Source organism: Hemitrygon akajei, chromosome 32 (assembly GCF_048418815.1).
Source record: "Hemitrygon akajei chromosome 32, sHemAka1.3, whole genome shotgun sequence".
NCBI classification, from domain to species: Eukaryota; Metazoa; Chordata; class Chondrichthyes; order Myliobatiformes; family Dasyatidae; genus Hemitrygon; species Hemitrygon akajei.
In genome coordinates this window covers 3,200,613-3,341,875 of record NC_133155.1, presented here as the reverse complement: position 1 = coordinate 3,341,875, position 141,263 = coordinate 3,200,613, and the positions used below count along the sequence as shown (strand labels likewise).

The 141,263-nt window shown below is 42.1% G+C and overlaps 2 protein-coding genes, 1 long non-coding RNA gene and 1 other non-coding gene across 7 annotated transcripts; 3 read left to right on the top strand and 1 right to left on the bottom strand.

Moving 5' to 3' along the window:
- Window positions 1-47,120: 47,120 nt before the first annotated feature.
- On the bottom strand, window positions 47,121-50,500 carry LOC140719637 (uncharacterized). 2 transcript variants are annotated; one of them, XR_012096967.1, is made up of 3 exons: window positions 50,206-50,500; window positions 49,525-49,766; window positions 47,121-49,214 (listed from the first exon to the last, which is right to left on the bottom strand). It is a non-coding gene; the product is annotated as an uncharacterized lncRNA (long non-coding RNA). The 2 variants fall into 2 exon arrangements; XR_012096966.1 differs by having other exon boundaries at window positions 47,121-49,766.
- A 218-nt stretch (window positions 50,501-50,718) lies between these two features.
- paqr7b (progestin and adipoQ receptor family member VII, b) lies at window positions 50,719-71,328 on the top strand. Of its 2 annotated transcripts, none has more exons than XM_073034514.1 (3): window positions 50,719-50,819; window positions 51,021-51,217; window positions 67,719-71,328. In XM_073034514.1, exon 3 carries the CDS (start codon window positions 67,751-67,753, stop codon window positions 68,807-68,809), a length of 1,059 nt encoding a protein of 352 aa, XP_072890615.1. In that variant the 5' UTR covers window positions 50,719-50,819; window positions 51,021-51,217; window positions 67,719-67,750; the 3' UTR covers window positions 68,810-71,328. The 2 variants fall into 2 exon arrangements, with proteins under 2 accessions (XP_072890615.1, XP_072890613.1); XM_073034512.1 differs by having other exon boundaries at window positions 50,719-50,838.
- Window positions 71,329-87,496: 16,168 nt separating this feature from the next.
- On the top strand, window positions 87,497-87,569 carry trnar-ucg (transfer RNA arginine (anticodon UCG)). The gene has a single exon. It is a non-coding gene; the product is annotated as a tRNA-Arg (tRNA).
- Window positions 87,570-93,786: 6,217 nt separating this feature from the next.
- Window positions 93,787-124,681, top strand: LOC140719746 (uncharacterized). 2 transcript variants are annotated; one of them, XM_073034583.1, is made up of 8 exons: window positions 93,787-94,060; window positions 94,527-94,690; window positions 101,227-101,349; window positions 107,430-107,600; window positions 113,039-113,090; window positions 115,244-115,322; window positions 117,504-117,931; window positions 122,656-124,681. In XM_073034583.1, exons 4-7 carry the CDS (start codon window positions 107,470-107,472, stop codon window positions 117,920-117,922), a joined length of 681 nt encoding a protein of 226 aa, XP_072890684.1. In that variant the 5' UTR covers window positions 93,787-94,060; window positions 94,527-94,690; window positions 101,227-101,349; window positions 107,430-107,469; the 3' UTR covers window positions 117,923-117,931; window positions 122,656-124,681. The 2 variants fall into 2 exon arrangements, with proteins under 2 accessions (XP_072890684.1, XP_072890683.1); XM_073034582.1 differs by having other exon boundaries at window positions 113,036-113,090.
- The last annotated feature ends 16,582 nt before the right edge of the window (window positions 124,682-141,263 follow it).

The following is a 141,263-nucleotide window of genomic DNA, read 5'->3' as shown; positions in this document are numbered from 1 at the left end:
CAAATGGTGCCTAACATATTTCAATATTCTGCATTGATATGCATTAGATATCTCCTTTTCCTGCATTGAAATGTGGTTGACCATTGTACGCAATTCTTTATAGTCAGACTTCATGAAGCCCATGTGTAAACCTGTCTTTTTCATTCAAAAATGTTGATCTGTCATGCTGCCAGTTCCCAAAGTTGTGGGCTGCACAGTCTTTTATCAAAGTAATGATTCTTCATCATTGTTTTCACCTGTGTAACAGTGTGGAATTTAACAAAGGCAGAAAATACTGGAAAGGCACAATACTTGAAGCATGATAATCCATGTTTTGACTTCTAATCCAACATTTCTCAATTCATGCTCTCTGACTTTGAGTATTTTCAACATTTGTTTTTTTTCACAGAAAAGCAGAAATAATCGTAGAGCCATACAGCACAGAAACTGCCCAACCCCCACTTTAAAACTTTACCCTCTATTTCTAAATTCCCCTATCCTAGGAAGAAGTGTATCTACCCCACCTATGAACCTCCTGATTTTATAAATGACAGTGCTATTGCTAAAGCACAATAGAATGCTGAAACTGTATCCTAATGTTTTAACAGATCATGCACCAAACCTGAATGTGATACATATAGTTTGTACTATTGGGTTTAGTTGGCAAAGGTTACTTATCAATGTCATAGCAGTTGTGAAAACAAACATTTTCTACTCCCTTTTATATATCAAAATATACTCACTAACTAGCAGTCCTCTGCTTTATTATTTATATCCAAAAATGCCAGTGATCAAATATGTATCTTTATACATACCTAAATTTGTTTGGATCCCTTCTTTTTTTTTACTGGTACAAATGGTAGACTTCTGTACCATTCTCTGTCTTCTCTGTAATTGGCAGAAACATGAATTTTGAAATTATCCTCCTTGTGAAGAAGGTTGGTTGACAGGAGCTTAAAATGCAAGATCATACATGACTAGATCTAATTTGTGAAGCCTTCAACAGCCAAATAGTATATTGTCAATGAGGTCCTACAATTTGGTTGAAGTATAGTGGTACACTTACACAAGAGTTAATATCTTTTTGTTTAAATGAAAGAGTTGAAAGTGGATCATAAAAATGGATTTCTCAACTGTAATTTTCTAATTGAACAGCAGATGGAGGCATTTCCTAAAAGAAAAATAATTTCAAAAACAGATTTATCCTTGAAATAACATTTCTTATTTTTAAAAAATTCTCGGATTCATAAGACTGCGTATGCCTATCTGGGTAAATATTTTGGTGAGCCTCAGGAGCTCACGGTCAACATCAAAATGAAAAGTTTTCTCCTTTGTCAATGGAGTTACTGAAATATTTTCTAAAATATAAGCCATTTCTTACTGGTTTTATCAATAAAGATAGTACAAATTACCTGAACAGCTGTTGCCTTCCAAAAGATTGTGTATTTTTTTCTCTTTAAGACAGTTGTATGTTGTAAATTTGGGCTTCTAATTCTAAGATATTTGCTATTATATACTTTCCAGACCTGTTGCTAGAAGATTTGTTCTTTTTATTCTCTGTTGTACATCTGGATTTAGTTAGCTAGTATTTATCATCCAGGGTTGAAGCATCTAACATCAGAGGGCATATACTTAAAGTAAGTAGGGTGATTTCAAATAAGATGTGCAGGGAAAGTTTTTTTTGTACAGAGAGTGGTAGTTGCCTGGAGTGCACTGCTAGAGGTGGTGGGTGGTGGTAAATACAAATGAACAGTCCAAGAGGCTTTTTGGGTGAGCACATGAGTGTTCAGGAAATGGAGGAATTTGTGTAAGCAGAAGGGATTAGCTTTATGGCAATTTGTTTATTAGTTTAATTGGTTTAGTACAACACTGAGGGCTGAAGGTCCTGTTCCTGGGCTGTACTATTGTACATTGGGTTGTGTTGCATAAAACAAAGATCAGCAACATCTGTTTGACCTGTTTTTATATGTTCCCCGCTTGTGTAGCACTTCTACCTCATGGAATTTTGAAGAACTGAGTGTGATCTTAATGAAACATGCAAGACTTAAGGAAATTTGACAGGATAGATGTTGAGAGAATGTTCCACTTGTGGGAGAGCCTATGGGGACAAGCTGGAGATGAGCGGGATTTCTTTGAAGGCCAAGAATATTTAGGCTTTGCTTTGGCAGAGAGCTGTACAAACAAGAGAGTGACAGGTTTTTGAAATTTAGGCATGCCAAGCATAATGGGGAGAGTAGAGTTGAGGCTGAGCTCACCAAGAATGATCTTCTGGAATGGAGAAGACTCATTAGGTTATATAGCCTACCACTCTTGTATTTCCTGAATTTTCCTCTATAGCATTTGGATGCAGTCTACATGTCTTTGTAAGGCATGATGAAATGGTGGAGAAGACTCGATAGGCCGATTGGCCTACTTATGGTCTTATATTCTTATGTCCCTGATGTAGAGGTTCATACTTTTTTAATGCCATGGACTCCTACCATTAACTAAAGGGTCTGTGGAACCCAAGTTGGGAACCCTTGCCCTCATGTTTTCATGTTTGTTGTCCATACCCAACAGATTATTTCAGCTTTATCTTTCAGTTTGCTTTAACTTTTATAACAGTTTAAATTAGATTTTCCAGTTTGTGTTTTATTAATCTGGTCTAAGTTTTAAGGTTTTTCTTAGCTGAAAGTTGTTCTCTCTCCACCCTGCACCCAGCCATATCTATAGTTATTTAGTAATTGCTTAATCTCATCCCAGTTTATAATTAGAATTAGTTTGTTTCTTTGCAGCTTTTCAGAGATACACTCTTTTGATTTGGGCATAGCATCAATATTTTGGTTCTACAAAGCAGTATTATTTCAGCTGTTTTAATTGTTTGACTAAATATTGAAAGTTTACTTTCACTAACAGTTTTAACTTGGTGAATCCACTCCCATTCTTTATTTCTACAATGACATTTATTCAACAGAGCACAGGACTAAACAGTTATTGTTAAATTTCAGTTGCTGTTTGCTACCAAAATTTGCATAACTGATACATTTCCTTTTGAAAAACAAGTCAAACAGCAAATTCCTTTCATACATTATTTGACGTTACATCAGCATTTTCTTGCTTAATTTTTCTGTCATCAATGTTTACATTTTCTTTCAATTTCAAAGATATTTGAATCAATTAATGTGAACCTCTGAAGAACACCACTTATTTTGTCCTACCCTATTGTAGGGTATTGGATTTACATGTGCACTGTTTTCTTGTATAAAAGATTCCTTAACACTATCAGTACACCTCTAATTCTATTTTGAATCTTCATTGCTTTTCAGTTAATTAAAAGTATGTAAGGTAGACTAGACTTTGTTTAGTCTCAAATCAAGACAGCATTTTAGACAGAATCTTTCCTGTTGTTATTGTTGTGACTTTGAGTTCTATCGTTAGAAAAGGTTCCATTATTTGACCAAATATTGGAAAGCTAGATGGATTAAAATTGTCCTATATCTCAACAGATTATTTTATGATGATCCAATCCATTTCTGATCTCCTTCAATCTGTACAATATTTTCTGTTTGCGGAGGAATATTGGTGGGTCTAGAATGGCAGTAATTTATTGAGCACCCCAACTGAAGGATTTGTAGAGTTATGCAGAAATTTTAAGCTGAAATGTATGTTGTTTTCAGTGTGTTATTTTATATAAATTATTAATTGTACCACACACCAGTATGTTTTAAGAATCTTTCAGAACTATTCCCCCTACTTTTTTCCCTTAAACCCACACAATGTTCCAGGTTAGAACAGCACTACATTAAGTAAATACATGCTATAATTAAATAGATTTAATTCCAGAAAAGTAGGTGAATGGAACCTTTTAAGATATTGTTCTGTTAACAATTTAAACATCAATGGCTAAAATTTAACTCAGATTAAATGAACAGCAAAATTTAAATACTGTCTCCTGTGTCTTTAGTAGTTTTGACAATGAATTATGAGTAACACTTTGAATGAATGAATGAATGAAATAAGGCGTACTATTTGCCAATGCAGTGTTCCTTTTGGTGCACCATAGAGTGCTGTTGTTCTGCATCAGTACAGCTGGAGTATTGTTTCCTTTGGGCAAAAGCTGTGGTATCAGCCAAAATACTGGCTTCAGCTGCCAAATATAAAACAGCTAATTACTTGTGAACTCCCAAGATTTCAATGCAAACTCAGGAAGTAAATATCACAACATTACTGAAGAGTGATTGCAATTTTTTATTATGTTATTAATCTTGAGCTGTACCATGAATATCCTCTGGAACAATACTAATGTCCTAGAATATAGAACAGGACAGAACAAGCCCTTCGCCCCACAATATTTGAGTCGACCTTGATGCCACATTAAACTGATCCAATTTGCATGGAGTTATTCTACTTTGTATATTCCTCCAGTCCTTGCCTGTTTGCGTGCCCATTGAAAGGTTTCTTAAATATTATTATGGTATTTGCTTAACACTGTGCTGGCAGCATGTTCCAGAGATCTTCCATTGAAGGAATACACTGGTAAACCATACTGCACCCTATCTAAAACTTCTGCATCCTTCCTGTAAGGCAGCAACCTGAGCTGCACATAATACTCTAAATGTAGCCTAGCCATGTATGCAGTTGCAGGATGACTCCTTGATTTTTATACTCAACATACCAGTAGTGTAGTGGTTAGCACGATGCTTTACAGTACCAGCGACCTGGGGTTCAATTCCCACCGTTGCCTGTAAGGAGATTGTATGTTCTCCCTGTGGGATTCCTCCCATAGTGTCCTAAAACATACCAGTTTGTAGGTTAATTGAGTTAATCCCGTGATTAGGCAAAGATTAATTTCAGGTGGTTGTTGGGCAGTGAGGCTCGAAGGGCCAGGGTGGCCTGTTTGTGTCGTATCTCAATAAATAAGCAAGCAAATAAATCAAAAGAAAGCAGGTATACCAAATGCCTTTTTTTTATCACCCTATCTACTTTCAGGAAGCTAAAGACAAGGACTCCAGTATCCCTCTGTAGATCAATGCTCCTGAGGCTCTTGCCATTTAGAGCATAGAGCAGTACAGCACTATATGATCCCTTTGGCCCACAATATTGTGCCAACCTTATAACCTACTCGATGAACAATTTCACTCTTCCCTCTTCCATAGCCCATAACCCTTCATTTTTCTATCATTAGAGTGCCTATCTGAGAATCTCTTAAATGTCCTTAATGCATCGGCTTCTACTGCTGCTGTTATAGATATCCGCCACGCTGTGTGTGTGTGTGTGTGTGTATATATAAACTATCTCTGACGTCTCTCCTAAACATTCCTTTACTCACCTTAAAAGATGTCCTCTGGTATTAGTCATTGCCGCCCTGGGAAAAAGCTGCTGGCTGTTCACTCTATCTATGCCTCTCATGTTCTTGTACATCTCTATCAAGTCACCTTTCATCCACCTTCTTTCCAAAGAGAAAAGCCTTGGCTCGCTCAGCCTTTCTTCAAAAGACATGTTCTCTTATTCAGGCAGCATCCTGTTAAATCTCCTTAGCACCCTCTCTAAAGCTTCCACATCCCTCCTATAATGAGGCAACCAGAACTGAACATGATACTCTGAGTGTGGTTGAACCAGAGTATCATAGACCTGTGACATTACCTTACAGCTCTTAAATCCAGTCCCCCGACTAATGAAGACTAATACATTGTATGCTTCCTTAACCTCCTTATTAGCTTAATGGATCTATGGACTTGGACCCCAAGAACCCTCTGATCCTCAACTTATACTTCCCTTTTATGCTTGACTCTCAGAATGCAACACATCCCATTAGTTCTGATAACACTCCATCTGTCATACCTCTGTCAATATCTCCAACTGGTCAACTTCCTGCTGCATCATTTGACAACACTGCTCTTTATCCACAACACCACCAATTTTTGTGTATGCATACTTACTGTAACATGAAGGAATAGTTTACTTGTCGGTCGAAAGCTTCTTCTGCTGTACCAGTCATCGATCAGCCCATTCGAAGGAAGCAGCCACTCTTTCCCATTGGTTGTACTGTGTGCCATGGCATCAGTGTCTGGTTTCAAGCAACTCGGGCTTTTGTTTGTCTTGGAGCATTCATTTTCACACTAAGGTCACAATCAGTGCCGAAGGACCATTGGGAAAGTCTGCTTTCAAGGAGAGACAAAGGAGGGCCCACGCACACTCTTAGCTAAGTATCTGTTGAATGTTTAATTTTGTAATTGTGTAACTTGGGGAGACTTAATGAGGTGTCTGTTGAGTTTGAAGTGTCACTGAATGTTTAGTATCGTAGCTTTTATAATTTAGGGTGGCTTAAATGTTCAGTTGAATGTTTTACTGTTTGTCTGTAAATAAATGGCTGATGTGCTTATTCATAATCAGTGTCCTCTGTCTCACTTACCGAACCTGTGAACCTGCTTCCTTGTAACACTTTCCAATCAGCTCAACTACATTCTTTGTCCAAACCATAATTGCAAATCGCAAGCAATAGAGATACCACTGGTTACAGAACTCCAGTCAGAAAAATACTCCTCTGTCACAAGTCAATTTTGAATCTAATCTTCCAAGTCACTATGAATCCCATGTGCCTTAATCTTTTGTATCTGCTAACCATGAGGGACTTTTGTTTTTAACTATACTAGCTTTTGTATATAACCTTCATTGCCCCTCATCTTCATATCATGTTGATTTGCGTTAATAGTGGACATTCTCCAAATGTGACCTGAGTCCAATTAATGGCAGGTGGAAAATCAAAGGAACTGCAGATGTTCTGAGGTCTAGAGGCACAGATCGTTTTGTATAAACACTTCCCGTACGTACTGTAAGCTGTTTGTTTTAATATCATTTCCTGTACGGATATCGTTTTGAAGCTCATGGTAGGAAAGCATGCATCTCTGTCTCCTCTATTTGTCCTTGAAACAATACCTTTGCATCTTAAGTTTGTTACTGTCGGTAGACATTTAGTAGATAAATTTTGAAGTAAGTATTATGTTTATTGCCTATTGTTTAAATATTGTTGTGCCATGACCTTACTGTTGTTTACACGGCATATTTATGGAGTGTTGCATGTGTGTATTACCTTGGTTAATGCCGATTGTGAAAATAATCAAGTTCAAGTTTAATTGTCATTCAACCATACATGAATACCCAGGAATACAGACTACCGAAACAGCGTTACTCTGGAACCAAGGTGCAAAACACAGTACCAACAGTTACACACAGTACAAGGCACATTTAGCACATATCAGATAGCGAGTACATATAAGATACTAGTAAATTACAATCATACAAAAAATATAGTCCAAGAGCCTTAGTCCATGAATGTTGCAGTAATCTGCAGTGAACAGTATTAGTATATTCAGGCATGTGGCGATTCTGTATTGAGTTTATGTAACTTTCTGCAGTTTCACAGGTAAGATTTCATTAAAAACCCTGAAGGAAGTTTTCGTCTCGCGTGATTTTTTGAAAAGGTGTTTTCACTGCATAGTTTTGTATATCCACACTGCGAGGGTGGTAGAACAGATGTTACAACTCTGAAATAATTGAAAAAATACTGGAAAACGGCAGATCATACTGCATCTACATCAATAAGCTCACATTCTCTCCTCGATGTGTGCAAGCATGCACAGCTCTCTGCTGAAATCACTAAAGAGCCATGAGACCAGCAATTCTCCCTCACACAAAGTTCTAAAACAAATTAACCTCTTACCCTCTTTCTGCACCATGTGGCTAAATTCATAACTGTCATAATACATGGTTCAAACCAGAGTCTTTCAGGTATGCATAGCTGAGTACTAGTGTTGGTGGTGTGAATCCTTCCTCTAAGACTATTAACAAAAGTTTGGTCAAATTGTTGGCATGGTCAGACTGAAGAATATCCATATAAAACCTATCATCTTCCCTGCATTCATCACATCATCAACATTCTTTGTGAAATCCAGCACGTTAAGGAAAAGAAGCATCCGCCTGTTTATGGAGACCTCACCAATATCTGTCACCTTCATTTGTTTCTGGACACATGCAGATAGATCCTGACTTCAGATGTCCTCAGGTCCTGGGCATTGCTGAATCACACACCACAGGCTTTTCCTGAGACTGAAATGAGAGGTCAGAGGTTTAGGGTGAAAGGTGACATGTTTAAAGGATGTCTTAGTAGAAACTTCTTTACTCAAGGGTGATGTGAGTGTGGAGTGAGCTGCCAGTGGAAGTGATAGATGTAGGTTCAATTTTTACATCGAAGACAGGGTGTCTTGGTGTCCATGACCCCCTTGCTTAATGGTATTGGTATTGGTCCATGGCATAAAAAAGGTTGGGAACCCCTGATCTAAGAGATGTTAGTATAAATACATGGATGAGAGAGGTTAGAAGGGCTGTGGTCTTGAGTGTGGGTCTATGGGACTAGGCAGAAGATCAGGTTGCATGGACTAGATGGGCCAAAGAGCCTGTGATATAATGACATGGTAGAATCCATGATTAACAAAGGAAAAATAAATTCTCCACTATGGTTACTAGAACAGCTTATGAAATGCATGATAACTCGTTGCCTTATCAACAAACTTGATGGGGTATTCCACTTGCCATCACTGATGAAATGACGTGGTTTAACTGCACTTTTACATTGAGGCTTTGCTCATCAGTTAAACCTGTCCTGATATACAGTATACCATGAGTGATACGGAACTGATGGTCTGTGCATAGGTGAGGCTGCACTGAATTTACAGGACTATAGAAGTAGACCATAAGACCCGTAGAACTAGGCCACTCAGCCCATCGAGTCTGCTGATTTATTATCCCTATCAACCCATTTACTGTAACCTTTGACACCCTTACTAATCGAGAACCTATCAACCTCCAATTTAAATATACCCAATAACTTGGCCTCCACAGGTTCACCGACTTATATAGCTAAAGAAATTTCCTCCTCATCTCTGTCTAAAAGGGATCTTCTTGTATTCAGAGGCTGTGCCCTCTGGTTCTAGATTTCCCCACTGTAGGAAACATCCTCTCCACATCCACTCAATCTGAGGCCTTTCAATATTTGATAGGTTTCATTGAGATCATTCAAATATGATGGCAGAATATAGTATTAATGGTATGACTCTTGGCAGTGTGGAAGATCAGAGGGATCTTGGGGTCCAAGTCCATAGGACGCTCAAAGCAGCTGCACAGGTTGATGCTCTGGTTAAGAAGACATACGGTGTATTGGCCTTCATCAATCGTGGAATTGAATTTAGGAGCCGAGAGGTAATGTTGCAGCGATATAGGACCATGGTCAGACCCCACTTGGAGTACTGTGCTCAGTTCTAGTCACCTCACTATAGGAAGGATGTGTAAGCCATAGAAAGGATGCAGAGGAGATTTACAAGGATGTTGCCTGGATTGGGGAGCATGCCTTATGGGAATAGGCTGAGTGAACTTGGCCTTTTCTCCTTGGAGTGACGGAGGATGAGAGGTGATCTGATAGAAGTGTATAAGATGATGAGAGGCATTGATCGTGTGGATAGTCAGAGGCTTTTTCCCAGGGCTGAAATGGTTGCCACAAGAGGACACAGGTTTAAGGTGCTGGGGAGTAGGTACGGAGGTGATGTCAGTGGTAAGTTTTTTACTCAAAGAGTGGTGAGTGCGTGGAATGGGCTACCGGTAACAGTGGTGGAGGCGGATATGATAGGGTCTTTTAAGAGACTTTTGGATAGGTACATGGAGCTTAGAAAAATTACGGGCTATGCGTAAGCCTAGTAATTTCTGAGGTAGGGACATGTACGGTACAACTTTGTGGGCTGATGGGCCTGTATTGTGCTGTAGGTTTTCTATGATTTTATCCACTCATTCTTCTAAACTCCATCAAGTACATTCTCAGAGTCATCAAATGCTCCTCATATGTTAACCCTTTTATTCCTGGGATCATTCTCGTGAACCTCCTCTGGACCCTCTCCAGTGCCAGCACATCCTTTCTTAGTTAAGGGGCCTAAAACTGCTCACAGTACTCCAAGGATGGTCTAACCAAAGCAGTGGCAGCAACTCGATGCATAAAAGTATGCAGACATGATCAAGAGGTTCAGTTGTTGTTCGGAACAAAGATCACAATGGGGAAGAAATGCGACTTTGATCATGAAATGATTGTTGGTGCCAGACAGGGTGGTTTGAGTATCTCAGAAACTACTGATCTGAGATTTTCATGCACAACAGTCTTTTAAGTTTACAGAGAATGCTGTGGAAAAACAAAAGAAAAAATCCAGTGAGTGGCAGTTCTGTGGGTGAAAACACCTTATTAATGAGAGCGCTCAGAAGAGAATGCTCAGACTGGTTCAAGATGACAGTGACTCAAATAACCATGGGTTACAACAGTGGTGTGCAGAAGAGCATCTCTGAATGTATGTTGAACCTTAAAGTGGATGGATTACCGCATCAGAAGACCACAAACATACATTGAGTGCATCTACCGACTCTCACCTATATATTTAATTTTCCTTTGTTGTACCATCAGTAGCATAATGATAGCTGCTTCATTAATATTCCTTTCCTAAGACCCTGTTGTCACACCTCTACTTCCCCAACAACACTTTGAAAGTCCATCTCTTTGACAAATCCCCTCTGGGTCTTTTTCTCATGGATTTTTTATGACTTTGTAAGGAATGCTTTACTAATTCAGCAAATTAATTTATTCAAATGTTGTTGGATTGATGGACTGAATTAAATTTTTGAGGACTGAAAAGGGTAGTGTTTGGATCCCATAAATACGTTAGTGAGTTGAATATTGTTATAAGCATTACCCTGTTTTCTAGAGCTGATGCAGTATTTACACATGTCCTTATTTAATATTCAAGTCAAGCTCAAGTTCAAATTCAAGTTCAAGTTTATTGTTATTCAACCATTCATATGTATCCTGCCAAACAAAACAACTTTTGTCCTGACCAAGGTGCACAACACAGTACATATAACTTACACACAACACATAAAGTAATACCACAAATAAATTAACAAATAACAAAATATATATTTCAGAAGATTGGCATTTAGCATCAGATGCATTTATAAAGAAGTTAGAAAGTAAATATTATAATATCTGATGAGACCTGGGTGGAGGTAAGGAGTTCAGTACTCTCAGGGCCGGAGGGAGGAAGCTATTTCCCATCCTAACAGTTCTTGTCCTAATGCTACGGTACTTCCTGCCTGATGGTAGGGGGTCAAAGAGATTGTTGGACAGTTGGGAAAAACTAGTGGCAATGCTAAGGGCTCTACAAACAAAGGGCCAGTAATATCATGGAGGATCCCTCCCACCTTGTTCATAGGCTGTTCGCCCCACTCCCATCAGGGAGGAGGCCGTGCAGCATGTATCCTAGGTCCACCAGACTCAAAATCAGTTACTTTCCCCATTAACTCCACCACTATTTTATTATTTCCTGCGAGTCACCTTATGTACAGCCTAGCATCACTTTATAAAATCAATCTATGTATATAAGCTACCTTATTGTGTGTTTTTGTTATCATTGTGTCCTTTATCTTTTGTGTTTTTCTGTATGTGGTGCATTGGATCCAGAGTAGCAATAATTTTGTTCTCCTTACCCTGGTGTACAGGAAGTAACATTAAACAATCTCGAATGTCAAGCCTCCCAAAGATGGGGAAGACTACTTAAATTCACACACTCAAAAAGCACCACCCCTTTCAGCCATCCCATTGAACTCTCTCCGATTCTAGGACTTTACTTCCCGTCACTGTCCAGAAATGAACTCTTTGTTATGAACACAGGAACCAAAAGAGTTGGCTCCACTTACCTACCGAATCTCTAGTTAGTCAAATCCATTTCGACACCATTTACATGCCCTCATTCTAGGATTCTACCCAACAAAAAGTAATGAATTAATTTCAGATGTTAGCTGGATGACTCCAGATTTTGAGAAGAAGAGCTGTCTGAGATCACCCTGAAATTACTCTTATGTTTGAACTTTTGTTGTGGAATTTCCACCTGCAGAAATAATTTATCCAACCTTTAATTATCTTTAATACCTTAAGTGGATGAACTATCCCGAATCTTCTCTGCTCAAAGTCCCTCGGGCCTATTTAATGTAATCTAGTTCATTCCAGAGTTCTGTGCAATTTGATCCTAACAGTCCTGCAATTCTCTGCTCCTGACACACACAATGCTTCTTCCTTCTGTTTGCCCACTGTTGGTATCGAATGGACAGAATTTTTTCTAGGATGATCTTGCAAAACCCTTCCTACTCATCCATAAAAATCAATTCTTTAACAAGATCTTAAGACATTTTCCCCTCTCCTTTGGGTCTACTGTTTAAATTCTATTTTGTGGCCCGTTTCTGCAATAGTAGCTGTAATATAATTTGGTGATATTGCTGCCATGGTACGCAGAAAGGAGATCAAACACACTCTCACATTATGCCTGCTAGCACATCTATCCTGAAATATCACTATCAAGTCTAAAATGCAACAGATTTGTTGGGGATTAAGCAGATTAATATTTTTAATTAAGTAACTAAGATGGAGGAGCCATAGTGGGATTCCATATTTCCCTCTGCATATTTTCAGCAGCAAAACACTGCCATCTGGTGTTGTTTCAATAAGTGTTCTTTCAATTTCAATTATTATCTTAACAAATATGAACCCAGAGCCATAACACAAGACACAAACCTCTTACAGATGCTGGCCATGGTTTTAATTTATCCATAAAATAATACAACACTGAATTAATTCCACAATGTAAGTGTAATTACAAAGGCAACATGTCAGCGCTTCTACTTTCTTAGGAGTTTGTGGACAATCAGCGTGACATCTAAAACTTTGATAAGCTTCTATAGAAGTGTAGTGGAGAATATATTGACTGGCTGCATTACAACCTGGAATGGAAGCACCAATACCCTTAAACAGAAAAATCCTACGAAAAGTTGTGGATATGGTTCGGTACTTCACAGGTAAAGCCCTCCCCACCATTAAGCACATTTATGTGGAACGCTGTCGCAGGAAAGCAGCCTCCATCATCAGGGACCTCCACCCTCCAGGACGTGCTCTCTTCCCACTGCTGTCATCAGGAAGGAGGTACAGGAGCCTCAGGACTCACACCACCAGGTTCCGAAACTGTTACTACACCTCAAACATCAGACTCTTGAACCAGAGGGGATAACTTCTTGCCCCATCGCTGAAATGTTCCCACAACCAATGGACTCACTTTCAAGGCCTTTTTATCACATGTTCTTGATATTTTTTGCTTATTTATTTATTGTTATTGTTTCTTCCTTTTGTATTGCAGTTTGTTGTCTTCTGCACTCAGGTTGAAAACCCTAGTTGGGCGATCTTTCATTGATTCTGTTATGGTTCTATAGGTTTGTTGAATATGCCCACAAGAAAATGAATTTCAGGGTTGTATATGGTGACATATATGTACTTTGATAATAAAATTTAATTTGAACTTTGAACCTATGAACTCACTTTTAAGGGCACTACAACTTATGTTCCGGATTTTTGTTGTTTATTTATTGTTATTAAAAGTTCAAAATTCAAAGTAAACTGAACCTCAAGGGATATGGTGATAGTTATGAAGTACAGGAAGAGCTGTGACCCTGAGGGATGGTAAAGCAATTTCAATGAGACACCCAGTCTACTTGTACTGCCCGGAGTGTTGAATTTTGGGAGAGAATGCCATCCATCATCTTGTCTGGCTCAAAGCATTTTCTGAAAACCCTTAGGTAATATCCATCTTGGGCTGAATATTTTCTTTTGTCTTTTCAGTCTCAAATTTCAAAGTTCAAATATATTTATTATCAAATAATGTATACATTGTACAACCTTGAGATTCGTCTCCTTACATGGAGCCACAAAAGAAGAAGCACTAAAGAACCCATTAAAAAAGACAATTAAATGTACGATATGCAGAGAAAAAAGCAAATCATGCAAACAATAAAAGTAAGCAAATAGCATTCAGAACTGAAGTCCACAGACACGAAGCCAGGCATCACTACAGCCAGAGCAGGCCACAGCCTCAGTTCAATGCAGAGCTGAGTAAACCTTGCAGAGCAGCAAGCAGAACTGCCAGTTCCTTGCCCCGAGTCCTGACACCCTGACCTTTTCAATCTGGTCCAGCAATTAAACCATCCAAACACAGGGTCATTTCTCACTCTCAGGGCAGGTCAGGGCCCCGACTCGAGTCTTGTCTCACCTCCGCTCATCTCAAGTCTATCCACCTATCCAAACGACTCCTAACTGGTGCAATTGTATGATATCAAACAAAACCACTTGTCGGTCCTGGTTAACTTCACAGAGTTTGAATATTTATGCCTTGATTCTGCTCTGAAAGTTCAATTTGAAGAACTATTCTAAGATAGCTTATTTCAATCCCGATATTCTCTGTAAGGAGTGTGTCAGTACTATCCATTTATTTATTATTTGCAGATTGTCTTCTCTTGCACATTGTTTGTTTGCCAATCCTTGTGTGTAGTTTTTTTTCATTAATTTTACTGTATTTCTTTGTTCTACTGTGAATGCCTGCAAGAAAGTGAACTCAAGGTAGTATATGATGACACATAACATATTTTGATAATAAATTACTTTAAACTTTGACTATCATTTGGATTGACTAGGACACTGATTAGAAATCCTCTACACTTCAATAAAAGCTGACATGGAATAACTTACATTCAAATTATGCTGAAGGTCCTATGACTGTTCATTACTAATGCATTGCAGTAAAGAGGGTCACACCAACTCCCAAAGGAATTTTGGTTTAAACCCTCCTCCCTTTATTGTAATGGATATTCGCTTCCAGGGCCAAGGGGCCTCTTGTGTTTGCCAAGCATCGCTTTCTAAATACAACAGCTGCCACTTGCAAAATCAAACAGTGTAAGTTAAACTTCCAACTATAATCCTTTGTTTGCCTTCTGGTTATAAATGGGGGCCAGTCTTCAGTTCTTAAAGAGTAAATTGTAAGCAGTAATCAGCTTGAAGTTAAAACAAAACACTGGCTAAGGAGTACCTTTGCAAGCAAGCTCTGTATATAGCAAATGCACCGTCTGTAGAAAGTAGGATGTTAGTCTCAGCACCTGGTTTATCGCTGCTCATCAGTTGCAATACAAAACAATGTTTTTTTAAAATTTGGCTTGTTTCAAAACAGACAACACTGTTCAAAGAAGCTTGGGTTTCAGCACCTAAGTTACAGAGAAAGGTTGAACAAGTTAGGTCTTTATTCTTTGGAGCGTAGAAGGTTGAGGGGGAACTTGATAGAAGTATTTGAAATTATGAGGGGGATAGATAGAGTTGACGCGAGTTGAGAGTTAAGGGGCAAAAGTTTAGGGGTAACACCAGGGGGAACTTCTTTACTCAGAGAGTGGTAGCTGTATGGAACGAGCTTCCAGTAGAAGTGGTAGAGGCAGGTTTGATTTTACCGTATAACCATATAACAATTACAGCACAGAAATAGGCCATCTTGGCCCTTCTAGTCCATGTCGAATGCTTACTCTCACCTAGTCCCACTGACCCTCACTCGGCCCATAACCCTCCATTCCTTTAATGTCCATATACCTATCCAATTTTACTTTAAATGACAATACCGAACCTGCCTCTACCACTTCTACAGGAAGTTTGTTCCACATAGCTACCACTCTCTGAGTAAAGAAATTCCCCCTCGTGTTACCCTTAAACTTTTGCCCCCTAACTCTCAACTCATGTCCTCTTGTTTGAATCTCTCCTACTTTCAATGGAAAAAGCCTATCCACGTCAACTCTATCTATCCCCCTCATAATTTTAAATACCTCTATCAAATCCCCACTAAACTCTCTACGCTCCAAAGAATAAAGACCTAACTTGTTCAATCTTTCCCTGTAAACTTAGGTGCTGAAACCCGGGTAACATTCTAGTAAATCTTCTCTGTACTCTCTCTATTTTGTTGACATCTTTCCTATAATTCGGTGACCAGAACTGTACACAATATTCCAAATTTGGCCTTACCAATGCCTTGTACAATTTTAACATTACATTCCAACTCCTATACTCAATGCTCTGATTTATAAAGGCCAACATACCAAAAGCTTTCTTCACCACCCTGTCCACATGAGATTCCACCTTCAGGGAACTATGCACCATTATTCCTAGATCACTCTGTTCTACTGCATTCTTCAATGCCCTACTATTTACCATGTATGTCCTATTTGGATTATTCCTACCAAAATGTAGCACCTCACACTTATCAGCATTAAACTCCATCTGCCATTGTTCAGCCTCTCTTCTAACTGGCCTAAATCTCTCTGCAAACTTTGAAAACCTACTTCATTATCCACAACGCCACCTACCTTAGTATCATCTGCATACTTTCTAATCCAATTTACCACCCCATCATCCAGATCATTAATGCATATGACAAACAACATTGGACCCAGTACAGATCCCTGAGGTACACCACTGGTCACCGTCCTCCAACCTGGCAAACAGTTATCCACCACTGCTCTCTGGCATCTCCCATCCAGCCACTGTTGAATCCATTTTACTACTTCAATATTAATACCTAACGATTGAACCTTCCTAATTAACCTTCCGTGCGGAACCTTGTCAAAGGCCTTTTGTCATTTTGTCATGATTTTGTCATTTAAAAAAAATTGGATAGGTATATGGACAGGAAAGGAATGGAGGGTTATGGGCTGAGTGTAGGTAGGTGGGACTGGGTGAGAGTAAGCGTTCCGCATGGACTAGAAGGGCCGAGATGGCCTGTCTCCGTGCTGTAATTGTTATATGGTTATATAAGCTTGCAGACCAGATGCAAACAAATCACTTAGCACATCATTAACTGGTCTATTAATAAATTGGTATTTTTGTGTCCTCAGGAAGATAACTTCAAAATATTAATTGTGTCTAGCTGGCATCTGTGTCTCCAAACGGGTTTTAGACCATTTGTGCAAAAAAGGTTATCTGAAGAAATATTATATAGGTGTGAAGTCACCCAAGTGACAAGAAACTGTCTAAATGGAGATGAGAGTTCAGGCTTCTCAGGAATGGGGTAAGGAACACCACGAATCACAAGAGCAACATGGGGTGAACTAGAATCCATTCCTTTGTTTTCAGTTTCTGTGACGGATAGGAATTGTACCTGTGTTTTGGAAATCCTTTGTGCTTTGTGCATTATACTTTGTGTTTTAGAAATGTTTTGTAATTTGTAATTGTTTAAGATAGAGATCCTCTGTGAGTTTTAAATGTTTTTTAAGAGTCTTGTTTGGATTCAAATGTGTAGCATTGGAAATAAATAAACTGTGTTATAAAACTACTTTGATAGCTGGAAGTATCTTCTGCTTGGTAGGGAGGGGGACCCACCACTCAAATAGTAGTATTGGCTGCTAAAACTCACTGGAGATTAAACAGGGAAGTAAACTAGTCTTTAAAGTGGTTGTCCATTGTATCCGACGATGACAGGAGACCTGTATGGGAGAGTTTTTAAAGTGGAAAAGTCATTACACTTGGGCAGGTCCACTCTCTCGATCTCAGAATTCCAAGCCCAGTTGCACGAATAAACATCACAGACTGGGGTCTTCCTTGGATGCAGTGGATGACCGTGGCTTCTTCTGTATTTCACCATGCCCTTTGCTCTCCATGTAGCATTACAGAACCACCATTCGGACCATTGGATCTCTCTGTAGATCTCATCTGCCCTGTCTGCCAGAGCTGACTTCACATGCTGAACAGACATGTCCCTAACTCACTGGGGGGTGTGGCCACTGGCTACCCTCACCTGGTTTAGCCCACCTGTTGAAGCAGTGTGCTGGGCTGTGGTCGCTGTCGCATGCAAACAGCTACTTGGAGTCACAGGTGAGAGCTATGAGTCCGGCGGGGACCAAAGGCAAGTGAGCTGCTCTGGAATGGACATGCGAGCCCCTTCACCAGAGGTGATAGCCCTCTGGATACCCGCTTCACCCCAGAGACTGGATAGTTACAGTACAATCTCCCGTTAGTGAGAGGACTCGGGCTGTCTATATTGGCTAGTGGTTAAAGTTTTTTTTGGAGTTTAGAATTTCACAATCTGTAAACCGGATACAATCACATTGATCTCCACTTTGATTTTTTTTGCTACTTTTCGACAATAAATGGCAAGTTATGGAGAACTGACCTACCAGGAATGCTGGTGGACATTGAGCACCCGGTCAAAACTAGTGTGGGCACAGAAAGAGCATGTAAATTCCATACGCAGTGTACCTAAGGTCAAAGTTCTTGGCCTATTGAACTGAGACAGGAAGTACCTGTGCAGAGATCATAGATAAGGAGCAGAAATTCATGTGGGTGTAATTTCCCTTCCCATGCATCAACACAATAGCACACTGGTATTCACTGTCAAACCCAACACAAAGCACAGCCACCGAAGCTTATCCTGGGACAATTATTTTGAACTTACAAAGCATCCAGGAGAGCCAAAGAGGAAATGAGGAATTAGAATATAAACTGTTGCACCACATGTTTGGCAATGTACAAAAATTCCCTTAATAACTCTGCATTAATTTTAAATAAATGCTGACAGGTCCACTTTCTTGTACTTTCCACACACCTTCCTCACATCTCATTCCCACCTACCCAAAAAACAGTACTTCCTGGCAATTAAAAATTATGGAGTCCTGAGGAAGGGTCTTGGCCCGAAACATTGACTGCTTATTAATTTCCATAGATACTGCCTGACCTCCATATTTCCTTCAGCATTTTGTGTGTGTTTCTGTGGATCTCCTTGTTCGCCTTACAAATTCATTCCTCTGCAAGGCAAGTAAAATCCCAGCCTACTGGCTGCATTTCCATTTGTCTTTGTTTTTTCCAAAAACACAAAGATTTTGCACTTACATTGTTGGTCTTCATGGCATAAGGTCACAAGAGTAGAATGTGTGACAAGAAGTATGATTGGAGAGGCAGAGGGTTCACAGGGAGAGAAGAGGTAAACAGAAAGCTTGTATTGATCGTTAATCCAGCTTGACACATTCCCTCTATAACAGGCTGCTTTTCAGTTTCTAAATCAATTTCTGACACCAAAAATATTTGAATTTAGCCAAGAAAAAGATAGATTTGCAGTTATTTAGAAACAGAATCAGGTTTATTATCACTGATGTATGCTGTGAAATTTGTTGTTTTGCTGCAGTGGTACAGTACAATGTATAAAAGATTACCATGTTACAATAAGAAATATATTAAAAATAAATAAATAGTGTAAAAGGAGAGTGTAAAGGGAGGTTGTGTTCATGGTCTGCTCAGAAATCTGCAGGTAGAAGAGTAGCACACACAATGCTGGAGGAACTCCATGCAGAGAAATAAAGTGTCAACATTTCTGGCAAAAACTCTTCATCAGGAACCTTCATCAACATCATTTAGTCCTGATGAAGTATCTCAGCCCGAAAAGTCAATTCTTTATTCCTCTGCTTAGATGCTGCCTGACCTGCTCAGTTCCTCTAGCATTTTGTGTGTGATATTCCGGATTTCCAGCATCTGCAGAATCTCTTGTATTTATGATTTGCAGAGGGGATAAAGCTGATCTTGAATCATTGAGTGTGTGTCTTCAGGTACCTCCTTCTCCAGTGGTAGCAATGAGGAGAAGACATGTCCTGGATGGTGATAGTCCTTAATGATAGATAATCATTTAGTGTATGGGGTATGTAAAGAGGGGTAGCACCTCTGGTGAAGGGGTTTGTCATGTCCATTCCAGGGTAGATCATTTATTTTTGGTCCCCACTGGACAGTAAGTTCTCACCTGTAGCTCCACGTAGCTGTTCGCATACGACAGTGGCCACACCCTGATACACTGCTTGTGTGGTCTAAACCAGCCCTCACAGCCCCCGTAAGTTAGGAACGTGCCTGTCCCAGCTTGTGAAGTAAGCTCTGGCAGACTTGGTGATGAGATCTACAGTGAAATACAATGGCCAGGAAGGCAGGACTGCAACACTCCTGTGGACAAGGCACAGGAGACGTCATAGCCATCCACTACAACCAAGGAATACCGCAGTTTGTGGTGCTTGTTCGAACCACTGGACCCAGATTCTGAGGTGAAAAGAGTGGAACTGCCCCAGTGCAATGATTATTCCTTTAAAAACTCTCCCGCACAGATTTTCTGTCATCATCTGACACGATGGACAACCACCACCACCAGTTCTCACAATATCCTTGTGCTGATAATGATCAAGTGATCTGTTCTGGTAATATTCATTAAATAATATCCAGGAAACTGTGTAACTCTCGCGCTTTCTTCAAAAGAGTGTTATAGACTCAGTAAATGAGGACTAACTCAGAGAGCAGTCATCACCTGAACATAAAAGATAAACAGTGCAGTTGAGTGCACCTTCAATACCACAATGGAATGTTGTCCTTGATTTCCCCCACTGTATATAACTTAAGTGATATCAACAAAAAATGAGATCATGAACAAAGCAGATGAGCTTAGAGCATGGATCAATACTTGGAGCTATGATGTTGAGACTTGGCTGGCTCAGGGGCAGGAATGGTTACTTAGAGCGCCAGGCTTTAGATGTTTCAGAAAGGACAGGGAGGGAAACAAAAGATGCGAGGGTGTGGCACTGCTGATCAGAGATAGTGTCACGGCTGCAGAAAAGGAAGATGTCATGGAGCGATTATCTACTGAGTCTCAGTGGGTGGAAGTTAAAAACAGGAAAGGGTTAATAACTCTACCGGTTATTTTTTATAGACCACCCAACAGTAACAGTGACATCAAGGAGCAGATAGGGAGACAGATTCTGGAATGGTGCAGTAATAACAGGGTTGCTGTGATGAGGGATTTTAATTTCCCCAATATTGTTGGCATCTCCCTAGAGCAAGAGGTTTAGATGGAGTGGAGTTTGTTAGGTATGTTCCGAAAGGTTTCCTGACACAGTATGTAGATAAGCCTACAAGAGGAGAGACTGTACTTGATTTGGTATTGAGAAATGAACCTGGTCAGGTGTCAGATCTCTCAGTGGGAGAGCATTTTGGAGATAGTGAACACAATTCTATCTCCTTTACCATAGCATTGGAGAGGGATAGGAACAGACAAGTTAGAAAAGCATTTAATTGGAGTAAGGGAAAATATGAAGCTATCAGGCAGAAACTTGGAAGCATAAATTAGAAACAGATGTTCTCTGGGAAATATACGGCAGAAATGTGGCAAATGTTCAGGGGGTATTTGGGTGGTGTTCTGCACAGGTACGTTCCAATGAGACAGGGAAAGGATGGTAGGGTACAGGAACTGTGATGTACAAAGGCAGTTGAAAATCTAGTCAAGAAGAAAAGCAAAGCTTACGAAAGGTTCAAAAAACTAGGTAATGATAGAGATCTAGAAAATTATGAGGCTAATAGGAAGGAGTTTAAAAATGAAATTAGGAGAGCCAGAAGGGGCCAGGAGAAGGCCTTAGCGAGCAGGATTAAACAAAACCCCAAGGCATTCTACAAGTATGTGAACAGCAAGAGGATAAGACGTGAGAGAATAGGACCAATCAAGTGTGACAGTGGAAAAGTGTGTATGGAACCGGAGGAGGTAACTTCAGTATTCACTACAGAAAAGGACCTTGGCAATTGTAGGGATGACTTACAGTGGACTGAAAAGCTTGAGCATATAGACATTAAGAAAAAGGATGTGCTGGAGCTTTTGGAAAGCATCAAGTTGGATAAGTCTCTGGGACTGGACAAGGTACACCCCAGGCTACTGCGGGAGGTGAGTGAGGGGAATGCAGAGCCCCTGGTAATGATCTTTGCATCATCAATGAGAACGGGAAAGGTTCTGGAGGATTGGAGGGTTGCAGATGTTGTTCACTTATTCAAGAAAGGGAGTAGAGATAGCCCAGGAAATTATTGACCAGTGAGTCTTACTTCAGTGACTGGTAAATTGATGGAGAAGAACCTGAGAGGCAGGGTTTATGAACATTTGGAGAGGCATAATATGATTAGGAATAGTCAGCATGGCTTTGTCAAAGGTAGGTCGTGCCTTATGAACCTGACTGAATTCTTTGAGGATGTGACTAAACACATTGATGAAGGTAGAGCAGTACATGTGGTGTATATGCTTTTCAGCAAGGCATTTGATAAGGTACCCCATGCAAGGCTTATTGAGAAAGTAAGGAGGCATGGGATCCAAGGGGACCTTGCTTTGTGGTTGCAGAATTAGCTTGCATACAGAAGGAAAAGTGTGGTTGCAGATGGGTCATATTCTGCATGGAGGTGACCAGTGGTGTGCCTCAGGGATCTGTTCTGGGACCACTTCTCTTAGTGATTTTCATAAATGACCTGAATGAGGAAGTGGAGGGATGGGTTAGTAAATTTGCTGATGACACAAAGGTTGGGGGTGTTGTAGATAGTGTGGAGGGCTGTCAGAGGTTCAGGGCATCGATAGGATGCAAAACTGGATTGAGAAGTAGAAGATGGAGTTCAACCCAGAAAAGTGTGAGGTGGTTCATTTTGGTAGGTCAAATATGATGGCAGAATATAGTATTGATGGCAAGACTCTTGGCAGTGTGGAGAATCAGAGGGATCTTGTGGTCCAAGTCCATAGGACACTCAAAGTTGCTGCGCAGGTTGACTCTATGGTTAAGAAAGCATAGTGTATTGGCCTTCATCAACCGTGGGATTGAGTTCAAGAGCCGAGAGTTAATGTTACAGCTATATAGGACCCTGGTCAGATCCCACTTAAGAGTACTGTGCTCAGTTCTGGTCACCTTACTACAGGAAGGATGTGGAAACTACAGAAAGGGTTCAGAGAAGATTTACGAGGATGTTGCCCGGATTGGGGAAAATGCCTTATGAGAATAGGTTGAGTGAACTTGGCCTTTTCTCCTTGGAGCGATGGAGGATGAGAGGTGACCTGATAGAGGTGTAAAAGATGATGCGAGGCATTGATTGTGTGGTTAGACAGAGGCTTTTTCCCAGGGCTGAAATGGCTAACAAGAGAGGACACAGCTTTAAGGTGCTAGGAAGTAGGTACAGAGGAGATGTCGGGGTAAGTTTCTTACGCAGAGTGGTGAGTGTGTGGAATGGGCTGCTGGCGACAGAGTTGGAGGCGGAGTCTTTTATGAGACTCCCGGATAGGTACATGGAGCTTAGAAAAATAGAGGGGTATGGGTAACCCGAGGTAATTGTGGATGTAATTAAAAACACACACGCTCACTTGCACATACACCCAGTGTGACGACCCACTTTCTGCGCAGGCGAACCGGCCGCCTCTGACGTCATTTCCGCCCGGAGAGGGCGGGCGCTGGGGATTAAATGCCAGCGCCGCGAAGTTTGAATAAACTAGTCTCGAAACGATTTACCGACTTCGTGTCGTTATTTCAGCGCTGTGTGTAGCACATCGCTACAATATTATGGCACACATGAGCATGTTGTTAATGTCAAACGCTCAAAGTAAAATTTATTATCAGAGTACATACATGTCACCACATACAACGCTGAGATTGTTTGTCCTGTGGGCATACTTAGCAAATCTATAGAATCGCATGTATAAGCAGGATCAATGGAAGATCAACTAGAGTGCAGAAGGCAACAAACTGCAAATGCAAATATAAATAAATAGCAATAAATAACGAGAGCATCAAATAACAAGATACAGAGTCCTTAAAGTGAGATCATTGGTTGTGGGAACATCTCAATAGATGAGTGTGAATATCCTCTTTTGTTTAAGAGCTGTAGAGGAGCTGGAACTTTAGTTACTGGATTGGGTACCTCACTGTCACTCTAGTGCCCATCCCCAGTTAAAATAAATCCAATCTCCACTCTGAAATATGAACTTTAGGATCTTCAGTTTATGAACTGAATGTCACTCCACTAAAACATTCAGGGAATTCAGTTGTATTGACCAAGACATTGCACCTCCACCACCACCAGAACAACACACACTGGTAGAGAATGGACAGCTCAGCTAATCGGGTCGCCTTCTGAACAGACAAACTGGGACATCTTCCAGCGTTGAGCCTTCAACCTTGGCATTGAAAACAAATTAATCTGATATCATAGCATCTCCCTTCGTGGGGCATCTGGAAGTTTCATGGTGTTCTGACTCACTTCAGTGCAGAACCAACATACTATGGTTATCGGAGGAACATCCTAACCCTAAAAGTAATGGAAATGTCATTGGAAAAACTCAACTCCATCCTGGCAAATACCTGGACCACATCCCTGAGAGAGGCAAATGTTATAGTTAGAAAAGATATCACCAACACTGTTTCTGCAAAATCTTCCCAATCCACTGGCAGGATACGTGCACCAAAGTTATTATTCTTTCCCAATCCAATATTCCAGGGCCTAAGGCCCTAATTATGGACTATCGCATCTAATGGACTGGTGATTAAATTTTCCTATCCAATGCCTGACTGTCAACAAAGAAACTCTATTCCAAGTTCTTTCATGGTAAGAGGTTACCAGCTAGCCAAAGGAAACAATCCAAAATAGACAGATGAGGAGAATGGGCAAAGAGATGGCAGATGGAATACAATGTTGGGAAGTGTGTAGTCATGCACTTTGGTAGATGAAATGAAAACAGTCAGTCTACTTTCTAAATGGAGAGAAAATTCAAAAATCTGAAGTGCAGAGGGACTTGGGAGTCTTTGTACAGGATTCCCTAAAGGTTATTTTGCAGGTTGAATCGGTGGTGAGGAAGGCAAATGTGAGGTTAGCATTCATTTCAAGAGGACTGAAATATAAAAGCAAGGATGTAATGTTGAGGCTTTATAAAGCACCAGTGCAGTATTGTGAGCAGTTTTGGGCCTCTTATCTAAGAAAGGATGTGCTGACACTGGAGAAGCTTCAAAGGATGTTCACAAAAGTGATTATGGGATTGAAAGGCTTATCATATGAGGAATGTTTTGATGGCTCTGGGCCTCTACTCACTGGAATTCAGAAGGATGATACTCATTGAAATCCATCGAATATTAAAAAGTCTTGATAGAGTGAATGTGGAGAAGATATTTCCTATGTTGGAAGAGTCTAAGACCAGAGGACACCACCTCAAAATAGAGAGACATCCTTTTAGAACAGAGATTAGTTTCTAAAAGAACAGAGATGAATTTCTTTAGCCAGAGAGTGAAGAATCTACAGGTGGCTGTAGAGGCCAAGTCATTGGGTATACTTAAGGCAGAGGTTGATAGATTCTTGATTAGTCAGGGCATGAAGGGATAGGGAAAGGAGGCAGAAGTTTGGGGCTGAAAGGGAAATGAATCAGCCAAGATTAAATGGTGGAGAAAACTTGATGGGCCAATTGGCCTAATTCTGCTCCTATATCTTATGGTCTTAAAACCTCTTTGAAAATAGTGTAAAATCCATTCCAACATATATGAACTCCTGGCCTGTGCTTGTTCAAAGTGGTGAAGGAGCATCCAGGCTGACATTACCTGGTCATCATACATCAGCACCATGGTAATGTAGTGATTAACACGACACTATTACAGCTCGGGGTATCTCAATCTGCAGTTCAATCCCAGCATCCTCTGTAAAGAGTTTCTGTACATCCTCCCTGTGGAATGTGTGGGTTTTCTCCAGATGGTCCGGTTTCCTCACACAGTCCAAAGATGTACCAGGTAGGTTAATTGGTCATTGTAAATTGTCTCGTGAATAGGCTAGAATTAAATCAGGGTTATGGGCCAGAAGGGCCTAATCCACTCTGTATCTCTATAATCAAAGTTTTTTAAGTTTGAAAAAAATTAAATAAAAAATGAAATCATTACAATAATATTTTCTTGAGATTCAATTAAATGATAGGAATTAATTAAAATATTTAAAATTAAGTAAACTGATAATATCAAACTGCTTTGCTGCAGTTACCTTTTCAATCCAGGTTGGTGACCTCAAACAAGTTGAAGGGTTTGCCACAGACACCAACTCCTGACTGGTTGAACTTTGAGCTCTGGGTCTCTGGGCTCTAACTGCAGACTTGGTGTTGAGTCCAGGAGGCAGGCAGACAGTCAAGTTCTTGAGCAACATAGTCCAAATCAAAGTAGATCATTGGACAGCCTATAATCTGCAGTCACAACAGTAAATGGTGGAAACACTCAGCAGACCAGGTAGCAGATGTGGGTTGTTGGATATGATTCTTCAATTCTTAAATTAGACTTTTTTTGTTATTTTCTCTGCAGTTCAATGATTAATTATCTGCTTGTATTTTAAGTAGTTCTTATATGCATGTGCATCAGTGTAGCATGCCTCTAGTGGCTCAATGTATAATTCTGGAAAGCTCTGGAAGTTTCTTTGTTCTGCATCGAAAGAATGCTTTCTCGTTGCTTAATTTTGAATTGAATAATTGGTTAATTCTTATTTATGGTGTGAATGGATTTTTTTCTTTATCCATGGGTATAAAATATCTAAACACATAGCAGCACCAATTTGGTCTTAACTTTTCTCTCTCTCTTCATCTAGTACATTATTCTGTTACTCTTTCCTTTGTTCTATCAACTCTTAATAAAACGATCATGAAGCAGCAAGTTTTGTGCGTCTTTCCTGACTTCTAAAAGAACCTTGGATTAAAAACACCAGAATCCAACAGTGGAGTGAAGCACAGTTATTGTTTAAGGTTGAAGACAATGTGAAGTCATTAGGCCCTTAGTATCTAAAGAGAGTTGTGTGGAGAGTTGGAGAAGCAGGGAACTGTTCACCTGCAAAGAGTATATAAGGAAATAAAACAATGGCGGTTAAAATAATGAAGAGTTCAAAAGGGCAGAAATGGAGTAACTGGCTGATGGTACAAGGCAGAAACCGGAGGTCTGGTTTAACATAATAGAAGACTGAGTGGAGAGATGGGAGAAGTTTTTTACAATAGTAAATCATTAAAACACAATGAAATGTGTCTCTGCCTGGTAGATCTGGCCCTCACCCTCAACAGGTTTTCCTTCATCTCCTTCCATTTTCTCCAGACTCGAGGGGTAGCCATGGGTACCCATGTCTGCCCCAGCTATGCCTGGCCTTCCATTGGCTACATAGAACAGTCCATGTTCCAAGCCTTCTCTGTTAATGCTCCCCAACTCTTCCTCTGCTACATTGACAACTGTATCGGTGCTGCTTCATGCACTCATGCTGAGCTAATTAATTTCATTAACTTTGCCTCCAACTTCCACCCTGCCCTTAAATTCACTTGGTCCTGGTCCATCTCTGACACCTCCCTCCCCTTTCTCGATCTCTCTGTCTCCATTTCTGGAGACAAGCTGTCGACTGACATCTTTATAAACTTACTGATTCCCAAGATTACTTTAACTATACCTCTTCCCACCCTATCTCCTGTAAAAACATTATTCCCTTTTCTCAGTTCCTTTATCTCTGCCTCATCTGATCCCAGGATACAGTTTTCCATTCTGGGACATCAGAAATCTCCTTCTTCTTCAAAGAACAAGGTTTCCCTTCCTCCACCATTGAAGCTGCCCTCACTCACATCTCCTCCATTTCCCAAACATCCCCACCCCCCCATCTTCTTGCCATCTTAACAGTGATAGAGCTCCTTTCGTTCTTACCTACCACCCCATGAGCCTCCACATCCAACACATCATTCTCTGTAACTTCTGTCATCTCCAAAGGGATCCTACCACTAAACATATCTTTACCTCCCTCCCCTGCTTTCAACAGAGATCTCTCTCCCTGTGATTCCCTTATCCATTCATCCCTTCCCACTAATCTCTCTCTCGACACTTATCCCTGCAAGTGACAGAAATGCTACACCTACCCATTCACCTCCTCCCTTACCTCCATTCAGAGCTGCAGAGTCCTTCCAAGTGAGGCAACACTTCACCTGCGAATCTCTTTGGTTGTCTATTGTGTTGGGCGCTCCCAATGCAGCCTCCTCTGCATCATCAGTTGGGAGACCACTTCATCAAGCACCTCCGCTCCATCCGCCACAAGCTGAACAAGTCGGTAGCCAACCATTTTAATTCCAATTCCTATTCCTGTTCCAACATGTTGTTCCATGGCCTCCTCTTGTTCAACAATGAGCCCTCCCTCAGGGTAGAACAGCAACACCTTATATTCCATCTGGGTAGCCTCCAACCTGATGGCATGAATATAAGATCTCCCCTTCTGGTGAAATATCCCTCCCCCTCTCCACTTCTTCTGTTCTCCATCCTGACCTCTGACCTCTTCTCCCCACCAATCACCTCCTCCTGTCTCCCTCCTCCTTCCCTTTCTCCTATAATCCACTCTCCTGTCCTATCTGATTCCTTCCTCTCCAACTCTTTACCTTTCCCACCCACCTGGCTTCACCTATCACCATCTAGCAATCCTCCTTCCCCTCCCCCAGCTTTTTATTCTGGCATCTTCTCTCTTCCTTTCCAGTCTGAAGAAGGGTCTCAGCCCGAAACATCAACTGTTTATTCGTTTCCATGGATGCTACTTGACCTACTGAGTTCCTCCAGTATTTTGTGTGTATTGGTCTGGATTTACAGAATTTCTCATAACAATGAGATATGATCTTCGTTCCATGTTATATTCTCTCAGGTATTTATGCAAATAGAAAGCAAAGTTCATTCCAAATGTCACTTATACAACCCAAGTATCTGTTTGTACATGAACTTCCAGACTGCAAACATTCAGCAGGGAGATTCCTGGCTTGAGTTACTGACAATTTAATTGGCTTTCTTCCATATGTGAAATCTACATGTTTACATTGGCACAATATGATGTTAAACTTCCATAAAAACTTGATTTGGCAACTACTGCAGTTCCAGATTATAGGAGGAACATAGAGCCTTTACAGGAAGTGTGAATATTTTCTACACAAAGATGATGCTAGAACTGAGAGGTTATGTCTATTTGGAAAGATGGAAGAGACAATGGTTTCTTTTAATAGAAGATGCAGCAGGGAGATTTAGTCATCATCATCATTATGTGCCATGTCATATGATGTGGGGAACCACATGACCATGACAGTTCTTGGCAAATTTTTCTACAGAAGTGATTCTTCCGGGCAGTGTCTTTCCAAGAAAGCAGACTCCAGCCATTATCTATATTTTTCAATGATTGTCTGCCCGGTGTCATTGGTCACATAACCAGGACTTGTGACAGGCACCGGTTGCTCATACAACCACCACCTGCTCCCATGGTTTCACGTGACCCTGTTCAGGTGGGCTAAGCAGGTGCTACACCTTGCCCAAGGGTGACCTGCAGGCTAGCGGAGGGAAGGAGCACCTTACACCTCCTTTGGTAGAGACGATCTCCACTCTGCCATTTGTGGAAATGGCTAACACAAGGAGTATAACTTTGAAGTGTCAGGAGGAAAATATAAGGAAAGATATATAGGAAAGATATCAATAAATTAGAGAGAGTGCAGAGACGATTTACTAGGATGTTACCTGGGTTTCAGCACTTAAGTTACAGAGAAAGGTTGAACAAGTTAGGTCTCTATTCATTGGAGCGTAGAAGGTAGAGGGGGGATTTGATCGAGGTATTTAAAATTTTGAGAGGGATAGATAGAGTTGACGTGAATAGGCTGTTTCCATTGAGAGTAGGGGAGATTCAAATGAGAGGACATGATTTGAGAGTTAGGGGGCAAAAGTTTAAGGGAAACACGATGGGGTATTTCTTTACTCAGAGAGTGATAGCTGTGTGGAATGAGCTTCCTGTAGAAGTAGTAGAGGCCAGTTCAGTTGTGTCATTTAAGGTAAAATTGGATAGGTATATGGACAGGAAAGGAGTGGAGGGTTATGGGCTGAGTGCGGGTAGGTGGGACTAGGTGAGATTAAGAGTTCGGCACGGACTAGGAGGGCCGGAATGGCCTGTTTCCGTGCTGTGATTGTTATATGGCCATAAGGGGGTCCCAGAGGCAGGTTTTTAAACACACAAAGTAGTAGGTGACTGGAATGTGTTGCCACAGCTGGTGGTAGAGCAGATGCATTAAGGCTCTTACATAGGCAGAAGGATGATAGAAAATGGAGGGCTATGTGGGAGGGAAGGGTTAGATTGATCTTAGAGTAGCTTAAATGATCGGCACAACATTGTGGGTCGAATGGCCTGTACTGTGCTCTGATGTTCTGTCCTACGTTCTATCCAACACATCATTCTCTGCAACCTCCACCATCTCCAAATGGATCCTCCCACCAAATGTATTATTACCCCCCCCCCCCCTCACTTTTCACAGTGATCGCTCCCTCTGTGATTCCTTTGTCCATTCTTCCCTTCCCACTCATCTCCTTCCCGGCACTTATCCCTGCAAGCGGCCTAATTGCTACACCTGCCCACTCACCTCCTCCCTCATCTATATTCAGGACGCCAAGCAGTCCTTTCAGGTGAGGCAACACTTCAGCTACGAATCTGCTGGGGTTGTCTATTGTGTCTGGTGCTCCCAATGTGGCCTTCTCTACACTGGTCTTGTGCTTGTTTACAAAAGATCGCTTGACAATATACTTGCCAAGATCCCTTGGCTCCAGGACAACATCTCAGGCACCATCAGTCTTCAGCTCATGCCACTCAAGGACTTGTGCTAATATTATTTTGTGACTGTATGTGCTAGATGGTAACTTTGTGCTGTGTGTGACAGTATGTACTGTGTTTTGCACCATGGTCCCTGAGGAACATTGTATCGTTTAGTGGTATGCATGTGTGTGCTGAATGACAATTAAACCTGAATTTCACATTGTTTAGTAGGGAGAGCATTTCTGCGTCACGTCCCAATTAACACTTTCCCCCCAGTCACTGAAACAGAATAGGGAGGAGCCACACACTCAACATTTCAGGAACAGCTTCTTCCCCTTTGCCATCTGATTCCTGAATGGACAATGAACTACTGCATTAGGGTTAGGGTTGCACTACTTATTTAAGTTAACTATTAAATATATTTACTGTAATTCACAGGGTTTTCTCTATTATTGTATTAGATTTGTACTGCTGCTGCATAGAAACAAATTTCACAACATATGCGGTGGTATTAAACCTGATTATGATTCTGATACTGGCCGTACTGATGTTTGTCGTACATATTACAACAGAGGCCACACTTGACAGGATGGTAAAGTACTGTCAGATATTCTGAATGTGTGAAAGATGTTGTGTAAACAATGACTTTTTACCTCAGTAATTGCAACAGAAGCATAAGAAATTGTCCGAGACCCAAGCGAGCGAAAAGTAAGAGCACTGAATCCTCAGCAAATCAGTGTGACAGGAGCAAATGCCTGCCAGGCCCCAGCCTTGCCTATTGGCTGTTAATGAACTGTTGCTGTGGGCACATCTCCCTGTGAGACCCACATGAACTTGAGGCTCTGCCAGTGACATATTTCAGTGCTGACTGACTGGTACATTTGAATCAGGACTTTTGACACAGCGTGAGCGATTGTAGTTGGTCAATAGGAATTCTGTTTGGGTCAGCTATGTGATAATCCCATCTCAAATGGAAAGAAGAATTCTTTTACAGGAGCTTTGAAAAAGACCGTTTGTTTCTGTTTCATGATCAAAATTATACAGTGCATGAAGTTTGTGATCCTCTGGATGCTCAAAATTGCCCCCTGACTGTTGCTGTTAATTATATATTTCACCTTTGCTCGCCGCTACCCTTTTAAAGGTACTGATTCTTAGACAGAACCATAGAATAATTAACAGTAGGTGGAAGGATTCTTCAACAGTCACTGCAAGACCAATCCATTCAATTCTTCCCTACTGTTCCTTCCCTGTAGGCCCAATCTTTTCCTAGATTACGTATCTACCCAATTTCCTTTTGAAACAAGTAACTAATTCTACTGTCTCACATGGTGATCATGCTTACCCATTACTAAAAAATACCTCTCACTGTTTTTTATTTAGAGACACAGTGTGGAATAGGCCCTTCTGATCCACACCAGTCCAGGACCCTGATGGTTGTAGGGTTAATAACAGTCCCTGAACCTAATGGTGTGGAGCCCAAGGCTCCTGTACCTCCTACTTAATGATAGCATCGAGAAGAGAGCAGGAATTTCAAGTTCATTTACACAGAATGTACAAAAACTCGGTATACAAAGTACATTTATTATCAAAGTATGTATACATTATACAACCTTGAGATTCGTCTCCTTCCAGCCAGTCATGAAACAAAGAAATGCAATAGAACTCACTAAAAGGAAAAGAAGACCGTCAAACACCCAAAAGAAGCAAATCGTGCAAATAATCGAAATAAACAAATAACATTCAGAACTGAAGTTCTCAGGAGTGGATCCACAGCTACAAAGCCAGTTTAGCACCGAAACGAGTAAACCACGTGAGCAGCAAGTTGAACACCCACCTGTTCTGCCCCTCCGGCCCCGACACCCTGACCTTTTTAATCTGGCCTGTCCAAGCAGTGAGTCGTTTCTCACTGTCGGACATAGGCACTGCCACTTCAAAATAATCTCAGGCCCGGGACCAGCTGCCTCGATTCGGCCTGGCACTTCAATCGGCCAAACCTTGGCTTGTTCCTCGCTCTTGGATCCAGGCTCCACTGCCTCGCCTCGGTTATCCCTCTTCAGATTGCCTTTGATCCTGCTCCAGCAACCAAACACTGGCTCATTGCCTACATTTGAACCCGGGTCCCACCACCTTGATTTGGCTGGTATACATCATGCCACAATTAGCCTGCACCTTCAAGACTGCAGTTCACAACACAAAAATGCCAGATTGTACAGGCAGTTCAAAAACTCAGCTCCAAAAGAGAAGTTACAGGCTATTGATTGCAGTGTTCATGTTTGAGAAAAAGTGTGATTTAATAAAATAGTTAATTTGTTTTTGCTACCAGCAAGCTGTGGCTGTGCTTCACCAGCTCCATCTTAAACAGGAACTAACCAGAGGAAGGGGAGAACTACTTCTCTATCCATTCACCAGCTGCTCGTGTTCTCCCTTTTAACAGTATCTGCACGTCTATTCAGCCATCTCAGAAACCACAGGATTACAGTAGAAGAAAGTCGCCCACAATTCCGAGGAACTGGATGATGACATAATTTCAACTGTAACTTTTATCTGTAAATTAACAAAAATTGGAGGAGCTTTGGTCCAAAGATTATTTCAGCTCTTTCTTAAAGATTTTACTGAGCACAAAGACAACTTTAATAGGGAATAAATTTCAAAGATTCAAAGTACATGTATTATCAAAATATGTATGAATAACTAAGTAAAATATTTAATCATTTTAACTTCCATTATAGAGCCGTACGTATTAGGGGAATAGGTTAATTTTACCCAATTTCACAGGAGCAGCACATTCCTGTAATAATTCCTGCATCCAGAAATAATGATCGAGGTGAAACTCTTAAAATGATCATAGGAGGTGCGGAATTAGCTCATCTTGCCATTGTTGGTCTTGGAAATACATATCAGAGATCACTACTCCCCCACCTTTTCCCTAGGGCTGGTGAACATTGTTTTTTATAAATACATTTAATGTTGCTTTAGTAGTTGCTTCAGAAACTGCATTCAACTTAAAATTAGAACAAAGAACATAGAACATCACACAGACATTAGAGATTCCGCAGAGGCTGGAAATCCAAAGCAATACACACGTTGCTGGAGGAGCTCAGCAGGCCAGACAGCATCTATGGAAAGGAATAAAGTCGACGTTTCGGGCTTAAGCCCTTCATCACGGGTGAAGAAGGGCTTCGGCCTAAAATATCAATGGTTTATTCCTTTCCTTAGATGCTGCCTGAGCTGCTGAGTTCCTCTGCAACGTGTGTGTTGTCAGAGAACATTACAGCACTGTACAGGCCTTTCGGCCCATCATGTTGTGCTGACCTTTTAGCCTACTTTAAGATCAATCTAACCCTTCCCTCCTACACATCCCTCCATTTTTCTATCATTCATGTTCCTATCCAAGAGTTTCTCAAATGCCACTCAGGCACCACCCCTCGCACTCATCACGGTCTGTGTAAAATCTTACCCCTGGCATCCCCTATACATTCCTCCAATCACCTAATTCTGCCCTGGGAAAAAGTCTCTGGCTATCCACTTGATCTATGCTTCTTATCATCTTGTATGAGGATCAGCATATTGATGCGCTATGAAGAGCAAAACTGTCTGAAGCCCTTTCACAGTTGAATACTGTTAGGTATTATCTCCAATAGCTGACCGTGAATGTTACAGAGAGTAAATTCTGTCTTGGCTCCAGGTATTGCTGTGTTGATGAATGTGATAGGTTACTGTAGTTGGACTCAGTTCTGTGAGGGTTATGTGCTGTGTCGTGTGACAACATCATTATGTATTGAGTCATATCACATGGGCAATCATGCTCTTTGAGCATGATTGCTCTTGGCAAATTTTTCTACAGAAGTGGTTTGCCATTGCCTTCTTCTGGGCAGTATCTTTACAAGACGGGGGACCCCAGCCATTATCAAAACGCTTCAGAGATTGTCTGCCTGGTGTCAGTGTCATGCATAACCAGGACTTGAGATATGCACCAGCTGCTCATACGACCATCCACCACCTGCTCCCACGGATTCATGTGATTAGGAGGCTAAGCAGCTGCTACACTTTGCCCAAGGGTGACCCGCAGGCTGGAGGAGGGAAGGAGTACCTTACACCTCCTTAGGTAGAGACATACCTCCACCCTTCCACCAATCTGTGAGGGTAGCAGTAGGTTAAGGCCTCATTCGTGACCAGTAAGCACTAATGAGTGTTAAACAAGCACATTTGAACTTCCCTGTGTTCTGCTTCTATTGACTGATTGGCTCAAACTGCCCTCCCTATGAAGTATTAAGTACAGGAATTTGTAATTGTTCTCCTTGGAGCAGAGCAGGTTGGAAAATGATTTGATACAGATGTTCAAAATTATGAAGGCTCCAGACAACATGAATGATGGGAAACAGTTTTCATCGCTAGAAGGATTGAGAACAAGGGGCTTAAATTTAAATGATTTGAAAAAGAAATGGGGTGAAGTGCCCTGGCAGCTTAGCATCTGGCACAATGCCGTTACAGCTTGGGGTATTGGAGCTCAGAGTTCAATTCTGACGTCGTCTGTAAGGAGTCTGTACGTCCTCCCCGTGGAATGAATGGGTTTCCTCTGGGTACTCCGGTTTCCTCTCACAGTCCGTTTTCTCTGGGTATTCCGGTTTCCTCTCACAGTCCGTTTTCTCTGGGTGCTCCGGTTTCCTCTCACAGTCCATAGACATACTAAAGTCCAAATGGATTACATCCACTAATCCGCCTTGCCCTGCAGTGCTCTAATGGATTTTCTAACCACTGTTCCCTTTAGGCTGCACGGCCGTAGGAGTAATGGAAATGCTGCCGCACACGTGGCCTTTGTTACCATGCAGTTGGAATTTTAATAAGCAATGGAATGCAGAAGACAAGTGTGTTTTAAGTCACAGAGGAAAGAGGAAATGGCTGTGATGAAGTATATCCACAATACCCATCATCTACCTGCTCTGAATTTTCCCTGTACCTGTATTCTTACACTTTATTCTGCTGTTATTGTTTTACCTTGTTCTATGTCAGTACACTGTGTAATGATTTGATCTCTATGAACAGTATGCAAGACAAACTTTTCACAGTTTTTTGGCGCATGTGACAGAGTTAAACCAATACCAATTCCAGTGCCACTTTGACAGTTTCCAGTTCCCACGTGCCATCCAGCTCATCTTCACACGGACGTCCCACACCAGGAAGATCTGAAGGCTCTTGATTTTTTCCTTGAACAGGGCCTAATCAGCTCCCTACCAGGACCACTCCCCTCTATCTTTGAATAACTTCTTCTTTCGCTATTAACTTTCAACAAGTTAGTGATGAAGCTGTAGGAACTTGCATGGGGCCAATGTCTGATTCTTGTCTGTGTGCGTGGAGAATTCCATGTTTCATTTCCTTTTCAGGCGCCTTTTCCATTGGTCAACTCCCTTCACTGAAACTTTTCAACTAATTTCCACCCCCCTCTCCTTCTCGCATGGTCCATGACCGATACTTGCCTTCAACCTATACTGCCTCCTTTCCATGAGGATCCCTGTGCATTCTCTTAGTTCTGTCTCCTTTGCATCTACTCTAATGGCAAGTCTTTCCACATTACTACATTAAGTTGTCTTTTAACATCCATGGCTTTTTGGCAGTCTTAAAAAATCTATCCCCTCTATATCTGCTCTTACCCCGACCCTCTAAGGTGGAACAAGCAGAGGGTTCTCTTGTCCTGACCTTCCACCCTACTGGTCTACACTTACCTACTGTCCTTTACGCCGCTGGCATTTAGAGAAGCAGTGAAGGTCCTCTATCTCTGTCTGTTCTTGACCAATTTTGGTTTTGATCTTGGTGGTGTTCAGGGCTTCCTTCATTGTGCAAGTAGCTTCCACTTGGTTTTCACTACTGTCACACTCAGATGGAGAAGGATTCTTCATTGCTGTTTCCATAGCAGTTTTGTTTGACCAATCAGGGTTGTTAGCCCTGAGCTGAACCCCCGAACCTGGAGGACAGGTGGACCACACTTAGTTTGGCCTCTGTGCTTTGACCTGTTTGACCTTGGTGACCCTGCCAAGGCCAAAACATAAAGCCCTGTCTCCAGCCACGACCAAATCAAACTATCTATTTGCTCACTTTCATTTTTGAGAAAATTTGCCGAAAGGCCCTTGTTTGTGACTAACAGAGTATATTCTGGCATAGATGTTTGACGAACGTAAAATGCAGGGTAAGGATATTTATGCCTAACCTGGGCGGAGCATGATTTGCCATCAGCGTCAGCTTTAGCACGGTAGTGTAGTAATTAGCACAATGCTTTACAGTATAGGTGACCTGGGTTCAATTCCCGCTGCTGCCTGAGAGGAATTTGTACGTCTCCCTGTCAGCGTGCGGGTTTCCGCCAGGTGCTCCAGTTTTGAAGAAATACCGGTTGCTAGGTTAATTAGTCTTTGTAAATTGTCCCATAATTAGGCAAGGATTGCTGGTCGGCACAGCTCAAAGGGCCAGAAGGGCCTGTTCCACGCTGTGTCCCAATAAGTAAATAAATAAATAACATGAATATCCTAAACAACAACACCTGAAAGGCAACAATGGGGAGTGTGGAAAGGATCAGGGGAGCCCAACTTTTTTTTATGCCAAAGACCAATATTATTAAGCAGGGGATCACTGGACACTCGCAAATTTCTACAGACGTACCATGGATCATTGAGGCTGTGTCACCATCTGGTATGGGGGGTGGGGGGGCTACGACACAGGATCGAAGTAAGCTGCAGAGAGCTGTAAACTCAGTTAGCTCCATCATGGGCACCAGCCTCCACAGTATCCAGGTCACCTTCAAGGAGCGATGCCTCAACAAGGTGGCATCCATCATTAGACATCTCTCTCACCCTGGATATGCCCTCTTTTCATTGCTACCGTCAGGAAGGAGGTGCAGAAGCCTGAAGGCACACAGTCAATGATTCAGAAACTGGTTTCTTCCCCTCTGCCATCAGATTTATGAATGGACGTTGAACCCATGAACACTACCTCACTATTTTTTGTATTTCTATTTTTGCGCTGCGTATTTAACGTATAAATGTATATACAGTATATATATATATACACACACACACACACACATAATACATATATTACTTACTGTGATTCACACATTTTTCGTCTATTATTATGTATTGTAATGTACTGCTGCCACAAAACAACAAATTTCATGATATATACCACTGATATTAAACCTGACCCTGATGCCACGTCCACAACTCACTGAGCCTAACCATACATCTTTGGAATGTGGGAGGAAATTGAACCCCAATTTTAAAGCTGGCACATTTAAAGTGTTGCTCTATCTGCTACACTACCAGACTGTGAAGTCAGAACTACACTAGCTGAAGATGGAGCAAGGGTGAAAACTGAATTAAGTTTCCCACTTTGGGCTGAAAACAGGGAGCAGTATTGCTTTAATAATAAACAGGTGAGGAAGGGAATTCCACGAGAGTTGAAACAAAGAGCATTCTACTAATCCCATTTAGAAGTGTGTATTGCTCGGGCACATTTGGTTTCTCATAGCAACACCTAATTAGCAATGAAGTGAAAAGCAGTTCGAAGTGAGACCAGCTTCAGGATTGCTTGTTGTCAGTACATCCGAGTAAAGGAGAACAAAATGATTGTTAGTTCGGATCTGGTGCAGCATTTTTAAAAACACCAAAGAAAAACAAAAAAAAAACATATTAAATATAAATATAAAAGCAATCCTATAAGACATAATGCACATACATAATGCAAGATACATAGACTGATTGGTTGTAGATAAAACGACGCTAGGTGATGTGTATGTCATGGTACTGGGGGTGGTGGGGTGTGTTAATGGGTGGAGATGTTAATCAGACTTACTGCTTGGGGAAAGTAACTGTCTGGTGGTCCTGGTGTGGATGCTACGCAGCCTCCTCCCTGATGGGAGAGGGACAGACAGTCTATGAGCAGGATGGGTGGGATCCTTCATGATTTTGCTAGCCTTTTTTCCAGCACCTTTCTGTATATATTTCCTTAATGGCAGGTAGATTGGTTCCGGTGATTTGTTGGGCAGTTTTAATTACAAGTTGTAGTGCCCTCCTGTCCGCTGCAAATACAATTCTCTTTCCGTTCTCTTGATTTCTTCTTTTTTGACCGCACATTAGGTGTTTGATGGTCTTCTTTTTCGATGTGTTCTACTGAATTTCTTTGTTTTGTGGCTGCCTGTAAGGAGATGAATCCCAAGGCTGCATATAATTTACATATTTGGATACTAAATGTACTTAGAACTTTGAAGAACACCTTGCTACGTTGACTGTGACACTTCGGGAAGATTGCATTTTGTGCTAATCCAGATACTTCTGACCTCCAAGAGGACCACAATCTTGCTGCAGGGTCTGGAGACTTGCGTGCCTCAGTGACCTGGAGACCTATGTTGGCTGGAGTCAGAACCATGTGCTTTGGTTCTTGGCAGGTTCACCCATGGATAATAGGTCAAAGGGTACAGGCCAAGCTAAAGGTGGTCCACCGGTTCTCCGTGTACAGGTGCTCAGCTCAGGGCTAACGGCCCTGAATGGTTAAAAAACAATTGTTACGGAAAGAGCAATGAAGACCCCTCCTCTACAGATAGAAATAGATGGCCTTTGTTGCTGTCCTGAACGCCAGCGATATAACAGGCAGTAAGTAAGTAAGATACCTCTGAAATATTAGGAGAGTCTCTGCCTTCATTAAAGTTTAAAGTTCAAAGTAAGTTTATTATCGAATTACATATATGCCACCAGTTACAACCCCGAGATTCATTTTCTTGTGAACATACTCAATAAATCCATAAGAGAATAATAATTATAATAGAATCAATGAAAGATCATTTGGGCATTCAACCTGCGTGCAAAAAAAAACAAACTGTGTAAATACAAAAAGAAGAAACAATAATAAATAAATAAATATTGAGAGCATTAGATGAAGAGACATTGAAAGTGAGTCCATCAGTCGTTGGAACATTTCAATGATGGGGCAAGCGAAGTTATAACCCTCTGGAGTTAACTATCAAGAGCCTGATGGTTGAGGGGTGGTAACTGTTTCTGAACCTGGTGGTGTGTGTCCTCAAGCTCCTGTACCTTCTTCCTGATGGCAGCAGAGAGAAGAGAGCATGGCCTGGGTGGTGGGTGTCCCTGATGATGGATGCTGCTTTCCTGTGACAACATTTTGTGTTGGTGTCCTCAATGGTGGGGACAGCTTTACCCAGCATTGATTGTGCCATATCCATTACTTTGTGTAGAATTTTCCATTCAAGAGTAATGATGTTTCCATACCAGGCAGTGATGCAACCAGACAATATACTCTCCACTACAAATCTATGGAAGTTTGGCCAAGTTTTAGATGACTTGCCAAGCCTTCACAAACTCCGAAGGAAGCAGAACAGCTGCCGTGCTTTCTTCATAATTGCACTCAAGTGCTGGGCCCAGGGTGAATGTACTGACCAACCCCTCCCCACCCCCACTCAGTCTGTATGTTCAGAATTTCAACTACCCTCTGGGTGAAAACTGTTTTCTTCAAATTCTCTTTAAGTCCCTTATCCTTACTGTCACCCAGCACACTTTATTGTTAGATATCTTTGCTGTATTCTTTGTTGGAAAGCACCGTTGTGTGATCAACACAAATTTTGTTTCACAATTTTGAAATTTATGAATTTGTTTTAAGTCATATGGCAGACAGTAAGTCACATGATACTCCTATACATGCTGCTGCTGCTGCTGTAACTCAGGGAATGCACGCAGCTACCTAATTCTGAAAACAGGATGGAAGCAAACGGATGTGTAATTTTATGTTAAAAATACCTCCTCCTAAGCAATGAAAATATTGAGTTTGTGGCAAAGATTCTCCCCTTTCATGTGTATGTCATGTCATTTCCTGACTTCTGCTTGGTTTCATAATACCTTACAGGGAAAACTGTTTCAGTAACATATTGGGTTTTATTTGGAAGGTCCAGCCAATTACTTCCTTTAATTGTAAGAACTCAGTACAAATAGCACACGTCAGAGTGAAAGAAACTAGCCCTGGGTGAATGCAAATAGGGGATGGGAAAAATAAATCCTGAAAGGAAAGAGTTGGTGTTGGAGGGGGGAGATGGAGGGTGTGGGGGAGGGAGATGTGACAAAACAGAACTGTGCTCAATCAAGGTTTGCACAAACTTTCTGCAGTGTAGTCAGGGTCACTGCTTTTCAGCTGAAGAAAATCCATGCAGGAAATGAGAAAGAAAGAGGGCCGGAGGGAAAAAGGAACCTGAGGGTAGTGAAGTCATTGGATCTACATTTAGGTTAGGCAAGGATTTGGTAAACAACAATGAAAGGCAGAATTTTTTGTAAGACTTGACAGGGTAAAAGTTCTGTTGATACTTCCCTAGGCTAAGCTGTCAAGAATCAAGAGTTACGGTCTCAAAATACACAGCCTGTCATTCAGGACAGAGAAATTTCTTCACATGGAGGAGAGTGAGCCTTTGGATCATTGCCAAAGGAGGGTGTGGAAGCAAAGTTTCTGAGAATCTTCAGGGCAAAGTTCGTAGATTTGAGGATATTTGGGGAATCAAAGGATATTGTGTTTGTGTAATGTACTGAGGTAAAGGATCATTTATGATTTTATTGAATAGCAGAGGAGGGATCAAAGATTTGATTAGACTTAATTTCTTACATTCCATGCCTTTTTTTTGGTAAATGGCCTCCAGCAATTAGATTAAACAATTCAGAAAGAGGAGAAGGAAAGAAAGGAAGAAAAATACAGATTATGACTGATCAGCTTCATGGAAAAATCTGATGCAGATCCGCACATTATTTCAAAACCTTTTAACATACAGCTGTTGCTACCCTGAGCTGAAGGATGCTTTCCCGAACTATTCATCCCTTGTGGTAATACCGTTGTCTGCAGAATTGCTGGTATAGTGATGGACTGTTTATTTCCAACCATAGATGTTGCCTGACCTGCCTGGTTTCTCCAGCAATTTGTGCATAGTACTCTGGATTTCAAGCATCTGCAGAACCTGTTGAGTTTAAAATTTCACCTTAAATGGACAAATTGTTGCCTTTAAACTGTAAACCTTAGTTCTACAACCCCTCTGCACATCTTTCCGGGCGATAGATTACTTTACAGAACCAGTGACCTGCGTTCAATTCCCGGTGTTGGCTCTGAGGAGTTTGTACATTTTCCCCGTGACCGCACGGATTTCCTCCGGGTGCTCTGGTTTCCTCCCACAATCCAAAGACTTACCAGTCGGTAGGCTAATTAGTCACTGTAAATTGTCTCATGATTAGGCTAGGGTTAAGTTGGGTGTTGCTGGGTGGAATGGCTCAAAGGGCTGGAAGGACCTATTCTGTATTTCTCAATAAAAAACAAACATATAAATAAATAAAGACTCAGGATTGTATTCATTTCAATCGACTCACCTTACTGTTAACCACCAGCTGATACCAAGTTAGCTTGCCCAACTTTCCCCCAGAAAGGCAATCCACCCATTCCATGTATGAGTGGAGTAAACCTTCTCCGAACTGCTTCTACTGCACTAATACCATTCCCTTCAGGGAAATGGACAGCCAACATCTCCGTTCAACACACTGATGCAACTCCAAAGAAGGAACGACTGTGGCTATATTCCATTAGGAGTCTGAGAAGAACTCGTATGTCACTATAGAAACTCGCAAATTTCTTCAGATGTACCGTGGAGAGCATTCTAACTTCTAATTCTCATTCTAATTCTCCCCCCCTCCACTATCTGGTATGGGGGGGGGGGGAGAGGGAGAGGCTACTACACAGGATCAGGGGAGGGAGCAGAAAGTTGTTAACTCAGTCAGCTCCATTGTGGGCACTAGGATCCATAACATTGAGGACACCTTCAAAGGCGATGTCTCAAAAAGGAAACATCCATAATTAAGGACTCCCATCACCCAGGACATGCCCTCTGCTCATTGCTACCATAAATATTCACCCCTTTCAAATCGGTACTTAATAGATGCATCTTTGGTAGCAATTACAACCTGTAGTCTGTGTGGATAGGTCTCTATCAGCTTTGCACATCTGGACACTGCAATTTTTCCCCATTCTTCTTCACAAAACTGCTCAAGCTCTGTCAGATTGCATGGGGATTGTGAGTGAACAGCCCTTTTCAAGTCCAGCCACAAATTCTCAATTGGATTGAGGCCTTAACTCTGACTTGAACACTCCAGGACATTAACTTTGTTGTTTTTAAGCCATTCCTTCACTGCTTTGACTTTATCTTGGGGTTATTGTCTTGCTAGCAAACAAATCTTCTCCCAAGTTGCAGTTCTCTTGAAGACTGCATCAGGTTTTCCTCCAGGATCTCTCTGTATTTTGCTGCATTCATTTTACCCTCTACCTTCACAAGCCTTCCAGGGCCTGCTGCAGTGTAGCATCCCCACAGCTACCACCATGCTTCACGGTAGGGATGGTGTGTTTCTGATAATGTGCGGTGTTTGGCTTACGCCAAACATAGTGTTTAGTCTAATGGCCAAACAGCGCATTTTTGGTTTCATCAGACCGTAGAACCTTCTTCCAGCTGACTTCAGAGTCTCCCACATGCCTTCTAGCAAACTCTAGCTGAGATTTCATGTGAGCTTTTTTTCAAGAGTGGCTTTCTCTTTGCCACTTTCCTATAAAGCTGCGACTGGTGAAGCACCCGGACAACAGTTGTATGTTCAGTCTCTCCCATCTCAGCCACTGAAGCTTGTAACTCCTCCAGAGATGTCATAGGTCTCTTGGTGGCCTCCATCACTAATCCCCTTCTTGCATGGTCACTCAGTTTTTGAGGATGGCCTGCTCTAGGCAGATTTACAGTTGTGCTATATTCTTTCCATTTCTTGATGATTGACTGTCCTCCAAAGGATATTCAATGATTTGTAAATTTGTTTGTAACTGTCTCCTGACTTGTGCTTTTCAGTAACATTTTCATGGAGTATTCTTTTGTCTTCATGGTGTAGTTCTGGCCAGAATACAGACTCACCAGCAGTTGGACCTTCCAGATACAGGTGTATTTTTACTACAATCAATTGAAATGCCTTGAATGCACACAGGTCTCCAAAAACAGATCTCCATTTAACTAATTATATGACTTCTAAAACCAATTGGCTGCACCAGTGATGATCTGGTGTGTCATATCAATGTTGAAAAACAACAAAACACGAAAACTTCCAGGGGATGGGGGTGAATACGTTTTATAGCACAGTATGTATTGCATTGTACTGCTGCTGCAAAGCAACAAATTTCACAACATATGTCAGTGATATTGAACCTGACTCTAATTTTGATTTGGATTTTTTTTATCTAATCCAGATGAAAGGTTTCAACTTGAAACACTGATGTCCATTTCCATTTCCATTGCTGAGTTCCTCCAGTAGCTTGTTCATTGTTCCAAATTCTAGCAGACTCATGTGGCAACATCAGGTTGAAGTTTGTCACAGGCACATTCCCAGAATATAAATGTCATGAAAATTAGGTTTGTGCAGATGTAGCACAGCAACATGATAAACATAAGTGAATATAAAATTTTAATGAACATAAATCATACAGAACTTATATAAGGAAATCAACAAAATAAAGATAAGAATAGTAGTGCAACTTGAGAGAGAGAGAGAAAGGGAGAGAGTGAAAGGAAGAGAGAGAAATGGAAAGAAAGAAGGAGAGAAAGAGACAGAGAGAATATAGTCCAAGGCAGTGTTGGTTGGTTTACAGGTTAGTTCAAGAAACGTTGACCTTGAGGTGTGTGTCTTCAGGACCCTTTACCTCCTGCCTGTTGGCAGCACTGAGAAGAGAAAATAGCCAGGATGGTGAGTGTCCTTAACGACAGACGTCGCCTTCCTAAGACATTACCTAGTGTAGATGATCTGGATGGTGGGAAAGTCCATTCCTAAGTAAGGTACTAATGTTATACACGGTACTCTCGGTGTGGTCTGACATATGGTACCACATGCCACTGAAGCATTACCTCCTTACTTTAGTATTCATTTTTTCTCATAATAAACGATAACATTCAGCCAGTTAAATGTTTGCTATATGTCCATGCTAACCCTTTGTATTTCAGAGTTTGCATTCTCTCGCTGTTGGGTGACGGGGTGGGGATATGTCTCTACCAAAGGAGGTGTAAGGTACTCCTTCCTTTCACTAGCCTGTAGGTCACCCTTGGGCACTCCCCTCCCATGAAGCCATGGGAGCAGGTGGTGGATGGTCATATGAGCAGCTGGTGCACATCACAAGTCCTAGTTATGCAACTACTGATACCAGGCAGACAATCTCTGAAGAGTATTGATAATGGCTCAGGTTATCCGTCATGTAAAGACACTGCCCAGAAGAAGGCAATGGCAAACAACTTCCGTAGAAAAATTTGCCAAGAACAATCAAAACTATGAATGCTCATGTCATACGACATGGCACATAATGATGATAGACAGACAGACAGACATACTTTATTGATCCCGAGGGAAATTTGGTTTCATTTCAATCGCACCAACCAAGAATAGTGTAGAAATATAGCAATATAAAATCATAAATAATAATAAGTAAATAATGCCAAGTGGAAATAAGTCCAGGACCAGCCTATTGGCTCAGGGTGTCTGACACTCCGAGGGAGGAGTTGTTAAGTTTGATGGCCACAGGCGGGAATGACTTCCTATGACGCTCAGTGTTGCATCTCGGTGGAATGAGTCTCTGGCTGAACGTACTCCTGTGCCTAACCAGTACATTATGGAGCGGATGGGAGACATTGTCCAAGATGGCATGCAACTTGGACAGCATCCTCTTTTCAGACACCACTGTCAGAGAGTCCAGTTCCGCTCCCACAACATCACTGGCCTTACGAATGATGATGAGGTGGATGAAATAATAAGCTCCTGTTTTCTTCCTTTCACAATGGAGTTCACATTTTTCCATGTTAGACTCCATTTGCTAGCTCTTTGCCCACGTATTTAGCTCAAAGTTCAAAATAAATTTATTATCAAAGTACATACATGTTGTCACACACAACCCTGTGATTCATTTTCTTGCAGGCATTCACAGTAAGTACAGGCAACACAATAGAGTAAACTAAAGGCTAGATCTAGCAGGATGGAAAAAAAGAAACATTGTCCAAAAGACAACAAACTGCAAGTAACAAAAGGAAGAAAAAAAATCATGATAAATAAATAAACAATAAATATGACATGAATAGTCCTTGAAAATGTGTTCATAGGCCATAGCCTCTATGTTCCCTTTACACTTTAATTTCCTACCAGTATTTATGTCATCAGGAGGTTTAGCTAGCACACATTTGGTGTTTTCATTAAAGTCACACAGAAATTGTAAAAGTTTAATATCCCAGTAGTACACTTCTCATTATATGTTGGCAAGAAGTAAAAGCTATTTATGCCTTTTCCCATTTCCTGTTGGCTAGGCAGACAAATGTGCATGCCAGTTTACAACTTCCTGCACCACAGCCCAAAGAAGGTGACACTCTGGCCACAATGAAAAACATAAGAATGGAATTCTATGATAACCGTAAGAAAGCAGCATACATCATCTAGGTCATGTTCTCCAATTTTTGCCACCCTTGGGAAGGAGGTACAGGAGCCTTAAGTCCCACACCCACCAGATTCAGGAACAGTTATTACCTTTCAACCATTAGGCTCTTGAACCAGCATGGGTAACTTCACCCACCTCAACTATGAACTATTTTCATGGACTCTACAACACAGCACTGTTTATTTGTTTACTTATTAAATTTTTGTATTTGCACATATAGGTTAGTTTTCAGTCTTGGGGCGTTGTTTTTCATTAATTCTGCTGTGTTTATTTGTTCAAGAAAATGAATCTCAGGGTAGATTATTAATTTACTTTGAACATTGAACGTTGAAGATCATCCAGTTGGATGCCAGTGGGCCAACGGTTACAGACAAATCAGGAAGGTCAAGGAGGGGGAAGAAGATCCTTCTTGTTATAATATTAATGTCATTAGTGACTTTGATATGAGGTGTTTCATTACTATGGAAGTCAATGTTTTGAGAATGGATTTTTAGGAGAGTTAGACATAGATTTAGGACACCATAACATAGTCGATTAGAAGAAAGAAGGATTGGAGATAGGAATTTTACTAAAGTATGAATGTAAGGACTGGGTTCAGACACCAAACCCATACATCTTCCACTGGCACTTGGTTAATTTTCTGAATCCCAATTATGCACTTTTTCTGCAATCTCTTCTTACACTTCCTTTATCATCCACGCTCTATCAACCTCAGGTCAAGGGTTGCATCGTTTTCTTTGAAATGGTTGTTTGTAGTTGAAAACCCATCAAAGAAAATTGAAAACGTAAGGAATACTCTTGCTCTAACTGCAGTGGTAAAGGCATAAACACAAGGGACTCTGCAAATGCTGACAATCCAATGCTGGATGAACTCAACTCTTTTTATGCCATGGACCCATGGAGAGCTATGGTCCTGGTCTAGATTGATGAGAGTAGACAGTTTGAATGGCTCAGCATGAACCAAATGGGCCAAAGGGCCTGTTTCTGTGCAGTGCTTTTCTGTGACTCTTTGACTTGTTATCTGAAGGGTCTGTGGACCCCAAGTTGGAGAGGAATAAACAGAAACATTTTGGGCAGAGACCCTTCATCAGGACTCTTCACAATGAATTCAGGCAATGAATTCCACAAATTCACCATGTCAGACTAAAGAAATTATTCTTTATCTATATTCTACAGGGATGCCCATGTACAGAGAGGCTGTGTCCCTAGTCCTTGAATCAAGTGAAAACCTTCACCCCAGGCTGAACAAAATGTAGTCCAGGCAAGTACTTTTAGAAAGTAGCCCCTGTTTTAAATAAAGAACCAGACAGGAGTAAGCAACTCAGTGACTCATACTATTTAATAAGTTTATGGTTGATTATTTACTTTTGCATCAAGTTTGAAAGTTCAAGTAAATTTATTATCAATGTATTATAAATAACTTGAGACTCATTTTCTTGCAGACTTTCACAGTACAAGAGAAATATAATAGAATCAGTGATAGATTACACATGACCAAAGACTGACAAGCAATCAATGTTCAAAATGAAGACAAACTGCGCTAATAAAAATACATATATAAATAATACTGAGAACATGAGTTGTAGAGTCCATAAAAGTAAGGAGATAGGTTCAGTGTTGAGGTGAATGAAGTTATCCACTCTGGTTCAGGAACCTGAATAACTGTTCCTGAACCTGGTGGTGTAGGGTCTAAAGCTCCTCTATCTCCTGCCTGATGGCAGCGGTAGGAAAAGCCTTTAGGATGGGGATCCTTGATGATGGATGCTGCTTTCTTGAGGCAATGCTCCTTGTAGATGTGCTTAAGAGTAGGGTGGACTTTTCCTGTGATGAACTGGGCTGTATCTACCACTCTTTGTACACTTTTCTGCTCCAGGGCATTGGTGTTTCCATACCAGGCCATGATGCAACCAGACCATTGTGCATCTATAGAAGACTGTCAAAGTTTCAGGTGACGTGCAATCTGCACAAACGTCAAAGACAGTAAAGGCACTGCTATGTCTTCTTTGTGATGGCACGTTATGTGCTGGACCCAGGACAGAGGTGATTGGTCTAGTGCTCTTCCCTGCACTAAAACCAATCCCCTCTAATTTCCTTTATATCTCAATATTCTTCTATGAGAGAATTTGAATACAAGTGTAAAGGTGACTCACTAAAATTATGCAGGGTAACGGTCAAACCATACCTGGAGCGTTGTGTACAGTTTAGGTCTCCCTACTTTGGGGTTATTCTTGTTTTTGAGAAAGTGTAGCAGATCATTTCCTGGAAGAGTGGGTAAGCCATGAGGCAGAGTCAGAATCGGGTTTATTATCACTGAGAGGTGATTCGAAATCTGGTGTTTTGCAGCAGAGACATAGTACTGTGCAAAGACATAAAATTCTAACAAATTACAAATAAATAGCACAAATAAAAGGAATAACATACTATCAAATTTGTGATAGCCGGGGGTGGAGGTGAGGTAATGGGGATAAGCTCCTACTATTTATTAAATGTTCCTGATAGTGTGCATCTTAAATAGCCTCTGACAACCAAGGTCAGCTCCTGGTTTTCACATGTGGCCTAGCTACTAAGCTCAGTGGAATCATTTCTACTGATAGGAAAAGGGGCAAAGGCAGGTTAAAGCCATCCACTTCAGGCAGATGGGTCTTATCTGCCGTGGTTGGCATCTCACCTAGGAGAAGGACTAAACCCCGAAGAAAAATCTGAAGCTAGAGTCCCTAAGGCAGTCCTACGTCGGGTTCAGGGCTGACTATCAACTCCTGCGACGCCACCGGTGCCGAACTGTATCGGTCTCTGCCGTTCCTTTGGGTTTATCAGCTGTGTGGCGAAGGGGTACCTGCTTGCTCTCCATATCATACTGGCCTGACTGTATTGCCTTTGACAACTAGGATGCAACATCCAGGGTCAACCCCGACCAACAGAGGCCAAGAACGAAGTTGGGTAGGTCAGGCCCCTACCCGCTTGTTTGGAATAATGAGGGTTAACCTATCAAAATGCACAAGATTCTTGAAGGAACAACAGAGCAGAGGCAGGCAGAACATTCCCCTGACTAAGGAGCCTGGAACTATAGGACCATTGTCTCAAGATAATGTGTGGGCTGCTTCAGATTGACAGCAGAAGAAATTCCTTCATTCACAGGGCGGTGATCATTTGGAATTCTCTGCCGGAGAACTGAGTTCAGAATGAAGACTGGCAAGTTCCTGAAAATTGGAAGCATCAACAGGAATGGAGATAGGGTTGGAAGTTGGTGTTTGAGTTAGAAGATCAGTTATCATCTTGTTAATTGGCAGAAGACTTAATCACTTGCTCCTGCTCCTGTTTCTTGCATTACATCAATCTATCAATCCCTGTCTTAAATATACCAAGTTACTGAGCCTCCACAGCCTTCTTGAGTAGAGAATTCCAGAGATTCCTGACCCTAAGGGTGAAGAAAAATGGTCCATAAGACTATGAGATATAGAATCAGAACTAGGTAATTTGGCCCACCGAGTCTGCCCTGCCATTTCATCATGGTTTCTCAGCCCCAATCTCCAGCCTTCTCCCCAAAACCCTTCATGCTCTGCTCTACTAACTTAGAGACTTGAAACAAGCCAGCCAGCAAATCATCCATGTTCCCCACCACACCTTCCCCCCAAAAAAACTTCCAGAAGTGCAGCAGCCAATTTGCACGCTGAAGTCACGCAGAAGAAGGTGCCATAGCAACGTAGCAGTTAGTGTGATGCTATTACCTCCCAGCGCGTCAGAGTTCAGAGTTCAATCCCAGAGTCGTCTGTAAGGAGTCTGTACGTCCTCCCCATGGACTGCGTGAGTTTCCTCAGGGTGCTCCAGTTTCCTTCCACAGTCCGAAGACGTACTGGTTAGTGGGTTAATTGGTAATTGCTAAATGGCTGGCGAATAGGTTAGGGTTAAATTGGTGGGTTGCTGGTGGCATGACTCAAAGGTCCAGAAGGGCCTATTCTGTGCTGTATCTCTAAATAAATAAACAAACGGACAGATGGTTAGATAGGTAAATAAATAATTTTAAATACCACAAAGAGTGATGTGTTCATGAACAGATAACGTCATGCTGCTGAATTGCTAAAAGGGTAAATATCAGCCAGATCACAGAGGCTATTTGACACAACCTTTGACTATATTTTTATCTCTCTCAATCTTGCACTAGTGTAACAATTTATTTTATTGTTTTTTACACTGTAAGTTATGTATAACATGTTAGTTTGAGATTATGTTAACTTGTGTTTATCCTCGTCTCGTAACGCACTGTACTGTTATTGCAAAAACTTTTGTTTCCGTGCCTTATGACATCAATAAAATTTGAAATTCATTGGTCCTGTGAGATCTTCCCGCTATCATGAAAGGCAAGAGACATTTGTTTTAAATATTTCATCTTAACATAGCTGCTGACTTACACCCACTATTCCAATGTGAATCTGCCTTCCAATGTTGTTCCATTTCCCGAGGCCCTGGCTGGGGCTGCGTTGCCGTGCCTTCTTTTCCTTCCTGTGTGTGTCCATGGCCAGTAACAGAAGAATTGAAAGATGTTTGGCACCAGAGGGTGGCATTTAACACAATTGAAGCATGCTGAATGGAAGATGAATTAGGCTGAAGGAGATGTCATATATTAATTTTAAAAAAGAGATCTGCAGATTCCCGCTTGGTAGACTATCAATATAAACAGGAAAGAAAAACATTGCTTGAAAACCCCGCCCCTGGAATCACTGACTGCTTTTTCCCCTTCGTGTTTTGCAATACGGTATAGCGGGAATCACGTGGTACAAAGAAACCCGGGCGGAGCCTCCCTTTGAGCCCCGCCCTCGAACTCGCGGGACAATCCGATTGGTGGGATGACACAAGAGCCGGGTTTGTGATTGGCCGTTGTGGCCTTTGATTGACAACCTGACGGATTGATTGACAGCCTGCCGCCGGGACTCGGAGCGTGCGGTGTCGGATCAGCGGTGCCAAGCGGAGAACGGTGGCAGAATAGCGAGCGACCGGCATCAGTGACGGCGGCTTTCTCCAGCGTGTCGGTCACACCCTGAACAGTATATACAGCATTCAGCAGTTTAAAACAATCATTAAGAAAAATGTTTGCTGTTCAAAAGTTTAAATCTAAAATTATGCCTATTTAAGTGTCTATTTTTTGTGTGGAGAATTATTAACTATTGCATGGTTGCATCTGTAGCTCTCGCGTCTGTAGTTAACTGATTTCTTTTGGAAAATACAGGTGGATGTATTTCGAATATCTTCGGTGCGGCTTTGGGTACAGGCGATGGTCAATCCCAACTCTGCCACTGCCAAGTGATCGGGCTTCTGAGAAATCGGTTCGTGTCTGGCTGGGCAAGTGATGCCTATTCATTCCTGCCCACTGGCCGTCGGAAGCGAGCGATAAATTGTGAGGGCACTGTTTTCTTCGGCGAAGGGGTGAGTATTAGGGAGAATCTGTCCTCTTGCGCCTACGTGTCAGGAGTTCCGGTGTCCGTCCTCTCGGAATCACCTAGAATTTCCAGAGTTATTTCGTGTATAATTTTTGGGTTGTTTGCTACGGATTGTTTAAAGAAAATGAATTTTCCTCCTCTTCCCCCCCCCCCAACCCCAATCCCAATTTTCATTTAATTCGGGCGCTTGGAAATCCGTAATTAACCGATGGAGCTCCAATGGGGCCAGAATTGAGAAAAGAATTTTGTTTTCGTCACCTTGTTTACAAAGGCGCTTTGCAGCCAATGATGGCATTTTTTTGAGGCGGGGTCGCTTTTGAGTCAACAATGTGCAGGCCGAGATGATAGTTTTGTGTGTGTGTGAGATGGTGCTCATCAGTAGGGAAGGGATTTAGGGAGTTCATTGACTACTTTTGGGAAGTGCGGTTCAGCAGTGTGGAATGGCAGGCAGCCTGTTGCTGTCTGAGCGACCAGCGCTCGGTCTGTCGGTGTGGAGTGTGCTCGCTGTCACTGCGGCTGGTCTGGCTTTCCCCCTCCCCATCCAAAGAGGGTTAATTACATAGTGCAAATGACCTCCAGTGGGGTCAGGTGGTGAGGAGTCTTTGATTGGTACGTGCTGGCGAATAAACGGCTTGGTTGAAGAGGTGGGAGTGATGAGGGACAATCATGCCGCCCAGGAAAGCAGCGTCCACATCAAGGAACCCCACCACCAGCGGTTCACAACTCCTTTTAATGCCATGGACTCCTACCATTAACCCAGGGGTCCGTGGGCCCCAGCTTGTGAGCCCCTGCACCATCCAGGCCATGCTCTCTTCGGAAAGAAGGTACAGGAGCCTCAGGACTCACATCACCATGTTCGGGAATTGTTATTAACCCTCAACCATCAGGCTCTTGAACCATAGGGGATAATTTCACTCATCTTAACCTGCCCCATCACTGAAATGTTCCCTGTGGACTCAATTTAATTTCATGTTCTTGATATTTATTGCTTGTTGTTATTATTATTATTATTTCTTTTTTCTCTTTTTGTACTTAAACAGTTTGTTGCCTTTTGCACATTGGTTGTTTGTCCTGTCATCTTTCAGTGATTCCATTGTTTCTTGTATTTACTGTGAATGCCAACAAGAAAATGAATTTCAGGGTTGTAGATGGTGACATCTATGCACTTTGATAAATTTAATTTGAATATTGGACTTCCATTGCACTTCTTCAAAAATAGAATTTTTGTGATTGGATTTTTCTAGAATCATTCATTACTTTAAACACACACATTAAGTGGCTCAGCAACTGTCTTTTCTCACATCGAAAAGAGATGCAGTCTGTACTGCTGAGCACCTCCCACTTCAGCTTTGTAAGTCATCTCTGCACCCTTTCCATACCAGGCCATCATCATCTCTGCACCCTTTCCATACCAGGCCATCATCATCTCTGCACCCTTTCCATACCAGGCCATCATCATCTCTGCACCCTTTCCATACCAGGCCATCATCATCTCTGCACCCTGGATAGCAACCCTTTACAACTGTTCCCTCTGCTTTCTTTCTAATATAACAATACATTCTGTTCTTTCTTCTTCCCCTCTGACATCATTCGCAGATATGTGTTAATCTATTTTGAGGTACCTTATGGAAGGTTTAATAAGTCTTCATAAATTACACCAACTTCATTACCACTGCGCAATTCAAAAATTCAATAATGTTGGTCAAGAAAGCTATTCCCTTTAAGATCCAAGCTGACATTTCATACAATTTTTTTTTCTTTCTAAATATTCTTCCCTCCTTAAGTGAAGAATCCATTAATTTTCCCACCATCAGTTTTAAGATGACTGCTCTGGGCCTGTTCAATCTCTCATCTTATGCATGGGTATTAAAATTCAAAGTATGTCACCAAATATACTTTTTTTTGGTATATTATGGTGATAATATGGTAAAATATTATCATATATTTTACCATATATTATGGTAAAATATGGTGATATTTTATGCCACCAAATATAACCCTGAAATTCATTTTCTTGCAGACATACTCAATAAATCTATAGAATAATAGCCATAATAGAATCAATAAAAGACTGCACCTACTTGAGTGTTGAACCAGTGTGCAAAAGGCAACAAACTGTGTAAATACAAAAAAAATAACAAATAATCATAAATAAATAAGCAATAAGTATCAAGAACATGAGATGAAGAGTCCTTGAAACTGAGTCCATGGGTTGTGGGAACAGTTCAGTGATCGGGAAAGAAAAGTTAATTGAAACTGGCCAAGATGGTACTGGTGAACCTCAGCAAAACTCTTCAGGCTGCCTACAATATTAACAAAGTCATCCATTAGTTCTCTAGCTTATCCCTTTTTTTCCTAATGATTTATTACACTTAAACAAGAAAGACAACACAAGGTCGTTTGTGTGGAGAATAAGTAACAGATTGAGCTGATTAGGTGGAGTGACCTGTTTCAGTGCTGGATATCCCATGCAGTGCCTTAATCAACTGAAAGTAGGACAAATACAAGACAACCTTTCAGTGATATTGACCCCAGAGCTCTGAGGAAAGTTCCCTCTCACTTTGTAGATAAAGGTATTGAATCTAGAGGCCATACAAAGAAATGTAAGGATGAGAATATTTCTTTTATTTTTGCACTATTTATTTAATTTAAATGTTCTATATATTTAAGTTGTAATGTGATACATTTCGGGGAGTTAAACCGGGACAGAACTTGCATGCCCTGGCAAGTGTTGTAAAGCAGAGATACCTGGAATGCAAGTGCAGTGTTTCCTGAAACTGGCGACACAGGCAGGCAAAATGGTGAAGCAGGTTAATAGCATGCACGCCTTCTTCAGAGCGGGCAATGACGACAGGAGATGTTGCAGCTCTACAGAACGTTGGTGAGATTACACCTGGTTTGCTGTGGTCTTTATACTGTAGGTAGAATGTGATCAAGCTAGAGAGTGGATGGGAAAGATTCAGAAGGATGTCACAGAGACTGGAGGCTTGAGTTATGAAGCAAGACTGGATAGAAGGGAGTGCTTTCCTTGGAGTGAAGATGGATGAGGGGGGGACCACTGAGTGTATAATGGTTTATAATATCAAAGGGCATAGGTAAGGTCACTGTCTTTTTACCAGAGCAGGAGAGCTAAAACTAGAGGGCACAGGTTTAGAGTGAGAGGAGAAAGGTTTAAAAGGGAACTTGAGAGTGTGGTGGGTTTATGGAAAGAGCTGCAGGGGAAGTGGTAGAGGCAGATGACATGAAATCATCTAAAAGACATTTGGTCAGTTACACAAGTAGGAAAGATTTACAGCAGGGGTTCCCAATCTTTTTCATGCCATGGACCAACACCATTAAGCAAGGGGTCCATGGATCTCAGGTTGGGAACCCCTGGTCTAAAGGAATGTGGATTCCACTAAACCTTTGAATGTGAAAACGCATCCAGTTTGGGATGGATAAGTTTGGCCAAAGGTTTCCATGCTGAACAGCTCTATAATTCTGTAGCTGTGTAATCTGAGTGGAATCCCCTTTCCCTTGATTATTTATACTTAATAAATATGGTTTCTCATTTAAGAAGTGGGTGGATGACTCAAAGAGTTTGGAATTCCTGCTGACTCTTTTGGAATTTAGTGGTATTGCATTTGAGATTCTTAATTCTAGTGGTGATCTCTCCTGGTTTGCCCTTGACCCTTTGAGGGACAATCCAATTGAATCATTTTCCTGAGATTCCCTTTAAACTTTAAAATCATTTGCACTTGTACATTTATTCAATTTCTTCCTAAACCTGCTGCCACCAGATTTTCTGGCAGTGCATGCTGAATTATTGCATCTCTGCATTTTCTTAACACAACAAAAATCTGTCCATCTTTCTTTTAGTTAATAATCTGATTGTGATTTCGTGCTGTTTCTTGTTTCTTGTTCTTTTCTCTCAACCTTCCACAATATTTCAATGTCTGTTAACTTGACACCTCAGGATTTTCAATCAGGGGGATCAGGAGAATAATCTTTTCCATTTCTTCACATAAGTGAAGCCCCTTATCCCTGATTTTCTGAGTTAGGCATATTGGCATTATAGTAGATTCTTAATCTTGTTTGTGGTGGTTTATGGTGTAACATCATAATCAGGTGTTATATCACTGACATATGTCATGAAACTTGTTGCTTTTGTGGCAGCTGTACAGTGCAATACATACAGGAAAAGCTATAAATTGCAATAAGAAATATATCTTAAAACATATTAGTAGCTCAAAAAGAGCAAAAAAATAGTGAGGTGGTGTTCTTGATTCAGTATCCATTTGGACATCTGATGGTGGAGGTGAAGAAGCTGTTCCTAAAATGTTGAGTGAGTGTCTTCAGGCCTCTGTACCTCCTCCCTGATGGTAGCAATGGGAAGAGGGATGCCCTGGAAGATGGGGGTCCTTAACGATGGTTGCAGCCTTTTTGAGGCGTTGCTTTTTGAAGATCAGAATCAGGTTTAATATCACTGGTATATGTCGTGAAATCTGTGGTTATGCAGTAGCAGTGCATTGCAATACAGAACAAAAACTGTGTATATATAAATAGTGCATAAAAAGTAGTGAGGTAGTGTTCATGGGTTCAGTGTCCATTCAGAAATCGGATGACGGTAAAAAGCTGTTCCTGATTTGTTGAATGTCCTCTGTGCTGGGGAGACTAGTGCCAATGATGGAGCTGGTTGTGTTTACAACCCTCTGCAGCTATTTTTTCATCTGGCATCTCTTCATCTGCTAAGTGGGAAAGAATTGATAAGGAAATCTAACAGAGTCTGATCATTTATTGCAGGAGGAGCTGAAGGCAAAACTAGGCAGATTGTTTAGATAGGACATTGGTGACATCGCATCTGGAATGCTGAGTACGGTATTAGTCTTAAGGAAGGATGTTAATGGCTGGAAGCAGTTCAAAGGTTTCCTTGACTCAATGCCTGGAAAGGCTGTGGTTGTCTCAGGAGGAAAGGTTGGGACACAGCAGGACACGCTTGTCTTTGTTGAGGTTTACAATAATGAAAAGCAAATGTTCCTTGGGATGGATATATCCTCTTACAGAATCTAGGACTGGTGTCACTTTCAAAATTTTTCTCTGAAAGTTATGAGTCTTAGCAACTCCATTACTCAAAAGGGTGACTTTGAAACTTAAGGGCAATTTTAACAGCTTGAGAAATAAAGGGGTGAAAAGTTATCAGGGATTGACTGTCATGTCAGGAGCAGTCAATCAGTGATGATGTCATTAGTTGGTGGGAAAGACTTGAAGGTCTAAGTGACCTACCCCTCCTAACTTGTAGGTTCATAACTTTGCACAGATCAGCAAATTCCTGTGTACTTATGCTCTACATAATCTTGCTGATATCATCTCTGTGACCTATCTTGTGCATGTTTATTCAGTTTCTAATATCCTGAACATGCAATATAAATGTTGTGGTCAGACTTATCTCAGTGATAAAGCACTGCTTGGGAGGTTTTTTTTAAGATGGGAATTCCTTCATGCTCCTTTGAGGGGGTTGTTACAGGGAGGGGAGAACTCAGGTCACTGTTATAGAACAAGAGCAAGCAGTCCCTTTAGTGAAGAGACAAATCCTTTGTAAATTGGTTCAAGAATGCCAATACTTACATTTGTGCATTAATGTATCCTCCTTTAAGCATCTTCTGCTAGCATTTCTGGTTTATGATTATTTTGTTGTTCATCTCCACGCTTTGCGGTGCATCGGGTGGCAACCTTGCTGTTTCTTTAGCATTTGTCTAATTTTACAAAGCCGAGATGCTAGCTCGACGCCCAGCCCAGCGTGCGAGGAGCTGGCCAGATTCCAACCAGGGACCACTATTCTCAAAGTCCAGTGCAGATGCCATTGCCTGGTTTTATAGGATACCTATAGGTGTTCACTGACATTTTGCTTAACAAATTCACAAAGAATCTAATCTCTCGTGAGAAGAATATTTTTCACTTACTGTATTTTACCGTGGATGAAGAGGATTTGGAGATTTAGTGAATAGTTAGAAATTCCAGTTTTTTTTCTCTCAAGTGGGTGTTACATTGGCCAGTGTGGAGTGTCATTTGCTGGAAATCTCATGAAAGTGATTTGCAACCAGGTTCAACATTAAACGTGCATGAGAGCCAGGAGAGCCTCACTCTTCTTGCTCTTTCAGCGGGGATAGCAATTACTGGAGTAACCCATCTCAAATTCTTTTCCCCCACCTCTCTATTCCATCATACGTCTACCCTTCTGCACTCACCACCCACCCCAGTTCATTCTGAGGCTCACCACAAGAGTCATTGCACTGAGATCACGTTAAGCTTAGTCAGCTCCATCATGGACACCAGCCTCTGCAGTATCCAGGACATCTTCAATGAACGATGCCTCAAAAAGGCAGACGCCATCATTAAGGACCCTCCAACCCATCATCCAGGTCATGCCTTGTGCTCATTGTTACCATCAGGGAGGAGGTACAGAAGCCTGAAGGCACACATTCAGTGATTCAGGAACAGCTACTTCCTATTTGTTATCAGATTTCTGAATGGACATTGGACCCACGAGCACTCCCTCGCTACTATTTTTTCGTTATCCTTTGGCACTACTTATATGCTTTTACTGTAACTTACCGTTATTATGTATTGCAATGTTCTGCTGCCACATAACAGTAAATTTCACAACATAGGACAGTGATACTAATTTTGCTTCTGATTCTGACGCACTAACATCAAGCTGACCACCACGTTCCGCATGTTTTATTCAGCTTCTCCTGATAATATACAATATAAATGTTGCTGTAATACTTATCTCAGTGCAAATTGGGAGGGGCTGATATCAACCTTGTACTCCACCCAGCATTTGCCCCTTGCCGTGGGGAAAAGATTATGGGCTGAATTGACGTGTGGGGGAGGTGGTGAAGGAACCCAAGTCATCGTTACAGAACAGGAGCGAACAGTCTCTTGAGTGGAATGACAAATCCAGGGGGGTCTCTGTAAATCTGCTTGAATGTTCTGATATTTGCAGGACCTGACTGTTGACCTTGGGTGTATAAAATCATGAGAGGCATCAATAGGGTGAAGGCAGAGTCCTTCCCCCCCCCCCCCCCCCCCCCCAGGAACATTTTTGTGGGAAAAGTCATATTTCTGAACAGTACATGAACACTGCCTCACTGTTTTTGCTCTCTTTTTGCATTGTTTTTTTATATACGTTTTATTTCTTAAGTTCAAAGTTCAGAGTACATATGTGTCACCACATACAACCCTGAGATTCTTTTTCTGCGAGCATATTTAGCAAATCTATAGAACAGTAACCGTAAGCAGGATCAATGGACAACAAACCATGCAAATGCAAATATAAGTAATTAGCAATAAATAACAAGAACATGAAATTACAAGGTAAAAGAGTCCTTAAAGTGAGATCATTGGTTGTGGGAACACCTCAATAGATGAGTGGAGTTACCCAAGAACCTGATGGTTGAGAGGTAGTAACTGTTCTTGTACCTGGTGGTGCAAGTCCTGAGGCTCTTGTACCTTCTACCTGATGGCAGCAGAGCAAAAAGAGCATGGCCTGGGTGGTGAGGATCTTTGCTGGTGGAAGCTGCTTTCCTGTGCCAGCGTGTCATGTAGATGTGCTCAATCACATTACCTGTGATGTACTGGGCCAAATCCATTACCTTCTGTAGGATTTTGTGTTTGAAGGCATCGGTGTTCCCATACCAGGCTGGAATTGTAATTTATAGTATTTCTGTGTCTCGCACTGTGATACTGCCACAAAACAACAAATTTCACGACATACACCAGTGATACTAAACCCGATTCTGATTCTCAAAAACTAGCAAGCATAAGTTTAAGATGAGAGGAGAAAGCTTTACAGGGGTCTGAGGGGCAACTTTTCCACATAGGGGGTTACTGGCTATGTGGGACAGGCTGCCAGAGGACCTAGATGTAAAGGACATGTGGACAGGTACATGGTTAGGAAAGGTTAGACCAAGGGTTCCCAACCTGGGGTTCACAGACCCCTTGTTTCATGGCATAAAAAAAGTTGGGATGCCCAGGTGAGCAAGTGGGCATACAGCTCTGCATGGATGAGGTGGGTTGCAAGGCCTGTTTCTCTGCTGCATTACTCAAAGATAGATGGCATTTCTGGATCCTTTCTAGACTTCATTGTCCACTGGCCACCCTCAACTCTAATCACTGATTGCCAAGATGAGCCAGACATATTCACCAGGCTCCCAGATCGTTGACCTTCCCAGTACTATGTCCTCAAACAAAAGAACTGTCAGATCTCCATCGATGTCAACCTACTGATGTAATGGAATTTCTGCTCCAGAAAGTAATAAATGGTACAGACTAGAGAAACGCAGGCTGAGAGATGATAAACTTGCTGATGAAATCAAAATTAATCTCAAGACAGTGAAACTTTTGCTCAGAGATGTGCAGTTTTCAAAATTTCAGTAAGCTGCAGGGGAGAATTCAGCATACTGTTTTAAAATGCCTAAAAGAGCGAGCAGTGTTCAACGTTCAAAGTTAATTTATCATCAAAGTACATATATGTCACCATATTTTACCCTAGGATTCATTTTCTTGTGGGCATTCACAGTAAATACAAAGAAACACAATAGAATCAATGAAAGACTGCTCCTATTGGGATGGACAAACAACCAAGGAGCAAAAGACAACAAACTGTGCAAATACAAAAAGAAAAATGAATAATAAATAAATAAGCAATAAATATTGAGAACTTGAAATGAAGAGTACATAATCTTGAAAGTGAGTCTACAGGTTGTGGGTGAGTTTAGTGATGGGATAAGTGAATTTGAGTACTATTATCCCCTCTGGTTCAAGAGCCTGATGGTTGAGGGGCAATACCTGTTCCTGAATCTTGTGTGGGTCCTGAGGGTTCTGTACCTTCTTTTGGATTGCAGCAACGAGAAGAGGGCATGGTGTGGATGGTGGTGGGGGGGGGGGGGGGGATCTTGATGATGGATGCTGCTTTCCTGCAACAGCACTCCTAGTAGATGTGCCCAGTGGTGGGGAGGGTTTACCCATGAAGGATTGCTTTAGTAATTAGTGCCCTGGTTAAAGATACCCACTCCAAAGGGAAAAGAGTAAAGAAAGAACCGCTGTTTCTAGAGGCAACAGACAGAAACCAGAAGACAGAGTTAAGATGATTGGCAAAAGGACAAGTGGTGACATTTTCTGCAGCTGGTGATTTATGTTTTGACTGAACTGCTCACTGAGGTTGTGGCTGCAAACGCTGTAGTGACTTAATAAATATCTGAAGTAAAATTTGCAGGGGTTTGGGGAAAGAAAAGGCAAGTAAAAGTAATGGATTACTCCTGAAAAAGCTGTAACTGGGGCAATAGACAGTGGCCTCAGTACAGTGTTTTGGTTTTTTTGTAATTTTTTTTATTGAAGTTCAAACATTTTCATAAGATGTATTTCAGACATTGTACTTGTATATCACAAATCTTCAAAGTATTTATCTGAGGTATACACCTATAGAAAAGAGCAGAAAGAAAAACCAGGCAAAAGGAAAAAACTATGTACAAGTAGTGAATGATTTTTTTTAAACAACATATTCATTGATTTGTGAGAATAAAATCAGGCCTATGAGGCATTATGTAGTTAAAACATTTTTCCCCAGTATGAATCAAATTGTTCCAGCTTATGATTAACAGATGCTGTTATCTTCTCCATTTTGTAAATGTCCATTGTAATTTCCATCCAAGCATTTAAAGTTGGGCTCTCCTGTGATAACCATTTCCTAGTAAGAGTTTTTACCAGCTACCAATAGTATATTCATTAAATATTTATCTCTTTTCAACCATTCTTGAGTGTGGTGGTGAGTTTGGGTGGTCCAAAAGCAGGAAAATGGTGATGCTGCTGCTATACAGAGTATCTGTGTGCTGGTGAATTGTTTTACAAGCAGACGATTAAATGACAGGTTTAGTCTTCATTTTAATAAACATAGGAGCTGAGAGTGTAAGTGGCCTTTGGTAAAAGACAGTTATTTTCATGCTTGTCAGTACACTAAGCGCTTAAATGCTGTAAACACAATCTTATGACCATGGTAACAAAGATAATTTTTTTTCTATGATAGATGCTGTATTGGGTGGGCTTTTACTAGACTAAGACATGATGGAAATACAATCAAAGCTTTCAGAAAAAGTACAAAAGTCCTTGCATTCACATTGTGCTCACAGAATGACAGTGAATTCTGGTTAATTGGGCCATCAATTATTTGGTGCAGTCCTTATTTGAGCCACCTCTTAAAGAGCAAAACAAAACAGCCAGGATTCCCTGTGTTTATTTATGACTATGTCGCTTAATTGGGACAAGAGACTATTGCCATATAGTTTCTAACTCGCGTCAGTCATGGGTACATGCATGGCTGTTAGACACTACATCATGCTTAGAGTGAACAGTTTGTAAAATACGTAGTCAGTTGCATGTGTTTGTGTTCAGAAATGTGATTTTTGACACTGACAGTTGTCAAAAATAAATAGTAAGACATTTCAGCACTGTTTTGCTTACTGCAGTTTCAAGCATTCAGGCTTGGAGATGCCAGAAACAGCCAGGAGTGAAAATGAAACAATTTCACTTCTTCATCAAGTTAGGAAATACAAATGTTGGATACATTTCATATAAAGATAATACATACCGATCACCTTTCTACACAACTTCAGAAGCCATGCCAAACCAGAGAGGGAAAGTTCTTCTCTTTTTTTCTAATGTATTTTGAGAAGCATTTGCTTTTTTTTGACATCAGAAAATTACAGAATTTGCATACTTAAATAGTCAGATTATTTGTGTAATTGCATATCTACTTTGTCTAATACAGGGGTTCCCAACGTGGCACTGGTAGTAATCCAGAGATTATTACCTTTGTGGTCCTACTTTTTAGTTTATCTCTTAACTCCCTAAATTCACCTTGTAGGACCTCATCCCGTTTTTTTACTTATATTGTTGGTACCCATGTGCACCACGACCACTGGCTGTTCACCCTCCCATTCCAGAATGTCCTGCAGCCACTCAGAGACATCCTTGACCCTTGCAGCAGGGAGGCAACATACCCACCCAGAGTCTCGTTTGCGGCCACAGAAACACCTATCTATTCCCCTTACAATCGAATCCCCTATCACTATAGCTCTCCCACTCCTTTTCCTTCCCTCCTGTGCCGCAGAGCCACCCATGGTGCAATGAACTCGGCTGCTGCTGCCTTCCCCTGATGAGACATCTCCCCCAACAGTATCCAAAACAGTATATCTGTTTTGCCTACTGCTACACTGTCTAGTGGCCACCCCTTCCCTTTCTGCCTGTGTAGCCTTTACCTGCGGTGTGGCCCACTCACTGAATGTGCTATTCACGACTTTCTCAGCATCGCAGATGCTCCAGTATGAATCCAATCACAGCTCCAGACGCTCAATGTGGTCTGCCAGAAGCTGCAGTTGGACACACTTCCTGCACACATAGTCATCAGGGGCACTGGAAGTATCCCTGATTTCCCACATGCTGCAGGATGAACAAACCACAGGGCCGATCTCAGCTGCCATGACCTACCCAATACTTGCCTCAACTTTTGAAACTTTCTCCTTTGAAAGGAACTTACCCAGCCTTACCTCACTTGGAGTGAAACTCATCCTCAGCCTCTTCTCATCAAAGCCTCAAATCTCCATTCCTTCACTGGCCCACCAACTCACTGGTCACTTTCCACAGGCTGCTTCACTTGAGCTACCCCTCTATTTATTTGTTTGAGTTTTTCAAACTGCTTGGTCGCCTGACCTCGATTGCCCAATCAGCTGCTTTCTGCTGAGTCTGAGCTATTCAAATCTTGATTGTCAAATCAACGACTTTCTGCTGAGCTATTAAAATCTTGATTGACTTGATTGCACAATCCAACTGCCAAAATCTCTCGAGTCAAAGCCTCAAATCTCCACTCCTTCACTGGCCTACTCACTCACTGGCCACTTTCCCTACTTATACATAGTTCTTTCCTTTTGCTTGTTTTTTCTTTCCACTCTATAAGTGTATACCCCAGATAAATACTTTGTGGAGATTTTGTGATATATATGATTATATGATGTATATGTACAATGTCTGAAATACACCTTGTGGAAATGTTTGTTTGATGAACTTCAATAAAAAAAAAAATTACAAAAAAAGACATGAGAAGAATAGATGAGGTCTTTGCTTTACTGAGGCAGCAAGAATGTAGACGGGGAAGGCTGGTTTCTATTATATGCTCACTGCTATTTCTTTTGGTCAAGGGCAGAGCAGCTGCCATATCAAGTTGTAATGCATCCAGATAGGATATGTTCAACGTTGAACCAATAAAAATTGGCAAAGGTGAAAGGGAATATGCCAAAGCTCTTTAGATGCCTGAGGAAGTAGAGGTGTTAGTGAGACTTCTTGACAGAGTTGGACCAGGACAAGCGGTTGGTGATGTTCACTCCCAGGAACTTGTGTTGCAGTTATCTTAGTCATGAAATGGCACTTGGAGTATTATATGCAGTTTTGTATAATTCCAGTCAAGATGGCACATGTGTACAATGCTCTTTTTGTCGACATCTTCTGGATAGATCAGGAACCATCCTTTTCACTTCTTTTATGTCACTTACATTTGTGTCTTGGCTTGGATGAGATTCTGGAATTGTTGAAGCCTGTGCTTTGCTGTTTGGAGATTGTTTGGGTGTTCCAGCTCTCTGCAGTCTCCGAGAGGATTCTGGGAGGCAGCGTGCACAAACCTCATAGTAGGCAGGTTGCAGGACAGAGTGCAGGCCGACGTTTGGCTCTTTCGCTGATTAAAGTGAGGAGGGAGATTGAAGCATTAAAATGAGTGCTGACTGCCTGTCCTTTGGTTGGTTGCTCTGTACCAGAGAGAGGAGAGCCTGCTGCTGTGCCTGGGTCCAGAGACTATTGCCCAGGTTTTAGAGATATTATGTCAATTGATTAATCTTAATCAGTTTTTTGTCTGCTAATAAACTTCCTCTATATTTTGCTTTTCTAAATCTGAGAAGGTGGGAGAATGGAGTTGAGAGGGAAAATAAATCAGCCATGATCGAATGGCGGAGCAGACTCAATGGGCCAAATGGCCTATTTCTGCTTCTACATCTCATATTCTTAAGCCTGTTTTTTTTAAAAGGTGGCTTTCCCCTAATTCCATTCTAATTGCATATTAAGTTACTTCATTTGTTTATTACAAGGGTACTGGCAGGGAAGGCTTAATCAGCCATTCTGTGTGAGGAAGGCGTGTTGTCACATGCAGACTATGCTGAATCATTCCAAGAGAAGTGTTTGACAATTCAGCTTTAGAAAGCTGTGGCCAGATTAAATGGCTTCATCAGGACCTCAGTTTAATCAAACTAAAAAGAAGCAGTGAAAAGATCTGTTTGTAGTGGCTATCATACCGTTAGCAATTTTAAAATGGTGATATTCCATCTGCCTCATGAGGTGAGTGCCAATGGTTACAGGCCACAGCCACGGGGCCAATTCAGCACTGAAGCTTCTTGATGAAAGGTAAACAAAAATGTAAGAAACATGAACTGCAGAGGCTGTGAAAGTGAGTCCACAGCTGCAGAACCCGTTCAGCGCTGAGGTGAGTGAAGCCCGTCCAGGAGCCGATGGCTGCAGGGCCACAGCTGCTCCTGAACCTGGCAGCGTGGAACTCAAGACTCCTGCACCTTCTGTCCGATGGTGGTAGCAAGAAGAAAGGGAGACCGATCAAACAGAAGAAGGCAGCGTTGAACACCTGCTTGTTTTCAGCTCTCATCCTCTGCTGTTGTGCTCTGTGATCTCTACAGTACATACTGCTGTTACTGGTATCTTGCTGTTGTCACAACTAGGCCTGGGCAGTAAACATGGCCCCTACAGCAGTCCGCCATACCATGAACTAGTAACAGAACAGAAAAACTCATTGCAGCAGGTTTTACATTTCAGTTTACGATGGCGTTACTGAAGATGGGCAACAACCTATTGCGGGTTCATAAGGCAAGAAGTACATCTAAAATCTTTATAAAGACTTTTTCTGTGGGAAATTGTGGTAAGTGATCACTGCAAACAGTGAAGAGGTGAGCGAAAGCGAGGCTGACTCGAGAGTCGAGGCATGCCAGTGTGATGCCAAGTTGGAAAAAGGTCGGGCATGTTCAAGGAGAAGTGGTTGGAGCGAGGTTGAGACAGAGTGACAGTGTGAAGCGAAAAGAGGTAGGAGTGGAGGAGAGGTAGATTTGGAGCTCTCCACTTAAATTGAGAGCAAGGTTTGATCAATCAAAGCAACAGGCCGACTTGGAGAGGTTGGATACGGGCCAGAACATAGCAGCGGGGTCCAGGCCCAGAGCGTTTCCTATCCAGTGTGACGAACAACTGGATGTTTGGACGATTTAGAAGCCAGGTCAGAGGGATTGAAAAGGCAGAGTGTCGGGACCAGAGACAAGGGCTCAGCTCGCGGCTCAGTGACACTCACTCGGCACTCAATGTTGCTGAGGCTGTGGCCTGCTCCAGGCTTCGTGTCTATGGACTCACTTTCCTTTTGAATGCTGTTGCTTGCTTTTATTGTTTGCATGATTTGAGTTTCTCTTCCCCCCCCCACCCCTCCCTCCAGATTGAGTGTTTGTCAGTCTGTTTTTTTAATGGGTTCTTTCAGGTTTCTTGTGTGGCTGCCTATAAGGAGACGAATTTCAAGGCTGTATCATTTATACAAACCCCATTTCTAGAAAAGTTGGGATATTTTCCAAAATGCAATAAAAACAAAAATCTCTGATATGTTAATTCACGTGAACCTTTATTTAACTGACAAAAGTACAAAGAAAAGATTTTCAATAGTTTCACTGACCAACTTAATTGTATTTTGTAAATATATACAAATTTAGAATTTGATGGCTACAACACACTCAACAAAAGTTGGGACAGAGGCATGTTTACCATTGTGTTACATCACCTTTCCTTTTAATAACACTTCTTAATCATTTTGGAACTGAGGATACTAATTGTAGTAGATTTGCAATTGGAAATTTTGTCCATTCTTGCTTGATATAAGACTTCAGCTGCTCAACAGTCCGTGGTCCCCGTTGTCTGATTCTCCTCTTCATGATGCGCCATACATTTTCAATAGGAGATAGATCTGAACTGGCAGCAGGCCAGTCAAGCACATGCACTCTGTGTCTACAAAGCCACACTGTTGTAGCCCGTGCAGAATGTCTGGCATTGTCCTGCTGAAAAAAGCATGGACATCCCGGGAAGAGACGTCGCCTTGATGGCAACATATGTCTCTCTAAAATCCTAATATACGCCTCAGAGTCAATGGTACCTTCACATACATGCAACTCACCCATGCCGTGGGCACTGATGCACCCCCATACCATCACAGATGCTGGCTTTTGCACATTTCACTGATAACAATCAGGATAGTCGTTTTCATCTTTGGCACGGAGAACTCAACGCCCGTTTTTCCCGAAAACTAGCTGAAATGTGGACTCATCTGACCACAATACACGGTTCCACAGTCTTTCAGTCCATCTGAGATGAGCTCAGGCCCAGAGAACTCGCCGGCGTTTCTGCATAGAGTTGATGTATGGCTTCCTCCTTGTGTAATACAGTTTCAAGTTGCATTTCTGGATGCAGCGACGGACTGTGTTAAGTGACAATGGTTTTCCGAAGTACTCCCGAGCCCAGGTGGCTATAATTGTCACAGTAGCATGACGGTTTCTTAGGCAGTGCCGCCTGAGGGCTCGAAGATCACGTGCATTCAACAGTGGTTTCCGACCTTGCCTTTTACGCACTGAGATGTCTCTGAATTCTCTGAATCTTTTCACAATATTATGTACTGTAGATGTTGAAAGACCTAAATTCTCTGCAACCTTGTGTTGGGAAATGTTCCTTTTGAACTGACTAACAATTCTCTCACAAACTGACACAAAGGGGTGAGCCACGACCCATCCTTGCTTGCAAAGACTGAGCCTTTGATGGACGCTACTTTTATACCCAGTCATGATACCTCTCCTGCTACCAATTAGCCTGCTTAATGTGGAGTCTTCCAAACCAGTGTTACTTGAATATTCTGTGCACTTTTCAATCTTATTTTAACTTTGTCCCAACTTTTGTTGAGTGCGTTGCAGCCATCAAATTCTAAGTTAGTGTATATTTACAAAATACAATTAAGTTGGTCAGTAAAACTATTGAAAATCTTTTCTTTGTACTTTTGTCAGTTAAATAAAGGTTCCCGTGAATTAACATATCACAGATTTTTGTTTTTATTGCATTTTGCAAAATATCCCAACTTTTCTGGAAATGGGGTTTGTACATACTTTGATAATAAATGTACTTTGAATAAGTTGAACTTTTGAACATTGAACCTAGGAACCAAACATTAAACTGGACTATGGGCAGTGTGATGCTTGGGGCTATCTATGTCTGTGGCATCTTGTGGTGCAAAAGCTTTTTTTACATCACTAGAAATAGATGTACTTTTTCAGCCTATTGTAAGCTGTTCTTCCTTTAATTCTTCTTTCTGTTTTGTTCTGTAATTACAGGTATCAGAGTTAGTAAGAGCCCCAGTGTTACCATGACGACCGTGGTGATGGAACAGATTGGTAGACTCTTCATCAACATCCAGCAGATCCGTCAGATCCCAAGCCTGGTGGAGCAGTCCATTCCCAGCCTGCCATGTACTGTGAAGGATTGGGAGGTGCCGCGGATATTCCGGGAGCCATACATCAATTCTGGCTACAGACCGGTGGAGCAGAGCTGGCGATACTACTTGTTCACCTTGTTCCTGCGGCACAACGAGTCAGTCAACGTCTGGTCCCACCTCTTCGCTGCGCTGATCATCCTCCTGAAGCTGCAGGAGTTCTCCCAGACGGTGGACTTCTGGTCAGACCAGCACGCATTGCCACTGTTGATCCTTCTCCTCTCTGCCTTCTGCTACCTGACCTGCAGCTCCCTTGCCCACCTCTTGCATGCCCGTTCGGAGTTTGCCCATTATTCCTTTTTCTTTGTGGACTACATTGGTGTGGCAGTCTATCAGTATGGGAGTGCTTTGGTCCACTATTACTACTCCATTGAAGAGGAGTGGTACCACGTCATCAAAACGTTCTACCTCCCCATGGCCACCTTGTTGGCTTGGATGTCCTGTTTAGGATCCTGCTATGCAAAATCTAATGCCAAGTTACTGCACCCCTGGTCACGCAAACTCTACCAGATAGTCCCAGCAGGGCTGGCCTACATGTTGGACATCAGCCCTGTGGTGCACCGGATATATAGCTGCTATTCGTCGAATTGCACTGACGCTTCCATTTGGTACCACCAATGCCAGATCATCTGCTTCCTCATAAGTGCTCACTTCTTCTCTTGTCCTCACCCAGAGAAGTGGCTCCCAGGAAAATGCGACATCTTCCTGCAGGGGCATCAGATTTTCCATGCTTTTATGGTCTTCTGCACCCTGGCGCAACTGGAAGCTGTCCATCTGGATTATAAATACCGGCAGCATTTCTATCAGACATGGCACAGCGACTCCACCTGCTCTGTGCTGGTCTGTCTCGCGGCGATCGTTTCCTCCAGCATTGTCACTGCAGTCTACATGAGGCACCTCATCAAAATCAAACTCGGCCTCAAAGAGAAGTGAAGATGGGTGCTTCTCAATCCACTTATCTTGAATATACCATCCATTGGGGAGAGGCAGAAGGGTAGGGAAAAACTGACTCTGGTTTCTAGCTGGCAGTGGACTCTGTGCCTGGGAGTTCGATTCTTGGATTGAAATCGACAATGATTTCTACGTCATTTTCACATGAGACTGGCTGTGAGTTTTGGCAAGCATCAAGGACGTGCAAGGATTTGTCAAATACTGTAATACTGAATGCCTTATATCTTTGCATAGCACCTACATTGTAATTGGTGAATTTGTTCAGTTAGCACTTGTTCAAGCAGAGCAGGCCAAGTGTGGTCATGACTCACTGCGGAGTATAGATGGGCAATGAGCACCTGCTAGCTTCGGGTATCTTTATCCTTGCCGGTTCTGATAAATTTGAGACAGTAACTCTGTTTCTCTTTCCACAGACGCTGGCCGACCTGCTAAGTGTTCCCTGCATTTTATTTTTTCCCGGTTCTCTAGTGCTCAAATCATTTGTCAAGGGTCATTTATCTTGCTACCGCCGTCAAAATGCACTTAAACATGATTGAGATTAGTGGTATTTATAATATCCAAAGTTTACATTGAATGCACTACACAATGATCTTGATTGATGCTGAGAAAGTCATTGATCTAAATCATCATCAAAAGCCTATATCTGGATGTGCAAGGATATGAAATATAGCAGTGTTACAGAGCTGTGGCTGATGTGGAGATAATCAACTGCAGTCCACTTTTTTAAAAGTGTACTGCAGTAAAGAATTAATTTATCATATCTCCCAGACCAGAATACTTTCAATTATCGGTTCCATTCCAGCTTTTTCTATTCACTCTCTGCACCACTGAATAGCTTTTGGTGACGCTCTATATACCTGTATTTCCTTATCGGTGCCATGGTAGCGTAACACTTAGCCCGACGCTAATACAGCTCGAGGCGTTGGAGTTTGGAGTTCAATTCCAACGTCATCTGTGAGGAGTTTGTATGTCTTCCCCGTGGAATGCGTAGTTTTTCTCTGGGTCCTCTGGTTTCCTCCCATTGTCCAAAGACGTACTGGTTAGTAGGTTAATTGCTCGTTGTAAATTGTCCCGTGTTAGGCTGGGATTAAATCAGGGGTCGCTGGGCAGAGTGGCTGAAAGAGACAGAAGACCCTATTCCACATTGTATCTTTGAATAAATAAATAAAATCAATAGAAGGAGACCATTTGGTTCAAGTCCACGTTGGCACTCAGAGTAATCCGAGCCACCACTGTTTTTCTCTGTTACTTATCCTCCCATGTTCCCTTTAGCTTCCCCCAGCCCCTCCCCAGTGTTATCATGTGTATAACAACTAGGGGCAATTTGGGCAGTTACCCTACCAAACTGCATGTTTCTTAGGATGTGGGAGGATACAGGAGCATCTGAAGGAAACCCATGTGGTCACAGGGAAAATGTCAAATTCCACACAAAGTTCTCAGAGGAGTTGTCAGTCATCATGAGACTACAGGTTTGATCTGGCTTGTCACAGCTGTCTGTGCAGGAGGTAGTGTAAATGTCAGGATTGGACGTTTTAAAGAACTTCCCTGCTCTGTAAATAATGCCATAGGATATTTAACGTCCACCTGTGTAAACAATATTGGTCATTGGATAGCTCTGATCCTGGCCAACACCACTTGAGATAGTTGGTGCCTGCTCTTGCCAAACATTATGCATAGGTATTGCTGATGGTTGACTCTTGAGAATTATTGAGGCTGTCCAAATGTGAAAGAACATTTTGTATCTCCGTAATGTTGTGCTCCTCAAGTTCAAATTGAATTTTGGAAAATCATATATTTCAGTGGCATGCCAGGATTAAACACTTATGTGTAATTATGGTCACTTGGTGTTCTGCCTCCTGCCAAATCTGAACTGTGCCAGAGGCCTTCCCCGTCTGCTCCATGTACAACAGTGGCCAATATGTTGCTGCTTCTGTGGCCCAAGAAGGAAAGATTGGAGGTGCAAACAATTATAAAGCAGCAAAAATGGAAGCTTGTGTATGTGTGCTTTAGTGATGTGGGTTGAGAGCTGTCAGTCTGTTTCCCTTGAAATAAATGTCATTAAATCCTGTATGTTCACCTGAGTTTACAGCACATCCAGAAAGTGTGTAGTCTGGGGTATCACTCAAATGTTTTTTTTTAAAGTAAAAGGCTGAAATAGGAGTGTATCCCACTAACCACGAAGGACAACTACCCAAGAGCAAAAACCGCTTGCTGGATACAGTGCACATATTGCTTACTTGACCTCACTGTTCACAAAGAATGGAAGGTTATGCTGAACAACTCCTCTGCTGTTTTCTTCCTCCTTGTACTGTTTTGCAATACTCCCGCTGTGATATTGGAAAGGAGGATGATCTTTGTGGTTGCCATCTATTTCCAACTGAGGGGGAGGAAGGGTGAAGCTCTGGGCGTAATGGAATGAGGCAGCACTGTTTATGAAGCAAAACTTTCAGCCTTTCAACATGTGTACACATACAAATAAAATCATATCCAATGTTTACAAATCTTTTGTGAAGGTTTCCTGTGATTCATTGAATGTGCATCACCACAACTAATTCCAATTCAAAAGCACCATGGCTTCCTACGTGCTTCTCTCACCTTGGGTTTGGAGATCTCCTCGAACAGCAGTGAATGCAGTTGTCCACAGCATATTGGCTGTTGTATCTGTTGGTGACCCAAAATCGTGCTTGTCCAGGTGGGGCCTGCAATCCTTGAGGCTGTCTATGCAGATCAGGAAAATTGTGCAAGGAAACAAGATACCATATGAAAATCTCCCATTTAAATTGGAACATGTTCTCCCTTGGGAAATGTTGGCCCTGACTTCAATATAGTCAGTTAAACTTTATACAGCCTGGTGTGATACTGGACCAACATACTGGAATGTTAAAAATATATTAAAATAAAACTACCAATGATTTACGTAATGCTAATTTCCCTATTTTCAGCATGTTATTTATATATAACCTTATAACAATTACAGCACAGAAACAGACCACCTTGGCTCTTCTGGTCTATATGTACCTGTAGAAGCCTCCACTAATGATTGCAATGCTAATCACTCTGTGGGGAATGGTTCTCTTGGAATAGACATAAGTGGTGCTCTTAAGGAAGTATGTAGTAAGACTAAAAAACATGAGCAGAATTAGGCCATTCGTCCCATCAGGTCTGCTACACTATTCCATCATGGCTGATTTACTTTTCCTTTGAACGCAATTTTCCTGCCTTCTCCCCATGATCTTTAAAACTGAGCTTGAGCTTGTCAAGAACCTGTCAGCCTCTGTTTCAAATATACTCAACGACTTGTCCTCCACAGCTGTCTATGGCAATGAATTTCACAGATTCACTACCACCTTCTGGCTAAAGAAATTCTTCCTCATCTCTGTTCTATAGGGATGTCCTTATATTCTGAGTCTTCCACATTCTCTCTGCTGTTGGGGGAGATTTCTTCTGTGTTCCCTGATGGATTTCCTGGTGATGATAATGACAACCTTTGCTAAGTTAAATAATGCTATGTTCAAAACACGTCTACCAGAGGCAAGTACAAACTGTATTCCTAGTTGTAGTTTTAAAATTATGGAACTCAAAGCTAAGTTAATTATGTGCTGGTTTAATATGGATTTTGCAGCAACAGGAATAATTCTGGTGGTGGGTGTCTTGTGTCTGACGGTGACAGGAAACCTATGCGGGAGAGTTTATAAAGTTGAAAATCTGTTGCACCGGGGCAGTTCCGCTCTCTCGGGCTTCAGAACTCCAAGTCCAGTGGTACAAACAAGCATCACAACGGGGTCTTCCTTAGTTGCAGTTGATGACCATGACTTCTGTGCCTCAAAATGGCCTTTGCTGTCCATGGACTGTTGCAAAGCAGCCTTCCTGGCTGTTGGATCTCACTGCAGATCTCATCTGCCCAGTCTGCCAGAGCTGACTTAGAATGCTAGGACAGGCATGTCCTTCTCTCACCGGGGTACGATGCCCACCGGCTACCCTCACCTGGTTTAGCCTGCGCCTGTTGTCGAGGTGTACCAGGGTGTAGCTGTAGTGGCAGGCAAACAGCTACTTGGAGCTACAGGTGAGAGTTGAGTGTCCAGTGGGGACCAAAGGTGAGTGAGCTCCCCCAGAATGGGCACAAGCCCCTTCACCAGAGGTGCTTCCTCTCTGTGGGTGGTCCATCCACCCTGACAGGAATAATTCTAGATGTACATTTAGGTGGGCCAAACCAAACCATTTTCTCTTTAGTTGAAGTTGATTGTCATGGGTGTCCATACCAAGAGTATAAGTGACATGAAAATAAGCTACAGTGCATTATAAGCATACAGTACACTACCAAGCAAAAGTCTTAGGCACATATATAAGGCTTTTACACAGTACTATTGTAATTTTATGTATTGCACTGCAGTCACAAAAAATAAATTTCATAACATACGAGTGATGATAAACCTGAATCGAATATGGGTCTCTGTTGTAGACTGAGTGTGGGAAGGGTTCAGAGAGAGGAGAGAATCATGATCGGGGAGAAGGGAGCACCAGAGAGACATTCTGTAGCAATAAAACAATTGTTTGGAATCAAATGACCTTGCCTTGTGTCTCAGGGCTGGATGTGTCTGCATGTGCACCACCCTATCCCTGCCACTTGCATTCCTCTGCCACCTGTCCCATACCCTTCCACCCTTACCATTCCCAACATCCTTACTCCTGCCAGATTTACAAACTCGCTCTCTACTCGATGTTAACACATTCAGTACTTGATGGAGCTGGCTGAGTCTACAACTCCTCGCAATCTCTCGTGATCCTGTGGTTTGGAGCCTCTGTACCAGTTGGTGATGCATCCAGTCAGAACGCTCTCTACTGTACATTGGCAAGAGTCTTTGGTGATATACCAAATGCTCTCAACACAACCTCTGTAGAATGTGATGAGGATGGGGGCTGAGAGAAGAAGATCCTTTGAAAGTGAGTCCATAGGTAGTGGGAAAGTTCAGTGATGGGACAAGTGAAGTTATCCCCTCAGGTTCAAGAGCCTGATGATTGAGGGGTAATAACTGTTCCTTAACCTGGTGGTGTGAGTCCTGAAGCTCCTGTACCTCCTTCTCGATAGCAGCAGTGAGAAGAGAGCATGTCCTGGGTGGTGAGGGTGGGACAGCACAGAATGAAAGTGGACAAAACTGCCACAGAACAGGATTTCAGGAGATGCCTGTTCAAGTTCAACTTTATTGTTTTCATAAGCATACATACACAAGGTATAAATGCCATGGAAATTAGGTTTGTGCAGCAGGAACAAACATAAAATAAATTACTATCAGTTATACATAATTTGCACGTGTCTATTTTTAACCATTTCTGTGAAGTACCATAGCCCTTTTTACAGGAAGTGGTGGCTACAACCCAGTCCCTCACAGGAAAAGCCATCCATCATCAAGGACCCCCACCACCCAGACCATGCTCTCTTTCCGCTACTACCATTGGGCAGGAAGTACAGAAGCATTAGCTCCCACACCACCAGGCTCAGGGACAGTTACCACTCTACAACCATCAAGTTCCTGAACCAGTGTGGATAACTTCACTAACCATGGCCCTGAACAGACTCTACAGCGTACAGACTCACTTTCAAGTATTCCTTACAACTCCTGTTCTCGGTATTTTTCAATTTGTATAATTTGCCTTGCACGTTGATTGTCAGTCTTTGTTGTGCACAGTTTTTCATAGTTCTATTGCATTTCTTTATTTTCCTGGAAGTGGTTGCAAAACAAAGACTCTCAAGCTAGTATATGGTGACATATGCGTACTTTGTTGACAAAGCACAAATATGTTACCATATGCTTTCTTGAGATTCACTTTCTTTGATTTTGCCTTTAATGCAATTTTTCCTTTACCATCATTACACTTAAAGACACGATGTGGAAGAGTTATGTATTCCGACTGAGGCCTGAGGTGAGTAGATTTTCTGATCCATAGGATGACCTTCACTTCAACCCAAGCTCCTGGTGGTGATTAAGGTAAGAGCAACATGTGAACACAGAGGAGGAGGGAATCCAATGGCCCCTTGAAAATATTGTTCAGGAAGCATCTGAGGAAAGAGAGATATTTAATTAAAGTCTGTGCTGTACTATTCTATGTTCTATGTAAAGTCGAGGATCTTTTATCTCAACTGAGAAGGAAAGAAATTAAGTTAGAAACATAGAAAACCTACAGCATAATACAGGCTCTTTTGCCCACAAAGCTGTGCCGAACATATCCTTACCTAAGGAATGACCTGGGGTTACCCATAGCCCTCTGTTTTTCTGAGCTCCATGTACCTGTCCAGGAGTCTCTTAAAAGATCCTATCGTATCTGCCTCCACTACCATCGTCAGCAGTCCATTACATGCACTCACCACTCTCTGTGTAAAAAAAACATACCCCTGACATCTCCTCTGTACCTACTTCGAAGTACCTTAAAACTATGCCCTCCCGTGCTAGCCACTTCAGCCCTGGGAACAAGCCTCTGACTATCCACATGATCAATGCCTCTCATCATCTTATTCACATCTATCAGGTCACCTCTCATCCTCCGTCACTCCAAGGAAAAATGGCCGAGTTCACTCAACCTCTTCTCTTAAGGCATGCTCCCCAATAGACAATAGACAATAGACAGTAGGTGCAGGAGTAGGCCATTTGGCCCTTCTAGGCAATCCAGGCAACATCCTTGTAAATCTCCTCTGCACCCTTTCAATGGTTTCCACATCCTTCCTGTAGTGAGGCGACCAGAACTGAGCACAGTACTCCAAGTGGGGTCTGACCAGGGTCCTATATAGCTGCAATATTACCTCTCGGCTACTAAATTCAATCCCACGGTTGATGAAGGTCAATGCACCGTATGCTTTCTTAACCACAGATTCAACCTGCGCAGCTTTGAGTGTCCTATGGACTCGGACCCCAAGGTCCTTCTGATCCTCCACACTGCCAAGAGTCTTTCCATTAATACTATATATAAGTTAGTTAAAGATTCAAATTTATTTTTCACATTTAAGTCAAAACATACAATGAAGTGCATTGTTTCTGTTAAAAACCAACACACCCAAAGGTGTGTTAAGGGCAAGAGTCATCACACATTCCAGCACCAACATACCATGCCTACAGTGCTCAGTAGAACAACACAGAACACAACAATAAACAAAACAGCAACAGCAAAAACAACCCTGTATCTCCCTCCCACCCGTCCATGCACATACACAGTTCGTCAACCCCAGGACAAATTTCCAGCCTCCAGTGGACTCAATTGGGCCTACTTGGACTCACCAGGATTCAACCTCCCCAGCAGACTCATAGAAATTTATAGGCAGCTTTATCCTTGAATTCTGGACTCATTTACTTTCTTTCTTTTTTCTTTAACAATCTATCTATCTATATTTAGATAAAGTGCAGAATAAACCCTTTCGGCCCTTTGAATCACACCGCCCAGCAATTCCACCTCCCCGATTTAATCCTAGCCTAATCATGGGACAAATTACAATGACCAATTAAGCTACCAGTGGATATGTCTTTGAACCGTGGGAAGAAACCGGAGCACCCAAAGGAAACCCACACAGTTGCAGCGAGAACGTAAGATTGGTTGATTGCTTGATTGGTTAGAAACATAGAAAACCTACAGCACAATTCAGGCCATTCGGCCCACAATGCTGAATCAAACTTATTTTAGAAATTACCTAGGGTTACCCATAGCTCTCTATTTTTCTAAGCTCCATGTACCTATCCAGGAGTCTTTTAAAAGATCCTATCGTATCCACTTCCACCACAGTTGCTGGCAGCCCATTCCACACACTCACCACTCTCTGAGTAAAAAACTTACCCCTGACATCTCCTCTGTACCTACTTCCAAGCACCTTAAAACTGTGCCCTCTCGTGTTAGCCATTTCAGCCCTGGGAAAAAGCCTCTGACTATCCACACGATCAGTGCTTCTCATCATCTTATACACTTCTCATTTTGGTTAGTGAGAGCAGGGACACAGAGAGAACACAACCAAAAGGAAATGTAAAAGATGTGTAATGCGGAGTCCAGCACACTGTGCGCTGTAGGTGGAGAGAGGAAGCGCTCAGTCACTGCTGCAGATAAAGAAATGGCTGCTGAACTGGCCACTGCTGCACAAAAGGAGGGAATGGGTTCCCTGAGGAAGAACAGCCGTGCTTCCTTCTGGGCATTTCAGACATGTGCACCCACACCCAAACTCAAATCCAGCTCTGTTATGTAACTTTGCATTGTCCGTGTGTGAAAGATCAGCAGCAGATTTGCAAAGGCCTTTAGCGTTGTGTGTCACAGTGTGCGCTGACAGACGACTGAGCCTAGGTGCGGCGGAACGACAAACTCCAGTGCTGAGACAGAGAGAACAGTTTATTCATCGAAATTCCAATAAACATCAGTGGCCGAGTGTCACCGCAAGCTGATTTATTCTCAAAGCACACACAAGATCCCGTAATCTGTGCTAATCAGGAATCTGCTTTAAGTAAGCATGATACGCTGAAAACCTGTGCCAGTCAAAATAAATTTAACAAGATTAAACAGAAAACACAAGAGCTTAACGATTAGATCAGACGACAATGGACAAACACAGTTGCAGAGGCCTGCAGGACTCATGACACTTGTGAGTAAAAAAGAAGCTGAAGTACAGGGCACCTTCAGTTTCAGCGTGAAACACATAACTGCCTGCTGATACCGTTCTTCACCTATATAATGTTGTGTCACAGGGTCTTGCCAGGTGACCATGGGTAAGTCCAATTAGCTTTATTTGTCACATGTACATCAAAACACAGTGAAATGTGTCATTTGCATCAAATCAAATCAGCGAGGGTTGTGCTGGGCAGCCTGCAAGTGCTACCATGCTTCCAGTGCCAATATAGTGTGGGGGAAGAAACTGAAGCACCCAGAGGAGACACATGCTGTCAGGGGGAGAACATACTGTTATGAATGTACCACCGCTCTGAGGGGCCGAAGGGTGCGGGACCAGCCCCCTCCTTCCGGAGAATTGCAAGATCGCTATTAATTCCTGGGTCTTGGACCCAGGAAATGAGAGACAATGCAATGGATTTGACCATTGTTCTTAGAGACACCTGTGTGAATTGCAACTCTATAGTACGTGCCAGCTATCAGGGACATGGACACCCTCGGGCAATGTGGGGTGGGGATTGTATCACCCTACCTTGATTGACATTTACAAATCTGCCAGTCATGATAAAAAGGAGACTGCAGGAGGCAGTACCCCAGCGACGCACCAGAAGGAGAGACCATCGCTCATCGCTCCCGTGAGGATGGGAAGCTGTTCGGGAGCCATGTGTGATTCGGTTTCCCTAGCTTGGGGAACGAGTGGCTGATAACCCTGAAAAAGACTTCGAAATGACAACGGGGAACCCACGTTCCTGATGCAACGAGTTGAGTCCAAAAGGCTGGCAAGTTTATTTTCTCTCTCCAACACGTGAGACCCCAGCGGTCCCTGAAAGGCTAAAAGCCTGTATGAACTTCCGAGACTTTGATATTTCCATCGGAAAATATTTTTACCCCTAGACAAACGATAGAGCTACTTCTTATTGTTGATTATTACTATACCTGCGCTTTAGATTGAGTATTGACGACGTATATTATCTGAATGTTTGTATTAACCTTACTTTTGTGCCCCTTTATAAATAAAAACGTTTAAAAATAGTACCATCAGATTTCAGCGGACCTCTCTATCTTTGCTGGTAAGTGACCCAGTTACGCGGTTCGTAACAACATTGGGGTACTCGTCTCAGGATTTGACATCAAATTGGAGGGCCAGTGAATCGGGCTTAAGTCAAAAAATTTGGATCTGGTAACGGGTAGCCAGACGGGAAACCAGCAAAGATGGACGTGGATGAATTTATGGGAAACCCGACTCTGGGGGCGCTAGAGGCGGCTACCAAATTAGACTTGGTAAATCTGGCGAAGGGGTTAAGCCTCACAGAGATGAGGTCATCAGTGAAAAAGCGGGAAGTGCGAAGGGTCATAGCTCAGTATTACATTGGGAAGAAGGTGTTTGCAGCTGAGGATTTGGAAAATATCCCTGAAAAGGTACTAGTGAGTGGGACGGATCAGTTAGAGTTGGAGAAATTAAGGTTGGAACATGAATTTAAAGTAAAGCAGCTGGAAGCAGCTGAGAAGGAGAAGGAAAGAGCTGAGAAGGAGAGGGAGTATGAGGAGGCAGAAAAACAGAGGAAACATGACTTGGAGATGGAGAAGTTAAGGAAAGAGCGAAGAGATCAAGGGTCAGACCGAGAGGGGAGGTTTAATGTTAGTCGGGAGTTAAGGGTAGTACCTCCATTCGAAGAGTCGGATGTTGATAGTTATTTCTTGCTTTTTGAAAAGGTGGCAGTAAATCAGAAGTGGCCCAAAGAGCAGTGGGTGGCGTTGTTACAAAGTGTGTTAAAAGGGAAGGCACAACGAGCATATGCGGCGTTGCCCATCGAGGAGGGGGAAGCGGAGAATTATGCCAAAGTAAAGGAGGCCATTCTCCAGAGTTACGAGCTAGTACCTGAAGCCTATAGACAAAGGTTCAGAAATTTACGGAAAGGGTGGAATCAAACGTATAGCGAGCTAGCCCATGAGAAGGGTGTGCTCTTGGACCGTTGGTGCACCGCGGAACAGGTGGACGAGGATTATGGGCGTATCAGGGAGTTATTTTTGATTGAGGAATTAAAAGGGTGTGTTCCGGAGGAGATCCGGATGTATTTGAATGAGAAGCCGAATAAGTCCATCTCAGAAATTGCTAGGTTCGCAGATGAATATACCCTAACCCACAAGACAAAGTTTCCCTTGAATAAAAGTACCCCGAGAGACCGTGGGAACGATTGAGAAAGTCCGCCGGCTGAGGCAGAGGTCCCGCCGGGAGCTAGTGGTAAGGTTGAGGGGGAAAGGCCAGGCGGCCCGAGATTTCTGGGCTTGACCTGTTTTAATTGTGGAAAGGGAGGACATATTGCATCTAGGTGCTTTGCTCCGAGAAAGGAGCCAGAAAAAGGGAAAGCAGCGATCCCTATCGGGTGTGCAGTGGTAATCAGAAAATCGGCAAGAGGGTCCCGGGTAAGCAGAGAGCGCGAGGGGTCTGAGATTTATCTGTCACACGGAACTGTGTCTTTAAGGGAGGGGGACCCACCAATTCCCGTAAGGATTTGGAGGGACACGGGGGCGGAGCTATCATTAATTAGTGGTAATGTGTTAAAATTCGGACCCCAGACGGGAGAGGTAGCCCTGAGAGGAATAAGAAAATGGACAGAAATGGTGTCCTTACGTAAGGTCATTTTGGATTGTGAGCTGGTGTATGGATCAGTTGAAATAGGGGTGCCATCAGAATTCCCGAGAACCGATGTGGACGTCCTTCTTGGGAACAATTTAGCAGGGGGTAAGGTTTGGTCAGCCATGACTATGACCCGCTGACTGGTGCGTGTTGAGGCCCCGCCCCTAACGTCCCCGAGCTATACCGCATGCGCGGTCACTCGAAGCCTGTCGAGATCGGCAGCTGAGAACGGGAGCAGTTTAAAATTGGCCAGTTTTGATTTGGCTGAGACGTCTTTACCGACCCTGCGCCACGAGGGTTTAGAGGGTGGTAAAATGAGGAATAGTAAAGTGAAAGGGGGTAAGGGAGAGGAGATAGCTCTGCCCTTAGCTAAGAGAAAGGTCCTAGAGGTAGGAAACAAAGATGAGAAACAGATAAAGCTGTTAAAAGGTCCAGAGTTGGATATGGATGATCTGTTTGGGGTGGCAGCCCTGTTTGAAGAAGTTGAGAGTTATAAAGGTGTTCCCGATAATGAGATGAGGGCAGTCCTAGATGAAAAGGATACCACTACCTTGGAGAGGTCTGCTGGGTTGGCAGATGAGGTTGTTTCAGCCCGCGGGGTTGAGTTTACTCCGGAAGGGAGTTGCCCAGAAAGTAGCTGGGAGGAGCAAGGGAATTTGGAATTTGAAAAAGGTACGGGTATTGAAAGCCTGGAAGAGGTCAATGTCCCGTTTGAGAGTGTCCAAGACGGGGATGCACGTGGTTCCGAACCTAGTCATGGAGCTCAGAAAAGTTCTGAGGTATCTGATTCAGCTGAACGAGACGGCCATCCTTTTGGGTCAGATAGACTGGGTTCAGTGAAGACAGGGTTAACCCTGGTAATTGGGGGAAGTGAGGGTTCCCAGGTGTTTGTACACGAAGGGGTGGTGAACCTTAAAGTGGAACTCGACCATGGGGGGATAAATATTATTATTGAAGGGAACGGAAAGTTTGTAGTTCCCAGATAGAATGAAAAAATTTTAAACCCTGCAGCTCGCTTACAGAGTAAGCCGGGAGCTGCCGGGGCCCCACACGCTATGGTTATTCAAGGGTGTGGTGTGAACAGGCAGCACTTGACATGCTGTCTGGACAAAGCGGGATCGCTTGCAGATCTTAAATTGGAAACTAATAGCATGACGGGTCCTGAAGAGAAAAATAGCAACTTGCTTAAAACTAAAGAATTGGGTAGAAATGAAATAGGTCTGGGATCCGGTGTTGATAAGATAACTCCTATGAATAAGGCGGACGGGAGTTTACCCCGCCAAACTACTCGAGTTCCTCCCGTAGAAACTCACCGGAAAAAAGGTGATGGTTAATGTGGGCGCCATTTTTAAATAGGAAAACTGGCTGTATGGGATTTTGACAAAGCATGTGAATAACAAAGACAACCCCCTTGGAACCTGCCTGTTAAGTTGAAATCTGATGCTACCAGCCTTTAGTCGGGTACAAGAGAAAAAAAAAATTAAAGGAAGTGCCACTGTACTCGTTACCTGTTTAGATGCTGAATTAAATGTATAACTGTATAGCTCTGTAGTGAAAAGAAAAGCTTGTGTATTGTGTTAGATTCTAAAATCCTGTAAGACTCTGTACTACTTCGTTTTCACCACTGGTGAAAACGCTTTGAAGAAAGGGGGTGTTAGGAATGTACCACCGCTCTGAGGGGCCGAAGGGTGCGGGACCAGCCCCCTCCTTCCGGAGAATCGCAAGATCGCTATTAATTCCTGGGTCTTGGACCCAGGAAATGAGAGACAATGCAACGGATTTGACCATTGTTCTTAGAGACACCTGTGTGAATTGCAACTCTATAGTACGTGCCAGCTATCAGGGACATGGACACCCTCGGGCAATGTGGGGTGGGGATTGTATCACCCTACCTTGATTGACATTTACAAATCTGCCAGTCATGATAAAAAGGAGACTGCAGGAGGCAGTACCCCAGCGACGCACCAGAAGGAGAGACCATCGCTCATCGCTCCCGTGAGGACGGGAAGCTGTTCGGGAGCCATGTGTGATTTGGTTTCCCTAGCTTGGGGAACGAGTGGCTGATAACCCCGAAAAAGACTTCGAAATGACAACGGGGAACCCACGTTCCCGATGCAACGAGTTGAGTCCAAAAGGCTGGCAAGTTTATTTTCTCTCTCCAACACGTGAGACCCCAGCGGTCCCTGAAAGGCTAAAAGCCTGTATGAACTTCCGAGACTTTGCTATTTCCATCGGACAATAGTTTTACCCCTAGACAAATGATAGAGCTACTTCTTATTGTTGATTATTACTATACCCGCGCTTTAGATTGAGTATTGACGACGTATATTATCTGAATGTTTGTATTAACCTTACTTTTGTGCCCCTTTATAAATAAAAACGTTTAAAAATAGTACCATCAGATTTCAGCGGACCTCTCTATCTTTGCTGGTAAGTGATCCAGTTACGGGGTTCGTAACAACATAAACTCCTTACAGACAGCAGTGTGAATTCAACACCGATCTTACTGCTTGTGACGTAAAGCGTTACGCTAACCATTACGCGACCATGCCACCCGTGAAGTGTCACGTTCTTCCTGGGCCAACTGCCACTTTAACCTCGTGCAGTTATCTGCTGCCTTTATCACATGGTGTACATTGATCAATCCCCAGTCCTGTTCTGGCAAAGTCTCAATTTCAAAACACTCTTATCTCAGGTTTATGTGCACAGCCTCCCTCTGCCCTTCCCAACAAGGTGTGATTCATAGGTTTAGCATTAGGTTAACAGAGAGTTGTTTGGTTACTTGGGAGCTGTGTATCCATCACACCCTGGTGATTGAATTACATCTGTAATTGTTTGCGAAGCACTGAGAGTTTATCTCATTCCATTTCATCTAAACAATTCGCAATTCCTTCTACAAATACCAATGAACGTCATCACTTGGCAGCATAATACAAAAGACAGCATTTACTTTACAGATGCTTGAGATTCAGCAGGCGTTGGAAATCTTGAGCAACACACACAAAATACTGGAGGAACTCAACAAGTCAGGCCTTATCTGAGGAATGGTCTCAGTTGCCACTTCAGGTTGAGACCCTTTATCGGAACATTTATTTTATATTTGCATTATACCTTAAAACTTAAACGCTCTGAGTTAAAGTGACTTGTATTTAATTCTAACTTTAATCATTTGAATACAAAAAACCAGCCATGTAATCCAAGCCTAGTACTGCATGAGTGCCTTACTGAGGGATGCAGGACTAGAAGATAGATTGTGTGCTCAAATAAATAGAGGGACATCCATTTAGAATGGAGATGAAGGGGAATTCCTTTAACCAGAGAGTGCTGAATCTGGAATTTGTTGACACAGGCAGCTGTGGAGGCCAAGTCATTGGGTCTATTTAAGGCAGAGATTATTAGTTTCTTGATTGGTCAGGGCATGAAGGGATATGGGGAGAAGGCAGGAGTTTGGGGCTGAGAGAGAAATGAATCAGGCATGATGAAATGGTGGAGCAGACTCGATGGGCCAAGTGGCCTAATTTTGCTGTCTTATTGCCTTATAGTCTCAGTGGCAACAACTGCTGGGATTAGCAGAACCAGAGCCAGAATCCGATTTCTTATTGCTGACACAAGATGAGTGTGTGCCTACAGAAACTTGTACGTTTCCAAACCAAAAGCCATGGATGAGCCAGGAGGTTGGTCATTTGCTGAAGGATAGATCTGTGGCATTTAAGTCTGGTGACCCTGGTCTGTGCAAGAAAACTAGGTTTGACCTGTGGAGGGCTATTTTAAGAGCGAATAGACAATTCTGAGCAAGGTTGGAGGTGACATTGGATGCATGTCAACTCTAGTAGGGTTTGCAAGATATTACTTCCTACAAGGCGAAACCCAATAACATGAATGGCAGTGATGCTTCACTACCAGACGAGCTCAACACCTTCTATGCCTGCTTTGAAAGGGAGAATATAACTACGCTGTGAAGTTCCCTGCTGCACCCAGTGACCCTGTGATCTTCGTCTTGGAGGCCAATGTCAGGTTGTCTTTCAGGAGGGTGAACCCTTGCTAGGCGGCAGGAACTGATGGAGTACCTGGTAAGGCTCTGAAAACTTGTGCCAACCAACTGGCATAAGTATTCAAGGACATTTTCAACCTCTCACTGCTATGGTCGAAAGTTTCCATTTGCTTCAAAAAGCAACAAAAATACCAGTGCCTAAGAAGAGTAGTGTGAGCTGCCTTAATGACTATTGTCCAGTAGCACTCACCTCTTCAGTACGGTGATGAAATGCTTTGAGAGGTTGGTCATGGCTAGAATCAACTCCTGCCTCAACAAGGACCTGGACCCTCTGCAATTTGCCTATCGCCACAATAGGTCTACAGCAGACACAATCTTAATGGCTCTTCATTATGGCTTTAGATCACCAGGACAATACAAACACCTATGTCAGGATGCTGTTCATCGACTATAGCTCAGCATTTAGTACCACCATTCCCACAATCCTGATCGATAAGCTACAGGACCTGAGCCTCTGTTCTTCCCTCTGCGATTAGATCCTCGTCTTCCTAACCAAAAGGCCACAATCTGTATGGATTTGTGATAATGCCTCCTTCTCACTGATGATCAATACTGGCACACCTCAGGGGTGTGTGCTCTACTCCCTCTGTCCCCATGACTGTGTGGCTAGGTATAACTCAAAAGCCATCTATAAATTTGCTGATGATACAACCATTGTTGGCAGAATCTCAGATGGAGATGAGAGGGCGTACAGGAGCAAGATATACCAGCTAGTTGAGTGGTGTTGCAGCAACAATCAGGCACTCAATGTCAGTAAGACTTCAGGAAGGGTAAGACGAGGGAGCACAAATAAATCCTCAAAGAGGGATCAGAAGTGGAGAGAGTGAGCAGTTTTAAGTTCCTGGGTGTCAAGATCTCTGAGGACTAACCTGGTCCCAACACATCGATGCAGCTCTCAAGAAGGCAAGACAGCAGCTATTCTTCATTAGGAGTTTGAAGAGATTTAATATGTCAGTTAAAACACGCCAAATCTTCAATAGATGTACCATGGAGAGCATTCTGAAAGGCTGCATCACTGTCTGGTATGGGGGGCTACTGAACATGACTGAAAGAAGTTACAGAAAATTGTAAAGTTAGTTAGCTCCATCTTGGGTACTAGACTCTGTAGTACCCAAGATGTCTTCTAGGAGTGGTGCCTCGGAAAGGCGATGTCCGTTATTAAGGACCTTCATCACCCAAGGAATGCCCTCTTCTCATTGTTACCATCAGGAAGGACGTACAGAAGCCTGAAGGCACACACTCAGCGATTCAGGGACAACTTCTTCCCCTCTACCATCCCATTCCTAAATGGACCCATGAACACTATCTCACTTTTTTAAAAAAATATATAATTTTTGTTTCTGTTCTATTTTTTAATCAATTTAATATACATATATATATATATATATACACTTAATGTAATTGATTTACTTTTTTTCCCTTTCTACGTTGTCATGTATTGCATTGAACTGCTGTTTCTAAGTTTAAAAATCTCACAACATATGCCAATGATAATAAACCTGATTCTGATGGTGGAGGGGAAGAAGCTGTTCCAAAAGCATTGAGTGTGTGTCTTCAGGCTCCTGTACCTCCTGCCCGATGGTTGTAGTGAGAAGAGGGAATGTCCTCTTTATGATGGATGTTGCATTTTTGAAGCATTGTCTTCGGAAGATGTCCTCGATGGTGTGGAGGGTTATGCCCATGATGGAGCTGGCTGAGTTTACAACTCTCTATGGCTAGTTTCCTCCTGGACACTAAGAAGATGAGAAGAACTATACCTTAGCATCAGAGTGAAAGAGTCCAGGCAAGGTGCCTGAGGTGTAAATCACACTACTCCGCAAGAATATAGACTGGAGAAAGTGCAAAAGTCATTCAATAAGATGTAGGTGAACAGGGAGCTTTGGGGAAACCTTGAGAAATTTGGAAACATTTTTCTTTGAAAAGAGGAAACCTGTTTATGAAGTGGTGAATGCGGGCTCGCTTTTAACATTTAAGAAAAACTTGGACAGGTACATGGATGAGAGGGGTATGGAGGGATATAGTCCAGGTGCAGGTCAGTGGGACGAGGCAGAAAAATGGTTCGGCACAGCCAAGAAGGGCCAAAGGGCCTGCTTCTGTGCTGTAATGTTCTATGGTTTCTAAAATTCTGAATGGTCTTAGAACGGCAGACGTGGATGAAATTCAAAACTAGGAGCTGTTTGTGTGGTTATGGGGAATAATGTTAATGAAACCAGATTGTTCTGCGATTCTCTGCTTTTCAGATCAGTCCAGTTGAAAATTACACTGGCGGTGAGCTTTGGGTCTTGCAGTATTTTCACTGCTTGGTACCAAAACTGCATTGCGGTGGACAAGAAGGCCCTACAACGGGTAGTCAAAGCTACCCAACATATCACTGGCATCAGCCTAACTGCCATTAAGGAAATATACATAGGAAGGTGTTAGAAAAGGGCCAGTATCATCGTTAAGGATCCCATACACACCCTGTTCATGGACTGTTTGTCCCACTCCCATCAGTAAGGAGGCTACACAGCATCCATGATATACCAGGACCACTGGACTCAAAAACTACTTTCCACAAGCAGTAAGGCTGATCAACACCTCCACCCACTAACTCCTCCACTACTTTATCATTTCCCATCAGTCACCTTATGTACAGCCTAGCGTCACTTTATGGACATGCAATGGATCTGTTATATAAGTTATCTTATGTATTTATATTTATTGTGTTTTATTATTATTCTGTTCTTTATTTTTTTTGTGCCGCGGTCATATCCAGAGTAACAATCAGTCATAGAAACGCACATCACGGAAACGGGCCATTTGGCCCATCTAGTCTCTACAGAACTATCTAAAGTGCCTAATCCCAGAATTATTTTGTTCTCCTTTACACTTTTGTACAGGAAATTATATTAAACAATCTGGACTGTTGACTATGTTTCGGAGGAGGTTAACACTGGGAGAAAGTTATCGGGCAAGAAAAGTCTTGCTGTCACACAGACACAGGTCTCTACAGACATCCAAAGATGTGCACAAAATGGCTAGTCTTATACTTATTTTTAACTGCTTACCACATTTTTTGGATTAGAAACAGAAAAATCTGGAAACACTCAGTAGGTCAGGTCAGGCTGCACCCATGGAAAATGAATTAGAGTTAATGTTTCGCGTTAACATTTTTTTCGGAGTTATGCGAAGGAATTTCTAAGCCAGCAAATTTAGCAGGAGTATCCTGCGGGTTCTTTTTTAAGATCTCTGAAAGAAGTATTTTTTAAAGTATGTTGAAAAAAAAATCAGAGGTTATCGAAAAATTACGGTATAATAGTCAGGGTTCGACTTTTTTTGATGCTCCCAACCTCAAGATAATTTTAAACAGGTTGACCGTGTGGCCTAATGGATAAGGCGTCTGACTTCGGATCAGAAGATTGCAGGTTCGAGTCCTGTCACGGTCGTACTGCAACCTCAAGGTTTTAATTCTCTACAATCTCTATATCAAATAAAATGGCTAAAACGATAGCCAGCTCTTGACGCCATGAGATAATTCCAATTTTAGGATGGTATCCTTGATGAGGATGGGAATGTGAATCATGATTTGTCTAGTTTTGTTTATAATGTGATTCGACAATAGTACGGTAGTGCTTTGAATTTATAATAAACGTATTTTTGTTTTAAAAAACAGGCTATTAGCCAAACTATTTTCTATTAATGATGTCTGAAAAATAATCAGATCTGATGAAAGAACTAAAACTTTACCTATGGCTCTCTCTCCATATTTGCTGCCTAATCCTGAGTATTCCCAGCATTTCTGTTTCTACTTCGGATTTCTATCTCCCATGACTCTGTGCACCTTTCTGTGTATTTATGACTCCTAGTTTTCAACTCTTTCCACTTCTTATCCTTTCCAACCTATGCTCCTCCCACGCCTGATACTAGTAACCTCTTTTTAAGTCTCCAGTTGTAAAAGAAAATCATCTCCAAATTTCTCAATTTCCCCATTAAACCACAAATTCTTACTTGTGAATTATTTTGAATTATTTCTGTGCTTTTGCCAGAGCGTCTTCGTTCTTTATGGGCAAGAACCACACTCACGCTGGACACGGGACTGCAAATGCTGGGATCTGGAGGAAGAAATTATCTGCTGACTCTATTTCACAGATTCCATTGTATTTCTGTCCTACTGTGAATTCCTGCAAGAAAGTGGATCTCGGGGTAGATTAAGGTGACACATATGTAATTTTAATTTGAAGTTCCTAGGTCTCAATGTCTCTGAGGCTCCACCTTGGGTCCAGCATATTGATGCAATTACATGGCTATTTCATTCGGAGTTTGAGGAGATTTGGTATGTCGCCAAAGACACTCGCATAGTTCTATAGATGCACAGTGGAGAGCCTTCTAACTGGCTGCATCTCCAACTGGTTTGAAGGGGAGGGAGCACCGCGCAGGATCGAAACAAGCTGCAGAGAGTTGTGAACTCAGTAAGTTCCATCACCCAGGCCACCTTCAAGGAGCGATGCCTCAAAAAGGCCGCATCCATCATTAAGGACCCCCATCACCCAGGTCATGCCCTCTTCTCATTGCTACCATCAGGAAGGAGATCCAGGAGCCCGAAGGCACACACTCAATGACTCAGGAACAGCTTCTTTCCCTCTGCCATCCGATTTCTGAATGGACATTGAACCCATGAACACTACCTCACTACTTCTTGCACTATTTATTTAATTGAACTTTTTAAATGTATATACTTACTGCAAATTACAGTTTTTAAAATATGTAGTGCAATGTACTACTGCCGTAAAACAATGAATTCCAGTGGTATTAAACCCAGTTCTGATTTGATAAATTTACTTTCAAGTGGCATCTGCGGGAGGAAGGAATTGTCGACGTAGAGCGTCGAAGCCCTGCATTAGGACTGCAGGCCCTTGACCCACAGCTTCAAAGGGTCTTTTCTTCCCACAGATGCTCTTCAACCCAGTGAGTTTCTCCAGCAGTTTGTTTGTTGTAACTTGGCAAAGGTCTTAAAAATGCTTCACATTCGATCCAAGAATGATCCTGTCGTGGTGGTTAAGATGATTAATGCAGTTAACACAGATACGGGGAAATTGTTTAAACCTGATGGCGGTTATCACCGTGTCCGACGATGACAGGAAACCTGTGCAGGAGATTTTTTAAAGTGGGAAAGCCGTTGCATTGGAGCAGTTCCACTCTGTAGACTTCAGAAGTCCAAGTCCAGAGGTATGATCAAGTATCAGAAACTGGGGTCTTCCTTGGTTGCAGTGGATGACCAAGATGTCTTCTATGCCTTTGCCATGCCCTTCGCTCTGCACGGAGTGTTGCAGTACCGCCTTCCTGGCCATTGGATCTCACTGTAGATCTCATCCGGTCAGTCCGCAGGAGCTGGCTTTGCATGCTAGGACAGGCATGCCCCTACCTCACCGGGATTTGAGGCCGCCGGCTACCCTCCCCTGGTTTTAGCTGCCTGTTGAAGCAGTGTTCCGGCGTGTGGCCACTTTCGCATGCAAACGGCTGCTCTTGAGTGGCCGGTGGGGACCAAAGGTGAGTGAGCTGTGCTGGAAAGGGCACGACGAGCCCCTTCATCAGAGGTGTAAGGGGTGTCCAAGGAGTGCGGGATTTACAATATTATGAATTACAGGAAGAATAAAGTAGTGAGTCTACACCATCATTAAATACAATCAAAGCTGATCTGATTGCAACCTCAACTCTACATTCACTTACAAGAGAAAATCTGCAGATGCTGTCCTGCCGAAGGGGTTTGGCCCGCAAAGTCGACCACACTCTTAGATACTTCCAGGCCTGCTGAGTTCCTCCAGCATTTTTTCTCTGTGTTGTTCTACTGTCACTTGTTCTAATCTTTCTTTTTTTCTTTTTAAATCTTTTTATTAATTTTAAACAAACATAAATGAAACATGAATACAGAGAGTTTGAGAGTACATAATTAATAGGTTAAGGTATAAATACAAATAGATGATAATCCATATATAATAACCTTCCAAACTCATAGTAATTATGAAAAATTGAGTAATTAAGAAAAAACCCCCCCAAAAAAACCTAACCAACATGGGCCATTGCATTATGTCAAATATACACAGTAGCGTCAATAACTCCGCACCTCCATCCAAATAATTAAGGATAATAAAAGTAAGGTTTAGGAAAAGTAAGTTAAGCTTATATGAAAATGTTGAATAAATGGTCTCCAAGTTTCTTCAAATTTAACTGAAGGGTCAAAGACAACACTTCTAATTTTTTCTAAACTCAAACAAGAAATAGTTTGAGAAAACCACTGAAATATAGTTGGAGGATTAATTTCTTTCTGCCGGGCTGAGGGGGATAAACAACTATTATCCACCATTGGTAAACTGAAAATTGCAGTAATAGGATGCAGTTGCAATTTGATATTCAGAACTGTTGAAATAGTACCGAAAATATCTTTCCAATAATTTCGCAAGCAAGGGCAAGACCAAAACATGTGGGTCAATGAAGCGACTTCAGAATGACATCTGTCACAGGTTGGATTAACATAAGAATAAAATTGAGCAAGTTTATCCTTGGACATGTGAGCCCTATGTACAACCTTAAATTGTATTAGGGCATATTTAGCACAAATAGAAGAAGAATTGACTAATTGTAAAATTTTCTCCCACTACTCAGTGGGTATAAGACAATGAAATTCTTTTTCCCATTCCTTCTTAATTTTTTCTGATACTTCTGGCTGTATTTTCATGAGCATATTATAAATGATGGTTACTAAACCCTTCTGGCAAGGATTCAGAGCTAAAAAAAATTTCCGTAATGTCCATTGAACTTTATTTCGGAAAAGACTGTAACATATTATTCAAAAAATGTTCTAATCTATCACTCGCCTACTTTTCAAACTGCTATCTAACTCCAGATTAAAAATATTCGAAGACTTACATCTCCCTTTGAGGAAGAGTTCTCCAAGAACTTGCAACTGTCCGAGAGAGATCAATCAAGTCAAGTTTATTGTCATTTCAACCATAAACTGCTGGTACAATACACAGGAAAAATGAAACAACATGCCTCCAGGACCCTGGTGCTACATGAAACAACACAAAACTACACTAGACTATGTGAGACAGCACAAGGCTACACTAGACTACGTAAAACAACATAAAAACTGCACTAAACTACAAACCTGCACAGGACTACATAAAGTGCACAAAACAGTGCAGGGCAGTATAATAATTAATAAACAAGACAATAGGCACAGTAGAGGACAAATTACAATATAATAATAAATGACGTAAATGTCAGTCTAGACTCTGGGTATTGAGGAGTCTGATAGCTTGAGGGAAGAAACTGTTGCACAGTCTGGTCGTGAAAGCCCGAATGCTTCGGTACCTTTTGCCAGATGGCAGGAGGGTGAAGAGTTTGTGTGAGGGGTGCGTGGGGTCCTTCACAATACTGTTAGCTTTGCAGGTGCAGCGTGTGGTGTAAATGTCTGTAATAGCAGGAAGAGAGACCCCGATGATCTTCTCAGCTGACCTCACTATCCACTGCAGGTTCTTGCAATCCAGAACGGTGCAATTCCCGAACCAGGCAGTGATGCAGCTGCTCAGGATGCTCTCAATACAACCCCTGTAGAATGTGGTGAGGATGGGGGGGAGGAGGTGGGAGATGGGCTTTCATCAGCATTCGCAGAAAGAAGAGACGCTGCTGGGCTTTCTTGGCTATGGAGCTGGTGTTGAGGGACCAGGTGAGATTCTCTGCCAGGTGATCACTAAAAAATGTGGTGCTCTTAACGATCTCTACTGAGGAGCCGTCAATGTTCAGCGGAGAGTGGTCACTCTGTGCTCTCCTGAAGTCACCAACCATCTCTTTTGTTCACATTCAGAGACAGGTTGTTGGCTCTGCACTGGTCCGTTAGCCGCTGCACCTCCTCTCTGTAAGCTGACTCGTTGTTCTTGCTGATGAGACCCACCACGGTCGTGTCATCAGCGAACTTGATGATGTGGTTCGAGCTGTGTGTTGCAGCACAGTCATGGAACAGCAGTGGACTGAGCACACAGCCCTGGGGAGCCCCCATGCTCAGTGTGAGGGTGTTGGAAATGCTGCTCCCGATCCGGACTGACTGAGGTCTCCCAGTCAGGGAGTCTAGGATCCAGTTACAGAGGGAGGTGTTCAGGCCCAGTAGGCTCAGCTTTCCAATCAGGTGCTGAGGAATGATTGTGTTGAATGCTGAACTGAAGTCTATGAACAGCATTCGAAAGTCTTTATTGTCCAGGTGGGTGAGAGCCAGGTAGATGGAGTCACCTGTTGAGCGGTTGGGACAATACGTGAACTGCAGGGGGTCCAGTGAGGGGAGCAGCAGGGTCTTTATGTGCCTCATGACGAGCCTCTCGAAACACTTCATGCTGACGGATGTGAGAGCAACCGTGGTAGTGGATGTGGTAGTCATTGACTTCAGTGAAGATGTCCTGATGGGGAATTCCCTTATTTCGAAACATGAATTGCTGGTTGTAAATTCTCCGACAAGATAATAAACACTCTCCACAAACACATGTCAAGATCTCTCTATGCTCCAGTTGAGTCACACACCACTCACTCCTCCAAACCTATACAGCCAAAGTCATGTAGCAATGAAACAGGCCCTTCAGTTCACCTAATTGTTCCTGACCAAGATGCCCACACAAACTGATCCCATTTACCAGCATTTCACCCATGACTTTCTAAGCTCTACCTGCCCAATTCTCTTTCAAAGGTTGCTGTTGCATTTACTTCAACCATTTCCTCTCGCAGAGGGATTCCCAGCCTTTTTCATGCCATCTTCTGATTCAGTATAGTTACAAAGAAAGTGCAGTACAAGCAGACCCTAAAGTACAAGGCCATGACAAGAGAGATTGTGAGATGAAGAGTCCATTTTATCGTATTAGGGACCACTCAATAGTCATATAACAGCAAGATAGAAGCTGTCCTTGATTATCTTGCCTGCTTTATAGACAAACTCCATAGTCCATTAACAATATCCATTACTCTCTGCTGTTTCTTGCAGTCATGGGTAGTTCCCATACCAAGCTGTGATGCATGCAGATAGAATGCTTCCTATGATGCATCGATGAAAATTGACAGGGTTGACAAATTTTCTCGGCCGCTGGGGAGTTTTCTTGGTTATGGGGTCAACGTGGCTGAAGGAGGACAAGCTATTGGTGACGTTCACTGCTAGGAGTCTGAAGCTCTCAACTCTCTCAGTTGATGCAGACTCCTCCCTGGAGTCCATGGCCAGCTCTTTAATTTTGCTGACCTTGAGGCCTCTATCTCGTTTTTGTACTCTGTCTCGTCAGTATTTGATACTTGGCCCACTTGAGCTCGTATCATCTGCGAACTTGTAGAGGTAGAGCCGAAATCGGCCACACAGTCGTGAGAGTATTGGGAGCAGGTTCGGGGGATGAGTGTTGTGAATTACCACGGCGGAGGTGTTGCTGCCTATCTACTTTTACTGATGATCCTGTCAAGGATCCAGTTGCAAAGGGAGGTCTGGCAGCTTGGAGATGAGTTTGCTTGAAATTATATTATTGACGGCAGAGCTGTAATCAGGAAACAACAGTCTAATATGGGTTCAATAGGTGGATAGGTCACGTGGGTGTAATTGGGCTTGATAGGCAGGAAGGATCCGTCACCTTGCTGTAGCTCCAGATGAAAAAAAGACGTTTGCGTTTCCACCTGTCCTTAGGAATCGAGCAGCCTATAACTCTTTATTTCTATAGTGATACAGTGTGGAGTAGGTCCTTTCAGCAGCACCCGAAAAGCCCGATTTTAATCCTGACCTAACCGTGGGATAATTTACAATAACCTATGAACCTTCGGACTGTGGGAGGAAACCGGGGAAAAGCCACGTATTCCACGCAGAGGACGTGTAGAGACTCCGAACTCCAAAACGTCCTGAGCTGAAATAACGTCACGCGAACTGGTAAGCTACCGTGGTGATTTATTACAAAAGGAAATAAAAGATACCAAACTGATCATTCTCATATAATCTTGGGCGGAAAGCATTCACTTTTAGATAATTTTAAATGGATTTAGAGTTAGTGACTAGTCGCAATTCTCAATAAACTCCCAATCTAGTAGCAGTGGATGCTGGAGATTAGGGATGTTTTCTAACACTTGAAGCCAGTGTTTGGTTAAGCTATGTAGCTAACTGCTCCACCCTCACATACTTCTGTGAAACACATTAATTAATGTACCCTGCCACCCAAGGTTTTCCCTCTCTGTAGTCAGTAACTATAAATAGCAATAAAAAGTTCCTTTTCCTTGTTCCTTATTGACTCCCACAGAGAGGATTTATTGCTGGTTCCCTCGGGTTTGAAAAGATACCAGAAGTAAAACATCATTCTTGCCTTGTGAACTTCTGCCTGATTTGAATTTTTTTACCAAAGGTGCGTGAACTGGTGCCAAAGCCAATATTCCACCCCTCCCACCAATATATAAGCTGCTGATTCCGGCTTTGGCTTAGTGTTCTGTTGTGGTTTGAAGCAGTGAAAGGCAAGGTGGACTGGTACACTGTGCAGAGTGAAGTTAAACATTGCTCACAAAGGCCAAGGTGAGTTTAATAAATTATTGCTGTGTTTGGAATGAAATATTAATTGTAAGCAATGAATGAAAGAAGGGGAGAAGGGATTGCATTCACACAGCTTTGTTACAGTGAAATATTTGACTGAATGGTCTAATCTATGAAAGACAGTCTGGGCAAACTGGTTATTACCCAAACCATCAGGCTCTTGAACCAGGGGAGACAACTACACTCACCCCAACAAGGACTCTTCATCTCATGTTCTCAGTATTTATTACTTATTTATTTATTGTTGTTAATTTGGATTGCTTTCTGTTTGTATTTGTGCATTGGTTATTTGTGCAGTTCTCCATCGATTCTCTTGGTTCTTTGTGTTCACTGTGAATGCCTGCAAGAAAATTAATCTCAGGTTTGTATGTGGTGACATATATGCACTTTGATAATTTAATTTGAAATTTGAGGAACAGCAAGGAGATAATGACTGGAAAATGGGTTTAATTGATTGAAAGTTGAATCATTCACTTTAAAAATTTGCCTCAAAATCTTCCAGTTTGTCCGAGGGGACTCTAAATTTTGAGCCTAGTCCACGGGATGTATAGCACCTCAGATAGTGCCACCCCCTCTCTGCACTGCGGCGGAATGCTAGCTCAGAATCTAGTGCTCGAAATCACAGCCTTCTGACTGGGACAGAAGTTCAGGGATGACCCAAGTGTAGAGGAAGACACAGAATGAAGAGTTCACTGAGTTTTAATAAAAATTGTATAGAACAGAGGGAAATAATAAGCGCCAGGCCAACAGGACCACTAATTTAAAAACTCCCAAATTAACTAAAAGCTAAAACCGTCACTGCGGCTCAAAAGCAGTAACCTAGAACTAAATTAATACCACGGCTTTAACAACATCTATCTAAATCACTAATCTTCTTTCCCGGAATGTGGACCAAGGTAAGAAGGGCATTGTCACTATCCTTCAATCCAAACTTGACAGGAATGAAACAAAAGGAAGGTAGTTAAATACAATTACAAAGAAACCCTGATTAGCTGAAAAGTATGTATTCTCCCGTGTGTGATAGGCATCTTCTTTCAGAGGCCCGTCTGCGAGTGGGCCCAGACTCTGTAGTCGTTCCGCGGTTGTGACAGACTGTGCTAATTCTTTGATATTGCATGGACAATGTACAAGAGTTGATCTACAAAACACTCAACCTCAGAAAGCTCACTGATTTAAAACTTGGTTCCTGCTCAAAGGTTGCGTAATATTCGCCAGTCAACAGATGTTGGCTCACTCTGCGGTACTAACGCAGGATCAGAAATGGAGATGTTATAGGACTTTGGTATTAAGACAGTGATGAGTTGTTGGTTCAAAATTGAGGGAAGATTGCTTTGACAGAAGATTGGTACTGAAGGCAAGCAGCAATGATAGACATTCAGTACAGAGGTAGTGCTGTACTGTTAGGGTACAGATCTAAGAGAATACTGCACTGTCATTGAGGGGAAATAGTGGGAGCATCGCATTGTACGAGGACATTTTGCAGTGTCAGAAGGTTAGTCTCTTGCGGTAAGGATCTGTGATGAAATTGTTGAGTGAAAGTCTCCATCGAACAGATATAATCTTCTTTGTACATCCTTTGTATTGGAGTCAGCTCCATCATGGTAACTAGCCTCCCCCTCATCCAGGACATCTTCAAGGAGCGATGCCTCAAAAGGGCTGCATCCATCATTAAGGACGCCGTCACCCAGGACATGCCCTCTTCTCATTGTGACCATCAGGAAGGAGGTACAGGAGGCTGAAGGCACACGTTCAATGATTCAGGAACAGCTTCTTCCCCTCTGTCATCCAATTTGTAAATAGATATTGAAACCATGAACACCTCCTCACTACATTTTTCCCTTTTTTTGCAGTAATTTTCAGTTTTTTAATGTTATGTATGCATTGTGCTGCTGCTGTAAAACAACAGAATTCATGACGTATGCTGGTGATGTTAAACCTGATTCTGAGTAATTAGAGGAACTACTTTATTTCTGCTAATGTCGGAATTGTATGTGGCAGTGGAAATGGTGAAGAATAGAAGCAGATATCCAAAGTATTTATTTATTGTTCATTCATTGAGATACAGTGTGGGGGAGGAATGCCCTTCTGTCCCTCCAAGCTGCACCACCCAGCAATCCCCTGATTTAACCCAAGCCTAATCACAGGACAATTTACAGTGACCAATTAATCTACCAACCGGGACATCTTTGGACTGTGGGAGGAAACCCACACAGTCACAGGGAGAACGTACATACTCCTTACAGGCAGCAGTGGGAATAGAACCCTAGTCGCTGGTACTGTAAAGTGTTGTGTTAACTTCTACGCTACATGTGGAGTACCAGATCCAACTGAAGCTGAATTTCCACCCCAAAGAGTTTAATTTCCCGATTCCATCATTTCCCATCAAACATGACGTATAATTTATCTGCTGCTGAAGCACAAGAACAAAATATGCAAGCACACAAAATTCAAATGGGAAAAGTTAAGGAGAAAAAAAAAGCTTGGGTCTGATCCAACTGTCCACCGGGTGAAATAGGTTAAAATGATGATCTATTGCAATAGCAATAAAAGAAAGTACAAAGTGGATTTATTTATCATCTTTAAGAACCCTCAAGACATTTGAAAGCACTTTCGACTCAATGAAACATTTTTCAAGTGTCATCACTTGTGAACGATCTGGAGAAATGACACTATGATTTGCTTTTATGAATTGAGGAACAGATGTTTGTGGTGGTGTAGGGCTATTGAACAAGAAGCACCAAAAGGAGGTCAATGGGTACTGCGGTATAAATCAGTTATTTCCTGTTGAAATGAAAGGATTGGCTCAAAGCTCAAAGTAAACTTATTATTGAAGTACATGTATGTCACAATATACAACACTAAGATTCATTTTCTGTGGGCATTCACAGTAAATCCAAGAAACACGATAGAATCAATGAATGACCACCCCCAACAGGATGGACAAACAGCCAATGTGCAAAAGACAACAAACTGTGCAAATAAAAAAAGAAACAATAAATGTAAATTGTAGAATCCTTAAAAGTGAGACCATAGGTTGTGGAATCTGTTCAGTGAGTGAAGTTATTCCCTCTGGGTCCAGGAGCCTGATGGTTGAGGGGTAATAATAGTTCCTGAACCTGGTGGGGACTTGAGGCTTCTGTACCTTCTTCAAAGAAATGAAAGAGCTTTTATTCTTTCCATGGTTTTGATTTTGCAATGGACAGTGGCTAGGTCAACACAGAGCCCATTGAGTGAGATCCTGAAAGGAATTGAATCAGCTCTCACAAGGTTGTATCCCAGTAAATGTCAATAGCTTCAGAAATGATTTTAAGACTTTGAGCATTGATGTAACTCAGTTTATGCCCCAGTGATTTTAACTAATGTTTAACAAGGCTGGAATGCTGGCCTTTAAACCTCAATTTACACCTTTTGAATCTTATTAATTCTTCATGAGTAACAGAGTCCATATGTTTGATTTAACCCTTTCTACATTATAATGAGTAACTGTGCCTTCAATGACAAGTGGAAAGTAATTTCACTGAAAAATAGATGATGATGATGATGATAGATACTTTATTCATCCCCATACACTTTTTTGAATGTCCCATACACTTGTTGTAGCAAAACTAATTACACACAATACTTAACTCAGTAAAAAATATGATATGCATCTAAATCACTATCTCAAAAAGCATTAATAATAGCTTTTAAAAAGTTCTTAAGTCCTGGCGGTAGAATTGTAAAGCCTAATGGCATTGGGGAGTATTGACCTCTTCATCCTGTCTGAGGAGCATTGCATCGATAGTAACCTGTCGCTGAAACTGCTTCTCTGTCTCTGGATGGTGCTATGTAGAGGATGTTCAGAGTTATCCATAATTGACCGTAGCCTACTCAGCGCCCTTCGCTCAGCTACCGATGTTAAACTCTCCAGTACTTTGCCCACGACAGAGCCCGCCTTCCTTACCAGCTTATTAAGACGTGAGGCGTCCCTCTTCTTAATGCTTCCTCCCCAACACGCCACCACAAAGAAGAGGGCGCTCTCCACAACTGACCTATAGAACATCTTCAGCATCTCACTACAGACATTGAATGACGCCAACCTTCTTAGGAAGTACAGTCGACTCTGTGCCTTCCTGCACAAGGCATCTGTGTTGGCAGTCCAGTCTAGCTTCTCGTCTAACTGAACTCCCAGATACTTGTAGGTCTTAACCTGCTCCACACATTCTCCATTAATGATCACTGGCTCCATATGAGGCCTAGATCTCCTAAAGTCCACCACCATCTCCTTGGTCTTGGTGATATTGAGACGCAGGTAGTTTGAGTTGCACCATATCACAAAGTCCTGTATCAGTTTCCTATACTCCTCCTCCTGTCCATTCCTGACACACCCCACTATGGCCGTGTCATCAGCGAACTTCTGCACATGGCAGGACTCCGAGTTATATTGGAAGTCTGATGTGTACAGGGTGAACAGGACCAGAGAGAGTACGGTTCCCTGCGGCGCCCCTGTGCTGCTGACCACCGTGTCAGACCTACAGTCTCCCAACCGCACATACTGAGGTCTATCTGTCAAGTAGTCCACTATCCAATCCACCATGTGAGAGTCTACTCCCATCTCCGTTAGTTTGTGCCTTAAGATCTTGGGCTGGATGGTGTTAAAGGCACTCGAGAAGTCAAGGAATGTAATCCTCACAGCACAACTGACCCCCTCTAGGTGAGAGAGTGATTTGTGCAGCAAATACGTGATAGCATCCTCCACTCCCATCTTCTCCTTATACGCAAACTGAAGAGGATCCTGGGCGTGCCTGGTTTGTGGCCTCAGATGTACATGAACTAACACTATTTTACTGGTCCACAGTGAAACTCTGGCATACCATTGCATCTAGCAGCTTCAAACAGGGAAAACATTCAAAAATCCAAGGTGCAAAGGGACTGGGGAGTCTTCGTGCAGGATTCCCTAAAGGTTAACTTGCAAACGGAACTGGTGATAAAGATGGCAAATGCAACGTTAGCATTCATTTTGATAGGATTAGAATATAAAAGCAAGGATGAAATGCTGAGGCCTCACTTGGATTATTTTGAATAGTTTTGGGCCCCGTTTCTAAGAAAGGATTTGCTGACATTGGAGAGGGTTCAGAGAGGTGCACATGGATAATTCTGGGATGAAAGGATTTTATGAGCAGCGATTGAAGCCTCTGGACCTGTACTCACTGGGTTTAAGAAGAACGAGGGGAGAATCTAATTGAAAACTATCAAATGTTAAAAAAACATGGATAGAGTGGATATGAAGAGGATGTTTCCTTTGCTGGGGGAGTCTAGGCCAGAGGGCACTAACTCAAAATAGAGGGTCATCCATTTAGAACAGAGATGAGGAGGGATTTCTTTAGCCAGGGCATGATAAATCTGTGGAATTTGTTGCGACGGGTAGCTCTTGAGGCCAAATTGCTGGGTGCATTTAAGGCAGAGTTTGATAGGTTCTTAATTAGTCAAGGTGTGAAAGGTTATGGGGTGAGGGCAAGAGATTGGGGTTAAGAGGGAAATGAATCAGCCATGATGAAATGGCAGAGCAGACTCAATGGGCCAAATGGCCTAATTCTGTCCAATGTCTTATGGTCCAAATGACATTTCATATTGTTTTTCTGAGTATTCCAGTAGACTTTGGGTATTGTATACTCAATACGTACTCCAGTCAGCACTTTTCCCTTAAGTAACACCACCAAAAGAAAGGTTAAGTTGGCCCCTGTCTCACTGCTCTTTGTACGATCTCACTGCATGTGGTTTACTGCAATCCTTGGACTTCTCATTGGTTTGGATTAAGATCAGGAAAGAATTACAGTGCTTATAAAATAATAAAAGGAATGGACTGTGTAACTGGCTGTTAGATTAATTGAACTTGACCAGCTGGGAAAAAAATAGTCAGCATTCATTTATATTGCACAAGAGCATAAGTAGGCTGGGTGTTAACCCTTCTCTCCCCAGGCAGCAGTTAGCCTCTGCAGTCCATTGTGTACGAATGCCGAAGAAGCTAATTATCTGCACGTCTTCAGATGACGTTTAAACTGGTTCTTGGTTGAAAAAGAGCCTCCGCCATCAGGCTCTTGTACCGGGGGAATAAATTCACTCAACTTCTCTCACCTTATCACTGTCCCCGCAACCTAAGGACTCTTCATCCCATGTTCTCAATATTTATTGCATATTTAATCATTATTATTATTTCTTTTCCTCTTCCTTTTTGTATTTGCAGTTTGTTGTCTTTTGCACATTAATTGTCCATCCTGTTGGGTGAGGTCTTTCATTGATTCTATTGTGTTTCTTGTATTTATTGTGAATTCACAAGAAAATGAATCTCAGGGCTGTCGAATATGGTGATTTATATGTACTTTGATAAAGAAGTTACTTGGAATTAAAAAAAAATTAATATCACATAAACATGGTTGGTGCAATCTATTGGATTGATTTCAGTAACCTAAGAGGGTTGAAGAGGAATTTTTCAGCAGTTTTCACTCTGCTTTTTATTCTTTTTTTTCTTTCTCTCCCAGGGATGGAGTAAAGGAATACGGTATTGATGTACTGAGACCTCATGAGTTCATGAGGGGTCGTCTGACTGAACAGCAGATCTTAGTTACCAGAACCCAGGAAGGCTGAGCCAAGAATCGGAGAAGGTGAGAATTTCAAACATGCAACAGGTCCTTTAAAGCGGGGTTGGGAGGGGCACATTACAGGATCGCAGTAAGTTGTAAACACAGCCACCTCCATCACGGGCTGCAGCCTCCTCAACCCCCAGGAGCGATGCCTCAAAAAGGGGGCCTCCATCATTACGGACCCTCATCACCTAGGTCATGCCCTCTCTCATCGCTGCCATCAGGAGGAGGTGCAGGAGCCTGAAGGCTCACACTCAATGATCTAGGAATAGCTTCTTCGCCCCTCTGCCGTCAGATTTCTGAATGGACAATGAACCTATGAACACTGCCACACTACTTACTATATATATATACACACACACACACTTTATGCTGTAATTTATTATGATTTTTTATTATTATGTATTGCAACGTACTGATGCCACATAACAACAAATTTCATGACGTATTCCTGTTATATTAAACCTGATTCTGATTCTGAACAGGTTTGAGTTTGGACTAGGCTAGCAGGTTTTCCATGACACCAAGATTACAGAGGGTAGAATAAGAAACATCATCCAGAAATATATTGGAACAATTATCTCCAAAGATAACAGAGGCATGGATGAGTATTCTGACAGAAAATGATGTCAGCAGAGTCATGGTGATACAATATAGGAACAGGTCTGATCAGGCCATTATGAGCCATCTGGATCATGATTAGACATTTGCTGAGAGAAAGATGGTGCTCTTGCCTTTAAGGGAGCTCTGTTGATCGGGGTCGACCTTGGATGTTGCATCCTAACTGTCTACACAAACCAGGGCAGTACAATATGGAAAGCAAGCTGTTGCCCCTGCAGCAGGCTCTCCCCTCTCCACACAGCTGATGAATCCAAAGGGACAGCATGGACCGATACAATTTGGCATCAGCAGCTTTGCAGCAGTTGTCAGTCAACATTGGGCTGCTTCAGGGACTCCAGCTCTGGATTTTTCCCTCAAAGTTTATGCCCGAAGCCTTCCCCATGAGTAGGTATAGCTACAAAGCAGCGAAGGTTTGAGATGAGAGTTTTCCTTCTCCAAGGTGAACTGACAAACACGGCTGATGAGCCCCAGCAACCAACAATTTCCCCTTGTCAGTAGGAACAGCTCTGCCGGGCTTCGTAGCTAAGCCACACATGAAGGCCAGGAGCTGGACTTGGTTGTCAGAGGCTATTTGAGCCTCATGCCATTGGGAGTATTTAACTGACAGTGGGAGCTTATTCCGACTACCTCCACCGGCTATGATAACATTAAGGGAACACTGCTGTTGCCTAGGGAGCATATTTTATAACATAGACCAAAGGTTGCTCTCCTAAAGTTTTAAGTGGAGGAAATTTCTGCTCACCTACAATGGGATGTTGGATCTTTCAGGAAATGGTGGAAAATAATAAGAGTTTCTTGTGAAGTAGAGATGGATGATATTAGCATAAGCAGACACAAGAGTCTAGTGATCTCCTCCCATTCCTGTAAGTAATGCCCTTCTGAATGTAGGTTCTCACATTGGGAATAACTGGTACTAATCAGAGTCCACCAGCCATCAAAATTATTCTCTACCATAAAGTCCAAACACCAGTTCAAATATCAGCATACATTTGACTGATTTTTGCAATTGATTGATTTCATCTGTATTGTTTTGACTGTGTCCATTTGACCGCAATAATTAATTTCAAGGTACATTTACTGTCAGAGTATCTACCATATACAACTTTGAGATTTGTCTTCTTGCAGGCAGCCACCAAAGAAACCCAATAGAACTCATTAAAATAACTCCATACAACAAAGACCATCAAACACCCAATGTGTGTGTAATGTGCTATAACATTTTACTGTTAATGTAATGGTTTCTCTGTAGCAGCAATGTTTGGGTTATGACTAGAGATAACGGGGGTTTGGAATGTGTTCCATCCAGTGAGAGGCATGTTGTTCTTTCTTGTGGGGCTGGGAGCAGGGATTTTGCGGTCTTTTGTCAGTGAGCGATAAAGAAAGAAGACAGGAATGGAGCGAGTTGGTAGACCAGCGGACGGAGTGAGGGTCCGATGGTCAGTGATGCTCGGAGGAGGAGGTCAATGGGGAACGAATGGATGAAACCATGAGCCCAACATCGCTTTAGACTGTTTCATTAAAATGGGCTCCTTTTCTTTTTTATTTTCTTCACTTACCCTATAGTCAGATTAAGATTTGTAAAGTTCAATCATTTAATTGCATACGGTGTACTGTCTGATATTCTGTGGTTTGGATTCGTAACTGGGTAACACATCACGCTGTCTTTCCCTGGACAAACACATGCTGGCTGAACTTAAAGAACAAATCCTGCAAACTATAAATAAGTAAGCAAATAGTATTTTTTTTTCCTTGTACACAGTTTGACGCAATGTCCTTCCACAAATCTGTGATGATCTCCTAGAAGTTACAAAGTTCAAAATAAATTTACTAATAAAGTACATGTATGTCACTTTTATTGCGGGCCATCACAGTAAATCGAGGAAACACAATTGAATCAATGAAAGGCCTCACCCAGCAGGATGGACGAACAACCAATGCGTGAAAGACAACAAACTGTGCAAATACAAAAAGAAAGAAATAGCAATAACAAATAAACCAAGAATACTGTAAATATCGATAACAGATTACAGAAACATTTAGACTCCAAACATACCATCAACAGGATGATGGAGACAGAAGTTCATCAATGGTCTATACTCCACTGGGAAATAAGGGCCCAAGAAGAAGATCTTCTTCTGAGAAGGAAATGAAGATGAAGAATCCTTGAAAGTGAGTTCAGTGATGGGGTGAGAAAAGCTGGGAATAAGTTGTAGAAACCCTTAAGCACCTTTGGAAAACTTTTCAGCATCAAGATGAATCCTGGCAAAAAAAACCTGTTTAATGAGTTTCCTGCTGACATTCATGCAAAAACTTTGTATCCGTTCAGCTTATGAAGGAGCCCAGCTAGATGCAATGACCTGGAAGCTACATAGAAGTTGTTTAAATATTAGTGAAACTTGACATTTTCCTCATTTCTTTGTCGATTTAGCAGGAAAACATTTTCAGACTTGAAAATAGAAGGAGGAAATATCCAACAGTGCAGAGCTAATAAAATTCATTTTATTCACTTCCTCCAAAATAATCATCTGTTTGCTGCTCATTAAATGGCACTAATGTTTAGATCGCTTGTTTTGAGTGAGATACTGTAGGTGACAAACAAAATTCACCATGAGTGACACTGCTCATTATTACCTATTTATCATTGCTGGGAAATATTACAAACTCTGGTGTAAGGACCCATCAGTAGAATAATTTTGTAATACAGTGGATTCCAATTAATTGGGCTATTGGTTAATCAGGGTAGCCGCTTATTTGGGTCAACACTTCAAGAACAAATACTAATTGTGAAAATAGCCAGGGTTCCCCTCATTTATTTGGGACAGCATGGCACTTAATTAGGACTGTAACATCAGATGAAAGCTGTTAAACACTACCCTGTGCTTAGAGCAAACAATTTTTAAATAGTGAGTGGAGGTGAGGAGGAATCTCTTTAGCCAGAGAGTCAACAATCTGTGTAACTCATTGCCACAGGTAGCTATGGGGGCCAAGTCACTGGGTATACTTAAGGCAGAGGTTGATACATTTTTGATTAGTCAGGGCATGAAAGATACGGGATGAAGACAGGAGATTCGGGCTAAGAGGGATATGGATCAGCCATGGTGAAATGGTGGAGCAGACTTGATGGGTCAAATGGCCTAATTCTGCTCCAATATCTTATAGTCTTATGGTTGTATAGTTGTAAGTGCTTGTGTTTAATAAACAGCTTTTTTTTCACTGGTAGCTAGTTAGAAATAAGCAGTGAGTCAATTCAGAACTGTTTAGCTCACTGCAGTTTCAGACATACAGGCTTGGAGATGTCAGAATTGGCTAGGAGTGAAATTGAAATGATTTCTCTACTTTAACAACTTAGGAACTATGAAGGATTTTAAGGTATTGATAATCTTCTTGAATGTTACAATAAAAATGAAGATTTGCAGGATGCAATCATCAAAAGCTTTGTACGAAGGCAGTCTAGTATGTGCACTAGGTGTCTGTGCTGATTTTCTTCATTTACAGGAAATGTCTGAGCTGATTTTGTTGATTTATAGTCAATCAAAATAACGTGGCAGCATGATTCCTCTGTTGATAACTACTAGGAACTAATACACAGTTTTATAGTACTGTAGGAGCATTGATAATGTTCTAATTTGTTTTGCATTTCATTTAAATACATATTTTGTTACTCAGTTAAATGGTAGTTTTCCCTTTTTTATACCTTTTTAATTATTTCCATGAAACTTTAGCCAATTGTTGCAGCAGCTTCATGAAGCTGAAATGTACCTGTCCTGATGTATCTCAATTAACTGGAATTCACTGTACCTGCTGTTCATTCTCAGGAGGTTAAATGTAGGATGTTTGAAGGGATCTGAAAAACTTTTAGAAAAGACTTGCAGTTTCTGTTACATCTTTCAATAAATTGCAATGTTCTCAATTAATTCAGAGCAAATGAAATAATGGTAGAATGGAGACACGGCTGCAGTTAAAATTTGTTTGCTTTGTCTTCAGCCAATTTATTCATTTTTTTGTGGACATTGACTGAAAATAGAAGAAACACAACAGATTAAGGTGGCGGGGTGAAGATGCGTCTCTACCAAAGGAGGTGTAAGGTGCTCCTTCCCTCCGCGAGGCTGCAGGGCACCCTTGGGCAAGGTGTAGCACCTGCTTAGCACCCTGATCAGGATCACATGAAGCCATGGGAGCAGGTTGTAGATCGTCGAGTGACTTGCTTGTACATATCACAAGTCCTGGTCATGTGGCCACTGATGCCAGGCAGAGTCTCTGAAGAGTATTGATAATGGCTGGAGTTACCCGTCTTGTAAAGACACTGCCCAGAAGAAGGCAATGGCAAACCACTTCTGTAGAAAAATTTGCCAAGAACAATCATGGAAAGGCTATAATCGTCCATGTCACACGACATAATGAAGGAATGAACAACAGAACAACAGAATCCATGAAGACCACCACCCCCCAGCAAACAATGTACAAGAGACAGCAAACTGTGCAAATACAGAAAGGAAAAAAAGAAAAGTTAATAATAAATAAATATCAATGGGTATTGAGAACATGAGATGTAGAGTCCTTGAAAGTGAGTCCATGGGTTGTGGGAAAATTTTGGTGATGGGGCAAGTAAAGCAGTGCATGGTTAAGGAGAATCAAGAGTGCAGGGCATTTCTAAATAGTGTTGAGTTTCTTGAATGTTGTTAGAGTGGATAAATACTCTTATCAAATTCTTGACTTATACCATACAGATATTGGAATTGCAGATGTTAGATGACTCAAAAGGCAAGTTACTTCCATAGAACAGCTTGTTCCTTTCATTATAGCAAGTCAATGGCTGGTCCATGGTAACCTTCAACATTTTGAAGACACGAGGCTCCCAGTGCTACACACAGTCAACTGAAGGAGCTGTGCAGGTCAAGCAGCATCTGTGTGGATGAAAGGAATTGTCCTGATACAAGGTTTTGAGATGAAGCATTGATAATTCCTTTCCTCCTAAAGATGCTGCTCACTCTGTTGAGTTCCTCCAGCAATCTGCTTGTTGATCCACAGCATTTTGTTGTGAGGGAGGCCATGATGGTGAAACCACTGCTGTTTCTGACTTGGGATGATACAGTCATTGCAGGTAATAAAATTCCTTACCTGCAAGATCAATCGGCGTTCACAATAGAGGTGTGAAAGTCAATTGAAACAACCAGTGATAGTTTGAAGTTGGTAAAGCAATTGTCCTTTATTTGTTGGGTGTATATCACATCCTTTCATTATTCTTATCTCATCCGTCTGTGGCACCCCCTACAGCGTAAAGGAAAGCTATGTTCTTCCAGGTTGACTACACTCAGTCATTCTAATCTATCTGTCTGCAGTACACATGTGGTCTCACTTCAAAGGTCTCCCATGTCTGGGTTTGGCTATACACCACTGCAGTCATCCTCGCCTGAATACTGCCATTAACCCTTACCTCACTGCAACTTCCACAATACGTAATGGTGTGTTTGTTTTCTCAGGTTTCTGTGCGATTGGGCAGCGCCGGTGCCAGGCATCGTGATGGCTGCAGATCCGCATGGTGTGATGTTTGCAGCTGGCCCTCTGCAGCTTCCTGAGTTGTTCCTGGCTGTGTCGGTTCTTCTGCCACTGCTTCTCATCCCGCTCTTGATCATCTGTGCATTCTGCAGGAGGTACAAACTTTCAGTCTTTTGGAACTAGGATTTACAGTCTTTTTCCCTCTTGTCTGCATGAGTGTGCATCTTAATTTCAGCACTAAGAATTGTGGCCTCATATCTTAAGGTTACCTTTCGAAGATTAGTTTAGTTTGTCAAATGTATATTGAGACATCAAAACAGAGAGTGAAATGTGTCATTTGTGTCAATTACCAGCACAGTCCAGGAATGTGCTGGGGGCAGCCCACAATTGCCGCATGCACTTCGCACTAACATATCATGCCAATAACTCACTAATGCTAACTCATTTGTCTTTAGAATGTGGGAGGAAACCAGAGCACCCAGAGGAAAGCCATGTAGTCATGGGAAAAATGTACAAACTCCTTACGCACAACTGTGGAATTGAACCGGGGTCACTGGTACTGTAGAACGTAACCTTATTAACGTAACCTTATTAATTGCGTAGATCATCCCAAAGCAGGTCATAGACAATGAAGTAATTTTCTAAAAATTGTCAGTGCTACAGTATGACATAGAAAATAATGTGGTCAATTTGTGAATAGCAAACTACTGAAAACCTCACTGTCACACTGACTAGATGGTGTTTTCCTTTTCAGGGTGCTGTCTTTATTGTTTTTATTTATTTCAGTCTGTGTCTTTATTGATGCTTGCTGCACGCTTGAGTGCTTGTTGGGAGGGGGTTGCTGATGCTTTTTGCTGGTGGGGGAGGGGGCATCATTGCTTTGCTGCTGCTTACGTGTGGGAGGGGGAGCTGGGGGGGCTTTGGGGTTCTAATGTTTAACTGCCATTCATTCTTTGGGGCACTCTGTTTTCGTGGATGTTTGTGAAGAAAAAGCATTTCAGGATGTATATTGTATACATTTCTCTGATATTAAACGTACCTTTGAAACCTTTGAATAGGGTAAGTATTGCTATTAAATATCTGCTTCTATTTTAAGTAGTTATTTTATATATACAAATAACTGCAAGTTTCTAGTGGTTATAGAAAGTGTAATTGTGGAAAGTTTCTGTGATCTGGTTTTCTCATTGGTTTACTCTTATCTGTAAGCTTCAATGGAATTTTCCGGGTATAAGGAAATAGCTTGTTTCCTTATAAGCTATTTATAAGGAAATAGCTTATAAATGGGTAGCTTATAAATAGCTTATAAATGGGTAAAAAATAGCTAAGCCCAAAGCAGCGTCATCTTCTCAGTTCTTCATTCTTTTGTCTCCCTCTTTGCTTAGTCGAACTCAATCACTACCTTGCAACTTTCCTTTGTTCAATCAACTCTTTTTAAAACAATTGTTTGTTAGGATTTTATTCTTTGGAATGTAGAAGATTGAGGGGAGATTTGACAGAGGTATACAAAGTTAAGTGGGGTATAGATAAAATAAATGCAAGTAGGCTTTGACCACTGAGGTTTGATGGGACTATAACTAGAGGTCATGGGTTAAGGGTGAAAGGTGTAAAGTTAAAGGGAAACATGCTCAGAGGGTTGTGAGAGTGTGGAATGAGCTGCCTGCACAAGCAGTGCATGTGATTTTGACTGCAATGTTTAAGAGAAGTTTAGATATAGGTACTATAGTCCGGGTGCAGTTGGATGGGACTAGGCAGTTTAAATGGTATGGCATGGTCTAGATGGGCCAAAGGGCCTGTTCCTGTGCTATACTTTTCTATAACCCTATTGTGACCTTAAAAACCTACTGTGCTGTTCCATCTTCAAAATCCTCATCTAATTGTGTTTCTCATATCTTCTAACAAGGATGAAGGCCATTTGACCATCAAGTCTACACTAGCCCCCTGTGCAATCCCATTCCCTTAATTATTTCCTTATAGCCTATTCTTTCTTACGTGTCCAATAACTACCAACCCTATTTCTCCTATGGGCACCTATAGTACAGTAATATTCCATTGCCAAATCAGCCCTATTTTAGAATGCAAGAGGAAACCAGATCATTTGGGGAATGCATTTGGTCATGGGAAGAACGTGCAGACTCCACACAGACAGCACTTGAGTTCAGCATCAAAGCTGTAACACGGGAGATGTGAAGCTGTGGCATGCAACCATCTTCAGCTGCTTCATCCACGACCTTTGTTCATTCGTGAGGTCAGATGAAGAGATGTTCGCTGATCTCTGCACCATCTGTGATGTCAGATTGTGATGCAGCAAGCCCTGGATAGTATACCACAGTAGTGTAACGGTTAGCCCGACCCGACTGCAGCTTGGGGTGTCAGAGCTCAGAGTTCAATCCTAGTGTCCTCTGTAAGGAGTTCCTTGGAGTGCAAGGGTCTTCAGGATTCCTCCCACAGTCCAGAGACATACCTGGCAGTTTAACTGGTTGTCAGGGCTTGCTGAGCGATGGGGCTGGGAGGGCCTCCTCTGTGCCGTATTTCTAAATCAATCAATCAATCCAGACCTAAAATGATAGAAGGGTGGCAAGTAACATTCACGCCACAAAGGAGTCATACAATGATGATATCCATCATGAAAAAATGCAGCCACCGCACCCCGACATTCAAAAGAATTCCCATTACCAAATCTCCCATTATCAATATCCCGGGGGTACATTTGACTGGAAACCAGTAGCCATATAAGGATAAAGAGATTAAATATTAGTTTTACTTGTCACATGTATATTGAATCATACAGTGAAATGCATTGTTTGCATCAAGTCAAATCAGTGAGGATTGTGATGGGCAGCCTACAAGTGCCACCACTCTTCTGATGCCAACATAGCATGTCCACAACTCACTAATCCTGACCGTATGTCTTTGGAATATGGGAGGAAACCAGAGCACCCGGAGGAAACCCACACAGTCATAGAAAACTCTCCTTAGAGGCAGTGGTGGGAATTGAACCCCTATCAGTGATAGCTGGTGCTGTAAAATGCTGCGCCAACTGCTACACTACCATGTCACCCTTACAAAATGTGGCTACAAGAGCTGGTCTGAAATGAATAATCCTATAGCAAGTTACTCATCTGCTAACTCTTCAAAGCCAGTCCACCATCTACAAGTCCAGAGTATGATGGAATACTTTCCAGTTGCCTGGATGAGAGCGACTTCAACAATACACAGGATGCTTGACGCCATAGAGGGTTTAGAAGTCTGGCTGATAGACACCCATCCACAACCATTCAATCACAGGGGATGTATCAGTCTGGTTGATAGACCCCCATCCACAACCATGCACTCACTCAACCACAATGAGGGTATCAGCAATTTGGTACCATCTGCAGATGCGCTACAGTTCTCAGAAGTTCTTAGTCTGCACCTTCCAAAACTACGGCTTCCACCAGCTAGAAGAACCAGGACAGCAAAAGCATGAGAACACCATCACTTGGAAATTGCTCTCCAATTGTACCATCTTGACTTGGAAATACTTCGCTCTTCCTTCTCCATCGCTGGGTCAAAATCTTGGAATTCTCTCCTGAACATATACCCACACTTCAAGAACTGTAGTGTTTCAAGCAAAGATCTCACCACCACCTTCTCAATGGCAACTAGGCATGAGCAATTAAATGTTGGCTTGGTGTCATTTTAAATGCATTAATCCTGCCGGTTAGATCTAGGAACTTCCAAATGCTCCACCTCTCTCTAGGTTAGGAAGTTCTTCCGAGTTCACTATATGATTCAGTTTTGCATTTGTGGGCCCTCCTATAAGTGGAAACTGTGTACATCTTCTCCAGCAAAGCCTTCTGAAACCTTGAAAGATTGCTTTTCCTCAAACCTCATAGCAAGAGCGAAGAAACAGAAGTTTGTTCAGAACTTCAATTGCTCCCACCTCCTCTTTGTGAGTTTACCCAAGGAAATCCTCTCGACCTCTTTCAGTGCTTTTTAGGACATGGTCCAGAACTATATAGACCACTAATTGTCACAGTGACATTTGGGGAATCTCACGGATTTCCCTGGCTCTTGGTCTGCTTGTGATTGACCAGCAGAGTGTGACTTCTTTAGCTGACCTGCTGTAAGCCTCCCATTTTAAAAGCAGATAGGAAGTACATGTTTGGTTAATTGATCATGGAAAGTTAGAGTAGTGTCTGTTTTCCACCACAAAAATTCATGGTTCTTGCAGTAGATTTGGCCAGCGTTATTGAGGCCATTTGAATTCCATTATTTTTCTGCTCCACCTTGTCATGGATTGGAGCATCTCACCTCTGGATGTATTCCTGTGGATTACATCACATGACTCTCCCATGTGATATAATCCACAGAATTAATGAACACCCATTTAGAATGGAGATGAGGAGGAATTTCTTTAGCCAGAGGATGGTGAATCTGTGGAACTTGCTGCCACAGACGGCTGTGGAGGCCAAGTCATTGGGTATATTTAGGGCACAGGTTCTTGAATAGTCAGGGCTTGAAGGGAAGAGACTGAGGCTGAGAGGGAGATGGCTCAGCCATGATGGCCTAATTCACCTACTATGTCTTATGGTCCGATGTGGGACCTCTCCTATGTGCTTTGCTATCGATTGCCTTGTATGCCTCTGCCTGTCTTCTCCAGATCTCCATTACATCGTTCAATGCCGCACAGCTGTAAAAGAAAAATTTTTCAAATCCCAACTTCATTTTCATATTAAACAAGCAAAGAAAAATGAGAGATTTTACTCTCAATTCTTTGTTGACAGCAATGACACAGAGACTTTGGGATTCCGTGGATATTTATCACCCTCATTCCAAAAGGCAGAGGTTTATCCACATTGTACAGTGGCATCCGTTAGTCTCGCGAGACTATGGATCTGCGCCTGCAATGGTTTCCAGGGCGCAGGCCTGGGCAAGGTTGTATGGAAGACCAGCAGTTGCCCACGCAGCAAATCTCCCCTCTCCATGACACCACTGTCATCCAAGGGGAGGGCAAGGGCCGATATATACTGCTCCCAGAATTCACTTTCTTTATGGTTGGGTTAAATTCTTCTCCATTCTTAGCAATTTACTTTCGAACGTTTCATCACCATACAAGGAGACATCATCAGTGTGCTGTTAATTGTGGTGTGTCCTCCGAATGCTTGGCCTTTATATACTTATCAGCTGACTGGTTGTCATTACGGAAACTCAGTTGTGGCGTAGGAGGAAATCTCATTGCTGATTGGTTGTGTATTGAACTTTGTGTGTTGTGGTCTGGAATTTTGTCCACACTGGCTCATAAATTGATTGAGATCAAATTTGTGCGTCTCTTGATCTTCATAGAAAGGGGCTAGAGACTAAGGATTATTCCCAATCACTTCCTTTATGGTCAATAGAACCGAATGTAGCAAGTCAAAAGCACATTCACTACAAAAAAATTTGCATTCACTGCAAATTTAATTTATGCGTCAAAGATACGCCATTAATTTAAGAGCCAGGTTGGTTGGGCTTATGACTTATTGATGGTAACTTGTGAGATGACATACACACAGTCATTAACGTGGTGCTGTTCTATTTTATCTCTCCCTCTTCATCGTTTTCTGCCCAGCAGATTTTCTGAAAGAGTGCAACGCTTTGATGGACAGTTGAAAGCGACGTTTACCGTAAGTCAAATTTACTTCATAGGTGGCGAGAATGAGTGGAATTCTTGCAAATTAATGGAATGAGAGCTTGAATGACAAAACAGACTTTTTCTGTGCTACATAAACTGCCTCCGTGACATATACAATTTGGCTGGAGGTGTGGTGTCATCAGAAGTGGACTATGGTCCCGGGTTCGAATCCAGCCAACCCCTTGCATGCTTTCCAGCTGATGCACCATCAATAACTCACGCTGAGACTTAGGAAGCGAGATATCGGCTTTTATTGACTGGAAGAATAAACAGCACTACATCCTGGGGAAAATGAGGGAGAGCAGCAGCCCACAGTCGCCTTTATACAGGGGTCTGTGGGAGGAGCCACAGGAGCAGTCAGCAGGGTCTGTGGGAGGAGCCACAGGAGCAGTCAGACAGGTATATCTAGTTCACCACACCAGCCTTGCTGAGTTGAGTGCTAAGCTAGCAACTCAGCCTCATAAAAATCAGAGAAACGCTAAGGAAATGGTGAAAAATGCCACCCGATGTGCCACAGGGTGCAGAAAAGCAATTCACCTTGTTGACAGGAAGCTTTGTGTTTTTAAAAAAAAAAAAGACTTGCATTAGTCCAGCACCTTTAGCAACCTTATGATTTCTCAAATTGCTTAAAAGCCAATGATGTCACCATCATTGAGTGGTACAGTATAGAAAGAGACACTTCGGCTCAACATATTCCTGTTGACGCAGAGGCCTATCTGAGCTAGTTCCTACTTTCCTGAATTTGAACCATATCCCCCTAAACCTTCCCTACCCATATAAAACATTTCATTGTACCTGATTCACCACCTCAGCTACCAGTGTCTGTGTGGAAAATCCTGTCCCTTGTGCCCTCTAAGTCTTTCATCTCTCACTTTAAGCCAGTGCTTTTTCATTTTAGACTCCTCTACATTGGTAAAAAGACTCGTGACAATCCCTCATAATTTTACTCTGCTCTATAAGGTCACCCCTCAGCTTCCTAAGCTCCAGGGGTAACAGTCCCAGCCTATCCAGCCTCTTCTTACAACTCAAACCCTCCAGTCCCAGGAGCACACTTGTGAACAGAAACGCTGCAGATGCTGGAAATACAAACTCAGCAGATCAGGCTGAGACACTTCTTCAGGACTGGAACGGTAGGGGGCAGAAGCCAGAATATTAATTTCCATCCATAGCTGCTGCCTGGCCTGCCGTGTTTCCCCACCATTTTGTGGTATTGCTCAACATACCTGTCAATCCTTTCTACAGCTCAATTAAGCCTCACTTCCCTAGCTTCATCACATCCTTTCTATAGTACAGCAACTAGAATGACACACAAAACTCCAAGTACAGCCTCGCCAATTATGTTTACAGAAAGAGTACAGCACATTTACTGTGTAAATGTGACAGTCACTTTGCACCCATGAGGAGGTATCTCAGAGTTGAAAGTTCAGAATTTGACTCCCAGTGTCAGACTGCTACCCATTGTGTTATAGCTAAAATTGGATGGACTCAGGTCGTTGAATGGACCAAAAGGTCGAAGCTATTTCAACCTGTTTGATTATTCAAAAACAGTCTATTAGAGTCATAGGAAAGTACAGCACACAAACAGGCCTTTTGGCCCATCTAGCCCATGCTGAAATGTTTAAACTGCCTAATCCCAGCGACCTGCATTGGGACCATAGCCCTCCATACCCCTGCCATCCACGTACCCATCCAAACTTCTGTTAAACTTTGAAATCAAAATCGCATGCACCATTTACACTGGCAGATTGTGCCATACTCTCACCACCTTCTGAGTGATCAGATTTCCCCTCATGTTCCCTTTAAACTTTCACCTTTGACCCTTAGTTGTAGTCTCACCCAACCTCAGTGGAAAAAAGAGCCTGCTTGCATTTACTCTAGCTATACCCCTCATGATTTTACAGATGTTAACGTAACTAAGAGCGTCAAGATGAGGGCACTGGGGACTATGAGGTTGAATAACAACAAGATGAATTGGGGAATTTTTGTAGGGGAAGTGCCTGTATGACGTGTGATTTTTAAGGTCGATTCCCTGACTAGGTTGTGAGGATCAAATTAGGATAGATTGTTGGGGTACGTCATTGTTAATCATTGACAAACAAAACTCAAAACAACTTTCAAACCCCCTCTGTCCTTTTCACTCCGCAGAAGAATAACAGTGGTTCTGTTCGACTCAGCAACGACCTGGACAGTACAAGTGAAAAAGGAATGATTACACGGAGAGTTGGTATGTAATGGTCACAGAATCCAGAACACAGAAGCCTCCTGCTGATAAAAATGGTGGCACAACGCTTTACAGTACAGGCGAATCAGGTTCAATTCCCGCCACCGCCTATAAGGAGTTTGTACGTTCTCCGCATGACTGTGTGGGTTTCCTCTGGGTTCTTCGGTTTCCTCTCACAGTCCAAAGACGTACCAGTTGGTGGGTTAGTTGGTCATTGTATATTGTCCCATGATTAGGCTAGGGTTAAATCGGGGATTTCTGGGTGGCACAGCTCGGAGAGCCCACAATGTCTATTCCGCACTATTTCCCAATTTAAAAAAAACAGAACCAATGGTTGATATTTATTAAATTATTGGACAGCAGTGGACTAAAAATCATTCATGTGCTGATAAAGGAATTCAATCTGTTTACTGAACCCCCAACTGGTTTTTCTCTAAACCTGAACCAGAGCTCCCTCTGCTGGCATTGTGGTTAAAAAGCCTTACACAAGAGACTCTGAGTAACGCACAAAATGCTGGAGGAACTCAGCAGGAAAGGCAGCATCTGTGGAAAGCAAGAAAGTGTTGATGTTTCAGGCCGAGGCCTGCCAAGCTGTTCCAGCATTTTGTGTGTCTCACAATTTTAAAAAAATTGTTCACATCTTAAGTTCTTCCAAAGCATTTGCATCAAGAAAATGATGTGTTTGAATGTAGTCACTGTTGTGATGTAGAACTTAAAATCTTATAAATAGAAAAATTCCAGAGCATAGGAACAGAATTAGGCCATTCGGCCCATTGAGTCTGCCCTGCCATTCCATCATGGTTGATTTATTTGAATATCATATATACAAGTTACTAACCTTCATCCTATGCTTCAGTTACTCATAATCCTAAAATGTGCTGATCTTCCCTTGTTACCAGTTCCCTGGCAATTATACTGTAATATTTTCATAACTCTTTTGCCTCACATTAGTCCTTGAGGCACCTCCCCTTCCCGGCAGATTCACCATTCCCTGAAATATCACTGTGCAGATGGCCACACCCTTCCGTATGCATCGCTGTGGATGACCATGGCCTTTGCTACAGGCTCTCAAGCCTTTCACTCTCACTTATGAGTCTGTAAGCTATTTTTTTGTGGCTGGACATGCGTTCAAATCTTTACCAGCTTTTATTCTATTTCCCTTAATAAGATTAAGATTGCCGTGCCGACCAGCAATTCCCCGATTTATCCCTAGCTAGCCTAGCCTAATCAAGGGACAATTTACAAAGATCAATCAACTGGTAGACGTGGGAGGAAACCAGAGCACCTGGAGAGAGCCATCCAGAAAGTACAAACTCCTTACAGACAGTGGCAGGAATTGAACCCCAGTCACCTGTACTGTAAAGCGTTGTGCTAACCACTATGCTACTGTGCCACTCTATGGAAATGGACAGTCAATACTCAACTCTTCAGAACTGATGAAGTAGACTCAAAATATTCACTGTCCCTTTCCCTCCATGGATGCTACCCCCGCCACTGACTTCCCTCAGCATTTTGTGTGTTGCTCCGGATTCCAACCCTGGTGCGCTCTCTCTCTCTCTCTCTCTCTCTCTCTCTCTCTCTCTCTCTCTCTCTCTCTCTCTTGTCCCCAACAGTCCTGCAGACTTTGAGTGACAAAATGCTTCCTGCTGTGACACCTGTAAGGCGCAGTTTTAATTTCAAACTTAATTTTGTTTGTCTTCAACTCTCCCCTCCAAATAAATTTTATCTCCTCTAGCCTATTAACTCATTTTAAACACTGCAATAAGATTACTTCCTTAATCTCCTGCATTGAAGGGAACCGTGGTTAGTCTACACAGCTGCACAATTTTACCAATTTAGCCAAGGTATAATTCTGTCAAATCTGTTCAGCATTTTTACAAGACCATTAGGTTCTTACCGAGATGCAGCTCGATTCAGATGGAAGATTTTTAAAATCATTTTTGTAATTCCTAACAAAGTTGTGTATTAATTACAGGCATTCTCCTTGTACTTTACAAATTAGAATATTTATTCTGTTTTGGCATAAAGTTAACAGAGAATTACCATGACTAGCCAAGTGGATTCTATGTGGTGAAAACAAAAATTAGGAAGAAATGTCAGCTGAAAGACAATACACTTTGGTAGTTATCCCTCCACTTGTCTATTTCTTGGTCAAGTTAATGACTAGTGACTTTCCTTCCACAGACCTGCAGACGGTAACAGAAATCAATGAATCCCAAGTTGTCCAAAACATCCCAAGTACTCAGTTGACTAACCATGCAGGGAATGACGTGAGCAATGACGAACGTTTGTATGAAGAATTGAGAGACGTCCATGTAAATCATTGGAGCACAAACAGGGGAAGTCTAAGTGTACTGAAGCCAAATTGTATCAACCGATCTGAGGAAGTGTCCTCAGCAGAATTAAACTGTAACCCTGAGGTGAGTGAGTCTACAAGTGAGGAAACACAAGCACCGATATATGCAAGAGTGGTCAAACAGAGAAACAAAGAGAGTCAATCACGGGTTCGGGAGAGACCTGAAGTTGAAGATGAAGGGAACGTGGATGAAGCGCCACCAGTCCCAGACAAGCATTTGGACGATGATGATTCAGCTCCACGTTAAAGATATGAGGTAACAAAATTGTTCCAATACAAGATTATTTCAGCTGGTAAATCCTCCACCCAACAAAGCATGGACAGCAAGGGAAGCAAGAGTATGTTTAAGTTTCTAAGGAAAGACTTGATGCCCATGGCTAACAGATGTTTATAGATCATCATGCATCTTCTTGATCTGCTGGAGGATTTCCATAATCCTATCAGCTGGAGGGAGGAGGGGTAGAGGTTCCAAGATTCTGGCCTTGTAATGTTGAAGGAACTTCCATTATATCCAGTCAGTAACATTAGGTACTTAGATGGAAATCCATAACGCCCCAGTACTCTCACCACCTGGCACTCAAAGTCAGTAAGACGAAAGAGCTGATTGTGGACTTCAGGAAGGATAGGTTGAAAGAACACACACTAATCCTCATAGGGATCCAAAGTGGAGCAAGTGAGCAGTTTCAAGTTCTTAGATGTCAAGATCTCTACCAATCTAACCTGGTCCCAACATATCGATTTTGTTATAAAGAAGGCAAGACAGCGGCTATACTTCATTAGGAGTTTGAAGAGATTTGGCATGTCAACAAATACAGTCAAAAACTTCTATAGTTGTACCGTAGAGAGTATTCTGACAGACTGCATCACTGTCTGATATGGAGGGGCTACTGCACAGGACTGAAAGAAGCTACAGAAGGTTGTAAATCTAGTCAGCTCTATCTTGGGTACTAGCCTATAAAGTACACAGGACATCTTTAGGGAGTGGTGTCTCAGAAAGGAAACATGGACATCCAGCACCCAGGGCAAGTTCTTTTCTCGTTGTTACCATCAGATAGGAGATACAGAAGCCTGAAGGTACACTCAGCATTCAGGAACAGTTTCTTCCCCTCTGTCATCCAATTCCTAAATGGACATTGAAACCTTGGACACTACCTCGCTTTTTAAAATATACAGTATTTCTGGTTTTTTTGCACCTTTTAAAAAATCTATTCAATATATGTATACTGCAATTGATTTACTTGTTTGTTTATTATTATTATTTTTTCTCTTTGCTAGATTATGTATTGCATTGGACAGCTGCTGCTAAGTTAATAAATTTCACATCACATGCTGGTGATAATAAACCTGATTCTGATTCTGATTCAAGAGCAGTTACTACCCCTGAACCATCAGGTTCTTGAACAAAAGTGGATAACTACACTCACTTGCCCCATCTTTGAAATATTCCCACACCAATGATCTCACCTTAAGGACTCTTTATCTCACGTTTTTCGCTATTTATTTCTATTTGCATTTGCACAGTTTGTTGCCTCCTGCACTCTGGTTGATCTTTCATTGATCCTGTCATAGTTACTATTCTACAGATTTACTAAGTATGCCCGCAGGAAAATAAATCTCATGGGTGTATATGGTGATATATATGTAATCTGATAATATGTACTTCCCACTGCTGTCTGTAAGGAGTTTGTTTGTACGTTCTCCCCGTGACCGCATGGGTTTCCTCCCACAATCCAAAAATGTACTGGTTGGTAGGTCAATCGGTTATTGTAAATTGTCCTGTGATTGAGCTAGGGTTAAGTCGAGGGTTGCTGGGCAACACAGCTTGACAGGCTGGAAGAGCCTATTCCACATTATATCTCCAATTAAATAAATAAATAAGATTTACTTTGAATCTTTGGAATTTACTTCGAACTAACAATTCAACATTCAAATCTCACTATGGCTGCTGTGGAATTTTAAATTTGGTAAACAATATGATTTTATTTTTCAATTTGTAGTCACCATCACTAGATTATTGTAAGAACCCAGCTGGCTTACTGTCCACGCTGACAGTGTTGTTGCTTTTGAATGCCCTGAGGTGCTGGTGGTTTTGGATGGAGTGGTGTTCATTATCTCTTCATTTAGTTCAGAAGGTGAACTGTTAACTAGATGACTCTTGACCGAGTCAGATGAACTTTCTTTACGCTTTTCCTTAAAAACAGTATTTGTTCCTAAAAGGCATTTAAGGAAAATACAATCAACTAATAACTGCAGTTCCATTTTTATTTACTTCAAACAGCATTGCAGACCATACAGAATCTGTTGCAAAATATGTAATTTCCTTTTGATGTAAGTTCAGAAAATGGCTAAAGGAGAGAAGTCACAGGGGACCACAAACCCTGTTGGGATACAAGACAAGAGGTTTCTGTCGGTGTTCCTGAGATTGGGAGTGAATGTTTGCACTTTCAGAAAGGTTGCATTGTTGGCATTTGTTGTGACTTCCCTTGGGCTGATGGCACAGTAGGTTGCAGAGGCGACGTGAGTTCCTGGATGCAGCAACGGGTGGCAAAGGCCAGCCATCACTCTGGTACCGACCGGGAAGATGAGAGAGACCATGACTCTCACCTTGATGAGCAGAGCAATCAATGTTCAAAGTCAATTTATTATCACCAGGTACACCACTGAGATTTGTTTTCTTGCAGGGATACTCATTAAATCTATAGAATAATAACCATAACAGAATCAATGAAAGACTGCCCAACTTGGGAGATCAACCAGAGTGCAGAGACAACAAACTGCCCAAATACAAAAAGAAGTCAGTAATAATATAATATAAATAAGCAATGAAGATCAGGAACCTGAGATGAAGAGTTCTTGAACATGAGTCCATAGGTTGTAGGAACATTTCAGTGATGGGGTGAGTGAAGTTTTCCCCTCTGGTTCCAGAGACTGATGGTTGAGGGCTAGTAACTGTTCTTGAATCTGGTGGTGTGAGTCTTGAGGCTCCTGTACCTCCTTGGTGGCAGCAGTGAGAAGAGAGCACATACTAGCTGGTGGGGGTCCCTGAAAATGGATGCTGCTTTCCTGTGACAACGTTTCATGCAGATATGCTCAATGGTGTGGAGGGCTTTACCTGTGATGGGCTGAGCTGTATCCACTAGTCAAGGATTACATTCCTTGACTTCTGTAGTGCCTTTAACACCATCCAGCCCAAGATCTTAAGGCACAAACTAACGGAGATGGGAGTAGACTCTCACATGGTGGATTGGATAGTGGACTACTTGACAGATAGACCTCAGTATGTGCGGTTGGGAGACTGTAGGTCTGACACGGTGGTCAGCAGCACAGGAGCGCCGCAGGGAACCGTACTCTCTCCGGTCCTGTTCACCCTGTACACATCAGACTTCCAATATAACTCGGAGTCCTGCCATGTGCAGAAGTTCGCTGATGACACGGCCATAGTGGGGTGTGTCAGGAATGGACAGGAGGAGGAGTATAGGAAACTGATACAGGACTTTGTGATATGGTGCAACTCAAACTACCTGCGTCTCAATATCACCAAGACCAAGGAAATGGTGGTGGACTTTAGGAGATCTAGGCCTCATATGGAGCCAGTGATCATTAATGGAGAATGTGTGGAGCAGGTTAAGACCTACAAGTATCTGGGAGTACAGTTCGACGAGAAGCTAGACTGGACTGCCAACACAGATGCCTTGTGCAGGAAGGCACAGAGTCGACTGTACTTCCTTAGAAGGTTGGCGTCATTCAATGTCTGTAGTGAGATGCTGAAGATGTTCTATAGGTCAGTTCTGGAAAGCGCCCTCTTCTTTGTGGTGGCGTGTTGGGGAGGAAGCATTAAGAAGAGGGATGCCTCATGTCTTAATAAGCTGGTAAGGAAGGCGGGCTCTGTTGTGGGCAAAGTACTGGAGAGTTTAACATCGGTAGCTGAGCGAAGGGCGCTTAGTAGGCTACGGTCAATTATGGAAAACTCTGAACATCCTCTACATAGCACCATCCAGAGACAGAGAAGCAGTTTCAGCGACAGGTTACTATCGATGCAATGCTCCTCAGACAGGATGAAGAGGTCAATACTCCCCAATGCCATTAGGCTTTACAATTCAACCGCCAGGACTTAAGAACTTTTTAAAAGCTATTATTAATGCTTTTTGAGATAGTGATTTAGATGCATATCATATTTTTTTAATGATTTAAGTATTGTATGTAATTAGTTTTGCTACAACAAGTGTATGGGACATTGGAAAAAAAAAGTTGAATTTCCCCATGGGGATGAATAAAGTATCTATCTATCTATCTATCTACTTTTTGTAGGATTTTCTGTTCAAAGGCATTAGCATTTCAATACCTGGCTGTGATGCAGCCAGTCATTATACTCTCCATTACACATCTATAGAAGTTTGTCAAAGTTTTAAGTGCCATGCCAAATCTCTGCAAACTCCTAAGGAAGTAGATGTGCTGTCATGCTGTCTTTAAAATTGCATGTATGTGCCAGGCCCAGGGCAGGTCCTCCGAAATGATATCATCAAGGAATTTAAAGTTGCTGATCCTCTCCAGCTCTGATCCTCCGATGAAAACTAACTTATGGACCTCTGGTTTCCTTCTCCTGAAGTCAATAATCAGCTCCTTGGTCTTGCTGACATTGAGTGAGAGGTTGTTGTTATGGCTCCACTCAGGCAGATTTTCAGTCTTCCTGATAGGGCTGATAGGTTTTGGGTGGGGGTGGGGGTGGGGGGTCACTGTTCTCAGAGAGAACAAAATCTGCATTTTGAATTTTGTAAATATCACACTTTATTAGTCCTGTCTGTCCTGAAGAATGAAACCCCCAGATGTCCTACTGGGTGCCAGGGCCTCCAGAAATGAACACTACATATTTAACACAGAGTGATACAAACTTTCAACAAAGTGGCTTTTTACTTAGACACGATGAAGTCAAAAACCCTTCTCTACATATTTTAATGCTCTTCTTTCTGACTTTTCTGCCAGGTTTTATCACAGCATGTCCAGAGCATTAATCTTCATTTCATGGAGACTTTGGACAATCCTACAGTTGATGCACTCTTGGCGTCAAGGCTATGGAGAGTAGTGTGAGTTTCATGCGGACACAGGGCCACTTTAGTCCATGTGGTTCTTGAACCTTCCTTTACATTTGTGCCTGCAAATGCTGACTGTATCCAGCAGACTGAAAGACAAGATTCAAGATTGAAATGTATTTATTTACCACATCTACAATAAAATGCGTCATTTGCGGTAACAGTCGACACAATCTGCTGGGGGCTGCCCTCAAGTGTCATCACACATTCCTGTGCCAACAATGGCTGACAGAACTCAACAAGCAACAGAACTGCAGCAGCAGAACCGACCCCACTCTTCCCTCCCTCCCACACACATACACAGTCCTGTAATATGAAGACCATCTGTCTTCTTTGGTCTGCAGCCTCGGACCACACAGACATCGGGTCTTTAACCACTCCAGAGTGGACTCGCAAAAATTCATGGGCACGGAGCTCCAATCAATGGGCCTCGACTTCCAGGCTTCTGACTCGACCCCTGGGCCTTGGTCCTCGGCATCAACACTAGCACCCACCAATCACTGAGCACCTCGAACTCCAGACTCGCCAATGATGGGACTCAAGCCCTAGGCCTCGAACTCTCGACTCGCTGATTTGCAAACCCGTTAACTATGAGCACCACAGTGTCACACTGAAAGTAAATTCACATTGAGCAATATACTTAATGTTGAAGCTAAATTCATGGTAGACTGCTTGAATGTTTCGACATCTACTGTTCAATCCCAATGCAGTTTCTGTTGTATAAACCTGTCCCACGCTGTACAGTCTTGATATATACCAATTGTATCTTGGCTCATGTTCAGCCCTGAGTTACAAGACCTATGCCAGGACTTTACAATATAATTCAGACTGTCGCTCTGATAAATGCAGTATTGTTGAAGATGTAGTGCTTCACGATTCATCTACCTGGACATTAAAGATCAAGTGCTCAGGTAGAAAGTATTCTCACGATGTCGATCTCCTCTTGACCAAGAGTGTGTGACTTTTTATTACTCCTGATGCTACTTTGGGATTTTGTTGCAAGTAATCATTTTATTTGTGTACAAGTTGCTGCTTTTCATTGTAATGTATTGTTTATAGGATGCTGAAAGGTAATAATATGATGAAATTATTGAAAAGACTTTTTTTATATTATGTGTATGTTTGCATCTAGCTAGTTCTGACTCAGCCCATGTGGCTGGGATGATCTGGGTTCTGTTCCCGTCTTGATCTGATGCTGGTGGATTACCTGCCCTCAGCTCAGAATTCCTCCTGTTGTTCGTCTCTGAATACAGACAAGATCAAACATGAGGCTCTTTTATAAACAGCACGTGTTCAGTGCTTGGGCTGAGGTGTGAGAGAATGATTACTTAACTAACGCATGCTATCAGGAGTTCAAATGTCTGCAGAGGAATTCTTCAGTTCCTCACTCTGGACTCTTACCTCTTCTTCTCACCTCGCCTTTCCTTCCTTTCTTCCTTGGACGACTCTCCTCTCCTATCAGATTCCTTCTTCTCCAGACCTTTACACCTTTCCTACCAATCACCTCCCAGTTTCTTACTTCATCCCATCCCACCCCCACCCACCTAGTTTCACCTACCACCCTTTAGCTTATCCTCCTTTCTCTCTCTTCACCCTTTTATTCTGGTGTCTTCCCTCCTTCCTTTCCAGTCTTGGCCTGAAACATCAACTATTTATTCATTTGCAATGAGTCTGCCTAACCTGCTGAGTTCCTCCAGCATTTTGTATGTGTTGCTCTAGATTTCCAGCATCTGTAGAATCTCTTGTGTTTATGATCTGTGGGGAAGGGTTGGGTGGGTGGGAGGAATTGTGAATATATTATTGGTGTGTTTGAACCTGGATATTAATCGTCTTCTCTATAAATTTATTGTGCAATCTTAAATTTTCTGTTCCAGCTTACAACATGAAACAACAAAATAAAACCTTGCATTATTGTCTCATCTTGACTTCCTGCGGTGTAGCCTACATTGTTGACACTGAGTAATCATTTATAGAATCATTAAAATCATTATAGAATCATTAAAATTTGTTCAGTTATCTCATTTCTGGCCAGAAATCTCTTCAGCAGAATTAGAATCAGAATCAGGTTTAATATCGCTGGCATATGTCGTAAAATTTGTTCCTAAAGCTGTTCCTAAAATGTTGAGTGTGTGACTTCAGACTCCTATACCTCCTCCCTGGTGGCAGCACTGAGAAGGGGGCATGTGCTGGGTGATGGGGGTCCTTAATGATGGATGCTGCCTTTTTGAGGCATTGCCCTGTGAAGTTGTCCTGGATGCTGAGAAGGCCAGTGTCCTTGATGGAGCTGGCTGACTTTACAACTTTCTGCAGCTTTTTCCCATCCTGTGCAGTCGTCCCTCCATATCGAATGGTGATGCAGCCAGCTAGAAAGCTCTCCACAGTACTTGTGTAGAAATTTACGAAGGTCTTTGGTGACATACTAAGTCTCCTCAAACTCCAAATGAAATATAGTTGCTGTTTTGCCTTCATCAATACGTTGAGCCCAGGATTGATCTTCAGAGGTGTCGACACTCAGGAATGTGAAACTGCTCACTCTTTCCATTTCTGCTCCCTTGATGAAGACTGGTGTGTGTTTCCACAACTTTCCTTTTCTGAAGCCTGCAATCAGTTCCTTGGTCTTACGTTGAGTGCAAGATTGTTGCTGATCTAACTCAGACACGTGCTTCCCCACATCACAATCTGAAATTCTGCCAACAATAGTTATGCCATAATTTCAGATGGTGACAATAAGGAATTGCAATTTCTATCGTACAATGCCAACATAAAGTACATTTTAAATGTAGCATTGATTTTTTCTGATCGTACTACCCTGTGTGCCAATGAGTTAATTCCCGTCACTGTCTGAGTTTAAAACAAACCCCTTTTTTAAATTCCTTCGGATAGTTCTTTCTAGGTCCCTCATAATGTCATCAACGTTCTGAACATTTCACAAAAAAAATAGGATGATTATCTCCAGTGGAACTTACTGCATATACAATGGCTGGAGATTGAATTGTCACTGTGTGTATAAGAGTGCCAAGCCCAGAGATTTTAAAATATTCTGACAAAACAGAACTTCTTACTCTGTTACAATGTACCTTTACTTGAGTTGAGAATCATAACAATTAAATGGCTTAACTATTTACTTACTTATTGAGATACAACACAGAATAGACACTTCCAGACCTGTGAGCTGTGCTGACCAACAATCCAAGATTAACCCTAGCCTGATAGTGTTGCTAACCGTGGACGCACAAGCTCAACTGCAAGCTGATTTTGCTGTCTGCGTAGATAACATGGCACCTTTCATCTTCCTTTGATTATCAGAATATGTAGTCATCAGATCCCTGTCACAGTGGCCAACTCAACATCTACAGGTGATTGGCGAGATTACTCCTTCCTTCCTATTCACAGAGCCAAGAGCGTGGTCGTTTAAAGCCATCGCTCTCCTCTGCTGGCTGTCACCACAACCATCTCATTCCTCCTCCTTCTCACTTATGTGAGGCTGAAGCTGAAGTTTATGCTGTCCGCTTTAGCCATTGGATGTGAATCTTACTTGCATAATCTCTGGACCACTTGGCCTTGAATACAAAGAATTCAGCTCAAAAGTGATCTTCTTAACTGTGTTAGCCTTACATTGGTCTTAGTAAGAGTCAATAGATGCAGACCTACACCACATCTTATAGAATATATTGACTGAAACTGCACATCTTCCTGGAATGCTTCTTGGAGTATTTGCAAATTAATTTTTTCCTCTGAGTTTGGGTGGGACTAAAACTAGAGGTCATGGGTTATGGGTGAAAGGTGAAATGTTTAAGGGAAACATTAGGGGAAACTTCTTCACTCAGAGGGTGATAAGAGTGTGGAATGAGCTGACAGTGCAAGTGGTGCATGCAAGCTTGATTTCAACATTTAAGAGAAGTTTGGATAGGTACATGGTTGGTAGGGGTATGAAGGGCTATGGTCCGGGTACAGGTCGATGGGAATAGAGAGTTTAAATGTTTTGGCATGGACTAGATGGGCTGAAAGGCCTGTTTCTGTGCTGCACTTCTCGATGACTCTATAACTGGTAGAAAAAGGGTGGGAATAAAGGGGGCCATTTTAGGTTGACTGCTGTAACAAAAAATTATTTCAAAATTCATTATGTTTTCTTTTCTCATTTGCATATAAATTCACAAACAAAGAGGACACTGCACGCTGCCAGAAGAAAACACTTTATTAGAACTAGCACAAATGCAATAGACAGAAAAACAGAAGTCTATTGTAGTAGATGTGGAGAAATCAAAATAATACTTATCATCCACTAGACAAGCTAATCTCTGCAATGTTGGAGAGGAGCCACAGGTGCGGCAATCTTTGATGCATATCTCCCTCTCCCTCTCCTCCTCCCTCCCTCCCCCTCTCCGAATTATCCTAACCAGTACCTCTTTGGACCGTGGGAAGAAACCCACGCACTCCACGGGGAGGATGTACAGAGACTCCTCACAGAAGGGCACCAGAAGTGAGCTCTGAACTCCATTTCGCCCTGAGCTGAACAGCTAACCACTAAGCTACTGTGGTGCCCTGACATACTCTAACTCTCTTGATGTGCTTGTCCCTATCTTCATAGCACTAGCACCAGCCATGACCTAGTCTTACACAAAGATCCCCACTGCACACAGAAAACGTTCAAGATTCCTTCAGAGTAGCCTAATTATCTCTCCCGTACTTTTCTGTCGCTTGGTGGTACCAGCTGCACCCTCTTATCTCTTATGACCTTCAGCACAGACACATAATTTAGGAAAACAGGGACTACAGGTGTATAAGGAAGAAAACATTTTTCACTGGCATCTCATCTTAATGATGTGCATTTAAAATAGAGACAAAACATTGGTAAATAAGAGGAGAAACAGGCCATTGCCACATTCCAAACTAACACCATTTTGTCTTCAAAATTCCATTTTATTTTGGCATGTACCAAGGGGAAGTCACATTTAACTCTTTTTTCCGGCTGCCAACCAGTGACTAGTGGTGTTCTGCAGGGGCTGGTGCTGGGTCTGCTATTTTTCACATAGTTTGTTAATGATCTGGTTGATGGAATTGATGGCTTTTTGGACAAGTCTGTGGATGATTCAAAGACAGGTGGTGGGCCCTGTAGTTTTGAGGAAGTAGGTCATCTGCAGAACATGTTGGACAGGTTAGGAGAATGGCAAAGAAGTGACAGATGGAATACAGTGTAAAGAAGTGTATAGTCATGCATTGTGGTAAAAGTAATTAAAGAGTGGACTATTTTCTGAGTAGGGGTGAATCCAGGAATTGGAAGTGCAAAGGGACTTGGGAATCCTAGTGTGGGATTCTCTAAGGATTAACTGGTAGGTTGAGTCGGTAGTAAAGAAGCTAAATGCAATGTTAGCATTCATTTTGAGAGGACCAGAATACAAAAGCAAGGATCTATAAGGCATTGGCCAGACCATACTTAGAAACATAGAAAATAGGTGCAGGAGTAGGCCATTCGGCCCTTTGAGCCTGCACCGCCATTCAGTGTGATCATGGCTGATCATCCAACTCAGAACCCTGTACCTACTTTCTCTCCATACCCCCTGATCCCTTTAGCCACAAGGGTCATATCTAACTCCCTCTTAAATATAGCCAATGACCTGGCCTCAACTGTTTGCTGTGGCAGAGAATTCCACAGATTCACCACTCTCTGTGTGAAGAAGTTTTTCCTCATCTCGGCCTTAAAAGGCTTCCCCTTTATCCTTAAACTGTGACCCCTCGTTCTGAACTTCCCCAACATCGGAAACAATCTTCCTGCATCTAGCCTGTCCAATCCCTTTAGAATTCTATATGTTTCAATAAGATCCCCCGTCAATCTTCTAAATCCCAGTGAGTATAAGCCTAGTCGATCCCGTCTTTCTTCATATGAAAGTCCTGCCATCCCAGGAATCAATCTGCTGAACCTTCTTTGTACTCCCTCTATGGCAAGAATGTCTTTCCTCAGATTAGGGGACCAAAACTGCACACAATACTCCAGGTGCAGTCTCACCAAGGACTTGTACAACTGCAGTAGAACCTCCCTGCTCCTGTACTCAAATCCTTTTGCTATGAATGCCAACATACCATTTGCCTTTTTCACCACCTGCTGTACCTGCATGCCCACCTTCAATGACTGGTGTACAATGACACCCAAGTCTCGTTGCACCTCCCCTTTTTCTAATCGGCCACCATTCAGATAATAATCTGTTTTCCTGTTTTTGCAACCAAAGTGGATAACCTCACATTTATCCACATTAAATTAGAGTACTGTGAGCAGTTTGGGGCCCAATATCAAAGGAAGAATGTGCTGGCATTGGAGAAGGTCCAGAAGGTGTTTATAAGAATAATCCCCAGGTCAATGTATGAAGAGCATTTGATGGCTCTGGGCCTGTACTCAGTGAGATTTTGAAGAATGAGGGGAGATCTCATTGAAACCTATCACATATTGTAATTCCTAGATAGATTGCAACAGATATTTTAAATATTGGGAGAGTCCAGGAGCAAAGGGTACTGCACAGTATAAGGACATTCTTTTAGAACAGAGATGAGGAGGGATTTCTTTAGCTAGACAGTGATGAATCTATGTAATTCAGTGCCACAGACGGCCATGGAGGACAAGTCATTGGGTATATTTAAACAGAGGTTGATAGATACATTATTAGTAAGGCCATTAAAGGTTATGGGGAGAAGGCAGGAGAATGGTGTTGTGAAGGGAAAAAGATTAGACATGATCGAATGGTGCAGTAGACTTGATAGGCAAGTGGCCTGATTCTGCTGATAAGTCTTATGAAGAAACAAATACGTCTATAATATTACATTTACCTAGACGAATTTAGGAAATGCATACAAGTGCACTTTAGGAAGTGCTCAGCCATGTGTTGGGTTAGGGTGAGTGGCAGTATGACGCAGCTTATGAACCCCTGATGACTTTTGTGTATTAAATTAGCATCTACTGTGTGTAATAGTGGGCAAGTCCCCTTCACTTGTTATATTGACCAGAAACAACAGGTAATAGAAAACCCACTTTCTGAATAGGCTTTCATTTACATTGGCCAACAATGACAGAATATCATCCATTCAAAATGGTGTTATTTTCAAAGAGTCTTTAAGGATTCAGTCATGGTTACTGGGTTAATCACACTTTCCTATTACCGAATCTGGGGCAAGAAAACCCTGTGGGCCTCTGCGACGTGACATAGAGTACTGGGGTTCTAGGTTTCTCAAGCAACTGCATTTACTAATTGTTGTCTTAAGCCCTGGTGCTTTCTGACTCACCTTGTCGGCACGGGTTTTCTGCTTTCTATGATTATTTAATGCAGACTCCCATTAAGCGTGGTTCATGGAGTCCTTGTATTTTGAATGATTTGTCTTGCATTGTCGCTCAGTTGCTGGAATTCCTATATATAACTTGTTTCTGTCTTTACTTGGATGTGTACCGTTCCTCTGCACCTGGGTTGACTCATTGTCAGCATACACTGTGACATAGCCTTTGTATTGCAACAAACTCAGTATATTGAAATATCTTCCTTTAAAGAGATTTTAAATTAAAATCAAAGGATTATGGGTATTGCCCTGAAACATTATAACTCTACAAGCTGCAGCATCATTGTAAAATGAAGAACGGTGTGAGTGGTCAGGAATGTATCCCTGATCCAGGATATGAGAGAATTGGGGTTAGAAGGCAGGGATAAGTTTTAAAACTGTAGATGGCAGTTGGACCAGTAGATGATATGATCCTGCACTCTTGTTTCCAGATCATGTTGAGACTTGTTCTTTATAAAATTAATGGGAAGTGGAAATTATGGAATTAGGGAACATAGACAAAAGGCAGAGATAAGCAGTGGTGTAGCTGAACATGACAACAGACTTAAGGGGTTTAATGACATTCTTCTCACCCTACGCTTCCACTAACCAGCACCATGATGTTGGCATTATACCTGTCATATTCTAAATAGGAATATTTTCTAAACTGAACATTAATTTTGTAATTTCTAACATTCTAGAAGATTATGTGGGGCTGCTTTGTGATGTTACATTGTCACTGTGCTGTCACGACTATAAAGGAATGGGGTTTCTTTCATTAGGGTAATGCTCATACAAGCAACATGGAGGTGCAATTAATCATTATGGTGTGTTAGTTCTCCGCACAATAATATTGACTCCGAGCTTCGTACTACGAGACTGTAAGTTTCTTTTCTATGAAGTCAGAGGTTCAAAGAGGAATTGCACGTTCTATTTTGTCGCTTATCATTGTTCTCCCTTCCCACCTTCACTGTTGAACTTTATCCTGAGGACACCCAGATCTCTGCCCCCCTTGTGATAACTCACACTAAAGCTGTGTTCTCTGAATATCTCCCAGTTAAACAGTACCACTGTTTGGTAGTTGTCAATTTTGTTTTCAAATCCATCCCTGTCCTTAAATGTACCCCCACCTATGAATCTCTTCTCCCTGACCAGCCTTCAAGATGTCTGATGTTCTTCATTGAGCTGGGCTGAGAAGTGGCAGATGAACTTCAATCCGGAAAAGAGTGAAATTATATACTTTAGAAGGTTGGGTTTGAAGGCAGAATACAGGGCTAATGGCAGGATTTTTAGTGGTGTGAAGGAATGCAGCGACCTTAGGGTCCACATCCATAAATCTCTCAAAGATGCTGAGCAAGTTGATAGAGTGGTTAGAAGGGGTATGGTCTGTTGGTCTTCCTTAGTCAGGCGATTGAATTCAAGATGCACGGGGGTAATGTTGCAGTTCTATAAATCTCACACCCACACCCCTCTTGTGATGCTCCACCCTTGCCATTCACAACATCCTTTGCTTCTGCCAGATTTAGAAGCTTGCCCTGTGCTCCACATTGAGAAATACAGTACTGTGCAAAAGTCTTGACAAACCTAGCTACATACAATATAGCATATGTGCCTAAGTCTTTTCTACAGTATGCTACAAGATTGAGAGGTGTAATATGGTAGATAGTTGAAATATTTTTCAAATTATTTGGTAAGCTTATCAAAAGCAATAAGTTGTCATTTTAAGGAATGAGGTAGGAGTTTTAAAGGTGAGCTCAGGAATTTTTTTTTAACACAGAAACTAGCTGATATCTGGAACGTGATACCAGAGGAGACTGGTGAAATCGGATACGATAAGATTCAAGAGGCAAGACTATTTGATGTAATTTCCTGTACACAAGTGTAAGGAGAATGAAATAATTGTTACTCCATATCGATGCAGCATAAAAAAATCACTAAAGATAAATAACACAATAATAATAATAATAATAATGAAACAATAAATATAAATACACAAGATAGCTTACACACATAGATTGATTGTATGTCCATAAAGTGATGCTAGGCTGTACATAAAGTGACTGATGGGAAATAAGAAAGTAGTGGCAGAGTTGGTGGGTGCAGGTGTTGATCAGCCTTACTGCACAACAACAACCTCTCACTCAATGTCAGCAAGACCAAGGAGATGATTATTGACCAGGAGGAGGAAACCGGGGTCCATGAACCAGTCCTCATCAGGGAATCAGAGGCAGAGAGGGTCAGCAACTTTATATTCCTTGACATTATCATTTTAGAGAAACCTGTCCTAGGCCCAGCATGGCTGTGCCTCTACTTCCTTAGAAGTTTGTGAAGATTCAGCATGACACCTAAAACTTTGACAAACTTCTATAGATGTGTTCTTCTATGAGACTGGTTTCATCACATTGTGGTATGGAAGCACCAATGCCCTTGATCAAAAAATCTTATGAAAAGTCATGGGTACGGCTCAGACCATGGTGGGTAGTGCCCTCCCCACTGCTGAGCACATCTATATAGAGTGTTGTTGCAGGAAGGCGGCATTCTGGAACCCTCCACCACCCGGGTCATGCTCTCTTCTCGCTGCTGCCATCAGGAAGCAGGTACAGCAACCTCAGAACTCAAACCACCAGGTTCAGGAACAGTTATTACCTCTCAATCATCAGGCTCTTGATGGGTAAAGTTCACTCAACTTCACCCAATTTCACCTGCTCCATCACTGAACTGCTCTCACAACCTATGGACATTTTCAAGGACTCTTCATCTCACCGTCTTTAAACGAATTGCTTAATTATTTATTTTTTCTTTTGTATTTGCGCAGTTTGTTGTCTTTTGCAGACTGATTGTCTGCCCTGGCCTTTCAATGATTCTATTATGGTAATTGGATTTATTGAGTATGTGAGCAAGAAAATGAATCTCAGGGTTGTATATGGTGACATATATGTACTTTGATAATAAATTTACTTTGAACTTTGCTCTGGGAAAGTAACTATTTTTGAGTCTGTTAATCCTGGTCTGAATGCTATGTAGCCTCCTCCCTGATGGGAGTAGGACAAGCAGTCTATGAGTAAGGTGTAACTACTTGTAAGAAATATTAGGACAGCCACTTGAACAGACAAGGCATAGAAGGATAAAGACCCAATGTGACTAAATAGGATTATTGTACATTGACAAAATATTTGACGTGAATGTAGTGGATTCAAAGCCCTGTTTCTGATCTGTAGGTTTCAAAAAAAACAACTCATTGTGAATATCGTTTAGTGGTGGTGATTTGGAAGGTAAATATTTTAAGGATATGTGGATAATTCTCAGCACTTAAACATAGAACCTACTATAGGACATAGAACACAGGAGAGTACCGCACAGTGCAGGCCCTTTGGTCCATGATATTGTGCCAACCATTTAACTCACTCCAAGATCAAGCCAACCCTTTCCTCCCACACAGCCCTCCGTTCGTCTTTCATCTTAAATGTTCCTAATATATTCACCTCTAACACCACTCGCTGCCCTGCGCTGCATGCAATGTGTAAACAAACCTACTTCTGACATTCCCCCTATACTTCAGCAACACACACAAAATGCTGGAGAAACTCAGCAGGCCAGGCAGCACAGTTGACGTTTTGGGCTGAGACCCTTCATCAGGACCCCCTATACTTCACTTCAATCACTGTAAAAAATATGTCCCCTCACATGAGCCATCGCTGCCTTTGGAAAATGAACTGGCTACCCACTCTATTTATATCTCTTTATACCTCTTACCTTACACATCTCTATCAAGTCACTTCATCCTCCTTTACGCAAAAGAGAAAAGCCCTAGCTCGTTCAATCTTTGCTCCTTTGTTCCTTTACCCAGTCAACATCCTTGTAAATCTCCTCTTCACCTCTCCAAGTCTTCCACATCCTTCCTATAATGAGTTGATCAGAACTGAACACTATACTCCAAGTGTACTCTAACCAATTTTATAGAGCTGCAACATTTATCTCACTGTTTTTGAATTCAATCCCCCAGCGCAACATGTACCTTCTTAAGCACCCTATCTTCTCAATTCAGATTCAGATTCCTTGATTTATGACAATTACATTGAAACATGCGATGAAACATTTGTGTCAGCAAACAACACAACCTAAGGATGTGGTGGGGGGCAGTGGAAACGTGTCATCACGCATTTCAGTGCGCACATAGCTGCTGTGCAACTGGTGGATGCCAGCTAAATTCCAATGCTTATGAGAAGTTGGATAGGAACATGGATGGTAGGAGTATTGGAGGGCTATGGTCCAGGTGCATATCGAAGGGAGTAGGCAGTTTTAATGTTTCAGCACAGACTAGATGGGCTGAGGGGCCTGTGTCTGTGCTGTACTTTACTATGTCTCTATGACAATGTTCAGCAGGACAACATCAGCAAAAACTACAACAAGAAGCCCCTTTCCTCAACTTTTCGATGCAGAGACAAGGACATCAGCCAACGAGCTGATGCACGGAAGTTATAAGAACTCCTAAGTAACAAACCAGTGAAAGCTTCACGTTAGAATGATGGAAGTAACTTTGATAAACTAAATATTGTGTTGTGCCTAAAAGGGAATTTTAGTATTTATGTATTTAGCAACAGAGCAGAGTAGGCCCTTCCGGTCCTTCGAGACGCTCTGCTCCAACATCCCCAATTTCACCCTAACTGAATCATGGGACAATTTACAATGACTGGTTAGGATCCAAATAAGCTGCAGAGATGTGTAAAATTAGCCAGCTCCATCATGGGAACCAGCCTCCATAGCATCAGGTCATCTTTAAGGAATGGTTCCTCAGAAGGACATCACCTCCCAGGACATACCCTCTTCTCATTGCTGTCATCAGGAAGATTGAAGGCACACTCAATGATTCAGGGACAGCTTCTTCCCCTCTGTCATCTGATTTCTGAATGGGTGTTGAACCCGTGAACACTTCCTATTTTTTGCAGTACTTATTTAATTTAAATATTAAAAATACTTCTGTTTTCTGTTTCTTTTCCCTCTATGATGATGTATTGCATCATACTGCTGCCATAAAGTTAACAAATTTCATGACATATGCTGGTGATATTAAACCTGATTCTGATTAACCTATTAACCAGTATGTCTTTGGACTGTGGGAGGAAACCAGAACACCTGAGGAAAACCCACACATTCCACGGGGAGGACGAACAGACACTCCTTACAGAATGAAGCTGGAATTGAACTCCAAAGTTCAGAACGCCCCAAACTGTAATAGTGTTGAGTAAACCGCTATGTCACTGTGAAACACAATGTTTCAAAAATTGTTTGTAGGCATTAAAATTTAGTTATCCCAATCCTCTGTGTAAATGAAACAATTTGATATTACAATCATTATACCATGTCATATCAATAATAGTTCAATAAGGGCTTGCAATGTAGTTGAGATGCTGTCTTTCTAAGTTGATGGTTAAGTGAAGCGCCAATGGACATCAGGTGGTGGTAAATTCATTAGTGCTACTTAGGGAAAGGTACGTATTTGAATTCTCTTCTGAGCCCTGGTCAACGGTAACCCTTTAGGCAACTACATCCAAAGGAAAAAAACAGATTACCTGGTCTGTGGGCATGTTGGCTACCATGCTTTCAAAACTAAAAGCACTCCAGAACATCCTGAAGTTGTAAGAGGTGCTAAATAATACAGATAATCCGATCTTTAAGGCGCAGTAAAACATTGTGCAGAGAATGTGTACATGTATTTAATTTGATATTGTTTGTGAAAGATGTCCTTCTCACTGCTGAGTCAGGTCACATGGCCTTCTGCAGAACCAGCAAATGAGCCAAGTTTGCATACGCATTGGCGAGGGGCTGCGGTTACCAGGTGCTTTCTTTGGCTGGTTAGAGGATAATTATTCTTAACATATCTCAATATGAGTTAGAGATGGGAGGACAGGCTTCTTAAGCAATAGACTGCAGATGTTAGAATCCTGTGCAAAAATCAAATCACTGAAGAAACACAGTCAGTAAAGAAACATCTGTTTTGGGTTGAAACCTTGTATCAGGCCTTTTTAACTAAGTTTTTTTTAACATGACTTCAAAATTTGCAATACATAAAGCAGTGACAGATAAATTTGAAACCATTATTTGTATATTATTTATTTATAGAATATGGAGTCTGTTAGGGGTCATGTTTGAGTTACTGGTGATGGTTGTCCACTGCGTCCAACAATGACAGAAAACCTGTTCAGGAAAGATTTTATTACTTAAGGCAGTAGCCCAAGAAATAGTGGATGCATTAGTGATAATTTTTCAGAACTCTTTAGATTCTGGATTAGTTCCTGAGGATTGGAGGGTGGCTAATGTAACCCAACTTTTTAAAAAAGGAGGGAGAGAGAAACCGGGGAATTATGGACCGGTTAGTCTGACATCGGTGGTGGGGAAAATGCTAGAGTCGGTTATCAAAGATGTGATAACAGCACATTTGGAAAGCGGTGAAATCATCAGACAAAGTCAGCATGGATTTGTGAAAGGAAAATCATATCTGACGAATCCTATAGAATTTTTTGAGGATGTAACTAGTAGAGTGGATAGGAGAGAACCAGTGGATGTGGTATATTTGAATTTTCAAAAGGCTTTTGACTTGGTCCCACACAGGAGATTAGTGTGCAAACTTAAAGCACACGGTATTGGGGGTATGGTACTGATGTGGATAGAGAATTGGTTGACAGACAGGAAGCAAAGAGTGGGAATAAATGGGACCTTTTCAGAATGGCAGGCAGTGACTAGTGGGGTACCACAAGGCTCAGTGCTGGGAGCCCAGTTGTTTACAATATATATTAATGATTTAGACGAGGGAATTAAATGCAACATCTCCAAGTTTGCAGATGACACGAAGCTGGGTGGCAGTGTTAGCTGTGAGGAGGATGCTAAGAGGATGCAGGGTGACTTGGATAGGTTAGGTGAGTGGGAAAATTCATGGCAGATGCAATTTAATGTGGATAAATGTGAGATTATCCACTTTGGTGGCAAGAACAGGAAAACAGATTATTATCTGAATGATGGCCGATTAGGAAAAGGGGATTGTACACCAGTTATTGAAAGTGGGCATGCAGGTACAGCAGGTGGTGAAAAAGGCGAATGGTATGTTGGCACTCATAGCAAGAGGATTTGAGTACAGGAACAGGGAGGTTCTACTGCAGTTGTACAAGTCCTTGGTGAGACTGCACCTGGAGTATTGTGTGCAGTTTTGGTCCCCTAATCTGAGGAAAGACATTCTTGCCATAGAGGGAGTACAAAGAAGGTTCAGCAGATTGATTCCTGGGATGGCAGGACTTTCATATGAAGAAAGACTGGATCGACTGGGCTTATACTCGCTGGAATTTAGAAGATTGAGGGGGGATCTTATTGAAACATAAAATTCTAAAGGAATTGGACAGGCTAGATGCACGAAGATTGTTTCCGATGTTGGGGAAGTCCAGAACAAGGGGTCACAGTTTAAGGATAAAGGGGAAACCTTTTAGGGCCAAGATGAGGAGAAACTTCTTCACACAGAGAGTGGTGAATCTGTGGAATTCTCTGCCACAGGAAACAGTTGAGGCCAGTTCATTGGCTATATTTAAGAAGGAGTTTGATATGGCCCTTGTGGCTAAAGGTATGGAGAGAAGGCAGGTACAGGGTTCTGAGTTGGATGATCAGCCATGATCATACTGAATGGCGGTGCATGCTTGAAGGGCTGAATGGCCTACTCCTGCACCTATTTTCTATGTTTAATGTGGAAAAGCTGTCGCACTGGGGTAGTTCCACTCTCTTGAGTTCAGAAGTCTGGCTCCAGGTGTATGAACAAGCATCTCAAACTGGAGTCTTCCTTGATTGCTGTGGATGACAATTATGTTTTCTGTGCCTTGTCATGCTCTTCGCTCTCCATGGAGCATTGCAGTGCTGTCTTCCTGACCATTGTCTCATCCGTCCACACAACTGGAGCTGGCTTTACATGCTGGGACAGGCATGCCCCTATTTAATCAGGATTTGAGGCTGCCAGCTACCCTCGCCTGGTTTAGCCCACCTGACGAAGCAGTTTATTGGGGTGTGGCCGCTGTTGTATGCAAACAACTACTAAGACAACTGTGCTGCTCCAACAAGCACCTTATGAGGTCATTCTTACCTTCTGCCATGAGTCAACCTATTCTTGGGGAAGTGATGACTCCCTCCTGCTAGACTGTGTGAGGTAACTTATTTTTTATTCTTTCTTACTTCCCATCTAATATTTGTATATCTGTGCACTTGTAATGCTACTGTGACACTGTAATTCCCTTTGGGATCAATAAACTATGGATCTACGTATCTACTTGGAGCCACAGGTGAGAGTTTGGTGTCCGGTGGAACCAAAGGTGAATGAGCTGCCCCAGAATGGGCACAACAAGTTCCTTGACTAGAAGTGCTACCCCTCCCTTGAGCACTCCATATACCCCTTTTGTAATAGGGTAGCATTAAAATAGATAAACTAAGATAAGCAAACATGAGGAAATCTGCAGATGCTGGAAATTCAAGCAACACACACAAAATGCTGGTGGAACACAGCAGGCCAGGCAGCATCTATAGGGAGAAGCACTGTCGACGTTTCGGGCCGAGACCCTTTGTCAGGACACGAAGGGTCTTGGCCTGAAACGTCGACAGTGCTTCTCCCTATAGATGCTGCCTGGTAAACTAAGTTAAGAATTAGTTTTCAAGTACTGTGATAAAACCTGTACTCAATTTATTGAGACATCCTGATTCTGTCTCATTTAAACTACATCGGGGAAGATAACAGATGAATGCATCTGCTATTAGTACATTGTTAAAGGTTAATCTCTGCAATTTAACACACAGTTTAGGGCAGATCTGTTTTGTCTCTGAACTGTCTGGTTTGTTGTATATTCATGAAGTCATTCCTCAACACTGACAAAATTTCCATTGCAACTAGATAAGGGATGACAATAGATGAACATTCCCTGCCATTCCCTACATTGTTAAAGGTACATTCCTGCTACTTAGTACACATTGCAGGACAGATTTATTTCTGCTAGCTGGGATGTGCTACGTTATAAAAGTGTAATTCTGTGAATTTACCTATATCCAGAACATTAAAGTTAAGTAGGTAATTGTAACTGTAGTTAAGCACTTATTGTTGTTGAAGTATAAAATTTCATATCAGGAAATAGATTCTATTGGACTCTGTACTGAAGTTTGGCTGTGTGAATGAGGACCCATTTACAGCTTCAATTTTACTTCAGTCACAACAGAACCTACCTTGGCTAGGCAGCTGTAAGGCAGGTTTATTTTTATCAATTTGTTCTTGGAATATAATAATGGGTTGATAGAATGAGATGATGCAGAATGGATTAAAAAAAGTGAAGTCGATGTTGAACCAACAGTCTGAATTTTAAACTGTCTTCTTAGGGTGTTCCTCGGGATCATGGATAACTTGCTTCCACTCCAGTTCTGTGGATAGGACAGATGAGTGGGCACTTAGAAAGGTGGGACACACAAAATGCTGGAGGAACTCTGCAGGACAGGCCCCATCTGTGGAAGAGTAAACAGTTGACGTTTTGTGCCGAGACCCTTTATTGGGACTGTTGTGTTAGCTCAGTGAGGCTTTGAGAATATCCTTCAGTCTTTTCCCTGTCTGCCTGATACTCCGTTCCCATCACAGACCTCAGAAAAGTGTCTCTGCTTTGAGAAGCTTGTGTCAGGTGTGCAAACAATGTGGACTGGCCAGCTGAGTGCAACTGAGGCTTCGGCACTGTACTGTAATGTCTGGTGGTCACACATGGTTTTACGGTTACCTGTTACACCAGTTGGTTATATATTTGCTGGTTACACTATGTATTAGTGACACCCATTGATACATGCTAGACATGGGCAAAACATACCTGTCACTGGCGATATTCCTTGTGGTGAACACTTGATAGCAGAAACATCTGCTGTTAAATGTCTTCCATTTGTATTCTTTGCACGATACTTACACGCTTACTGCTGGAGGTCATACCTGTTGGTTACACGCCTGATTACTGGTTATGTTGCTGACTCTGCTAAAAACACCTGCCAATGACACACCTTGCTCCAGTGGTTTACATTTGTCAGTTTTATACCTGAAAATAATATTTACACTTGCCAATTACTGTATAGAGCTGCTTTAAATGATTATATTGCAACTGCTAGGCATATCTCCGTGTTACACAATGGGTTCTGGTGATTATACCTGCTGACTATACACAAAATATAAAAACAGATAGCAAAAGTTTCTCTAAATATACAAAGCAAAATAGGGTGGCTAAAGTCAACGTTGGTCCCTTGGAAGACAATAAGGGGAAATTGATATTGGGTGATAGGGAAATGTCTGAGGCATTGAACGACTATTTTGTGTCAGTCTTAACGGTGGAGGACACGTCTAATATGCTAAAGAAGGATGTTATGGTCAAAATCATTGTCACTAAAGAGATAGTGATGAGCAAACTAGAGGGGCTGAAGGTAGATAAGTCCCCTGGTCCTGATGGGATGCATCCCAGGGAGATGAAGGAATTGGCGGAGGTTATAGTAGATGCATTGTTAATCATTTATCAAAACTCTCTAGACTCTGCGCAGGTGATGAAGACAGCAAATGTCACGCCACTTTTAAAAAAAGGATGTAGGCAAAAGAAGGGCAACTGTAGGCCAGTTAGCTTAACATCTGTAGTCGGGAAAATGCTTGAAGCTGTCCTTAAGGAAGAAATAGCGAAACATTTAGAAAGAAGAGGTTCCATTAGACAGACGCAGCATGGATTCAGAAAAGGTAGGTCCTATTTGACAAACTTACTGGAGTTCTTTGAGGACATAATGAGTGCAGTGGAACAGGTGGATGTTGTATACTTGGATTTCCAGAAAGCGTTCGATAAGGTGCATATAAATAAAATATGGATGCATAGAGTTGGAGGAAGTGTACTATATTGGCATGGATAGTGGATTGGTTAACCGATAGAAGGCAGAGAGCTGGTATAAATGGGTGTTTCTCGGGTTGGTAATCAGTGGTGAGTGGGGTGCCGCAGGGGTCAGTACTGGGCCCGCAGCTGTTTACCATTTACATTGATGATTTTTTTGGAAGAGGGGACTGAGTGTAGTGTAACAAAATTTGCCGATGACACTAAACTGAGTGGAAAAGCAAATTGTACAGAAGATGTGGAGAGTCTGCAGAGGGATATAGATAGGTTAAGTGAGTGAGCCAAGGTCTGGCAGACG

Bases quoted from the DNA above. Each gene is read 5' to 3' on its own strand.
- paqr7b (XM_073034514.1), top strand. From the start codon at position 67,751: ATGACGACCGTGGTGATGGAACAGATTGGTAGACTCTTCATCAACATC.
- LOC140719746 (XM_073034582.1), top strand. From the start codon at position 107,470: ATGGCTGCAGATCCGCATGGTGTGATGTTTGCAGCTGGCCCTCTGCAG. The intron at 107,601-113,035 runs GTACAAACTTTC...TTTTCTGCCCAG, and splicing joins ATCTGTGCATTCTGCAGGAG to CAGATTTTCTGAAAGAGTGC. The intron at 113,091-115,243 runs GTAAGTCAAATT...TTCACTCCGCAG, and splicing joins AGTTGAAAGCGACGTTTACC to AAGAATAACAGTGGTTCTGT.